Here is a 144,179-nt window from a genome sequence, read left to right as displayed (position 1 = left end):
GGCTTCCAAACCAGATGTTCAAGAGAAGCACCTGACCCCCACTAAGGACATTCCTCTCATGGGGTCCCACAGTGATAGATATGCAGATAAAGGCATGAATAGATGTTTTCAACCTTTCTGACTCCCCAACACCACTGTCTCCTGTCTCCATCTCCCCAGTGTGCTGAGAGAATGATCTTTGTCCCATATATAGTCTTACTGAAAGAAAAACTATATAATGATAGTGTACTTGTGAATATAAGAAAGTTGGGGTTTGGGTGGTTGGTTGGTTTTGGGTTTTTTGGGGGGGAGCTTGGGATAGATAGATAGATAGATAGATAGATAGATAGATAGATAGATAGATAATAGATATGGGGTATATATTGAGATATATCAACTTACAAATTTAGCAGAATTTCAAGAAATTCTCTTAAAACTTAACTAAGATAGTCTGATAGTTATCTGTAAAAAAAAAAAAAAAAAAAAAAAAAACCAAAAATGTAATACTTTCCAGAAGTCATTATAGAAAATAAGAGTAATAAGAAGAGCGTGCTGTGATAAGTATTAAAGCTGACTCTAACTACAGCAACCAAATGGCATGGAACTGATGGGAAAATTAACACATAGCTCAGAGCAAATTCAAGTGCATAAATAAACACACACATACGTAGAATCTTATTTTTAAAATAGATGTCACCATGAAACAGTGAGAAGACTCTTGGGGACATCTTTGTGTTATCTGGTTAATAACTAAAAAAAAATAATTTTCCTCAAAACAAATTCCAGATGGATGAATTTTTAACTCGTATATTATATGAAGTCATAAAACAAGCAGGAAAAATGCAGGTGAATGGTTCATTTCCCATGTACTGAAAAAGGCTATCTAAGCAAAAGTGTGAAAACTGTAAGGGGAAAGGTTGTTTTACATGTCTGCGTATAAAATTAAAGTCAGGCATGTCAAAAAGCTCCATTAAAAACCAGCACAAATTATCACTGGAGTAAAATAAAATAAGGACACAATGAAACAATGCTTCTTGCATGCCATAGTGAGAGCATAGTTAACAATAAAAGAAAACTGCAGCAATTAAAATAGGCAATGGATACAGATTGGCTACATAAAAGTACAAATGGCCGCTTTACATTTTTAATAATAATATCTGGTGCCATAAAACGATCATTTGCAATAATTGCTAGAAGGAGTAGAAAACGATTAAAACAAAATAAAATGCAACAAAAACCACCCACACCTACTCAAGTATTCTGGAGAGCATGAAAAATAAGCACAAAATAAGAATCTAACGTCTAGGACTCTATTTGTAACCATCTAAGATGTAGACAAGGATGTATGAGCAGAGTCTTACTGCCATATTATCTATGAAAAATTAGAAATAATCTTCGTGTCCACAAACTGAGGAGTGACTGGGTAAGCCCACCGCACATCCACAAGGCAGACTACTGAAACCGTCTAATATCATCAAATGACAGAGGGAAGGTCACAGAACGTTCTTGTAGACAAGCATGGAAAAGAGCACCTAAAACCTCAGCACTTGAGGGACAGGAGTATTATAGCTTCAAGGCTAGCCTGGGCTACATAGCAAGACTGCTTCAAAACAACAGCAATAATAATCTGAAATTCAAACAAAGCTACAAGTATAGACCCAGCAACAGGCACGAAATTCTGTAAGAAATGGATTGAACATGGAAACAGCTCTAGGAAGAATCTTCAAGGTATTAATAACACTTCCCCCTAGAGAGTACAATGGGGATACTGAAATTGTTGTCTTTATATCAGTCTGCATTTTTCAAGGGTTCTATATTAAATATATTTTTACTTTTCCAGTTAGAATTCAAAGCAACAAAACTTACTCACAAAAGTCCAGGAGAACCTGCTCCTGGTGTTTTACTAAAAGGACATGGTGTCAATCAAACTAATGGGCATGGTGTCAATCAAACTGCCTTCTAAATGCTTGCATCTATACCTGTAGTGACCATCTCAGCCTTGGTCCAGAAAAACGTATTTCTATAGTGGATGACAGTTAATGCAGAGATTCATTACTGTTCAAACACTAAGAGCTAGTGACTGTTGTTCAGCCCTATTTGGGACATCATCCCACTCCCTCCAAGGCCTAGGAATATGAAGGAAAAGGAGGCACAAAAATTCCAAGAGCTGGAAGATAGGAGGAGCAGTATGAAATGTTCTTTTGGATATGAGTAGCATTTGCAATCATGAACACACAGAAACTGGGGATACCTGCACATGACTTGTGCACATGTATGTGCATATGCGCGCGCGCGCGCGCACACACACACACACACACACACTCACTCATAATGTAGGAAGAAGGTTAGTTGGGAGAAAACACGATCAGACGAGGTAGAAAGCTCAGAGAAGGTAAAGAGAGTCAGTGTGATCACAATTCTTTACATACATGTATGAAATTATCAAAAATTTCAAAATGAAAAAAAAAAAAAAACCCAGATCCTCCACTATCCTGCGACAGGGAAATTGAAAGACAGGCTCTCTAGAAAGTGTGCTGTAGACTGTTAGCCCCTCTCTCTCCAGCACTAACCAGAGAGTAGTGGCTTTAACTCCAGCTGACAGCAGGATTATTCACACTGATGGCCACACTGCCACTCACTCACCTGAGGGGACGTCCCAGCTGAGCTCCTCCTGCCTGAATAAATCACGTCAGTCACACCAAGCTTCACTGGCTGCGTGTATCCGTGTAAATGGCCTTGACTGGGTGCTCATAATTGCTCTTCTCCACTCCCACATGTGTGTGAATGTGTATGTGCACACACATGCACCTGCTACCTCCTTGGATGTGGCCAGAATTCAGAGCACCTTTTTCTCAACTATTTCCAACCCAAACCCTCAGCCAGGCCCAGCTCTCAGATCTGCATACACACCCAACCTGTTGCTGTGTTTCTTATTCCCCCCCCCCAACACTGTTCTTCTGACTGATATCACCCTGACTCCTGAATGCTAATTCCTCTCTTACTTTGATTACAAGCATCTTAACGGACCCCCTGAAAAGAACACCAGCATTGGGCATGGCCAAGAAGCATGCCATGCAGAACCCCACTCACGGAGATAACAAGACCATTTGGACCAATGAGGAAGAAAGGGAATAGATTCTGGGCACTGTGAGGATGTAGCAAGGACTTCCTGGAAAACTTCTGGATAGCCTGAGCTTGGAAGAGACAGAAAGGTAGGAATCTACAAAGTAGTAAGAAGGTTTCCAAAAAGGGACATTCTAAATGAAGGCAAAGGGACCTGGAGCAGTGGGTATAATGGGACTCCCAAGTGGTGAGCCAGCATTGAGTAGACACAAATGACCAGGGAAGGGACCAAAGAGGGAAAGGAGTTTGAGTGAAATTAGCCCATAAAGAACACTGTGTCTCCTACCAAAGTACTGGAAAGGGCCACCAAGCCATGTCTACCTGAGCGGAGCCCCTGGGTCAGTTGGTTCTCAAACTTTCTAATGCTGTGACCCTTTAACACAGTTCCTCGTATGTTGTGACCCCCAACGAGAAAATTATTTCATTGCTATTTCATAACTGTAATTTTGCTATTATAAATTGTAATGTAAATATCTAATACACAAACCCAAAATGGTCTCAACTCACAGCTTGAGAAACACTGCCCTAGAGTCTCTGCTCAGGTTCTTTTTCCCAATCAGTGCCTACCTCCTTGGCTGACTCCTTCAAAACATCCTGTGGACAGACAGCAGTCTCCAGTTCACATCTGTCTGACTTGTGCCTTCCAGGTCTCTCTCCACCTCTGGATTCTGAACCCTGAGCCTGCGTACATTCTCGGTGTCCTGGCCACCTCTCTGAACCTTCTCTAGTCAGACTATCATCCCTGCTTCTCCCAAGAGCATCCTCATCAATGCCACCAATGTTGTCAAGTCCAAGTTCAAATCCCAGTCTTCATTTTCTGTTGATGTGTCAGGGACAATTCCCTAGCGTGCTGACCCTTCTTCCTTACACACTTTCACTGAGAACCTTCACAGACTTGGAGTGTTCCTCCACCTGACCACCTTCCCTTCTGAAGTCTCCTTTCCTGGTTCCTCCTCAGCCAGAACTGTTAATACGGCCATGTCTGAGGACTCAGTATTTGGCTTCTTCTCAAATATTCCTTGCCTATTATGGCATGCTCATCCTAACTCCTGAGCTCATAACTCATGCATCCAATCACCTGTGTGAAATTACTTGTGGCTGTCACATACTTATTCAAACATAGGGCATCCTCAACTGAACACCCTGTCTCCACCCCAAGCCCTTTCAGAATTCCTTGCCCTGTTTACCCACTTTCACCTAACAGAGACTCCACCTTCCAGGTGCTCAATAAAAGTTAGAACTATAGAAAACCTTTGAACAGAGAACACAGTGCCACAGATTCAAGATCTTGCATCTCAGCAACAATATTTTTAAACAAGATATAATACACTCTAACCTTATTGATCAAAATATAAACCAATACAAAAAAATGAAATGTAACTTAAATGGGAAATTATATTTCTGTGTGTGTGTGTGTGTGTGTGTGTGTGTGTGAGTGAGTGAATGAGTGTAATACATAATTTCCAAAAGGCATATCTAGAATATACAAGGAACTTTTAAACACTGGCAAGGCAGACAGCCAAAATGTTTAATGGGCAAAAGAAAAGGGAATATTTTTTAAACAAAGATAAACATATAGAAACCAGTCAGTGCACATGAAAATCTAACAGATCTCCCCTTTTTGTTATCGTGGAAACACTCATAAAAAAAATTATGAGATGTTTCTGTGCACCCCTTAGAAAAGTAAAAACAAAAAGAAACAATACCAAGTGTTAATCAGCATGTGAAAGAAACACAATACCCATCTGCTCATAGCAAGATGCTAATGGCACCAACACTGAGACAGCTTCACAGTAGCTATTACAGCAAAGCTAGAGCTGAGGATCGGGTTATTCAGAGAATTTATCTAGCCTGCACATGATCTTGAGTTCTATCCCCTGCATAGCATGACAAAATAAAAAGTCAAAACACTTGTGTATTCTGTAACACTGTAGTTCCACACTTTAACATGTACCTATCAGTGTCTACATATATGTACAATAAAGGAAACATACAAGGACATTTGAGGATGATCAATGACAACAGTTGAAACCTAGGAGCAATCTTGACTATCCACACAAGGTAATCCTATACAATGAAGAATGACTTGCTGATACATGCAAGACCATAAACAAATGTAATTTCAACCAAATAAAACTGGATCAAAAAGAATACATGGTGTTTGAGTGCATTTACATTAAATTGCAATGGAGACAAAATTGATCTACATTGTTACAGCACAAATCAATGGCATCTGGGAATGGTCCTATAGACTTCTGGGAGTTGATCGCATCTGATTTCTTGATCTAGATGGCAGCTTTGTGCATAGGTTATCTGTACAGTTCGGCATCTTCTATTTCTGAGATTGTGTCTCTCTAAGTTATTCAAGGTGTCTTTGAGCACACTCTGTAGCCTAGACACCTGAAGTTACAATGCTTTAGCCTCATGAGTAACTGGAACTAACAGGTCTGGTTAACTTTTAGCGTCTTCTCTGAGGTTCCTTAAGGAGTGTAAACTAAGAAACCATTCTGTGAGTGATTTACTGAGGGAGGTATACTCAGAAGGACATGGCAGAGGCAGGACAGGGGAAAGAGCCATGCAGGATGTGCTCTTCTTTGGGTGATTTATATATAAATCTCAAGATTTACTGAGGGATGGTTTGAAGCCCACCTAGAGTTTTCTCCTTCCTTCTTATAAACACTTCATCAGCAAAGGCTGACAGCCTTAAAAAGCTTGCAACTCTGGTGTCCCATTGTAAAAACTACATTATTCACCTAATGTAATTGTCCTCTGGGAGGCTTACTGCCTCCTTCTGCTAACCTAAGGCCAAGTCTTGGAAGCTTCTAGCCTCCAGACAATCTTATCTAGGTCTAGAGTGGTTTCAGCCTGTAAGATTTACTGTTGAATAAGCTCGCCCTTTCTAGTTCTTTCTGAACTCTGGCTGGCTGGTCAACTCAGCTGTTCTGGCTCAAACATCTCTCCAAGCTGATTGATTCAATCTGGCTTCTCTCAGCCTCTGAGTGAATTGATCTGCTTAGGCTCATACTAACTTTGGTGGTACGTTCTAATGGTCTGGCTTTTTCTGTTTTCACCTATGTCTAGCTTGTTGTCTCTTCAAACTCTCCCCTCTCCCCTGTCTCCTCTCCCCCCTTCTCCCTCTCCCCTCTCTCCTCTCCTTCTCTCTCCTCCCCTCACTGATAAGTGGATATTAGCCCTCTCTTGGATCTCTCGTTTTCCCTCCCCCCTCCTCTCTTAAGTCACCTCTTTCCTCTCTCTTCTTGTGAGAGTTGGGCATATCCTATTCTGTCAAATCTTTCTCTGATTCATCACTTTGTCTGCCACCCAATTAGACATCACTTTCAAACATGGGTGCTTCCTTCTACAAACTAACTTTGCCTTCATAGTTTGAGATTAAAAGTATGTACTAAGGGCATTAAAGGTGTGTGCTAACAATCACAAAAGAACTCACACAATATGTATTCACTGATAAATGGATATTAGCCCAAAACTTAGGATACCCAAGATATAAGATACAATTTGCTAAACGCATGAAACTCAAGAAGAATGAAGACCAAAGTGTGGACACTGTGCCCCTTCTTAGAATTGGGAACAAAACACCCAGGGAAGGAGTTACAGAGACAAAGTTCGTAGCTGTGATGAAAGGATGGACCATTTAGAGACTGCCGTATCCAGGGATCCATCCCATAATCAGCTTCTAAACGCTGACACCATTGCATACACTAGCAAGATTTTGCTTAAAGGACCCAAATTTAACTGTCTCTTGTGAGACGATGCCGGGGCCTAGCAAACACAGGAGTGGATGTTCACAGTCAGCTATTGGATGTATCACAGGGCTCCCAATGGAGAAGCTAGAGAAAGTACCCAAGGAGCTAAAGGGATCTGCAACCCTATTGTTGGAACAACATGATGTACTAACCAGAACCCCGGAGCTCTTGTCTCTAGCTCCATATGTATCGAAAGATGGCCTAGTCGGCCATCAATTGAAAGAGAGGCCCATTGGACTTGCAAACTTTATATGCCCCAATATAGGGGAATGCCAGGGCCAAAAGAATGGGAATGGGTGGGTAGGGAAGTGGGGGGCGCTATGGGGGACTTTTGGGATAGCATTGGAAATGTAATTGAGGAAAATATGTAATAAAAATATTAAAAAAAAAAGGTGTGTGCTAAGGCTGAGCCACACCACAATTAGGAACATCATTTTTCAATAAACAACACAATCCCAGAATCCACAGTATGATCAAATACTCTGCAACACCCTATGGTATAGCCACTGCTTCTTTAGGCAGCTCACTGAGTTAGCTTCAGAAGGTGGTCTAGGTGGCAGCAGCACAGGCAGAGTGCAGTTCAGATCCTGCCTCAATCACTGTTAATGGTGCCATGCATCACTTCAGATGGAGAACCTTTCAGACTGAACAACAGGCTCTGCCCATCACCTCTCCAGTGCCCCCTCCTTCTATTCTCCATGCAGCCACCCAGTTCTTCCCTTTGTCTTCTAGCAGCAGAGTGCCACTGCCAGTTCTTAGACATGTCATCTCTATTCCCCTATTTTACCCTGTCCTTTTTCTCCCTGTCAAGGCCTCACCCCAGCCTCCCACGAATGGAAGCTATGCTTCCTTCCTCAAATCTTTCCTAGGATGTGTCATCCTCCTTGAGGCCCTGGCTTCTGAATTTGAATCTCTTCCTGTCACCATCCAGGGCCCCAGCTCCTCATTGTGGTATTTTTTTCTTCTGTAGCACTTACTATTCTCTGGATACACATGGGTACACACACACACGCATACACACACACACACACACACACACACACACACACGTACCGCACATGCACACATTTAAGAATGAACTACACAGTGCCTTACTCTGTTTTGTAATGTTGCTTTATGTCTCAAAAACTCAGAGCCTCCTTGAGCTCTCATGATAACAGCTAACCAAAACCAAGACTCACTGTTTGTTCACCAGGTAAGCAGCATCTTCTGCTCCTGGGTAAGTGTCTGAAGGTGTTCCTCCCATATGACTCTGTCCCCATAATCCTTGCTAAGGCCCATATGTGCATCCACCATCTCCCATGGCAACCACTGGACTGGGTGCCTCCCCATTCTTATAAGTGCCCTGACTGCATTGCTTAGTAGGCAACCCTTGGGTTCAAACCTCAGAGTGAGCAGCTAGCACATCTCTCCTGACAGGCCCTAATTCAGTGCTGGGTGTAAAGTCAGAGCCCAGTGAGTACCTGTGGGAGAGATGAAGAAATTAATTTAATTTAAAAGGTATCCACAGCCATAACTTCAAATTGCCAATGAAGGTATATCTTCTTCACCACCAAAGCGATTCAGGAGATTTCAGGGGAGAAAAAAAAATCCCGTTCCCACTAGCGAGCATAGGTAGCCAGTAATAGTCATTAACTGTAGGCAATTCATTCTACTTTTAAAAGTTCATTCCATGCTTAAGGATGTTGGCCATAGATAACGAATAGTCTAGAGCAGAGGTCAGAGGTCAACAACCAGCTCTCAGGACAGGCAGAGGTGGCGGCCACCTTTCCGTGATGGATGGCAGCAACCTTCAACTTCTAATTGCTTCAAAAGAACACGCATATGATGCCAGCCTGAAATCACACACATGGGGAGAAAGAGAAGGACAAGCAAGTGGGTCAGTCAGCAAAACCGGGCTGGCTTGAGAAATAGAAGACAACCACAGCCCTACTTCCCTTCCCCACTGACTTCTTTAAGTATCTCTTTCCTAAGTCATTAATAACTAATTTCACAATCTCTGCATCATATGACAGTCATAAAATATTGCCTGCACTTTTCCCAGCAACTTTTAGTATTGAGCCAATAATTGAATCCAAATTATCTATTAAGTTAATTCTTTGGTAGACAATATTTCACACTTGAGGTCATTTTTCACAAGTCCTCTGGAATGAAGTAAATGTACAGGCAGTGATGGCGTTTCCTTTCCTGAACAAGGGAAAATAAAATTGCTGGGTTCCGCCTGGAGGGTGTCAAGCTGTTATAAATTCTTATTTTTTTCTTTTTGCTGATTAGAGCTAGCTCTGTGTCCTCAGACACCACCAGGATGCACGTTGCTTCTGTGTGGTCTGTGTCCCAGCTGCAGCTGTCCTAGGCCGTTGAATCAGATGTCACCCTCTCCAGCCAGACTCCATGAAGACTCTCCTCTTTTTATTTTATTTATTTTAGATAAATATAGATTCCGATTGCCCTTGTAGAGTCCAGCCAATCCACGTTCCCTTTTTAAAGGGCAAGCCTCCCCCTGACTCGGTCCCTGGAGCCATGTTTATGTCAGTGGCCCCATTTCAACCCCCTCCCCTGCCACATGGCTAGCCAACACTGATTAGACTTGGAAGGACGCCTAATGGAGACTGAGCAGTTAATCTTACAAGAATTAGAACTTGGGGCAATCAGCCAGATTGTGTGGGCTGCTTGAGTTAAGGATATAGAATATATATTGTGAATACAGAATATAATTGTGTGGAGTTTGCTTGGGATAATTGCCTCACAGCTCTGGGGTTTCTTGGTCTAGAAGGGTTGGAAAGAGAAAAGGGGAAAGAGCAGAAAGAGTGTGATCAAATGAGAGGGATGAAGACAACACAGACATCTGAGCAGGTCCCCATAATGGGACACAGGGACCAGAGAGAAGGGTCGGAAAGGGCACTAGGGATCGTGGGTCCTATAGATGCCTCCTTCTGCCTTCAGAGCCATTATACTAAGCATCTTTACATGGTCTGAAAGGAAAAGAAAAGAAAAGAGAGGGAGGAGAGGAGAAAAGGAAGGAGAAGAGGGAGAAAACAAGAGTAAAGAGTGGGGAAAGGGGACGAGGGAGAAGGGAAGAGGGGAAGGGAAGGGGAAGAGAAGGAGGGGTGAAGAAGAAAGGGGAGGAGAAAAGGGAGGGGGGAAGATATGGTGGTTTATGTAGGCAGCCGGAGCCTAAAATATGGCACCGGCCTCCGGTACACTGTCTCCGTAAACAACGCCACTGCGCAGGCACTAGCCCGAATCTGGCGCCAACCCCTCCACAAATTAAAGTGCCGGCAGACTGACCAATACCAGGAGGACACATAGCCCTCCCCAGTGCTGGGGTGTATATAAGCAGTGCTCCGTGGGTTCCCGGAGTTCCCGTAGCATTGAGGTGTTCCTGAAATAAAGCTGTTGAGAAGAATCCGACCATGTTGTGTTTTTCCTTGCCGGATAAGGTGAGCGCAACAGGTTTAAATAGGTATGCCCCATAGACTCATGTGTGAATGCTTGGACCATGGAGAGTGGCACTATTAAGAGGTGTGGCCTTGTTGGAGAAGCGTGTCCCTGTAGTGATGGTGGTGGAGTGACTTTGAGGTCTCTTAAGCTCAAGTTCTGCCCAACGTGGGACAGTTTCCTTCTGCCGCCTTTGGATCAAGATACAGAACTCTCAGCTCCTTCTCCAGCACCACGTCTGTCATGTTACCAGCCATGCTGTTAATGGACTAAACCTCTGAAAGTGTAGGGCAGCCCCAGTTAAATGTTGAATTATGTGAGCACTTGGAGAAGAGGTGGACCCTACATACCTCTCAACAAAAGACTGAAAGATAAGAGAAATTGGAGCTAAACATTTTGCGGAGACAGAGTCTGAGAGCTGGGTTAACAGAAGAAACCTGCTTGCATGGTTTCAGGCATACTGTAGAATCATCACCTACATCTCCCAGATGCCTGGTCTTTCTCCCTCTGCCCAGCACATCCAGATGGATCCTAGCTCTCAAAGTACCACCAGCTTCTTCCCCACACCAGGAGCCACCTCAAAGCAAAACAAAGGGACTCTTCATTCATTCATTCATTCATTTATTCCACACAAGCTGAGCAAGTCCCACATGGTGCCCTGACTAGGCAAGCAGCTTCCTGTTCACCAGCAAGGCACAGGCAAGACATAGCACACTATTAAAGGACACTCTTTAGAACATTCGACACAGTTGTATCTGTGATCAAGTTCCCATTGTTAACAGAGAGGTTTTGTTAAAATCCACCAACAGAACTTCACTCTTGCTGTCCACACATGCCTCAGTTGACCCACTCCTGTGTGGCAGTTTCCAGTTAAAACAGTGATGCTGTTTCCCCAAGCCAGTTGGTGTTGGTTTAAGGTGAACAGCCTCTCAAGGAAGTCTCATTTTACTTCTGGGTTCCTGAGAAATATATTATGATGATGGTTAATACTACAAATGGATGTGGGATTTCCTCTGCTTGTTATTAGAATGGTCATACATAGGTGGTGAATGCTATCAAATTATTTTCTTTCCTTTGCTTTTTTGTTGTTGTTGTTTTTGTTGTTTTGTTTTCTTCTGTGTTTCAAGATAGTTTCCTTGAGTGACTTCCAATGCAGTTAAATCAGCCCTGTGTTCTTCAGGTAAACCCACCAACACAGTCATGGTGGGTCTTTTTTTGCTTGTTTGCTTCCTTATTTGTGTGTGTGTGTGTGTGTGTGTGTGTGTGTGTGTGTGTGTGTGTGTATGTGTGTAAGGTCATGTGCACCATGCAGATGCAGCAGTCCTCTGGGGGAAGGCAGAGAGCATCAGATCTCCTTGAACTGAAGTTGTAAGCAGTTGTGAGCAACCATGTGCGTGCTAGGAATGAAACCTAGGTCCTCTGAAAGAGCGGCAGCAAGAGTCTCTAACCACTTAGCAATCCGTCTAAGCCCAACAGTGATTATTTTCATAACCTTCTGGAGGGGGATTAGATATATTTTTAAATCTGGGATTGTTGTTTACTATATTAGAAAGTAAAAGGGATCTAAAAAAGTTTTTTTCTGCCTTTGATTTCAAGTGACGATTACATTTACGCCACTAAAAGAATTGGCGTTTTTAATTTTTTCTAATGAAGCTTCTCTGAGGTGAGGGTTATTTTCTCCCCTATGTGTTATGGACTCGGCTGTCATCCCGGGGACCCGGGTCTGAGAGAGGGGCAGGCTGGGATCTAGATTCTTTATGATCTGGGTGTTTTGCTCATTCTTTGCAACATTGGCATTTCTCAGTTTTACAGAGAGGTCATCTATGTTCTCCAATGTATTCATGCTTCATGGGATGTCTCCCAAGTATTATTTTACTAATTTTTAAATCCATACTGTCATTTTCATGTCTTCTCTGGTTTTGGTTTTATTGCATCATCTTTTTTTTTGTCTCACCTGTAGTTTATCTATCTTAGTAACCTGAAAAGATAGACCTACATCCAGCTTTGCTTCTGAATTTTCTGTGCTGTAATTTGCAATTCACTCACTTCCACCTGTACAGTTAGTTATTCTGTCCTTCTTTTAAGTGTTTTGAACACTCTTTCAGCCTGTTGTTTTCATCCTCCAGACATGGGTCTCTGGTTGTGGAATGGAGGTTGGCAAGTAATAACTGTGTCTACATGGGTACCATGTGATACTTGAGGCCTTTCAATGCTGTGCACTGACCAACTCGGGACACTTAAGCTTCTCTCCATCTTCATCGTTTCTTTTTGAAAAGACTATTCAAAATCCTTGCTTCCAGCTATGGTAGTTTTGTTGTATTTTTGGTCAAAAACCTTTATATGATGTTGATCCTTCAGAATTTATCGAGGCTGCCTTTGTGCCGTAATTTATGAGCATTTCTGTGAACATTCTACAAAAAGGGTGTATTTTCTGTTAGCGATAAGTTACATATTTGTGTGTAACAATACACTTATTTTCAAGCTTATTAAACAAGTTGTTCAAATCTTCTATATAGCTAATAAATTTGTCAGCTTGCTCTATAAACTTGTGAAGAGAATATGTTAAAATATTCAAATAAAATGGTTGATTTATTTATTTCTCTCACTGTTTCTGCATCTACTTTTTATAAGTGCATGCATGTATATTAACTCAGCACACATAGACAGCTTTCTTACTAGGTGTGTGTGTGTGTGTGTGTGTGTATGTACATATATATATAGTTTTTATAGTGTGATCTTTGTGTTCCTTTTATTGAAATATAACTTTTTATTTCTTGTAAATTTTTCTTCTGATTCACATTAGCTTTCTGTGTCTTCTGTTCTTTACTGCCAGCCCTTTTAATGTCTCTGACAGAAAGCTTAATCCTAAATCCCCTGTCCTGAATCCCTACTTAAGTCTCCAACTTTGTGTTTTGATGTGTGTGTGTGTGTGTGTGCTTTTCTTGTTCTTTTTATTGATGCTTGCCTGTTTTATTATATTCCGGTTTATTTGACTTTTATTTCCTGTTTGTTTTCTAAAGAGAACAAAAGAAGGCATGGAATTGGTATGGATGAGGAAGAAGGGAGGACCTGGGAGATGAGGGAAAGAAAACCTTGTTCACAGTGTGGAAAAAAAATCTACTTTCTATTGTATATATATTAAAAAAAGAGTCTCTGTAATTTGAAATGTAGGTCCAATCCATTTACATTATTGTAAGTTCATATTATATTAGAAGAAAGCTTGCTGTCTTCTTCCATGTTTTCCATTTCCTGCTCTTTTTCTCTGGACAGATAAAATTTCCCTCTGCTGATCCAAAAGTTCTAATCTCCCTTTTTATGGAATTAATTTTATCTAGTTCTTTGAACCAAAAACTGCTAACACCCTCTCCTGCCCCCAACCCCACCCTCACGGAAGTGACTCTGGCCAGCTGGAGCATGGTGAGCATGGCTCTGGCAGGCCTGGCCCTTCTCCCTCATTCCTTCTGCCTTGCTAAGAACCACTAGATTACATTCCTGAAGCTAGTCAGCACAGGCCACTCTCTTATTCGGCCATTTCCTCCTCCTGAGGCTAATTACCAAGGTCTAGCTATCAAAATATTGAAGTCAAAATTCCCCCTTTGGCTTACCTAATGAACATGCCAAACTGAAATCAAACACCTCTTCCTAACACGGGGGTCTCCCCATTGTACCTTTATAAACTGCCACTGTCCTATGTATCAAGTCTGTCTTCTCTCAATCCAGAGTTAGTCCTTTATCCCCCAGAACAAATTCATGCCCTTACCCCCTCTCTCCTTTTCCCTTCTTCTTCCTCATCCTCTGTCTCCTATGTTTATCTCTTACTCCCTGCCCTCTGTCCCTCTGGGGCAAATTAAATCTCCTTTGTGCTGAGAGTTTGGTCTTGGGGATCCTGGGCTGATATCTTTCCCTATACCTGCTGCCTTCAAAATCAAAGGACAGGGAGTTGAGCCAGACTACTCCTTAAAACTCAAGGCTCACCCCCACTGGCTCCTTCCCCCACATCGTGACCTCACTTCTGAAAAGGTCCACACGTTTCCAAAAAGTGATACCATCTGAAGACACAGTGTTCAAAAGTGTGAGTCTATTCAAACCATGAGGCTGACACTGACTAAATGCCGCCCTTCTCTCCTCAATCCACAAAACTCTGTCTGCCACTGCCAGTGCTCATTAATACCACTACCTTTACCTCTGTGTGAGAAAGTGTGTCTCAGCCCTGGCCCCTATCACCTCATGCATACTTCCCACAGGCTGATCTCAGACAATAGTAGCTGAGTATAGCAACGTCGCTAAGGCAAGTCCAGTCTGGCAAGATGCAAGACTCACTTGGGGATGTCTCTGCTTCCCGGATTCCTCACTAGCCCTGACAGAGCCACTGTCTGAGGCTGTCCTACCTTCTGCTCCTTCCATGGGGAGCCAGATCCCTCATGGCATCTTCTCAGTAAGCCTTTATGGACCAGTGCCTCTGATTAGTCCACTAGTAGATTCTAACTACCTAGAGTTGCAGTGAGTGCTTGCTTAATCTGCAAAATTATCAGGGCTCAGTGAAAGCTAGTCTCATTCATGTTACAGTCTGTGGACCTAACATCCCCTCCTCTAATCCAACGGAACTAAACAACATGCTACCCCAGCTCCTGGTAGCTCTGATTCACAGAATTCATTCCTCTGTCCTCCTCTGTTGGCTCCATCCTCCACCCCATTCTAGCAACTTGCTTTTCCTTAACCATTTCCTGGGGGTTCTTTGGATGAGAGACCAACAAAGCTAGAGCCTTCTCTGGCCTTGTATGTAAAAAAACTTATTTTCTTGAAAACATTGTAAGACTTCAGTTCTGAGTTTCATCTCAGAGATGTTGGGGTTCTAAGGTGCCTACCTTCCTTTCTAAACACCATTACCATTGGCATAAGAAAAAAAGAGCTGTGTGTGAGAAAGCCAGATGGTGGGAATAGGAATTCCCCAGCAGCAATCTCATGGACAGATGGGGACAATGACATATCGACGGATACCAGCATAAACAGTTGATGCCAAAACCAGATGGGTCTGCCCCTCCTCCATCTTATACCTACAGTTCACATCACAGCTTCCTGGATACCTAGAACACCGGATATAAGGATAAACTAATGCAACACATCAGACTGAGAGAAGGGCAGAGCAGACTTGATCAGGAAGGAGCATTATGGGTAGAATGGACCACCATCCCACCATAGTGCCTAACTAAAAGATAGATAAAGAGTAGAAGTTTCCAGAAAATGTCTCCCCGGGGTATGATTTAGCAGCTGTCCAGATGCCCTGTTAGATTCTCATCTGGGTGCTATGACCAGGTCCTCTCAGTCTACAGCCTTTCTCAACTTAGACCCCATCACACATCATTCCTTGGTCTTAGCCGTCTCAATGGCAACCTACAATCTCTGCCCAGGTGTGGCAAGAGCCATCACCCTGCCAATCAATCAGCATGAGCTTCTGCCCAGGGTGTGGTTCGCAGCAACTCCAGTTCACTCTGGTGATGACAGGCAGGTGCTCTCCCTTTGCAGATCCCCTCCCTACCCCTCCCTGCGCAGGATACTCCTGCTTTCCTCATCCCACAAACCATGCAGCATCCCAAGGGCCGTCTATGTCCCACCAGATCCAAAAGCCCATCCAAGCCCTCAGGGACTGCCTTATCTATCCTGTGATCTCTTTGTGTGGCTCTGCCAAACAGTAGTAGCACTATTCCATTCCCACCTTCCAGGCAAAGTCCCCCTCCATCCCCTCAATCCCCCCCCCCCCCGAGAATTACTGGGCACTTAGGGGAAGAGTGCTAATAGGAAACAGTAGGAGAACAAGCGTTGGTGCAGGCACCTTGCTTCCTTTCCTTAATTTACAACGAACCACCTCTGTTTATTGAGCCAGTAACATATTTGAACACCGACTCATAAGAGGCCCTTCTCACAGACACCGTATATCTGGCAAGTAATTCCCCTTCCACTGAGGTGTGTGTAGAATTCAGTGCAGGCAATTTACAAGGCTGTGTGGGGAGACACTTGAGCTGTGAGCTGTTTGCACAGCAGCCAGAAGGCCTGTCCTGTAAAGGAGTGGCCGCCTCTGTGTGAGCTCTCATCCCCAGGGAAGGCCCTGTGTGCAGGCATCTATGAAGGTGGATGTGCAGAGGGAGTCTTTCTAAGGGGATGCCTGGCCATCTTCTCCTAAGCCTCTTTCTGGCCTCTACTGACCACATGAAGCAGGCCACACAAGTACAGTCACCTCTATTATAGAACATGGCGAGGGAGTACCATGGCAGGCCCATGCCAAGGTGTACCCCGGAGAAATTACACCATGCAGCAGATCTTGTATAAAGGGGATTTATTGGGAGAAAGGAGAGAAGAGTGAGGACCTGGGAAGGGGTAAAGACAGGTGAGCAGTGAGGTAGGAGAACAGAGAGAGAGAGAGAGAGAGAGAGCGCTCTGGGGGTGCACCTGGCAGCCCCAGTAGGTGATGACATGACATGAACTGTTGCTAGGTCCCTGAGCAAAGCCTGGTAGAATCACCTATATGTTGACAACCTCCATTTTACAGATAGGGAAGCCAAAGCCAGAGAAGCCAATAGTCCCTACATCTTCTGTTCATGGTTTGTCCCCGTCAACATTCACATGCTCCTTCTCTTGATAGAACATGAAGGAGAAAACAGATAGTGGGGATCCCCTCTTTTCTCTGCCCCAGAGGATGGAAGAGGAGGCAGGCACGTTGATCTGATGCAGGAGAGAATTTCTTATGAACAAGGAAGATATGACCAAAACCATCACACACACACACACACACACACACACACACACACACACACACACACGCACACATGCACACACGCACACATAGTTCCCATGACCCTAAAAAAACAACAAAACAAAACAAAGCAAAACTGGCATGGTTACTATACTTCCCATTTTACATAACTTAAGTTTAACTTAAGTTTAACTTAAAGTTAAACTCATGTTCCCAGTCTTTCCACTTCATTCTAACCTGAACCTGGTTTGGGGGCACTTGTAAGCAAGATGCTTTTTTCTGGTGCCACTGGCCAGTACAGCAGTGTTCACATTCAAGGTCAACTTTGGATATCTTTTGGGTTTACTCTGGAAGGCATTAGGAGTGGGATGGGGGCTATACAGTGCAAGGAACACCCAGAAAAGTAGGGACCGATAACAACGTAACTACTTAATTTTCATTCTCTCTTCCTTGCGAAAATACAATAGCCCATCTTCTTAAGGAGTCTGTTGTCCCAAGTCCAGATACCCAATACCAGGCCACTCACAGACCTTATCCCTCTCCTTCAAGACCCTCCAATAGTTCAACAAGCTCCTTTATATAGGGAGAGAAGGGACTCCAGCAGGCCCAAGCAGGCAAGCACGGCACTGGCAGGCCTTCACCTTCCCCCATTCCTCTGCCTTCTAAAAAACCATTAGATTACATTCCCAAAGCTAGCCACCAAAGCATCACCCCTTATCTGACCACTTCCTCCTCCCAAGGCTGACTTCCAAGGCCCAGTTATGGAAGTATTGAAGTCCAGCAGTCAAAAGCTCCCTTTTGGTTACCCTAATTACTATGCCCAATTAAAATTCACCAACTCATCCTAACACTGGGTTTCCTCTTTCCCTTTATGAACTGCCACTTGCTTGTGGGCCACCTCCATCTCCTCTCCATCTAGAGGCAGTCCTTCTTGGTCCCTCCCAGGCAAATATCCCTTCCCCCATCTCCCGTGTTCCTTTGTCATTCTCCCTTATCTCTGTCTTCTGTCTTGTCTCTTATTCCCCTGACCTTTGTTACTCTGGGGCAAATAAATCTCCACTGTACTGAGAACTTGGTCTTGGGGTGTCTTGTGCCAATACTGGTTCTTTCAGGGACCAGTGGTTGGGAAGGGATCTATTACAAACATCCAAATATTGAGACATCTTTTCTATTCATTTATTGTCCAAATATTTAGATTCTGTGGGAAGACTGCTACAGACAAAAAGAAAGAACACTATGTGTCTCTTCTTCCACAACTTGTTATGGTACCTGTGTTAGGGACTTAAAGCACTGATGTGATTGCTTTTAGAAAGTCAACTGTCCCCCATTTGACTGAAGTTTCTCAGAGGAAGAGCCACTGTTCCTAGACCAGTCAATCCCCAGTGTTCCTTGGCACACAAGTCATTCAACTGCCTGTTCTTGGGAGTGGGGACAGGTGATAGGGAACTCACACAATGAGGAACCTATTCTAGAAGATCTAAGGAACAAAATGAAGGTCAAAAGGAAGAGAGCTCCTAAGAGGGCCAGAGCAAACTCACAGAAATGCACAGAAATTTCCAAAGGCATCCTTAGCTGCCCACAAAATGGTCTACTGTGAACAACAGTTACCTAAAAATACCTCCCAGGACAGTCAATCTAACTGTTTCCCCTTCCAAATATGAGACCGTTCCTACATCCCTGCTTGATCCCTAACCCCACTCCCCACCCATCCATCCCTGGCCAAGTTGGTGCTGAAGGAGGGAAAGGGAAGGAAGTAGAAGTAAAAGAGGGTAAACAGGGCCCCGTTGGCCCCCAGGGGTTGCTGAAAGGCCAAAGTTAGAGCCTCAATCTCTCGGCATGTTTGGCTCTGGAAGCTGGGAGCACAGCCAAGAGAGGGCGGGTGGGTGGGGGCCGCAGGAAGTGGGCCTGCCTTCCTGCAAGCTTACATAAAAGAAACTGCAAAGTCTCATTACAGATGGAGTTGAAGGTTGACACAGCCTTTTGTTCTACCCAGGTGCTGATGGAGCAAAGTCAGACAGGACAGCCGGGCAGAGTGTGGCTGCAGTGGCCATGGGCCACGTTCTGTGCTGGGCTTCCCAGTACCGGCTCTGCCCTACAGCCTGTGCTCCACAATACAAGCACCCCAGGACAGCTGGAATATAAGGCACCCCAGCTCCAAAAGGCATCCTTCAGAAGCAACTACCATTACTTCATGGGGCTGAGAGCTGCTATACCCTATCTGAGGGCTCCCCATCACGCCAAGCTTTCTGGAGAGAAGACACTGCAGTAGAGAGCAGGCAAGACTGAGTCCTGGCAGAAGAGCCTCTGGAGATATCCCAAGACATCTTCCATTTTACTAGGGGGAACTGAGGTCAACAGGGAAAGAAGGACCACCCCAGGTCTTACAGCTCCTACTCCATCCTCCATAAGATGCCAGGGCAACAACAAAGTCAGCCAAGCAAGGGATGTCAGGGTTGTGATCCAGGCCAGGCAGGGTGGCAGGGAGACAGGCTGTTCTTGCCAGCACCTCCCACCAGATACCTACCACAGCCTGGGGCTTGGCAAATCCCATCTGCCTCCCAATCTGGGCTGTTAACAACTTACTCCAAACTCCCAAGTCTTTACAAGACAGATTCCCATGAGTCCTTCAGGACCTCCTGGAGAAGCAGGAAGGAAACAGACATTTTTCTCCCACGCAAAGAAGAAGCAAGCGACAATAACAATCAGGAAAGGCAAAGAAGAAGAGTATAGGCCAAAGGTCAGGCTCTAAGGGGTACAGAAAAGAAACTGCTCAGGACTCCACAAGCCTTACTGGAAGGTGTCTTGGCCTAGGCCTCTTCCTTGTCCTCTTGGCAAAGTGCTAAGCTTCTTAAGAATTTAAGGTACTAATGCCTGATCCCAGGTCTCCTAATAGCCTCTTGACTTCTAGATATGCTCTTTGAGACCAAGACCAGCCTCCTGCTCTCAGTCACGTGGAAAGTTCCCTGTCATGACCTTGAACAGAAATGAGCCTCTGTGCCTACATGTAGAGTCCAGGCTGACAAAGACTCGAAGCAGTGGATACAGCAGCTGCCACCCAACTATACCCGGGACAGAAAGAGTGGACCGAGAAAGAAGGAGAAGGGGAGTCCCTGGAGCAAGAAATTTCCTCAGAGTCACAGGACTGGCCTGTCTGTACCTTAGCTGAGGGCCCGTGCTCCTGGGAGGGAGAACAAGACAGAGGTCTCACTCTCCTGGAAGCCCCCACCATTCATTCCTTCTGACCAAGGCCGAAGGTGAAAGCAGTATAGCTTTAGATGCAGAGAGAGATGTCTGCAAACCTCAAAAGAGGCCAGAGGAGGAGAGATGGGAGTATTCCAAGGTAAATCTGGGATTATAATACAGTTACACACTTAATAAAATGCATTGAATACCCTTCTCTTCCTGTACAGCAAGGAAGATTAAAATCCTACAGAGTACACTGGCTTGCTAGAGACAGCCATCCCACAAGTTTCCTGTGTTCTGCAGATGGAGCCCTGCCCCTGGCAGTGCTGATGGACATCTAGGGGAGGGAGTAGGATGTTGCTATAGTTGTTCTGGAATGTTCCCCAGGTTTTTGTGCTAAAGGCTTGGCCCTCAGCTGAAGGCACTACGTGAAGGTAGTGGAACCTTTAAGAGGCATGCTCCAGTGGGAGGAAGTTAAAGCACTGGAGATACGTCCTTGGAGGGGATATCAGGACTGGGGGGGGGGGGTGCCTTCATTCTGTCTTTGCTTCCAGGACTCCGTGAGGTAACCAGTTTTTCTCTGGCTGCCCTCTTCCTGGCAGCCATGACAGTCTGCCTCTCTACAGACTTCAAGCAAACATGAATTGAAACCTCAGATACCAAGAGCCATAGTAATTATTCTCTCCTTATAATTGATTTGCATGGGTATTTTGTCATGGTGAGAGGAAGCTCACAGATGTTCACACATCCATCTGGGATGTAGGATGCAAGCTGAAGGATCTTGGTGCTGAGAGAATGTCTTCTGTCTGGTTCCTTATGACTTAATAGGCCTCGAGCAATGAAGTTTCTTATGTTTTTCTGCACCTCTGTCAGATGGTAGCCCTGGGAAAATGCATGTTTGGACGACTATCACAACTGGGGCACTGGGACTCTGGATTAATTTCAACAAGTTGCAAGTGTGGAGGTCAGGTGTCCCAATCCATCCCTCTTCTACTGATTCCCTTGAGCTGAGGTCTAACCTGGAGCTAAGCAACCAGCAAGCCTGGCAATCCTCTCTTCTGCCCTTCCATGGTCCTGGGATTACAGGAGCAGGTCAACACCCAGACTTTTCTATGCGTGCTTTGAATCTAAACTCAGATCCTTATCCTTGCACAACAAGCACTGAGCCATCTCCCTGATGGTTCTTGATGTGAATATAAAAACAAATGTGTGCACATGGTAATATTTCTTCTCTTGATTTTATGAAGCCAGTGATGTAATTCACACACTCCAGGTCAGTAGGTTCTCTCACCTAACAGAATACCCTGGAACTTCTTTTCTGCCTCTGCAGCATTTTCTAATCCCTCCAAATACACTCATTCATCTATCCCCTGTCAACAGGACTGGAAGCTCCTGGAGCTCCAGTCTTCTGGGCTATGGAATGACTTTGTGTATGTGTGGCTTTACACCAGTGCAGCCAGACATGAGAGGATGGATCCTCAGCAATGGAACCAGAGAGCAGACACATTTGTGGCACAGTAGACATTACTGCCATTCTCCCATAGCAAAGGGCCTTTGGTTTTACACTCATGTTGCAATAGAGGAGACTCATGCTCTCCAACAACTTTGCCAGCCTTGCATTTTGTCAAGATTTGGGGGGTTTGCCCACCAGAGAGGTAAGAAATGGAATCTCTCCGTGTGGTTTTGATTTGCATTTCTCTCATCATGAATGGGCTACTTGCGTATTCATGGATAAAGGGCATTTGCATTTCTTTCTTTGCGATTTCAATGTTCATGTCCTTTGACCATTTTCCATTGGGTTATGGATCTTCTCAATTTCTAAATCTTTTTATACTAAAGGGATTAGTGCTTTGTGATATGAATTGCAAATACTTTTTCCTCACATTGTCAAATGCCTTTTGACTGGATATGGTGTCTCAGATATGGGCAGAATGTTTCAATATATATGCATGTATTCAAATATATCCATCATTTTTATGGCTTCTAGATTTACACCATACTTACAAAGGCTATCACCATCCGTGACCCCCCAAGTTTTCTCACACTGCTTTTACTTCTATCGTTTCTACCACTTAAATCTTGGCTCCATTTGAAAGTTTTCAAAATGCACAGGGTAAAGTATGAAGGCAAACTATTTTTGTTCCTGAAATGGCTTCTCTACTGTCCCGAGATCATTGGTTAAGGTTCTCATTTGCAGGATCTGTGGTGAAGCAGAATAAAATGCCAGTCACACAGCATGAGGACCTGAGTTTGTGTCTCCAGTACCCACATAAAAGCCAGAAGCTATAAACTTAGCGTTGGGAAGGTATGAAGAGGTAGATACAGGTGGATGCCTAGAACTCATTGACCAGCCAGCCTAGCTAAATCCACAGACTCCAGGTTTGAGAAGAGATCCTGTCTCAAAAGAAAAAAATGGCAAGCAATCTAGGAAGACATTCAACATCAACATCTGGCCTCCACATGCACGCAAGCATGCCTGTGCTCTCTCCCATCAGTACCATCCCCCACAACACACACTCAAATTTGCCACACTGACAAGGCATCATGTGTACCATTGTTTTCTCACACACTGTCTTAGTTAGGGTTTTACTGCTGTGAACAGACATTATGACCAAGGCAACTCTTATAAAAGAACATCATTTAATTGCGGCTGGCTTACAAGTTGGTTCAGTCCATTATCATCAAGGCTGGAGATGGCAGCATTCTACATCTTCATCTAAAGGCTGCTAAGAGAATACTGGCTTCCAGGCAACTAAGTATTAAAGCCCACACCCATAGTGACACACCTACTCCAATAAGGCCACACCTCCAAATATTGCCACTCCCTGGGCCAAGCATACACAAACCATCACACATAAACTGGACTTATCTTGGTTCTGCTATTCAACCCCATCAGCCTACCTACCTGTCTGTGCTGATACCACTCTGCCTTAATGAGTAAAACTGCACCATGACTTCTGGTTGTCTCATAGGACTAGTCTCTCCATATTCCTCTCTTTCTTTTTCACATATGTCTTACATGTATTGCCTGGTTATTTTTCAGCACAAAGTTTAAAATGCTTTGCCCAGCTCTGACAGGATGGAGCAACTGTGAGACAGACTTCTGTTGTTACGATTTACCCAGTCTATATTGTTCTGTTATAGTAACAGAACAGGCACTTCTGGTCCATTCAGCGCTATAACAAAATACCATAAGCTAATTTATAAACAACAAATCTATTGTTAATTATTATAGAGGTCAAAAAGATGGCAACGGATGGCAGATTTGATGAGGTTTGACCTTCCTAAGAGTACTTTCTTTGTCTCCTCACATGGAAAGAAACATATAGAAGCATTAATATCAGGCGCCCAAAATATTCCTCATATAGTGGAACTATACATAACACTGACGTTGAAGTAAACATGATACCAAAATGGGCTTTGAGATTTAAAGGTTAGAGAGAGAGATATCCCTGAACTGCAGAGTTGAGTTTCACTGCAATATTGAAGCCCATGGACTAAGTTTCTCCTTCTTTTTGTGTTTAGACTGTGACTCCCATCTGACAAGATCTTTCCCTGGCATATAAACCTAGGAACCATCAGATTCTAGCTGCATGCCCAGAGTGGCAATTCCCTCAGCTCTCTGCACACTTGCCCATCACTTGTACCTGGTCTTTCTCTTGGCATGTCACACCTGCTGACCATCTCCTGCTTATTGGCCCAGCTTCGTATCCAGCACTCAACAAACCTCAGGAAACTACTTGAGCCTTCCTCTTCACCAATATTCATTGACACTGAGCTGTTGGAATGATTATTTTTATAATTCAACTTAACTAGGCTACAGAGCACTTAGTTATCTGTCTATGTCCATGAGGGTATCTCCAAAAGCCCTTGATGTTTAAGCCAACAAAGGAGAATTCTGCCCTTTTCAATATGATTTGGCATCATACGACCCACTGAGGACTCTAAAGGCTAGAAAGGTAGAGGAAGGTAGAGTGCACTCTACTACTGAATGTCTGGAACGGGACCATCAAGGATTTTCTGGTTATGAGCTCAGACATACCAAATGCTCGTGGATTTCAAGCCTTTGGGCATGAACTAAGATTACAACACTGGCTTTTCTGGTGGTCCAGCTACCAGATGGCAGACCATGAGATTTAGACCCCATGGTCATGTGAATAAATTCCCTATAATAAATTCCCATTTCTGTGCTTCCTGTTGCTTGGTTCTCTGATGGACCCTAATTGGAGCACCTCATTGGAGCACCCAGAGCTGTGGACTGGGTCCATCTCTTTGTATTCTATCTGCATTACCTTCATCAAAGGAGGTCTTCTCCATTAAACTCAGAGCTTCTCTGACACAGGCTTCATTTGTATTCTAATCGTGGCATGTAGGAGATATACAATATATAAACAAGCAATCAAACAGATGAGGAAAAGGCCCTGGTTGTGAATCTCTTCCTTCCAGCGTGTACATTAATACAACTAAGTGACCTTGGACATAGTGTTTTCTGTGGAACTCTGTTCTCTCTCCATGCCATGCCCATTGCTGACTTAAAAGCAAAACAATGATGGTTATTTGCATGGGATCCTCACAAGATCAGGCTCACTAACCTTCTACCAAGAAAACAGAGAGGACAGCTCATGAGACAGTGCACACAGCCCTATATCCTCCAACATACAGTTGACGAATAATTGCTGAGTAGGGAAATCAATTCTTCTTGGGTGATGTAGCATCCCTTAAATTGCCCATGTTCCTGTAAGTAATCCCAATTAAACCCAATCATTCACCATACTAGACTTGGATCGAATCATTTCTTTATTCTCTTCTATGTGCCCTATTCAAGGTGAATAGATTGCTGTCCCCATCTCCCCATGAAAAGTTATCTGATGATATTAAACATGTTTCAGCCTCAGTTTCCATGCCTATACAATTCATATAATACTAAAACACCCTCCGCGCTATTTATACGATTAAATAAGGGAACACATGTTAAATGCCTGGCCTGCTATCTGGTGCCTGAAAAGCACTGAATTAATAGCTACTGCTATCACTGCCACTAATGATAGTTCAGTTAATAGAGTTCCAAGCTTGAGCATTATGTTCAACAAAAAGATATGCGACTGGGCTCAGGTGTCAGGGACATTTGCTACAGATAGGGCAGGTAGGTACTTAGTGCTGTACTCTGCTCCTTTCCAACAACATATCATCCCCTCTCCAGCTGTGGCCCAAGCCAGATGTGCAGAGTTCCTGCTGCTGCAGACTCGGGATTTCCTGGTGCACCACCCCTCCCCCTTTCCAGCAGGTGCCTGCTCACAGAGAGTCTGAGGACATCACAAAGGTTCTGCAGTGTGAGCACCCGGCAGCCCCGGAAACCCCGCAGGGAAGAAACACCATCACAGAGCGCCAAGAACTTTCCAGAGCATTCATCAGAAATGCTTGCTGAACAGCAAACCCCAACTTCACATAAGGTCCCACCGGAAAACTGCTGACAAAGACCTGGTTATGTAAGTGAGGCGGCGGGTAATTAGCACAACTGCTCCCCAGAAGAAGAGGAAGAAGCAGCCCCTCGGGCCCCGGCTCTGTCGTCTAGAAGGAGAACTCGGCAGAGTTCCTGTGTTAGGCCAAGAATCAGGCAAGAATTTTGCTCCCTGGATTATATGAAATTAGAAAGTGTCATGTCAGACGACTGCCTAACCCAAAGGAAAAAAGTCAGGGTTCAGGACTCTTCTGAGAGGTGCGTCTCTGTGCCACTCTATTCTCTGGATAGGTGAGAAGGAAAAGCCAGTCTGTGAGTGTGGATAAAAGACTCTGAATAAATATCTCCCCGTATCTCAGGCCAATAGGGAGTCCCAAAGGACCAGGAAGAAGTTGGCCATCAAGGTCTGAGGAGGGGTGGCAGGCAGGTCACCCACAGCATTCTGTGTGCCCACCTGCCTCCCGAACTCAGGACCATCTTCCAGACCTTCTCTGTCCCAGAGCTCCAGGAGACCGAAACTTGCTGCATGGATGCAGCAAAAGATGATGCCTTCCTCCTAACTAGGAAGGGTGGGTGGCCAGCTCTCTGCATGTGGAGTGAGTTACTGCTGGATAATAAACTGGTGAGTGCTTCATAAAGAGACGCTGAATAAATAGGCTGTGCTTTAAAAGCTCTTGAGTATGGGTTTAATTTTATACTGAGAGTCACAATTTGAAGGCTGATAAATGCCATCGGTGCCTATGGCCAGGGTGGACTTGGGAGAGAGGGGAGGCGTGTGTGTGTGTGTGTGTGTGTGTGTGTGTGTGTGTGTGTGGACCCGCTCAGGCTTCAGTCTTTCCTCTCTGCATCACTAATACAGTCTTTCTGCCCCTGCCTTGTTGGAGTCTCTGACTTTGAACGCAGCCTTGCAAACAAACCAAAGCCTTCAAAGTTGACCCCTAGTTTTCCCCTGGAGCCATCAGATCATGCCAGCCAAGGGCAAAGGTGCCTTCACCAGAAGAAAGCAAGGCCCTTTCAGCTCCTGTGGGCAGGACCAGTTGGGGTCAGACACAAACCATCTTAAAAGCAAGCAGCAGAGAGGCGCCGCCTGCTCTGAATAACCCTTTGCACCGTTCCTCCAGACACAGGGTAGAGAGCACTGACCAGGCCCCAGGCTACAGTTCTTGTCCCAGCTCCACCACTGACTATATGGAGGGGAAAAAAACCCACCTCCATCCTAGTATTTAACCTTTCTGACTCTCAAGCTTCTCTCATAAAATCCAGCTGCAAACAGCTGCCCAGTCAGTCTCACATCATCCCTGTAAGGATGAGATGAGATCAGACAGGAAAGTGCGTTTTGAAAGCAGAGCTGCATATGGCTCATTAGTCCATCCACTCTCCAGACCTGGTTTGCTTCCCACCATTGCCTTTGCTGCTTCTGGGTAGGATCAGAAGCCGCTACTGTGAGGACCAAGCCAGGCTCCATGTGCTGGATGAGGGTTTCTGCTGGTAGACAGGGCTGGCAACACAAAGGAGGAGAAACATGCTTGTCTAAAGCCAGGGGGCCTGAGTTTAAGACCAGCTGTGTCAGCTCAGCACCTCACACACTAAGGGAGTCAAAGTCAGACCCGTCATGTCATGGCTGCTATCACGGCTCTACTCTCCACGTCAGTAAGGAAGACTCCTTGCCAGCACTGTTTCTTCTATAATCTGAAAACCAGATGCCAAAGGTTGCATACAAGGAGCAGCCTGACTCCAGGGAGCTGACATTTACATCAGGGCGCTGGGAATCCCAGGGCACCTCTCTGATAGAGACATCCTGTTCCATCGTAAAGAATCGCTGAGAACTTCCTAACGCCCAAGTACTCTGTCTTCTACTCTCTTGTTTTTGCATCATCTTCTACCTGAGGAAAATATCATTATTGATATCTTATCAATCGATATCTAATAAATATCCGTAAGTGGACTGAGCCCCATTGACTTGCTGGCTGGAAGCTGCCAAGAAGGTTTTGCACAAGATACATAGTTACCTCTTTCTGTAGACCACCACAACCGTATGGTATTAGTAACATTTCTTATTACTATGCAAAGATGTCTGACAAAAGTAAAATAAGGAGGTAAGGAGGATGGTTTATTTCTGTTCCTAGGAAGGTACAGTCCATCACAGTGGGGAGGACATGGTGTCAGGGGTGTGAGTGGTCATTCTGAATCTGCAATCCGTGCACACCAGTACGTTCCAGCACTACAGTCACTTTCTCCTATTGATTCATTCTTTTTTTTTTTTTTTTTTTTTTTTGAGACAGGGTTTTCTGTAGACCAGGCTGGCCTCGAACTCAGAGATCCGTCTGCCTTTGCCTCTGCCTCTGCCTCCCAAGTGCTGGGATTAAAGGCATGTGCCACCACTGCCCGGCTTCCCAGGCCACTGGATGGGGCTATCCACATTCAGAATTCCCTGTGGAATTTCCACTCCTGCCTGTTGAAGTCTTTGACTTCCGGACCCAGCCTTACAAACAAACCAATGCCTTGAAAGTTGGCCTGTTCGTAAATCCCCACAGGTTTTCTTCCTTAGACGATTCTAAATCCTGCCAAGTTGACAAGATGAACCATCCTCCCTGAATAACTCCTAACAGTTTTAAAGTTGTGTTTATAATAGAAGGTAAGCACCTGTAGCTTCATAGTCCAGAATGGGCTCTTGATCCTCCTGCCCTATCATGTAAGTGCTAGAATAGCAGACATACCCCATCATGCTGGGCACTACACTTATTATAAAAGATCAAAACCCACAGATGAAAAAGGAACGGAGAACTGTATGGGAAAGCTGAACTAAATGCATTCTTTAACTCTGTTCACTCAGACATCTCTTGATGCAACAAGCACGTCTTGAGCATGTCACAAGTTTCAGATACTTCATGTTTTATGATGGGTGTCATAAGGTGGAAAACACAATCCCTAGCCTGGAGGAACCTAAAGGGGTGTGTGTGTGTGTGTGTGTGTGTGTGTGTGTGTGTGTGTGGCAGAGAGATACAGAGAGAGAGAGAGAGAGGAGAGAGAGAGAGAGAGAGGAGAGAGAGAGAGAGAGAGAGAGAGAGAGAGAGAGAGAGAGAGAGAGAGAACAACAGAGACAGAGAGTTCTTTGTGTTGGTGGACAGAAAATAAAGCTATCAGCCTAGTAGTGTTCAGTTTAGAGGTGAGCCTGGGTCATCCAAGGGCACTGAAGCAAACCTCCCTCAGCCCTGGGGAATCAGAGGATGTAGCTAGAAGGATGTGTGAAGAGAGGTTGGGTGGGGCATTATAGGTCTAGAACCAAAGTTTAATTTGAGTTTCCCGCATCAACACACACAAGGGAAGCACAGTCTGGTCCAAAGGGAAGCACATCAAATATGACAGCTTTTCCCATGCTAAGCGGACCATCACATACATCAGAATTGACGGGACACTACCTGGAAGAGAAAGTGTCCTGCAGAATGAGTTTTCATGCAATGTGGCTTCCCAAGGAATGGCCATGATCTACAACATCTCCCAACAGGACCATGAGTGGGAGCTGGGATATTTGCAAGCACACACTCATGGAGGGAGTTCAGTTAATACATCCCTGCTTGGCTTCCCAATGGTTGGACTTAACTCAGCAACTGAACAGAAGAACAGAGGAGTGGCAGTGAAAGATTAAAATGCCAAACGAAATCAGAAGGGAAGTTATGTTTTAAGAGCCTGCTATGCAGCATGCCCTGCAGCAGGTACTGCACATATATTAGCTCATTTACATCCTAGCTCTTCAAAGTTCATGTCACGAGTAACAAATTGAGACCTTCAGGTCACTTAAAAACCGAGTTGGTCTATGTGGTGAGCTGACCAACCTCAGCTCTCATCCCTGCCATGCATTCCAATTTTCCTGGAACTCTTTGTCCCAAACCACTTATTTGACAAAGGAGGAAACTGAGGCAGCCAAAAGCTCAGTGACCAGGACCTCGATTTCTTGAGCTCCTGGAAGATATCTCTCTCAGCAGGCTTTGTCTTGAAGGAGTGATGGCTCCTACGATTTCTACAAATGCTGCTTCTCTAGGGAACTTGTTAGGACCTATGCCTATCCCCGACTCAAAGACATGACCGCATCCAAACAGCTGAGGGCCATACCGAGAATGCCCCCAAAGGATACATAGGCACATCCTGGACCCTATCTGAAGGGATGCAGAGTCTCCAGTCCGGTCTGTGTTTTATTAGAAGGTATCTGCAATGCACAGGAGGACACTTGAAGCTGCAGGAGTAGGGAGGTGGTTAGGATCCCCCCTCAAGATGCTTCTGACTTTCCAGCCATTCTCCCTTTGATTTCTCTCCAAGTTCATGGTCAAGCAGTTAAGGATATTGTTTTAAAGCCAACAAGAGACTTAGCAAAATTCTCCACTAACTGCAGAGGCTATCAAGAGAGATGGCCCAGACCAGCAGGTTCTCTACTGTCCCAGAAGCAGGAAGACAAATATACATCCAGCAGCATCAATCTTCAAAGTGGCTTCTCCCAACCTCTGCCAAATCCTATCGTGGTCATCATGGTCACCTCAGGCTACCAACAGCTGGGCCCGGTAGAGCAGGTCTGGGTTCTATGAGCTAGTCATTCCCCAGCCTGTTAGCCAGTCAACTTTCCCCAAAGGAACTCAAGCTTTGGTTCAGAGAGCTGCAAAGGATTCTACCCACTCTCTAAGAGTTGCCACCAAAAGCCTTTTGACTTTGTGTATGTACATTCACACTGGTAAACACACAACCCCTCTCTCTTCCCTCAGTGCACACTCAATGTGCAAGAGGCTGAAAACAAAACTAAACAAAACCCTGTGGTAACCTGGACACCTTTCATCCTGTAGGAGGCAATACCTTTAGAATCCTCCTCCCTGGGTAGGGGACAACATGGTGTCATACACACACTGAACACATTCAAGAACAGAGCTGTTAATGAATACAGGAGGCTACCAACCTAGAGCTTGCTCTCTTCTCCTTTGTCTCCAACACATAGAAAGAAGCCCCAGATTTCCTTCAGCTAATGTTTTGCCCCTTTGCCTCTGATTCCCAACCCTTGGCTCCAAAATGATACCTGTATGTCCCATTATCAACTGTCAGGAGCCATCATTATCATAAGGACACTGTTCACCCGAGGAAATCTATTTATGAAGTTTTGTTTGTTCACCGGGCACATTGAAATCCTTCATTTTGATCATCCTCCGGAGATCTCGTCTATTTCCTTTCCATTTCAAGAGGCAGCTGTTGATCTGTTATAATGGCCTGGTGATTTCTAACAAGCACCTCAGCCCTCTGTGATGGCCTTCCTCAATCACACACCCTGACAGAGCAAGATGTGGGTTTTCCCTCCTGTTGTCATCAGTAAATAAAACCCAACTTCCTTCTTCCCCAACTGGCAACTTAACCCTTGTAGGCCCAGGCGCATCACTAAGCTCCCAGTATATTTACTGAGTAAAGCGGCTGTGATTCAGGGCAGGCACACAAATAAATTCAAGAAATCAGAGTGCACAGGGACACAAGGCCTTTGGCCTGGAACGTGATGTTGTTAGTTTGTTCTTTTAGTAGGAAGGGGAGGCTAAGGCAGAGGGATGGGATAAAGGATTAGGGTGTCTGAGAGCCTGATAGGAATGTGGACTCTTGGCAGCAGAACTCAGCAGATCTTGCCTAAACATCTATCCAAGACCATCCTCTCACCCTGGAGGGTCTGCTCCAATCTTGTTCCTATCCTGAGTCTATACTTATGGGGCTTTGCTGGCAAGACTTAAACTTTCATCTTGTCCTATGTACAAGAAAAGCTTCCTAAGCACATTAATCATTTTCTATGAGACTGCATGGTTTCCTGCAGCTACCTACAAGACAAAGCTATTTTCCAGGGCAAGAGAAAATATAAATTAGCTCCAGAGTCTTAGGTTAGCCCTGGTGTTAGCCTGCAGTGAGACAAAAGCTCTGGACTGGTGTCAGGTATAAGGAAAGGGCTAGTTCAGAATCCTTGGTCCTCTCAACATGCTACCTGAGCCCTGTGCTGGAATTCCCTGCCAGTCTGTATCAACCTTCTTTCAGTTGGTCAAATAGTAGCAGAAACCTCTCTCTCCTTAGAGCTCCAGTTCCAGGAGCTAAGCATGAATCTTGAAAAGAAAAATTAAGAATGACCTCTTGGAACTTACATTCTAGTGCAAGAAGGGAGAGAGAGAGAGAGAGAGAGAGAGAGAGAGAGAGAGAGAGAGAGAGAGAGAGAGAGAGAGAGAGAGAGAAGTCATACACTGCTTGGTGATCTTAGTCGATGATAGAACTACATATGTGGTAATAAAGGTACCATGAGACTCCACTGAGCTGGGGAAGTCCTGCCTCCTATTCATAACAGCTGTCATGATGCCAGAGGGCAGTGCACTGCTCCTGTCTGAGGTTGATATATAAACAAACCCACATAAAAATGCAAAGCATACAATTGTGCACAGTACATAACATTTGATAAATAAGACTAAACAACTGTTCCTGCCTTATGTGTCTGCTGTCCTTTTATTGCTAGTTTAGAGTCTATCCCTCTGATAAACAAATGGTTGACTATGAATCAGCATGCCCTGTTGCTTCAGCAACAGCCTCCCTCAGCAACCAATTAAGTGCACCTCTTGATTGTGCCAAGAGGTCATGATCACCAGTAACCCAGACTGTGTAGAGTTAGTGTCAGCATTTGGTGACATTCACACAAATAAATGGCCTCTCAATGCATATCTTAGAGCATAACCCCTGTCATTAAGTAGTGCATGTCTGCATGTAAACACGTGTGCATACAAGGTCTGTCAAAAGGTGGTTAGTACTCAGGAGAAGAATTAGGAATAGGAAGTCCTGAAAAGGAGAAATGAGAGAGGTATCCTGGACAGACAAGGCCTCTTAAGTAGCTGACATTGAGTGAGTAGCTGCAGGAAGTGAGGGGGAGGGGGTCACTGTCATGAAGAATATACTACCTGAATGGCATAGCCACAGCAAAGGCCAGGAGGTGACATCCCCAGCTTGTGCAGGAACCAGTACAGAGACAGCAATGGTTGGAGCAGAGTGTACAGGGAAGGCAGCTGGCAAAGAGGTCAGCAAGGTCACACCGGAGCCAGAGCAAAGAGGGCTTCATGGTAGGCTGTAAAGGTTCGCTCTCCCATCAGAGATCATTTTATTCTTTAAGTGAGCCTCCCTTAAAACTTTCCAATTAATTCAAGTTAAATCTGTGAAGTTTTGCCCCAGCTTTTAGCTTGGGTGCAAATGCTGTGTGGCTCTCTAGGTGGGGCCCATCACAAGGTGCAACCCCCATACCTAAGGGATATGGACTTACTGACCTGCCAGCTAAGACCCAAAGAGGCACAAGTTCACAGGGCTCACTGTACCCAACTTTCCATTTGTAACAAGACCTTCTAAAGAGGGTGGCTGTGTACAAACACTCCTTGGATTGCCTGGGCATTTACTGTCTCTGCCCCAGACCCACACAGTAAGATGCAAAAAGGTAAGTTTAAGAAGCTAAATAAGGTGTCATCACTGTTATAATCAAACAATATCCCTGGACCACTTCAAACTGCCAAAAAGGTCAAGCCTCCATTGCAAAGAGAGCATCAGTTCGTCAAGTGCCTGGATGCTATACACACTTCCCAGAGGCAGGGCTGCACCTTGATCCCTTGCTGCAGTGGTGACGCCATCAGCCAGCTTCCTAACAAAATGAGAATTGTGAGTAATTTCAGGTCACTGGGTCTCTCAAAAAGCCCTTTCATCTTTCTTGGTGGATAAACGTGAAGGATGGATGGAGCCAGCAGGTGTCATCCCACGAGATCTGTTCAGCCAACCAGGCTGGATGTGGGCTTTCAGACAGAACGGAGGTGAAAGCAGGTCTTTCATTGTCAGCCTCCTGTGGATTGTGAGCAAGGAGAAGGAAGGCTGAAGACAAAGCAAAGGAGTGTTTTCCTGGAAGCCTCCCTTGGGTGGCAGGTGCTCCAATGCCTTGAGTCACACTCAGATCCACCTCCGGGGTTGTGCAAACTGCTGCCCACAGAGATGTGTCAGGGGCTTGATTATTCTCTGTCTGAGTGGGCCACAGCCTGGAGACTTTGTGACCTCTGACTATTAGGAAGTTTACAAGCCAAGGTACACACGCAAGTGTGTACTCCCCCAGGTAAAGAAGCCTCAGCAGCCTCTGGTGGATCTCCGCTCCATGAGACACCAGCATCAGCCTCCTTAGACAAAGCCATCTTTAAGGAGGAGGGAGAAGTCATCTAGGAAGTACACAATTTGTCACCTATACCTACAGTGAATACTGGGACAGCCGTCCAGAGCTCAAGACTCATGGAATAAAAATTGACACAGCCAAGCGGAATGTCACTGTTTACTGAAAAAAAAAAGATGAATTCTGTCTCCTTGCAAGTCGTTCTGTAGTAGACCAATGAGTTCAGCAGCTGGCAGCATAGATTCAGAGCCCTATTGTGGAAGAAACCTGGTAAACACGCGTACCCTCTGCCCTCTCCTTTTGCAGACCAGGAAGGTGGGGTGCAGGGGGTGACTTGCTGAGAGCCTTGCAGACATACCCAAGCATCTCTGACCATCTTCTCCCCTCCAGTCCCTAACTGGCAGCTGTTCTTGCTGGAGGCAGCCATTCCTATGCCAGCACACACAGAAGCCTCTGTGCCAACTGGGAAATAATGGGCTTGCTATCATGAGGCCCAGAGCAGGTGCACAGATGGATGAGTTGAGTGTGGCTGGATCTTAGCCCCATTCACACTGATGGACCAATGTTCCAAGATAGGGGCACAACCTCACAGGGCTGTGCTCAGCCAGCCCCCATGTGCCTATTCTTTCACTTGCATCCCTTGCCCCACTACAGCACCTTGCTTTCTCCATTACCAGCAAACCAGTGAATTCACATCCCTTCCCATGCTAGCTGACCCACCACCTCTCTTCCTCCACCCCAGTCCCAGGCTTATGTCAGTCCCATTGGTTGTTCACTACTTGCCACCAGGGAGTGATGTTCCAGCTGCTTTGCATTTAGAGCTTGCACTCTGAGAATGTATTGAGATAGAATGGGCAAACTACAGCCCATGGGCCAAAGGGAGCCTGTGTCTGTTTTTGTAAATAAAGTTTTATTGGCACATAGCCTAGTCTGGTTTTGATACCGTGCCTGTGACAGCTGTTGGGCTACAGCAGCAAAGCAGACAAGATAGCATGGCCCACAGAGTCTGTTATATTTCCTTTCTGGCCCAACATAGAAAAAAAAATGCTAGTCAAGCTTGGTGGTGTGAACCAGTAACCCCAACCCCTTGGGAATATGAGGTGGATAGAAAGTTCAGGGTCAACCTAGGCGATTTAGTGAGTCCCTAACCTGGTTCAAAATAATTTTAGTTAAATATAACTGCCTATAATGCATTAGTCCCTAGATTCAATCCCCAGTGCAAAAATAAATAAATAAAATAAAGTGTAAAAATTAACTTATTTATCACAATCTAAAGAAACTATTAAGGGACCCAAAAGCTCACTGGCTAAGCTAATGTCACCAGCCAATAGATACCAAGATTTGATACAAGATTGAATCTAGAGCATCCTAGATTCCCAAAGGACAAAATATCCTTTGATATTTTGATGTATTTAGGCCTTCCCTTCTTGCCAGACTTGGGAAAGGGCACACAAACAAACCCCAAGAAGCCAGATTTAAAAGCCCAGGGCTCCCTCCTTTCAGAAGCTCCTGAAAGCCCACAGTCTTGTAAAGACTTCTCTGTTCTTGCCTTAGGCCCAATGAGGTACCACATGGCAGTCAGCCTCCAGTAGGCACTGACTTTCCCAGTAGCTCATTTCTGTTCTAATCGATGCTTCCTGTTCTCAGTTCTAAGCTGGTACACTTGCCCAGGCAGTACGCCCTCTGCCTTCATGCTTGGAGAAGGACCAGCCAATCAAAGGACTCAAGAGAATGTGACATTTGGATGCTCTGTAGCCACTGTCCCTAGTGACTCTCAGATCAAATCAACTGTAATTTACAAATAACACAAGCATGTCTGCTCTCTGTTCTCTGCTTTCCCCACTCTCCTTGCCCTCCCAACTCCAGTTGGCAAGGCTTCCAAGAGCAGTTCCCTGGAGCATAATGACAGTCATGTCCCTGTCTATTCCAGGGAAATCATAAAAAGCTTCTTAGTATGTAGGAAGGAAGGAAGGAAGGAAGGAAGGAAGGAAGGAAGGAAGGGAGGGAGGGAGGGAGGGAGGGAGGGAGGGAGGGAGGGAGGGAGGGAGGGAGGGAAAGAAAGGAGGAAGGGAGGGAAAGAAAGAAAGAAAGAAAGAAAGAAAGAAAGAAAGAAAGAAAGAAAGAAAGAAAGAAAGAAAGGAGAGAGAGAGAAAGGGGAGAGGCTCCAAAGGTGATCTCAAGCAATGAGCCTAGACATCAAGGTAGATTCTGAGGGAATCAGAGAGGTCCATGATATTGGCTCCCAGATGAGATAGTGCATGACATAGAGGCCATTATATGCCAGGCACACAGAGTATCCCTAGCAATCCTGACCATTTCTAGAAAGCCAGCTTGATATCATGATTTCCTAGATGAGTCAAATCAAGGATGTGGGACATGATATCCTAGTTGGTTGGTGGCAGATTTAAAATTCAAAGCACATCTCTCTAGTCTCAAATTCAGTCTCTCTCCTCTTAAGCATCAGCCCTCAAGACATGAACAATCTAAGGTCAAGAAAGCAGGATTTCAGTCCATCAATTTCTTTCCTAAAGGGTCTATCTTCTCACAAAATACATTTCCCATCAAGGCCATTAATCTATTCCAGGAAATCTGAGATGGTGATACTGATGTGAATTACCTATCTCCACTCTCACCCCCAAAGGCCTCAAGCCAAGGTCCTTTGCTACTGAGTAGAAGCCACCTCCCCCTTCTCTTTTCTTTCAAGTATACATCATGCTTGGTTTTATGATGTCTGTAGAACTCCCTCCCCATTGCCCTGCAGGCTCCTTAAGGTACACTCAGCCCTGTCTTCTGATGACCTGGTACCCATAGCTATGCAAATGATGAGGATGATGGAAAGGGAGAGAAGGATGCAGCAACAAGCCCCTTGAAATGACTGTCCCTAGCTAGGAAGCTATGGGCCAGTATGAGCAGGTCATCTATACAGTGATTCAATTCAAGCTGGCTGCCTGGTGGGACAGTTGGAGCACACTTCTGGTGCTAGCCACTGAATTTGAGCCTGAGTCCTGCCACTCATCTTCAATATCTGAGACATGGTAGAAACATCTCTAATTCAGTATATATAACAGGGACACAGCATCAACCTGCCTGAGTCCTGATGGATGGAGGGATAAGTTTCCACAGTTCCAAAATAGCATCTTGCCCAGGAATACATGAGCATTTGTAAAATCTCAGATATGCATATTTCAAAACCTCCTCGTTGTGTTGGGTTTTGTTTTCAATAATCCTATTATGATCCTTTCAAAATGCCAGAGTGTCTTTTCCTGCCATGGAAGACACAGCATAGAACCTTAGTTTGCCTTAAAAACAGGATATGGTAAACAACATTCTCTTGAGTTGATGTTCTGCACAGCTTGTGTTTTGTTATATGTATATGTAGGTAGTATGTGTGTGTGTGTCTGTTCACATGTGCACATGTGTACATGCACATGTGTATGCAAGTGTGTGGAGGTCATAGGTCAATGTGGGGTCTTCTTTGATCACTTTCCATCTTATCTTTTCAGACCAAGTCTCTCACTATCCTTAGCGACTTACTGATTGGTCAAAGCGGCCGACCAGCAAGCCCTAGGAACCCACCTGTCTCCTTAACCGCAACACTGTGTTACTGATTAACACCATCACAAACAGTTAATGTGGGTGCTGGGGATCCAAACTCAGGTTCTTATGTGTGCATGGCTACCATTATACCAGTGAGCCATCTCTCTAATGAGCATCGCCCCTTGCTAATGTCTTTATTAAGAAGATTGCAAAGCTCTGTGTATTTATTTGTAGGAGATGCTCAACGTAGCATGACTGGGTTTTCTGATCAACATTTAAAAGTTTCAAGCCATCGGGTGGCGGTGGCACATGCCTTTATTTCAGCACTTGGGAGGTAGACGAAGGTAGATGTCCAAGTTTGAGGCCAGCCTGGTCTACAGAGTAAGTTCCAGGACAGCCAGGGCTACACAGAGAAACCCTGTCTCAGAAAAAAATAATAAGCCATTCCTCAGTAAACTGGTCATGCTGTCCATGTCCAGAATATTGGAAGTGTGTCTAAGGAGTGGTAGACACACTGGTCAGAAAACTGATAGCTTAATGTCAACCTGAGCGCTGGCTTCTCCATTGCTTCCCATTTCTGTGTCTTTCTTTCTTTCAGAGCTCATTTAGAGTCGGGAAGTACAACCCGGGTGCTTGTCTAATAGCACTTTGTAGGTGAGGCTACCAAGGTTGAACAAGATGACAAGATTTCCCATAAGTGACTAGAAGGCAACTTTTCACCTACCACAATGAATACCATCTGTCTTATTTGTCACTTTTCGTTCCAAATGGCTTTGACTCTTTCCTTAAAATTTTAATCATTTTTAGAAGATAAACACCAACCCCCATGGAGACTCATAAGAGTGGAAAACAGCCCATGAATACATTTACTTGTATTAACATGGAGTGTGTGGTTTGATCCCCTGGCATCCTAGCCCACTTGGTAGGGCTTGACTTAAATCCACTCGACAAATTGAAAAATTCTGGACCAAGAATTTCTCCAGCCAGGAGGCAACCCTGAAACTTTGCTCTTCTGGAAGGAAAGGAAAATCTACCTCGTTTGGACATTTGGCAGTCCATAGCTAAAAACCAAGATACATACATGCATACACACACATGCACACACACAAAGAAGCAGCTTTGGAATAAAGTCAGACTATAGCAAGTGGCATAGCAATTGCCAGGGATCAGCAGGCATGGCACTGGGCAGCTGAAGCAAACCAGGGGACTCTTAGTGGGATCCTGGTGATGACATAAGGCCACCACCCTGGCTTACCAGTATCAGGAGGTTCTTTTGGACACATCATAGCCTGAATATCATGTGCAAAGCTTGTTTCTAGGAAGCAACAGTAAAATCATGTTTGAGCCCATCCCTGGGAAACCTGTTCTATTTTTCCTTGCAAAGGCAGGGTTTGGGGACTTGGGAATGAAAACAATTCCCCTGTGACTAGTTTCAACATAAGGTAGAGATCTGGCTGTGAAGATCACCACAAGGTCAGAATAAGGCAAGCAGCCTTGCTCCATGATGCCTAGAACACTGAGCACATGAACACAGACCTCCTGAAACCCCCACTGCAGGCTTCTTAGACCTTCAGCCTAGTCTGGTACTGCAAGGACGGAGGCCTGATGAGTCCAGAGCCAACAGAAAGCTGAGGTCCAGGCTCTCATCTGAGTATAACCATCCATGACAGATGTTTCCCCAGCAATCAGGGAAGCATTGAGCTGCTGCTTCAGATTTGCCATGGTCTTGGCATAGAGAACATGAGCTGCAGTAACCTTGCTGACAGACGCATTCTCTGGATGAAGAGTGTTCAGGAACCAGTAGCTAAGGAAGCTAATGTCATAATGTCTGGTGACTGGGGTAAGCACCCAGGGATCTAGGACACCAGATAACCTCAAAGCAACTTAAAATTGCCCTCTGGGTCCTTCTGCCTGCTCCTGGTCCCAGCCTCTATCTCAGTGCCCAGGCTCCAGCATTCTTTAGATGTTCTCTGCTTTCTGCTCCAACCTTCTTTGGATCACCTTATAATTTTGTGAGCCCCCATCTTCCAGAGCCTTCAAGAGATCCCTTGTAAACCTTTTTAGTCTTTGCTGTTTACAAGAACCATGTAGTCTCAACTGGCCATCATAGTAAGGCAGAGGTGGCTGGGATGAGGGCTGGTTGGCCCATTGTCCTTCCTCCAGGCTGAAACTGGAGCATAACATACCAGTGTCACTATTGGGAACAGATGTTACTAACATGGGTACAATCAATAAGAGTCACTTGAGCAGAACCAGGACTGAGAAACTGAAAAATGATGTCACCCAACAGGGTGACAAGGCAGGATCACAGGCAACCCTGAAGACATAGACTAGACTTTCTGTGTCCATCTTACTGAGCACACACACACACACACACACACAGAATCCCAGTATCCAACTAGGATCCATATGGCAAATGGAAAAAGATGGACAAAGGGGATAGAAAAAAGTGGGGGAACCTGCTTGCTCTTTTGTACCCCAATCCCCAAACACTAAGAATTATCTTTCTGTGGTAAGATTCAAGAATTAAAGTTCCAGTCACACACTTCAGGTTAGACCAGAAATCCTAAAGAGACACCACTCCATTATATATAAAGTAGACAGGACCACCCAGGCTTCTTAAAAATAGACACATAACTCAAGACTGATGTCAGGGTCTCCCTCAATTCTCCCACCCCACATCTATTTCTACTCTCTTCCAATCACCCAGCCACAAACATCAGTGTTGACTGGGAGGGTGAGACCCCACAGACTCAATACAACCACGGACCTCAGACCCACCAAGCAAAAGAAATCTCTTATGTGAGTTCCATCCACCATTAACACCCTGACATGTGGGCCAGACACACCAGTGCATACACACATGCCAGCACACACATACACATATAATAAAACATTTCCCCAGCTGAGCAAGACCCTCAGGTAAGTGTTCAGTAGGTGGTGCTGGGCCAAGAACAAAGCACAGGCAAAGTCACACGGGAGTGAAGCACGGGGCAACTCGCTTCCTAGTACGTTTATTGGAGCTTGGTTAAGAGTGAATGCAATCGGGAGTCCCCGGCCACAGCCCCATCAGCCCAACTGGACCAGAGCTCAGGGGTCCTGGTACCTTTCTTCCCATCATAGACAACATTATTAAAAAAAATAAACTTTACAATAATACATTTTCGCTCATCTGTAGGGTATTATTTCCATAGTTTTGTTTCTTTTTTAAAAAATGAAAGAAAAATCACAGGATATATGGATATGGATATACACATATGTTGAGAAAAGAGATCCAGTATGTACAGACAGTGCATGAATGTCTCAGAAATGAGGAGAGAGAAAGCAGAAACAAGGAGAAGAGAGAAGGGGCAAGCTTGGGAGCCCATCAGAGTGTTCTGTACACACGTCCAGCTAGGGTATCCCCATCCCCGCTCAACAGCCCTTCTCCCCAAGAGAGACCCGCCAAATGGACCCACAAAAAAATTCAAAAACAAACAAACAAAAAAAGCCAACAGAGGATCATCTCTTTTTGACTTAAAGATTCCTGGCATGAAGGAGGAAGGAGCATCTTGGAGCTGGTACCCAACCAAGGCTTGCTTGTTCCCCAAAGAAGCTTCCTCCCATAACAGCTCCCAACCCCACCATGCTACAGGCACCTTGGCCTGGAGCAGCCCTGGGGGTTCCTACCCCAGACTCAGATCCACTAGGCCCCATAAGGGCTAGGGATGGCAGCAAACCGTTTCCATCTTTGAAGCCAAGAGGAAGAGGTGACAAGGTCCTTGTGGCTAGCCCTGCTTCCTTGCTGACCGAGACTCTCTGCAAACCCTTGGGCAGATCCCCAGAGTGGGCAGCCGCAATTGTCCTTTCCCCAGTCCACACCAGGCACAGCAAAGTTCCTTCCACAGCAGGGTCTCATCTGGTCCAGAGAGAAAACACCAGTGAAGAGAAAAAAGTCTCTCAAGAGCCTTGAGCCCTCGGTGCTGGATGTCCCTTGTAGGGGACCTCTGGGCAGGCTTCTGACTACCCGCCTGCTTGTCTGTTTGGTTTAGAAAAACTTCTCCAGAGAAGAAATTTGGGAGGAGAAAGGTTCAGAGGCAATGTAGGGGGAAAAAAGTGTTTTTGCAAGGGGAGTGTGTGTGCGTGTGTGTGTGTGTGTGTGTGAGAGAGAGAGAGAGAGAGACAGAGACAGAGACAGAGACAGAGACAGAGAGAGAGACAGAGACAGAGAGAGAGACAGAGACAGAGAGAGAGAAAGAGAGAGAATATGTCTTTCAGTGTGTGTTGTGTGTGTGTGTGTGTTTCCATTTTGTCAGGCGGGAGTTCGTATCTGGGTTGCTTGAAGAACTTTCGTGCTGGGTTCCAAAGGCCTACAAGGCCAAGGTCAGCATCAGGAGTGGGAGGGCAGTCAAGGCAGTCGACAGTCTGGCTCTGCAGGAGCCTGAGTAAAGTTTGATCACCTTTTTACTCCCTGGGCTGATATTTGTCGTGAGCTGATCCATGGCAAGCAGAGGAGGAGACACATACAAAGAAAACAGAAACCTGTCAGTAGGGCTGTGGACAAACAAAGAAAAAGACACACCAGAAAACTGCTCTGAGCCTGCCTCTCTAGCCACACAGAGACCCTCCCTTGCTTCTCCTTGGCACTCAGAGGACAGAGCTGTATCTATGGGGAACTGGGCAAGACAGGAGCAATTGTTGGATTCTATCTCTTCTAAGCCTTAAAGCAATGGGCAGCCATCTCAGTAAATGGACTGGTACATACACACACACACACACACACACACACACACACACACATTGGGGATAGGGGTGTGTGCCCAAGGGAAAAATAAGAAAATAGGCTTGGTGGCTTGTAATCTCAGCATTCAGGAAATGGGGATAGGAAAATCATAAGTTCAAGGCTAGCCTTGGGAACAAAGTGAGTTCAATGCACCAGTAAAGGACCATAAGATAAAACTGCATTTCAAAATCTGCAAATGAACAAAAAAGATTCCAGAGAGATAATCAGGCCCTTCAAGGTCCAGTCCATAAGGGCCTGACTGTTGACAGAGGAGGAGAAGGTCACCTTCACCCTGCTCCTGATTGCTAGGATGCTCTTCCTCCACAATTCCCCTACCCTGCACATCTGACAGCTTCTCCCTCACCCTCCTGCAGAATCTTGTACCACCATTCTCTCACCTAAGTTATCCTGGCCTATGAGTCACTCCTATACCCTGGGCAAGGGGCTCCTTCAAGTGTCTGGGTCTTTCTCTACTTCTACGCCCTATAACCATCACAGAACTAGGGTTAAGCAAGTTCTCAACCCATTTGTCTTGGAGGAAACTGGGGTTGGGGGACAGTTTAGAGTAGCTACTTGTTACCCACAAGGAGACACCCACACCACCTCAGAAGAGTGAGTTCTCATTTGGGCCTGAGTGGGGTCAGAAGTTCAGCTGACCCAAGGGCTCTAAGTTCAAAGTTCCTCTAAATAACAGTTCCTCTGGGCCAGCTTCAAGTACCCATCCACCACCACCACCACCACCATCGCCCCCACCCTTGTGCCCCTACTCACCTCTGTGAAACACATGCTTAACTCTTTGGAGTTGTTGGACTTCAGCCCTTGCTCCTAAGGAAAGAAAGCAGGACAAATTAGCAGGCTGTTTGGGTCCAGGTTTTATCCAGTGTTGTCATTTACTGCTGGCACCCTTAAGCACAGGGTTCATACCAGATGGCAATGACTGGGTCCCATGCAGCACAAAGCACCCCACTCACTCTGAAACACTCCATATTTTTATCCTGGCTCCTATGGGTTCCTGGAGAAAACTTCAATCTCCTGTTTGTAGGATGCTGTGGTCATCCATCCACATCTCTGACACTACTCACTGCTGCCCAAAGACAGAAAGCATGCCTTTGCCTTGCACAAAGCAGTGTTCGGCTCCTAACAGCGACTCAGCAAATGTTTTATTAAGTGCATGCAAGTGCATATGAATAAATGCCACAGAGAAAAACTGGCTGCCGGAGGCCAGCTCGTCACTTGCCATGGCTGCTGAAGAGCTGTGGTGGAAAAGATTATGAGCCCTCAGCTGAGTTCAGGAGGGAAAAGAGCTATGATTGATTAGTGATGCCTGTCACTAATGTTAGGGATCTGGCAACTGTGCTTCGTCATTTCCACCCCAAACAGATGTGTACACCTGGGCAATATGCAGATGAGGGGAGGGACGAGAAGAAAAGCAGGTTTGGTAATGCTCCAAAATTCTCTACCTTGACCTAACGACTTGGCAGCAGGACTAAAGTAGATGCCCAATCAACAGTTCTCTGTTACCAACACTGAGAGAGAGAGACCCAAGAGAACAAACTGAGGACATGGAGCATCCTTTTGGCTTCAAAAATCTTGGTTCTCACAGTGTGGGGACACTCTGGACACTAGAAGGTCCTAGGAAGCCCAGGAAATTATGCAGAAGTCACTGTTGTTGGCCAGAATTATCAATAATCCCTTGGACACCATAGGCAACTGATCACTCTGGGCATCTGGTCAATCGAGTGCAGCCCCAGCTGTCACTTAAACCCAAGCCAAGAAAGTGTGGTGATAAACCAGACTGGAGAACCAAGGGTAACTAGACCCAGGAAAAGCCTGCTTAAGATCACAGTAGCAGGCTCCCCAGGTGAGATCGGGTTTAGTCAAGCCACCAACTGCTGTTCTCTTTAGAGGTCTCTGAGCTCTAGGCCCTTGAATCCCCAAAGATGAGCTTCTCCTCTTCAAGGCCAATGCCATGTTAGCCAAGCTCTGGGCAGCCACTGCAGGGAGAACATGTCATCTCATCTCCAAGGCCATGTACAGTCTTCACAGTCACCCAACTGGCACCTTCCCCTACTCTAATCCTTACCATATCACATCTGCCCTTTTGGTGTACCACCAGGAATTCACTTGCACCCCGCATCACTTTCTACTTTAATTACCAGGTGTGACAAGCCTAGCCTACCTTCAAGGGTTCCCTGGCAGTCCTGTGTCCTCTCCCTCCTTTCAATGTTTACTAAATATGGAACCCATATAAATCCGAGTCAGCCAGCCTCAAGGGATTCGAAGTCCTTGTCTTATTCCAACTAAAGAAAGGCATCCCATATTTGTTTCATTAATGTATTTTAGAATTACACATAACATTGTTTTAAAATGGTCTATTACTTTAAGAAAAATGAAATCTGAGAGAACAACTCAACTAAACAATTACTGAAGGTGGCACGGTCACAACACTGTGACTAGACAGATGCTCCAGTAGCCCACACAGGCTCTTAGACTTGAACACTGGTGGCCATACAGGATTCTACACCAAGACCAAGCCACAAAGAAAAGGCAAGAATGTTCCCAAGCCTCAAGCCAGAACCCTGTTCTCCAGCTTTCCAGAGATGAAGAGATAGGATTTAAACATGCATGCTTTCTAGGGCCCCTGACCTAAGCCTATATCCTTCCCCAGAGTAACCAAGGCCTAACAAATTACCCCAAACAAAGAGAAAAATCATTCAAAACTTAGGACAGTAGACGCCAGCGTTGTGAGAGGCCACACCCATGAAGTGAGGATTACCTGAAAGATCTGCCCACACTGCCCAATGTGCTATAAGACTTAGCTCTAGACCCCTCTACCTGCCTAGTCCCATTCATTGTCTACACTTCAGGACCTAAGTCCTTGGTCCAGGGTAGTCTGAAACAGAAGAGTGCACAGGGACCCAAGAAGACAGAACCTTGAGCTCAAGACTTGATTGCTCATAGCCCAAAACACATTTACTGAGTCCAGTTTTGCCAGCTATAAAATGACCTAGACATGTGTACACATCTCACTAATCTATGGTGGTGTGCATGTGACATAAGTGAGGCACGCGTGGGTGCCCCGCAGATCACAAGAGTGCCTGTTTGTAGCACAAAGCATGAAGCGGAACAAAGGAGTTTTGTACCCAGAAGCAGAACCCAAGAGCCAAGTGCCCAAGTGACAGGGAAGGAGCCTTAAGGACAGCAGGTGCAACCAAATAAGCCTGCAGTCTGGAGTCACTTAGCAATGGGTAGCTCAGAGCAGCATCTTGCTCTCTCCAAGAACGCCTCTACCCTCTCCACACAATGACAATGCTGGAGGCAGAAGGCTAGAAAACCTCTACCTTCCTGATTCCAGAAAACAGTAGAGAGCAAGTGGCTGCAGTGGCCTCCAACAGCTAACCCAAGGCTCAATTACCCATTTCTAGTCACACAAAACAGCAGTGGGGAGGGTCCCAGCCTGGCTTTTCTAAAAGTGGCACATGGGTGGGGAGGAGCAGAGAGATAGAAGCTCTATTACCTAACACCAGAACACAGAGGCTCAGATTCACTGTCTCCCTCCCTAACTGGATGTGGCTGCTCCCTTCTCTTCTTAAGGATCTCAGCCCCACGGCTGACGAGATGCTTCAGCAGGTAAGGGTGCTTGCCACAAAGTCTAATAACCTCAGTTTGATCCCCCGAACCCCACAGTAGAAAGAGAGAACTGACTCTTACAAGTTGTTCTCTGATGTCTACATTTGTGACATGGCATGGATGCATACAGGTAAAATAAATAAAGACAATTAAAAGAGAATATCATCTCTGCCTCAAAGGGCTTATAGAGAATCAGAAAAATAAGCTTATACACAAGGGTCTTTGGGGAGCCTTAACTCCAGGAGGGGGCCCCATCTCCCAGCCCCAATCCTGCAATCCTGCTCTTCTCTCTCTCTCTCTCTCTCTCTCTCTCTCTCTCTCTCTCTCTCTCACACACACACACACACACACACACACACACACACAAGCACACCATTGCACTTGTCCACTGAGGCTGCTCTGAGTCCTGCTCCTGCCCTGCTCAGAACCTCTCATAGGGCAGGATCAGGGCCTGTGGATGTTGATATACCAGAGGATACAGGCCCAGGCTGCTAGGACAGGCAGATATAGCACTTTCAATAACTACCCTTATTACATGAAAGTGAGGCAGAGGGGCTTTGTGGGAAAAGCTAACTCCTGAAGACCACCAGAAGCATGGGGGGTCAGGGAGGGGCACAAAGCAGGTGCCAGTGTCAGAGGGAAGGAGTCACACACGTGCAAGTTTCATCCTTCTAGAACTTTCTCCCAGGGAGGTCCTTTTTGCCCAGGAAGTCCCCAGGATACCTCCCAAAGCCAAGTCTTGAAGTCCCATGAGTCCCTGCTGGGCAAACAGAGTCAGCCAGCTCTCTCCTGTACCCCTACTCCTGTTTTAGGCCCCACCTCCCACCTCAAACCCTTGTCTTCTCTCTCACTTACACACTCTCTCTTTTCAAGCCTGTGAATAAGAGTGTATCACGAGAATCTTCCAGCAGGCCTCCCTGACTCTCTGCATCCCTCCCTTGCCAAATGATCTCCACCCAGTGTCAGATTAACTCCTGTGATCTTGGCTCTGAGCAGATCCCACATACCCCCATGGCCCAAGTTTGTCAAGATCTCACTGTTCAACACTTTCTGCCTATTCTATGTGCACAGGACCCACCCCTTCCAACACAGAACTTCCTGTCCTGACAAACCATAATTCTTTGAGCTCAAAGCCATGGGTCTGTAAATGTTTTCAGTAAAGGGTCAGTGGCAACCATTTTAGGCTTTGCAGCCAGAATAACTGTCACAACTTCCTACAATGCTGCCTATGGCACAGAGACAATATGCAAACACCCTAAGTCAGCAGCTCAGCTATTCCCTCTGCCTGCCACACCCTTGTTTACTGAAAACTATGAACTCAATGCCCATCTTATTTCTTCAGCCCTGGCAGGGGGTTTCCCTTGCTGGCTCGTCCCCAGCTTTCACAGCCACACAAGGCAAGCCCTCCAACCCTAAACCCAAGTAGATCAATCTTTTGAATGGGACTCCTGTCTATCCCACTGTTTTGAGGAACAGGGAACTGGATGATTAAAGTTCTCAGTCTCAGGACTCACTATAGAGTTAGAGTTTCTATTGAACAAATGGAGACATGTGCTAATGGGTTCCCCAGTCCCATGCTCCAGTACCAATGGGGCTGGGGAAGATAGCCATACATGTAAGAGTATAGGATGAGTAAAGACAGAAATGTGATACTTGCAAGGCCCACTTCAGGCATCAGGTGAGGGTCTTACAACAATCCTTTAGTCCTCTTTTCAGTTGTCCAAGATAGGGCACCCTCCCTGCCTCAGCCTTCAGAAACAAAGACATTGGTTATCTAAGACTGACCTGCCTCCCAGCCAGAGACCAGTGGAGTAGGGGAGGAAAGACAAGGACATTCACACAAGGTTCAAATATGGACAGATCTCGAGGCTTGAGGCCACCTCAGAAGATAAAAGAAGCTCTCAAAGTTCCAGAGCCAGAGAGCCATATAAAGGGGGCCAGAGTTGGGTTGTTTCTAAGAATGAACCTGAGGCTACATCAAAGACATAGGACAAAGGACCAACTCAGGACTCCCTATGCTGTGTAACATTCCTGCATCCCCTCCAGCAGGCCTTCAATTAGAATAAGAAACCTCAACCCCACATCCACTTTTTGTGCAGAGCAGACTTGAAAGGGAAGAAGCAGAAGGCAACTAGAGGCCCAGAGGTCCTATCCCTGCTCAACCACCAAGTGGCCATGAGGTCGCCAACAGGTTATTGCCCACCCTAGGACACCCCCCCCCCCGTTTGGGGAAGAAATGTTAAAGGATCCATGAAGGCTTAACCCCTAAACACACCTTGGGTTCTTATCAGGCTGCTATCTCTAGGGGCCCCTTGAATTTCCCCCAAGGAAGGAAAGATAGATAAAGGGAGATAGGAAATATAATCTTGCCTCGTCCAAGCTGTATTTTGGAATATATAGGATCCCAACCCTAACCTGAGCTTCCTGCTCTGCCCCCATTCAGGGACTCTTTCTATAGTCATATATTACTGAACTCCCAAGTTCATCAAGACCACCATAGAGTCATAGATCAAAGATATTGTACATTAGCAGAGTGATGGACATAAGATGGGTGTAGAATGGGAAGAATTAAAGTCCCCAGGCCAGCCCTTAGCTGAGGCAGGACAAAGCAGCCTGGCATGGGTGGAAGGGGGTTCCCTAAAATATATAGTAATCAGTGATTCAGAGGTGCTCCCCCTTGCATTTCTGAGCAGAAATTTAGGGAGAGATCATGTGCAGGTGTCTCCTAAGTACCTGATTTTCTTCTTTGTCTTCTAGAATGACTGTCCCTAGTATTCTGTTCAGTGACTTAAGTCAATGAGTGCCAGGATGACAAGCCCTGGGGCTATGCCTGAAAGAATGCCTGCTAATGAGCCTCCCACCCCTACCCCAGCCCCAGAGCTTCCTAATCCTTGTCTTTGGGCAGCAAGCCTCAGTATACAATGCATTTTCACATCATCTCCCAAACAGCTTGTCCATCATCTCCTCTGGAATGAAATCAGGATTAAGACAAGCCCCCCCCCCCCAGACTAGAGCCTGGTGAAAGCCTAGGTTTTAGGTGGAAAAAAAATAAGTAAGGATGCTTTAGCAACCTAATACACCCCCCCCAAAAAGACAATGAATGGGGGTCTATAAGATGGAAGAGCCAATACAGGTGCAAGCCTAGCAACCTGAGTTAGAGCACCAAAAATCCACACAGTGGTGGAAGAAGAGCATTTACTCCACAAAGTTGTCCTCTGACCTTTACATAAGTGCTATGGCATGTACACCTGTGTATATTCATCATACACAAACAGGGTTACAGATAACAATAATTGATTGATTGATCAATATGTAAAGAATTAATTTTTTTCTAAAAAGAAATAATGAGATATGGAGTTTTTAGCCCTTGGGTGAGGGCTCATGCCGCAGCACTGAACTTCTCCTACTTAGGGTCACTCTCTTTAGCAGATAAGCTATTACCGTGAAGGATGCCACTGCTTGGCCATCAAAGCCATAAAGACTGTATGTCTTAGTTGAGTTCCTATGGCTATGATGAAACAGCATAACCAAAAAGCAAGTTGGGGAGCAAAGAGTTGATTTGGCTTAAACGTCCACATTGTAGTCCATCAAGCTAAGAGAGGAACAGGAACTCAAGCAGGCCAGGAATGTGGAGGCAGGAACTGATGCAGAAGCCATGAAAGAGTACTGCTTATTGGCTTGCTCCTCGTGACTTGCTCAGCCTGCTTTTATAAAGAACCCAGAACCACCAGCCCAGGGGTGGTACCACTCACAATGGGCTAAGCCATCCTCCATTAATCACTAATTAAGAAAATGCTCCTGATCTTATGCAGCCTGATCTTATGGAAGCATTTTCTCAAAAGAGGTTTCTTCTTCTTAGATGACTATAGTTTGGGTCAAGTTGACATAAATCTAGCCAGTACACTATACAACCCAAACCGTATTAACCTCACTCACCAATGTTTCCCTATAAGCTCATATAAGACCTAGTATGCAATGGGTCTATAAGCTACATTGCATGGATGGATGGATGGATGGATGGATGGATGGATGGATGGACAGATGAACACTATAAGTCTTAGAGTCAGATGAAGGTTTGAAAATTCAGATCGCCAACAGTCAGCACAGGTACACTCACCTAAGACCTCTGGATCATTTTCCTGAATATTGAATAGGAATGTTGTCACCTCATTGTGAATTCAATGAGATGAGAATTATCAGTGTACTAGTTGATAGTTACCAGATGGGAGCTTTATGGTAACTACTACATTTCTCTTGTGCCCCAGTATATCTGATACAATACTGTTAGGTAACAGGTGTTTTCATAGTATCGAAGAATATGCCTAAATTAACAAAGAGGTGAGAAAAGTTCATTGCTAACTCCCTACCCCTTGGGCTTCTAAACTCAAGGAACCTTCAATGTTCCTCCGGTGGCCCCAGTTGAATGGTTTCCTATAACATGTCTGACACCATGATGTTTTCTGGATCTTAAGCCATCCCAAGCTCCAGCTCTCAAGCTTCAGAGGCACACCCTCACCTGGATAGATGTGCAGGTGGTGATGACACTGGTCCCCAGGCTGGTGCTATCACTGAGGTCATCTGGCAGTGAAGGAGTTTTCTCTACCCGAGGGGCCTGGGTAGCTGAAAATGTGGGACCTTTGGGAGACATGTTCACATCTGTGCCATTGCCAAAGGCTTGAATGGCATTCCCTGGAGAGAGGACAGAGAGAAACAGCAAAATCAGAACCCACTTCCATCATGCCTGGTTGAACCTATTCCTAACCACTGCCCTCCCAACAGGGCCCAGAAACTGAAGACGAAATGGTAGGATAATAGAATTTGACTTTGCTAAGGCTCCCTTCAGACTTAAAATGATCTCCCAGTTGATGAGAAAAATAGAAGAGGAGAGCTAGACAAGGCTCTCTGCTCTGCAGTCTCCTCAGTCTATGTTCTTCTAGGGACCCCTGGGACCCTGTCACAGTAGAACATCCGCTGTTCCTTGCCATTTCAGCTGACCCGACTATCCTCAAGAGATACAGCCCCTGAGAAGCCTTGAGCCCTCCCTTTTCCAGGACATGGGTGTCTGAACTCTGACACCACAGAGAAAGAACTATATCCTACAACTTCCATCTGTGCTGGGGTCACACGTGACTCCGCAGTTTACCTCCATCTAGCTACATGTCCTTTAATGACAAGCACTGGGATCTATCTCTGAATTCCTGAGTAGACAGGGAAGGGAAAAAAAGACAGATGAACAGAAGGAAGAAAGGAGAGAAGTGAAGGGGGAAGGGGAGATGTACAGATGGAATTATCAGCAAGGGATATCAGACTGTAAAGACCAAAGGCAGGCTGCATTTGACTGGGACCTCTTCTCTGTGCAGCCTTTTGATCAGTAGTTAAATGACTTTTTTTAAAGTCCTCAGTTCCAATAGGTAAGAGCTAGTACATGGAGAGGGTGCCTGTGGTCCTCAGGAGAAGACCCAGTCTCCAAGAGAAACTGGATGCTGCTGTCAGAACAGCAAACTAAAGTCCTTCTGCATTGACCTTCCATGGGCTTAGGGACTCTGATGGTAGACTTGTCATGGGCAGCCCACTGACAGTTCTAGTATGAAATCTCTAAGAGCTCAAACCTTCAGGTCTGTGGAGCCCTATATGATGCAGAAGCCACATATGTATCACTGGCCATCCTAACAAAATAAGAGGAAAACAACCAGGGCAGACCACTCTACGTTTCCTCCCAGGTAGCAGAAATGTATGCTGGGTAGGGAACAGAAGGGACATAGAGGCATGGGAAAGTTTTCTCAGACTTACGGAGGCATGGGTTTTCTGTGAAGTCCTTGAGGAACTTCTCACACTCTTCTTCCATGTTCCCACTGCCACGACAATTGCACCAGGGAGACACCACGATGCCCGTGGGGTTGGAGTCCACATAGTTCGGTGTCATATCAAACCCTGGGAAAGATGATGCATAGGCACAATAGGACAAAGTTGTTCACCTGCCCCCCCCCGAAAGCTTGTGTTTGTGACACCCTAACTTACAATCCTAACTGAACACAATTACCTCTGGTGACTATGAGGTCACCAGGAACAGAAAGGACAAAGACCCAGAGAACCACCAGACTCTGTGTCATCAGAAGGTCAGAAAAGACCCCATTAGCTCCCACCCTGTCTTCAATCTTCCTTGCTTTCTACCTTGAAAACATGCAGAGTGATTCTTCTAGAGTCAAGGAGTTAAAGGCTCCTATCCTGGGTTGGATCTCAGTGCTAGCATTTGCCAACTAAATGAACCTGGTCAAGGAACTCAATTTTCTCTTAAGCATCAGAAACATCAACCACTCTTTAGTGGAAGCTCCACACTTACTCATTAGCAATACCTAGAAGGCTGTAGCTTAATTTCCAAAGCCTTGTAACAAAGGCACAGGGTCCCTCCTGATAAGGAGGTAGCCTCCCTTCCCCCTAGATGCTCTGTCTGAATCTGCCACAGGCAAGGTTATGCTGTCAGTCTCCCAACAGCCTTGGGCTGGGCTGCAGCAACCCCCACCCCAGTGAGACGGGGGGGGGGGGGGTGATGGTGGTGAGGGAAGAAACTACTTAAAGTACAGAAAATGTAAGCAGGGCTTACCAATCATGCCAGCATAGGAGCCCAGACATGCCTGGTAGTTGTCCGCAGGGCAGCTGGTGATTGTCCGGTAGGAGGCTCGACAGTTGGCGTGGAAGTCTGCCAGGCGGGACCTGGTGTTGGGAAAAGACCAAGGAGGAAACAGTTTAGTCTGGCAGCCTGCTCCAGCCTCCTCCACACTGCCTGGGGCTCCACACTGCAGATCCTAGAACCTGAGGAAGCCAGGAAAGGGGGGAGTAGGAAGTGAAGGTAGACCTATGGAGCTGGGCATAGTGCAATTTAAAAGCCCGAGCCGTGCACCTGTCATACCTGCACTTAGAGGTCTAAAGCGGGAGGGTTTGAGGCCAAACTGGGCCACATAGTGAGTTCCAGGCCAGCCTGGAACATAGTGTGAGACCTGTCTCAAAAAAGAGCAAAACTAAAGAACCATTCTCTAAATGGTCCTTGTTAGCAGAAAAACAGAGGGGGCAGGGCTGTGCTGGCAGACAGTATCCAGACCTGGGACAGGGAACAAGTTTCTACTTCCTGACAGCTAAAACCTTGAAGAATGTTGTCCATATCCTCTTCCAACCCAAAGTGGACCTAATGATCCCTACCCTAGCCTGTAGCTCGAAGAATCCAGAACTCAGAGAGGGAAGGCAGGGTCTCCTTAGGGTGAGGCATCTCCTCTTTGTCACTTGGACTCTTCTGCATCGTCACAGAGCAGGCCAATAGGTAGCCCCTCTCCCTACCTCCCCAGCTCACCAGACATAGCCCACCTTTTAAATGTTTCTCATGACCTAGCATGCTATCACCCATTGTCATCAGTACCTGTGACATGGCTTTGTAACCACCTGTGCACAGCTCAGTCACACTCAGCCAGGAGCAGGCCCAGGCCTGTTCTCATTACCCAGCCTCAGAGTTGAATGTGGCACAAAGCCACACTCTTGGCTAGCTCCCTTCCTTCTCCCTCTTCTCCTAGTACTCTGGCCACAGAAGTTTCCATCAGCCTGGATTAAGGAAGCTTCCCCCTTATCCTGTCTAAGGCAACCATCACCCCCTAGAGGGGAGTGTCCTGCCCATGTGGCCTCATTCATCAGCCCCTCTCAGTCTCTGACAGCACAAAGCAAGCATGGTCCCACTGACACTTCAACCTCAGACTTATGACTTCTACAACTATAAGAGAGTCTATTTCTGCCATAAGCTACCTGGTCTCTGATACTCTGCTACATCCTTGGGAGATACTATGGGGTTTTCAAATACTCCATTTTGGCCAAATCTCCCCCCAGAAGAAAGCAACAGGAGAACATAAAGGCAGAATGGAGGTCCTGTAGAATCCTATATCGTGAGCAATCACTGTTTACCATCTTCTCTATGAAGCTGTTTAAATATCTTCTCTACAGGTTATTTTAACACACCCTCTAACTGAAATGCAAGCGTCCATTCAATTCCATGTGGGCATGTATGGACACTATCTCCTACTTCCTGCATCCCCAAAGCCACCGAAACTTTCAACACAGAGGTTATTTTTCCATGATCATGTTGGATTTGTCCTATTTCTCAATGCAACCACACAGAAAGTCTAGACCAGGCAACTCAACAGCACAGAGACTTGCTGACATTGCTTTGTTTGATCTTCCCAATAAGAACATCCACTGCTAATATTATTCTTTATTTATTTCTTTATCTACACCCTCTAAGACCCTGTTAATAGTCATGGATGGTAGCTATCCCTCATCTTTGCTCCAACTTGGAGCATATCCCCTGGCCTGTGACTGACAGAGTCACGATGGGAATGGTAAGCACATCAATATGGTATCAGAAGGGAACCCCCATGACATGTTCAAGGCACATGCTCTCCACCCCTCTGATTACGGCACAGGGCTTTGGTGAAATGTTACTATCCTCTCAGCTCCTTACAAATAACATCATCTGCCCAGAACTGAGCTGAGGGTTCCGGCTAGACCTGTAGCTGTTGGAAGCCTCTTGAACTGCTCCCATTGACACCAGCATCCAGAACAGCCTTGTCCTCTCTCAAAAGTTTGGCTCCAAGATCACACAACACTAGGAACACTGCCTATCTTGTGTCTGGCTTCAAAGTGCCAGGAGCCTCTCAAAATCACCAACTCAAAGGCTGGAGAAGACATGGAAATATACATGGGAGGAAATGAAAAATGTCATTTGAGAGATATCTAGGACATTTCACTAGCAAAGGAGAGATCAGCCTGGCTCTGTAGGAGAAGTGGGGGTGACAGTGCAAGCCAGAGAACAGAAGGTGAAAGAGTACAGACCCCTCCAAGGGTTGTAGCCAGAGGGGTTCCTGAGCTGCAAGAAGGATACTGGTCCAGCTGCTGGGAGAGCCATCTGTCACATGATGGTGCACAAGCTCTTGTTCTATTGTGTGACCTGAGGCTCACTGGCTATGTCTCTGGTACTCAGTGTCCCCACTTAAGTAGAAAGCTACGCTTGCCCAGAGCTTCAATAAAGCGGTGAGAGATACTGGACAAAGCAGCTCCCAATGTAGATAGGAATCATCATCTTTACCGCTTTCTCCCCTCAGCACTCTGCCTGGCAATCGCAAACAGGAAATGACTATTCATGACCCACAGAGAACAGAAACACCCCACTTTATCCTGTGTGGGCACTGTGTGCATGTCATGAGAAGGGAGGGCTCCAAAGGCCGCTTGGTGGATCCCAGGAAGACCCTGCCCTCCTGAATCCACTGATCCTTCCCATGCCACGATGAACGCAGGGAAAAAAGCAGGGGCTCTGGAAACTTAGGAACTGTGCGCAGAGCCCCCGCAGCCAGGCCCCCAGGGTAATGTAAAACGAAAACACCATCTGTGGCTCCAGCCTACTGCCCTCAAAGAAGTCTGGTGGTTAGTGTCAGGAACCCCAGACGTGATACTGTTCAAAAGTAAAGGATGTGGATTTGGAATGCTGGTTGGTGAGGGGACGGGAAGAGAGGGAAGCAGCTAGGCCTTCTGCTGTCATCTTAGCCACTCTCAGCATCAAGGCAGCTTGGCAAGCAAAGGGGACAAATGGGGCCATTTAGAAGGTTGCCAAGTCCAAGTCTCCAGGAGGCCTTTGATTGCTCAAGTTTCTCTCTGCCTCTCAATCTGTGATAAACCCACAGCAGCGAGCTTCCTCTGCCAGAACAAGAGACCAAGTAGAGTCAATTTCCTTCAGGCCCTTTACATACTCCAACTCCAGCACAAGGAGAATCAACCACACTCCAGCCCAAACCATTATATGTGGGGTGCCAATTGGTGATCGCCACCTCCTCTAGGCAAAATGCCACTCATCCCCCAGGCCCTGGGATATCACTGGTCTCTTGGATTCTATTTCTGCTACCAAGAGCTGATCTTTCCCAGATCAGTCCCCCACTTCACAGATTTAAGGTCCCCCCACTCCTGCCCTCCAGAAAAAAGATGGTGTAAAGAAATCACTGAGAGGAAAAAAACAGGCAGATAAGCAGAGAGAAAAGAGCAGAGAGCCATCAAGAGAGTGGAAATGCACACAAACTAAATTCCTCTCAGCTGAGCTCAGGGGAGCAGGTAGATTGCCCCAAAATCACGAGCCCTCTCTGGGCCTGGTTCATCAACAGCTGTGGCCTATTCAATCACAGGGAAGCAGCAGGAGAGAGACACTTGACCCTAATTTGATGAAAAGGTGGCCATAGTAGATGCAGCATGTTCATCTCATTTGAATTTCAGATTTTATTACTATTACTATTATTATTATTATTATTTTACATCTCAGACATACTTATACTAGAAAAAAGTTTTTTGAATCTGGAATTCAAATTTTACTTGGCATCCTATCTCTTTTTTTTCTATTTGATTTTTTTATTGGGTATTTTCTTTATTTACATTTCAAATGTTATTCCTTTTTCCAGTTCTGCCCCCTCCCCTCTGAAACCTCCTATCCTATCCTCCCTCCCCCTGCTTCTATGAGGGTGTTCCTCCACCCACCTACCCGTTCTTACCTCCCTGCCCTCAATTGCCCTACCCTGGGCCATCCTATCTCTTTAATCTGCTACCACAGGTGCCCTGGTCAAAGGAGAAAGAACAGAGCTGGTAAACATAACACACTTCTAAAAGTGTAGTAAACAGACTACCAGCATTGTCATTGGCCAGAAATTGCTAGGCATGCAAATTCTCTAGGCTCCACCCCAAACATACACTGCCTAAAATTGCTGCATCATCAGAGCTGGGAATCTCACTACCAAGCCTCCAGATGCTGGAATGGCAGGCTCTGAGCCTCAAGTGTGGCAATCTTCACAAGCTGCCGAGTTGGGCTTGTGGGTGCCTTTCAGATCCTGCCTTCTGGGCTTCAGCTTAAAATACTCCTGCTTTATGCCCCAGACATGGAAGAAAAAAAGCCCTAGGAGAATTGTGGTAGCATGCTTCTATACACATGTATATATGTGTGCATGCACACACACACACACACACACACACACACACACACACACACACTCCTGCATCCAAAGAAACACATAGTACACAGTTATAGGAACATGCCCTTATGACTGCTTTGTATGTGGTGTTATCCAAAAGAAAAGGACACAGGTTCCTGTCTTTTATTAGTGACATTCTGACTTGGCCCAGGCTACCACACCTTTACAAGTCTTCTTAGGAGAGCTACATTTGGATCTGAAGGGTCCCCACAGGCCTGTGTGCGGAATGCATGTTCTCCAGCTACTGGTGCTATCTAAAGTGACTGTGGAGCCTTAGGATAAAACACATGAAACTCAAGAAGAAGGAAGACCAAAGTATAGATACTTTGATCCTTCTTAGAAGGGGGAACAAAATATCCATGGAAGGAGTTACAGAGACAAAGTGTGGAGTAGAGACTGAAGGAATGGCCATCCAGAAACTGTCCCACTTGGGATCCATCCCATATATATCTACCAAACCCAGACACTATTGCAGATACCAACAAGAGCTTGCTGACAGGAGCCTGATATAGCTGTCTCCTGAGAGGCTCTGCCTGTGCCTGCAAATACAGAAGTGGATGCTCACAGCCATCCATTGGACTGAGCACAGGGTCCCCAATGAAAGAGCTAGAGAAAGTACCCAAGGAGTTGAATGGGTTTGCAGCCCCATAGGAGGAACAACAATATGAACTAACCAGTATTCCCAGAGCTCCCAGGGACTAAACCACCAACCAAAGAAAACAGGTCAACCATTTCTAACAGGTATTTTGTCTGAGTAACACAGAGAAACTGACATAGGAGGTGAATTTCTCAGTCAGTTCCCCAGACTGTTCCAATGCTGGTCCATGCAAGGCTTCTGGTTTGCACATCTTTCGACTATCAAGTTGCAGCTCCAATGTGGCTAGAATGGAAGCCAACAAGTCCCAGTTTGTAGTTGTACGCCATGGCCAGGGGCCTGCCAATCAGAATGGCATCATCACCAGCACCGGTAACTGTCAATGACAGCACACTGGAACATTTCATGAAAGGGTAAAGTGTTCCCAAGAAGAGAAAATGGCTCAGGATAGACTGTGTGAACAACACCTTCTGGAACCTGGAGATGCCTGGCCCAGATTGGATCAAGTGTTTCTTGGCCATTATAGTCCAAAAGGGGGTCCTGACTAAGCTGCTACTGATGAAACAGGCAAGAAAGAACATCATTTGCTTCTGGTTATCCCAGCTTGCGCACAAACATACCAGGTCTGCAGTGTTATTAAGAACACTTACATAGCAATCTGAATAAAGAAATGGAGGAGGAGAGGGGGATGGACACGGAAGAATGGAGAGAAGAGAAAGAGAGAGAAAGGAGAGAGGAAGAGGGGGAAGGTTTCCTCCCTTGCTTCCTAGGATACACTATCACTTCTATGTTTCATTTTATAAACCAGTCAAACACTTTATTTTTAACCTAGCTGGGTCTCTGATAGTTAAAATTTAAAAAAAAAATGACTACTACTTAACTTCATTCTCTGATATTAAAAGGCTTTCTCTAGCCAAGCTTGAAACAATCGGGGGGGGGGGGGGGAGCACACTATGAAAAGGTTACACAGAAGCCCACGGACATGGCTCTGTGGGCAAAGTGCTAGCCTCACAAAGGAAGACCTGCTTTCAATCCCCAGCACACACACACACACACACACACACCTAAGCATGATGTCACCTGCTTATAGTTCGAGGACAGACCAATGAGAGCCCCTTTCTCAGATGAAGAGAACAGCATCCCTGAGAATGACACCTGAGCTTATCCACTGACTCCCACATGTACACATGTGCTCGGCTCACAGCCACCCCCAAACACACGTGCTCCATCCCCAGACACCCCCAAGCACACGTGCTCCTCCTCCAGCTAACACCCCCCCCATATACATGCCACTACCACCCCCAAGACACACATTAAAAGTAATATTAGTTAATAAATTTTTAAAACCTGCCCTGGGACCCCACTCCTGCCAAACTACCACACATATAGCCCCAGCCTGGCATACCAGGCTGGCAACACCTCAACCCCAGATATCTGCAACTATTCCTCAGGAGCGTCTCTCCAACCCAACATTCAAATACAGCCCAGCTTAAAGCTGATGGAAGGCAGCTTTACCCCTCCCCCATCTAAGAAGCCCCCTCCAATGGAACTTACTACCCAGCAAGAGTCCAGACACACAGCTCCCCCCCCCCCCCTGCAACTGTGTAGAACTGCTATCACTTGCTTAGAGTACTCTACAACTGAGCCAACACTCACTGGCCTGGCCTGGCCTGGCCTGGCCTGGCCTGGCCTGACACCGATCCAGATGTCAAGTATACCCCCAGCTGACCAGCTATAAGCAACTCAACCTGGCACAGACCAGTGAAGCACACCCCCATCTTATTACCTGACTCTTCACTGCCTAGCCTCCTCCAAGTTCCCCCAGTCCTCCACCCATCTCCAGGCTCCAGCTTTGTGGCTAAAAAACACTTAGCAAGACACATCCAACAACCTAACTTCAGATGCCCAGGTCTCATCCAAAAATCACAAGCAATGAAATGAAATTAAAAAGCAAAACAGTCCGCAAGGAGAATTTAGATGAAATTGAAGACACGGAATTCAAAAGAACAATTATAAATAACTTCAAAGAGGTCAGAGAATTTAAAGAGATTGCAAACAGCTGAATGAACTCAAAAACAGAACTAAACTGAATGTACTCCAAGTAAACACAAGAGAATATCTTAATGAAATAAGGAAGTTCATGCAGAATGTGAAAACAGAAGTCAACGAAGAAGCTGAAATAACCAAAGAAAAGTCAACCTGAAATAAAGCTAGAAATGAAATTCTCAACTCGTGCAATGAAAAGATCAGTGGATAGTTTCACAGACCAGATGGATCGCCTGGGAGACAGAATATCAGGACTTAAAGACTAATTAGAGGAACTGAACTATTCAACCAAAGAAAATGGAAAAATCAAATTTTAATGCACAAACAGACCATGCAGGGTCAGTGAGACACCATTAAAGACCACATCTATTAATTATAGGTATAGAAAAAAAAGAGAAGAATTCCAGGTCAAAGGCTTGGAAAGTATTTTCAATAAAATATAGAATAAAATTTTCCAACCTTGAGAAAATATGTCCATACAGGTATAAGAAGCCCAGAGAACTCCAAATAGGCAGGACCAGGAAAGAATATTTATCCACATGTGATGGTTAAAATATTAAAAAAAAAAAACACTAACATTGCAAACTTTATATGTCCCAGTACAGGGAAATGCCAGGGCCAAGAAGCAAGAGTGGGTGGGTAGGGGAGCAGGGCAGAGGGAGGGTATAGGGGACTTTCGGGATAGCATTTGAAATGTATATAAAGAAAATATCTAATTAAAAATGCAAAAAAAGCCCACCACCACTAACAACAACAATAAAAGGACATTGAAAGCTCCAAGAGAAGAAGCTCCAAGAAAGGTCAAGTCATATAAAAGGTAAAGCCGATTTGAATAACACCTGATTACTCATAGAAACTTTTAAAGCCAGAAGATCTAGGGAAGATATATTCTGAGCTCTGAAAGATCATAACTGCCAACTCAGAATATTAAACTCAGGAAAGCTATCTTTTATAAGTAAAGGAGAAATAAAAACTTTCTGTGATAAAAACAAACTAAAGGAATTTATGACCATTAAGCCTACTCTACAGAGGATGCTGGGAAGAACACTTGAGACTGAAGAGGAAAATAAATACATCCAAGAGAAAAATATACAATACCAGGACAATTCATCACAGAAACTAAGAAAACATCACAAAGTCATCAAAACTACAGAAATTAATATACACCTTTCAGTAATAACTCTGAATATTAATGGCCTCAGATCCCCAATTTAAAAAAAAGTGCAGACTAGCAAACTGGATTAAAACCCAAGATCCATCTTTTTTTCTGCTCCAAGAAACATACTTTATTATCAAGGGAGACATCACTTGGAATAAAGTTATTGAATGGAAAAGGGCACTACAAGCAAATGGAACTAGGGAACAAGCAAACATAGTTACTCCAATATCTTAGAAAATAGACTTCAAACCAAAGCTGGTCAAAAGGAATAGAGAAAGGCATTGCATACTCACTAAGGGGGCAATCAATTCATTATGAGAATATCAATTCTAAGACCATATGCACTAAATACAGGTGCACCAAATTCTATAAAACAGGGGCTACTAGATGTAAAGCCGCAAATTAACCCAGCATGGTAACTGTGGGGAATTGGATACCACAATCTCATCAACAGACAGGTCACTCAAACAAAACTTAGATACATAAACATTGGAATTAAGACACACTATAATCAGCCGGGCGTGGTGGCACCCGCCTTTAATCCCAGCACTTGGGAGGCAGAGGCAGGTGGATTTCTGAGATGGAGGCCAGCCTGGTCTACAGAGTGAGTTCCAGGACAGCCAGGGCTATATACAGAGAAACCCTGTCTCGAAAAACCAAAAGAGAGAGAGAGAGAGAGAGAGAGAGAGAGAGAGAGAGAGAGAGAGAGAGAGAGAGAGAGAGAGAGAGAGACTACAATCAAATGGACCTGGTAGGCTTCTCTAAGACATTCCACCAAAACAGCAACTAATGCACCTTCTTAGTGGCACATCGCATGGTCTCTAAAACAGACCACAATTTAGGACACAAAGCAAGCCTTAACAAATAGAAGAAAATGGAAATAACTTCCTGTATTCTGTCAGAACACAATGGAATAAGTCTAGACATGAAGAGCAAGAAAACTGGACCAAGTACATAGACACAGGAGACTAAACAAGACCCTATTGAATGATAATTGGGTCATTAAAAAAAAAACTACCAAGGAGAAAACACACACTTTCCTAAAATTCAATAAAAAGGAAATCACAGCATACCAAAACCTCTGAGACATAATGAAGGCTATCCTAAAGGGAGAGTTTATAGTGCTAGATGACTATATCAAAAATTCTAAACAATTTCAAATGAAATAAAACTTAGTGGTGTCTCTAAATGGTCCATCCTTTCATCACAGCTACGAACTTTGTCTCTGTAACTCCTTCCCTGGGTGTTTTGTTCCCAATTCTAAGAAGGTGCACAGTGTCCACACTTTGGTCTTCATTCTTCTTGAGTTTCATGCGTTTAGCAAATTGTATCTTATATCTTGGGTATCCTAAGTTTTGGGCTAATATCCACTTATCAGTGAATACATATTGTGTGAGTTCTTTTGTGATTGTGTTGCTTCACTCAAGATGATGCCCTCCAGGTCCATCCATTTGGCTAGGAATTTCATAAATTCATTCTTTTTAACAGCTGAGTAGTACTCCATTGGGTAAATGTACCATAATTTCTGTATCCATTCCTCTGTTGAGGGACATCTGGGTTCTTTCCAGCTTCTGGCTATTATAAATAGGGCTGCTATGAACATAGTGGAGCATGTGTCCTTTTTACCGGTTGGGACATCTTCTGGATATATGCCCAGGAGAGGTATTGCTGGATCCTCCAGTAGTACTATGTCCAATTTTCTGAGGAACCACCAGACTGATTTCCAGGGTGGTTGTACAAGCTTGCAATCCCACCAACAATAGAGGAGTGTTCCTCTTTCTCCACATCCTCGCCAGCATCTGCTGTCACCTGAATTTTTGATCTTAGCCATTCTGACTGGTGTGAGGTGGAATCTCAGGGTTGTTTTGATTTGCATTTCCCTGATGATTAAGGATGTTGAACATTTTTTCAGGTGCTTCTCTGCCATTCGGTATTCCTCAGGTGAGAATTCTTTGTTCAGTTCTGAGCCCCATTTTTTAATGGGGTTATTTGACTTTCTGGAGTCCACCTTCTTGAGTTCTTTATATATATTGGATATTAGTCCCTTATCTGATTTAGGATAGGTGAAGATCCTTTCCCAATCTGTTGGTGGTTTTTTTGTCTTATTGATGGTGTCTTTAGCCTTGCAGAAGCTTTGTAGTTTCATGAGGTCCCACTTGTCAATTCTCGATCTTACAGCACAAGCCATTACTGTTCTATTCAGGAATTTTTCCCCTGTGCCCATATCTTCAAGGCTTTTCCCCACTTTCTCCTCTATAAGTTTCAGTGTCTCTGGTTTTATGTGAAGTTCCTTGATCCACTTAGACTTGACCTTAGTACAAGGAGATAGGAATGGATCGATTCGCATTCTTCTACATGTTAACAACCAGTTGTACCAGCACCATTTGTTGAAAATGCTGTCTTTCTTCCACTGGATGTTTTTAGCTCCCTTGTCGAAGATCAAGTGACCGTAGGTGTGTGGGTTCATTTCTGGGTCTTCAATTCTATTCCATTGGTCTATTTGTCTGTCACTATACCAGTACCATGCAGTTTTTATCACAATTGCTCTGTAGTAGAGCTTTAGGTCCGGCATGGTGATTCCACCAGAGGTTCTTTTATCCTTGAGAAGAGTTTTTGCTATCCTAGGTTTTTTGTTATTCCAGATGAATTTGCAGATTGCACTTTCTAATTTGTTGAAGAATTGATTTGGAATTTTGATGGGGATTGCATTGAATCTGTAGATTGCTTTTGGCAAGATAGCCATTTTTACAATGTTGATCCTGCCAATCCATGAGCATGGGAGATCTTTCCATCTTCTGAGATCTTCTATAATTTCTTTCTTCAGAGACTTGAAGTTTTTATTATACAGATCTTTCACTTCCTTAGTTAGAGTCACGCCAAGATATTTTATATTATTTGTGACTATTGAGAAGGGTGTTGTTTCCCTAATTTCTTTCTCAGCCTGTTTATTCTTTGTGTAGAGAAAGGCCATTGATTTGTTTGAGTTAATTTTATATCCAGCTACTTCACCGAAGCTGTTTATCAGGCTTAGGAGTTCTCTGGTGGAATTTTTAGGGTCACTTATATATACTATCATATCATCTGCAAAAAGTGATATTTTGACTTCATCTTTTCCAATTTGTATCCCTTTGATCTCCTTTTGTTGTCGAATTGCTCTGGCTAGGACTTCAAGTACAATGTTGAATAGGTATGGAGAAAGTGAACAGCCTTGTCTAGTCCCTGATTTTAGAGGGATTGCTTCAAGCTTCTCACCATTTACTTTGATGTTGGCTACTGGTTTGCTGTAGATTGCTTTTATCATGTTTAGGTATGGGCCTTGAATTCCTGATCTTTCCAAGACTTTTATCATGAATGGGTGTTGGATCTTGTCAAATGCTTTTTCCCCATCTAACGAGATGACCATGTGGTTTTTGTCTTTGAATTTGTTTATATACTGGATTACGTTGATGGATTTCCATATATTGAACCATCCCTGCATCCCTGGGATGAAACCTACTTGGTCAGGATGGATGATTGTTTTGATGTGTTCTTGGATTCGGTTAGCAAGAACTTTATTGAGGATTTTTGCATTAATATTCATAAGGGATATTGGTCTGAAGTTTTCTATCTTTGTTGGGTCTTTTTGTGGTTTAGGTATCAGAGTAATTGTGGCTTCATAGAATGAGTTGGGTAGAGTACCTTCTGTTTCTATTTTGTGGAATAGTTTGTGAAGAACTGGGATTAGATCTTCTTTGAAGGTCTGATAGAACTCTGCACTAAACCCATCTGGTCCTGGGCTTTTTTTAGTTGGGAGACTATTAATGACTGCTTCTATTTCTTTGGGGGATATAGGGCTGTTTAGATCATTAACCTGATCTTGATTCAACTTTGGTACCTGGTATCTGTCTAGGAACTTCTCCATTTCATCCAGGTTCTCCATTTTTGTTGAGTATAGCCTTTGGTAGAAGGATCTGATGGTGTTTTGGATGTCTTCAGGATCTGTTGTTATGTCTCCTTTTTCATTTCTGATTTTGTTAATTAGGATGCTTTCCCTGTGCCCTCTAGTGAGTCTGGCTAAGGGTTTATCTATCTTGTTGATTTTCTCAAAGAACCAGCTCCTTGATCCATCCCATAATCAGCTTCTAAACGCTGACACCATTGCATACACTAGCAAGATTTTGCTGAAAGGACCCAAATATAGCTGTCTCTTGTGAGACGATGCCGGGGCCTATCAAACACAGGAGTGGATGTTCACAGTCAGCTATTGGATGTATCACAGGGCTCCCAATGGAGAAGCTAGAGAAAGTACCCAAGGAGCTAAAGGGATCTGCAACCCTATTGTTGGAACAACATGATGTACTAACCAGAACCCCGGAGCTCTTGTCTCTAGCTGCATATGTATCGAAAGATGGCCTAGTCGGCCATCAATGGAAAGAGAGGCCCATTGGACTTGCAAACTTTATATGCCCCAATATAGGGGAATGCCAGGGCCAAAAGAATGGGAATGGGTGGGTAGGGAAGTGGGGGTGCTATGGGGGACTTTTGGGATAGCATTGGAAATGTAATTGAGGAAAATATGTAATAAAAATATTTAAAAAAAAAAGAAAAAGTAAAGAATAAAAAAAAAAAAAACAAAGAAGCAGCTGGACATCTAACTGTACATTTGTGGCTAGGTGGCCACTGGGCAGAAATTGCCTATCTCTCCTGCAGACCTGTACTGTTCTTGAAAGGACACAATTTACAGGTTAGGACAGCTTTGTTCTGCCAAGACAGAATAGGCTTGTCCTTAATATTCCGGTGTCTGTAAGGTCTGTCAGATGATCCTGGGCCAGAAGGCTGAAGACTGATGCTTCAACTTCCTGACTTACTAGGGCTGTATAGGTAGGCAGCTGTCTCTACAGTTTGTCTCAGTTCTGGAAGCTGTGTTAGGCTTCCTATATATTTTCAGTAATGTTGGTTATTCTCAGATTTCTGATGGGGTTAAAAGACGACTTATAGTCTCTTAGCCAACCCAGTTATTTACATTGAGAGAACAGATTTGAGAGCATGGTTTTCAGATGGCATTCAATCTAAAGCCAGGACATAAGTCAGGTGTAGAATTATAAGTCTTTTAGTTAGGACAGATGACAGTGTTCTATCTTAATGACAAAAATGATAGACTGGGTGTTAGATCTATCCGATACCTTATAAATTACAAAATAGTAATAGTTGTGCTTAATTTATAGTTTCGAGAGAAAAGATTTTTTTATTTAATTAAACAGAAAGGGTGATATGTAGCAGGATTTTCCCTGTCCAATTACATTAAAATATTAGTGCAGCAGGAGGCCTGTGATTGGACAGGGAAAAGGGAGACAGAGCTAAGAGTTAGAGAGAGAGAGAGAGAGAGAGAGAGAGAGAGAGAGAGAGAGAGAGAGACTTGAGGGAGAGAGGGGGAAGCAAGATGGAGACAGACAGACGGGAAGATACAGATTCACCATAGCATTAAATAGCCACAGGTAGATAGGGCATCATAACGGATAGAATAATTGGGAAATTGGGATAATTTGTCTAATCTAGGTGGGCAGCTTTTTTATTATCAATTGGTTCTGAAATCATTGCATTGGCTTCTTGTGAATTGAGAATTTATTGACACATAAATCTGATTGGTTAATTATAAAAAAAAAAACTTAGTGGTGTAGTATAAGGCCTTGGGAAAACAAGAATAAACAAAATCCACAAGTAGTAAACAGGAGAAAATAATTAAGATTGGAGCAAAAAAATTGATGAAATAGAAATTATAGAAGCAGTATAAAAATGAGGAAAGAAAAGAGCTGGCTCTTTTAAAAGAGAAACAAGACTAACTAATCATTAGCTAAATTAACTAAAGGAACAAGAGGAATGCCCAAATGAATAACACTGAGATGAAGGAGACATAACAGATAGCAATGAAATTCAGAAAAATCATAAGGCATATCTTAAAAACATATATTCCACAATATATATTCTACTTTTGTGTTGAAAAATATCAAAGAGATGACTGAATATCTAGGTGCATAGGACCTAGGAAATTACACCAAGTTGAAGTAAAGAATTTAAAGAGACCTATAACCAGCAATAAACTGAAGTCATGACAAACACAAAGTCCCCAGGATTTCTCCCTTGTTAACACAGATGCAAAAAAATTCTTAATAAAATGCTAGCAAACTGAATTCACTGCAGAATTCTACCAGACCTCCGAAAAAGATCTACAGCCAATGCTATTCAAATTATTCCACAAAACAGGAAAGGAGAAAATTCTTCTAAACTCTTTTTATAAAGCCATCATTGACCTAATATCAAACCAGACAAAGACACAATGATAAACAATAGAGTTCACTCTTCCTCATAAACACAGTTGCAAAAATTCTCAATAAAATACTCAAAAACAGAATTCCAGATCACTCCCAAAAGGTCACCCATCATGATTGAGTTGAGTTCGTTCCAGTAATGCAGAGATAGGTCAGCAGCCCTAAGTCAATAAATATGAATTCACACTGGTACTGCAAACCAAAACTATGACTGGCGCTCTTGGGCCCCAGGGAAGAATCCACTGATACTTAGCTAGACTGACATCACAGCAAATCATCTTCTAAATGAATGCCTTTGCATCCACAGTCACAGGATACTCTTGTCCTTATCGGAGAAGCCTTCCTTTGCAATGAATGGAGGTGAATGCAGAGACCCTTGGATGCACATAATGGTGATAATCAAAGATGGTTAAGGGCTCAGCCCTAAAGGAGAATCTAATTCTCTCTTGGTTAGCCTTAATTTTTAACTTCACATAGCCTAGAGTCACCTGACAGAGAGACACTCAATTGAGGGACTGACCAGATCAGATTGGCCTATGGACTCTCTGGCCAACTTACTCAGGGAAGAGATACCCAGAAAGCCCTGAATACTGAGGAAAGATGCATCACTATCGAAAATGACCAGGATGTGAGTTGTGTCTGTATCTAAAATTTTAAATATGAAATCATGTTAAGGGATTAAAAAAGCAACAGCCAGCATGGTTTATGCCCCTGGTTACAAACAGGGAAAATGTTACCCTGAACACTGAGGAAACTCATAAGGAAGTTTCAAAAGACATTATTCTTTGTGTTCTCTTTTAGCAAACTTGCTTAGAAGTCGTAATAATTTCTAGAAGTTTAATTGAACGAAGCCTTGGGAACCCTGCCTTATTATAAACAATAATTTCTCTAGACCTTTTAGTAGAGAAAATGTCCTCAATTCTGAAAGTATCAGCAAACTCAGCCCATTCTATCTTGTGATGAAGAGGCAGAGAGAAGCCCCAGTACTAAGAAGGCCCACTCTTCATTCTGGCAGCCCCAGTTCCTGGGAGTGGCCATGTTGGGGAGAGACTTGGTGCTGGCCTGCAAAAGGCTGCCAACCCATTCTGAACATGAGTTGCCAAGAACCTCCCTCCTCTCCTCTAGATCGTCCGTGGAAGAATCCAGTCAAGCACCCAGGCTCTGCCATGACCCAGCTGCTGGGTTTGAACCTTGGCTCAGCTTGGTCTGAATGACCCACTCAGGTCATTCCATGAGGCCCTGTCTTCCTCGCCTGCTAAATGGAGGTAGCAATGGCACTGGGCTTATGTGGCCCTTAGGAGGATTCAGTGAGCTATCTGATGTGGGGGTGGAAGCATCTGGACTGATGCTGGCACAGCCGGTACCCTGCCAGGATGGACTCTTATGAGGATGAATGTGACAGGTGCCACTAAGCTCCAAACCCAGTAGGTTTTTTTCCTTGCTGTGCAGGTCAGAACTCTCCCACTTTTCTCAGCCCCTCACTTCTACCCTACGACAGACAGTCTCAAGCCATGGAAACATAGTTCTCTTCTGGGGCCAAACCAGAAAAGAAGTAGGTGCCACCATCCTCCTTTCCCATCATCCAGTCTCGAGTGAGCACCATCTCTCCTCCAGGTGAGCCAAGACGGTGCCCACGGCAAATAATGACCTGGAAATGGTTGTGATGACAGCCACTGGACCCTAACTAACCAGAAGCAATCAATCAGACCTAGGCTACCACCGGAGAACCTGTATGCCAACCCCAGAGAGGGACCCATACCTTCTCATGGAAAGAGCTAGCAGGACCAAGGTAGGGCAATGTCAAACCCAAGCCCACCTGGATCTCCACATAGGGATACCCAGGTACAGCCCTCAAGCTACTTCTTTCTCCAAGATATTGTCACTGGACACACCCCTTTATGTCCTCCAAAAACAAATCCTTGTTTTTCTGCTTCTTCTCCATCCCTTCACCTGTGTTCCAAATCTATTATTACTGGGTAAGAGGAGAAAGGAATTAAATGTATGCATCATTTGATTTTAATTGAAGGACTGTTCTATTTCATTGAACTGCTAAGTAAGCTGAACAGGAGATTGTGTTTACATAAGCAAACCCCAAGTCACTATAGACTTGCTGTCACATTAAGTCAATACTTATGAAGGCTCTCTATTTAATTATTCAGTGAGGATTGACTTATTATTGTGTTAAGAGTGTGGTTAGCCTTGAGCTAGGTAGCCAGCCAGCTGAAAGATTTCTTTCAACTTTCTCTGAATGCTGATATGGTTCTTGCTAGTGGTGTGAGCTTAGGTTTCTTCCTTTCTCCCTCCCCACCCCTGCCTCCCTCCAGCCTCAGAGAAAGGCACTTCAAGTCCACCTCTCTTCAGTTGGGGGCAGCAGGTGATTCTGCGTGGTTGACCTTTCAAATGGTCTTTCTAGGATGGGTAATTTGCCCTAAGAACTAAATATTGGAATTCTCACCCAATCAATTCCTCTCTCCTTAGTACAGTAATCCCAGCCTTTATTCTTCGTGTTTCTGACTCTGAGGACCTCCTCCAAAAGCCCCAAAGCCTTCACCTGCCTTGTTATTCCCAGCGTTATCCCTCCCTCAGAACATGTTTCTCCATTTTTACCTCCCAAACAAATGCCATCTCTCCACAGCATCCCAAACAACATCCACAGCATATTGTCTTAAAGGGATGAAGACACAGACATGTTCTTATAGCAAACTTAACATGGGAAGGCAAACCCAGAGTGGAAACTTCACCTCAACTTCAGACCAACAAGAGACACAGAATGATACAGTAACTAGGAGCGGGTTGAAGCCAAGTCACCTTGGTTCAGATCCCAGGTGTCAGTCACAAAGGTACATCCTTGGATTCTGCACTCATACACCTTCCAGTAAGCGCCACATCCATGAAAGGATGCTAGTGAATTCTGGGAAGCATAACAGAGATTACCACAGAGCAACTAGGGCTAGCATGCTGGCCCCAGCTTTTAAGAGTAGCCCTCTGTGTATTGAGAGTAACATCCCCATATAGGAGAAACCTCTGGACTTCTATAGCCCACCATGTACCACTCTGACTCCCAATCATAACTGGAGTAACTCCTTCACCTTATCTATCCTCAACCCCACCCTTCCACTCCAAAGCCAAGCAGCAACATAGCAGTCCATTTCCCAACCTTGTTTCATAAATCTCCTTTATCACTCCGCTTGCTAAAAATACCTTCCTCTAGCCATGTCCTCCTTTAAAACTCTACTAGTTCCAAAAATTCTAAATTCAGGTCAGTCACATATCATCTCTTCCAGAAAGCCTGAATACCTTTATCTATCTCTGAACATGTTCCATAAACTCCAGTCATGGCTTCTACCATCTATCGTAATTTGCATTTTTTCCTATGTACCCAAGGCTGCCCTCAAACTCCTGACTCTCCTACCTCTACTTCACAAGTAATAGCCCCCTTTTTTTCTGCCATGTTTCACTTAGTAAACTATGAGTTCTTTCTGAACAGAAACTGTTTCATCCATGTTTGAATCTTCAGTGCCCAGAGGTAAAACTGCTGCACAATGATGACACATTAGCCACTGGATGGAGGGCTAGATGAAATAATGAATGGATGAATGGGTAGACAGAAGGATGGGTATGTAGGTAATATAGATGTGAGTGGATAGATGGTGGGTAAGTGAGTCGATGCAAGATGGATTGATTAATGAGGACTATGCCTGAAAGGATGGAGAGCTTTCCTCTAAGCAGCAAGAAACCTGAGAACCCTGCTTCCCTTGAGAAATAAAATTGCAGGCAGATCTGGTCAACATCACAAAGTGTGTCAACTCTGCATTTACTTGGGTACCAGCATAGCTTAGGCCCCAAACACTCCCTACACTGAGTTTTGTCTTTTCACCTTCCTGTGATCCTGCCTGGTGGTTGGTAAGACTCAGAAATGTCTCTCTGCCATCTCTGGTAATAGTCATCCACTAAAGGAGACCCCGGTGGCCTACAAGAATTAACACGCATCCTTAAGCACCACTTTTAACATGAAGAAGTGCCTTGGGGACCTACAGAAGAGAAGCCAATGTGTCCCTGTGGGGAAGAAAGGCTAGTTAAAGTCTCCATTCTCCAACGAGCAGAAGAGCTAAGGGGCCACTGATGGAGCAGAGTATTAGGGTCAAACACCTGTGCTTACATACCACAAACCCACAAAGCATTACTGCACCCTCTTAGTGCCTGGTAGCTGTAACACAAATACCCAGAAGATACACTAGGGGACAAGACACAACCATATACTAAAGTACTTCTACAAAGTGAAATGTACTGTGTACACACGGGTTCCACTTTCCTTCTAGGAGCAGTAAAAAGGGAACATTCAGTTCATTTCTTCTCTTAGCCTAGCTGGACAGACAAGATCCCTGCGCAGGAGCCAGAGGGAGGGGAAGGGACAGGTGAGGGCGGAGCCTAGGAGAAGCTGGTGTGCTGTAGCATGGAGTCACCAGGAAGCAGGAAAGGACAGGTATGGCTGGGGTCTGCTCCGAGAAAGTACAGGAACCCTTAGACCTTCAGCCCTCTCCTCTTGGACCTCCATTCAGGCCTTTTAAAATGGACTGCATAAACAAATATTTTCCAATCAGGCAAATATCCGGGCAGCTATGCCACCGCCAGGCGTCCTTCTCATTATATAGACTAATGAGAACACTGTGCTTCTCGGGAACAATTTATCAAGGCTACATCCATTATAAATGACATTTTTTTCCTAAACTAACAAAGGATACGAGGCTAGAGAAACTGGTTAAAAGGAAATGTTTAGCTGATTCCAGAAACCATTTAGAAATTAATTACCAGTCCCTTTGCTGGCCGGTGCTTTCTCCTCTCTGTACTGCTTTTCTGCCTTGGGCCCCCTACCCTGTCCACCCACCTCCAGGCACCTAAGCCAAGAGCCTGGCAGAGGGAGTGTTGCTCCCTCCTGGGAGAGTGCTGCCTTTGGGGAGGGCAAAGTCTTAAGCAGTAGCGCTGGAGCATAGAAGACCAGATTATCTGTGGTCCCAACTTGCTGATGCAAGAAGAAAAATACAGCAAACTGGCATTGCTGAACTCAGCTTTTTTTTTCTTTTCTTTTCTTTCTCTTCCTTCTTTCGCCTTCGCTGAGGTTAGTGTTTTCCAAAAGAGGGGCTTTGAAACAAAAATAAAATCTATAAACTAGGTGTTTCCAACCTGTCAACATAAGGCCAGCACACAGACATTCAGGAGAGAGTACAGGCCCTTCAGCTTACCTGTACACAGGAAGTGCTCTCGCTCTCTCTCTCTCTCTCTCTCTCTCTCTCTCTCTCTCTCTCTCTCTCTCTCTCTCTCTGTATGTGTGTGTGTGTGTGTGTGTGCCAGAGGAAGAGAGAGAGAGAGGCGCACATGCAACACATGCCCTGCTACCAACCCCTTAGCTTCATCCAAGAAGGCTTCAACCAAAGATTTTGACAACTGTGTGATAACATAACACATGCAAGACAGAGCAAGGAGGCCATTCCTTAGCCCATTAAATATCTTCATACATTTATCTTAAATGCCTTCACACTCAAGTACCACAAAAACTCCTCATGTCTACTGATGTCCCTCAGCCATGCCACATGGGACCCTGGCATGGCAAAGGCTCAAGGGATAGACGCAGGACACATGAACAAGGTACAAATGAAAGAAAATCCAGAGTGGAAACTGAGACAGGAGTGGGAGTGGGACCCCCAGCACTAGAGAGTGTTGGGAATGGATCAGGCAGTGAGCAAGCATGGTTGAGTAGGTCCTGAAAGGGAAACTGGAAGATACCCTAGAGTATCAGGATGCAGAAGCCTTTCCAGGACATAGGGAAGAAGGAAGCCCCTGAGTGCCCACCACCAGCCTTTCATTCTCTCCGAGAACCTAAGTAGTAGGGAATGTCTGGGCCAACTTAGAAAGCCTTAGGCCTCAATAGAAACTTTCACTCAGAACGTATATCCCAAGCCTGCACCCTTCATGCTCTTCTCTGTCATCTGACAAATGACCAAGCCTTGATACTAAACGGACATTTGGCACTTCCTGTAAAACAAAGTGGTTCCTTCATCCCACCTCTAAAAAGGGATCTGAGATAAGAAATGGCATCTTAGTGTGTAATCGAGGGTGAAGTCCCTGACAGGGGGCAAAAGGCAGAAGGGGCTGACTCAACAAACGTCACCAGCAGAGAATGCCAAACAAGGCAGAAGAACCATAGGTGGGTGGAGCAAGATGGGTAGAAAGCCAGAAACCACAGCCCAGACCTGGGAAATGAGAGGGTGGCCTACACAGATGGACTACATCCTCAAAATCACAGGGGGAAGGGGTGGGTGCAGGGGGTTAAGTCCTGCTGATAACCTCTGACCTCAGGCCCCAGGGGAGAATCCTCCTACCTCCTACACAGGAAGTGAGCCTGACCCTGCAGATGGTCCTCTATAGGACCTAAGCATTTCTCAAAGTTCCCTCTTACTGCCCCTGACTAAGCCTCCTGTGCATGTTCTAATAGGAAGTCTACCTTTATACAGGTATTTCTGGAAGTGCTCGTGTAGGAAAGCAAGAGTAGAACTGAGCGATCTTCATTCTGGCTTAGAGGGCAATGACCTCTAATATGCAAAAATCTACTGCCATGAGGAAGGTAGCCAGCCATGTGGCCGACAGGAGGGCTAGCCTTTGAATAGCTGATCCAATCCTCTGCAGCAGTGGTCCTCCATCTGCAAATCATGGGCTGGTGACCATATTGCCGGAAGCCTTAAACAGAGCCTTTCTGAACTGTAAGAGAAACCTAGCATGACATGTCAAGACCAGGTAGCTGCTGGTCTGCAGGAAAAGGATCTGTAAGGGGTTGGTTGGCCTGGTGTCAACGTGGATCCATGTGAACATAAAGGAACATAAATGAAATCAAGAATAATGGTGTCTGGGCACTTAGGAATTGCTAAGTCTGGTTACCCTCTCTGAAAATACAACTCTAACTGTGACTCAAACACTAATGAATGTATAATAGCATCAGAGAGAGAGAGAGAGAGAGAGAGAGAGAGAGAGAGAGAGAGAGAGAGAGACTGTAGGATACTTTCTATGGCTCAACAAGGCTATGATGACACCGCATGGCCCAAGCATAATCCTAGACCACTAGCTTTTCAAAATAAGATTTGCTCCCACTAAAGTCTGTATTGGGTACTTTTCCTATTGCTGTGGTAAGATGGCCCCAAGAAAGCAACTTAAAGAAGAGTTTGTTTGGGCCCACAATTCCAGGGTACAGTCCATCTTGGTGGGAAAGTTATGGCTGCAGGAGCTTAAGGCAGTTGGTCACACAGCATCCGTGTCAGGAAACATGGGTGGCATTGGTAATGGATGCTGTGCTGAACTCACGCTCTCCTTTTTGTACAGCCCAAGATTTAATCCCAGGAGCCAATGCCCCTCTCAATGAGTGGGTCTTCCTGCCTCAATTAACCTAATCAAGATAATCCCCCCCATCAGGCATGTCCAGAGGCCTGCCTCCCGGGGGCTATAGATTTCAAGATGAAAATGGAGAGTATTGATACCATATTGTCGTACCTCAAACCTCTGAAAATGTATCATTCCTGACTGGTTCTACTCCAAAAGAGAACAGAGGAGGGGCTGTGCATCCAATAGCTTGACCCGCCAGTCTAAAGATGTCTGAGAGATAGAGATGAGTATCCACCGATAGTCAAGAAAATTCTACAGTTCCTCCCAAAATTCAGCTCTGACTATACACCAATGGGCTGCTGGCAGAGTGGTTTCAGGAGAGAAGGAGGGCAGACTAGAAGCCCTACAGGGAAGCCCAGTGCCCAGAGCCAGGCGGAGCCAGCCCAGGTACTTGAACTAAAACCTGTACTTTGCACACAGACACTTTTATGCTGTTTGTGTTTTCTATAATTATTTCTTTTTAGCCCTGCCTTTGCATTCCCTGAGAAACCTACCAGACTAATAATAAATAATCATAGCTAACAATTTTGAGTGTTTACTATGTTCTCCTAAGCACTTCTAAAAGCATTAATATATTTAATACTAGGAGACACCCTGAGATGGACAGGTGTTGCAAAGTGCCCCAGTTGACAGAGAAGAAAGGTGGAACTCGCCGTTGCTCACTGACTCACAGCTCCACTGCAAAGGGCTGGAGCTGGACAAGAACCCTGGCCTAGGAGCTGAGCAGGGGCAAGGTTGTTTGCTCCTGCAGAGGGATGGGCAGGGTTGGCTGCTGTTCAGGATCCATTGAGCATTGCCTTTGAGGTAGGGAACAGGGTAGTGGTAACAGAATCCTAATGAGATATCAGGATGGGGCTAAGAGTCACAAAGGCAGAGCCACAGCTGCCTGACCTTGAACATCACAGTTCTTCCCTTGGGCCACATCTGAACTCCACCCAGGGGCTTCTGAGACTTTCTTATCACGAAGAAAATGACTTATAGTGACAGCCCACACACATTCTCTAGATCTCTGCCCTCAAAAATGATGCTTCCTCTAGCCATTTCCTCCACCTAGGATACTCCAAGAGGAATCCCCCCTCTCCAGCACCTCTTCATGGCGAAACCTTCCCCAGCTCTCTTGCAGCACCTACCCTCATCTACACCCATCCTGTGAGCCCCTCAGAGCCATATTTGTTACTAGGTCTGCCATGTTCTATCTTAAGGAAAAGAACACCCAGACAACCGTTCACTATTCTCTGGCTGGTGACTCCCATGAAGTATGGGAGTACCCCACTGTATTACCTTCCTTGAACGAACCTAAAAAATGACCATGAAGTGTGTGTCTTGAGATGACAGTTCCTAGTCCTCTCTTAACTTGGGAGACTAGATACTCAAGCTCCTTTTGAAGGTCAGGCCCCCTTTGATGGTTCCATGGGGGATCCTTCCTGTCTCCAGCTGCAGGTGATACAGCACTCCTTGGTTTTTAGTGTCATCTCTCCAATATCTGAATCTTCTGTGTCCCTACATCCTCCCTTCTTCTGATAGTGACACCAGCCATTGGATTTGGGGCCCATTCTACAACAGGATACCTTCACCCTAACTGATTCTGTCTAAAAGGTTTGATTACAGATAAGGCAAGTTCTGAAGTTCTGGGTAGATATGGATTTGGGGAGAGGCTACCCAACCTGATTCCTTCATGGATCCCCTCCTAATCCCAGCAGACCTTTGACATCCTACTCCCAACCCATCTTGAATCAAATCTAAGTTCATTCTTCTATGTGCTCAGCCTCCATCAGGACCAGATTTTCAATTCTCCAAGGGTCTCAGTCTCTATTACTCATTTGTGATGGGGCCACCTTATCAGTTCTAGGTGACATCCTGGGGAGTGAATTCTACTTTGATCTCCCACTTCTCTGAGCTCGTCCAGGAAGACTGTGTGAGAATCTGGCCTTTGGACTCCCTACACAGCACCTAAAGAGTCAGGGCAAAAAGGAACTGTGTATACTTCTCATGCTCCTACACTCCTGTCCTAACTCCCTAAGGTTAGGAGTGTTTGTCCCCACACAGGACAAGGGTAATGGTCAGCCAAGGGAGAAAGGCAGATATTGCTAAGGCCTGCCTGGCCACAGACTGAAGCCTCCAAGCTGGCTCTTGCTCAGTCTTTGAGAAGCCATCTGTTCTGATCCCAACACAGTTAATCGCAGTGACATTCCATTTCCAAGGTCTGTCTAGACTCACAGAAAATATTTTGATTTGTTTTCCCAGGGATCTGCTAATGAGATTATTTGAACAATAAGAAAAAAATCCAAACTGGATGATTAAAACACGTCTGGATAGTGCATAAAGGTAGATGGTGGGTAAATCTGGGCCATGCTGCAACCCAGGTACACTTCATCTACCATGGACAGACTTGAAGAAAATTCAGACATGATGGAGTTAATCACAAGCAAGATCAAGGGAAGTGAACTAGCTTGCTGGGTTCCCTAACCCTGTGGGAACTTCCATCCCACCCTGGGTAAAGAACTGAGGTAAAGGAACAAGGCCTGGAACCTATAATATTCTCAGCACTCTTCAAAAAAGAAAATTGTCCAGAAAGTATGGAGGGAAAAAATGGGTTCCTAAGCTCCACAACCCAAGACTTTGTTTCCATACGTTTTAGGAGAAACTGAAATCAGGGCTTTATTAAGCTCTGCAGCTGACTGGTGTGTGAAATCAATGGACTTTACCTAGGGAAACAGTAAAGCTTATGAGAACCTTGAGCCTGTTCAGATTTCTTTTCCACCTTGGAACTCTGTACCTAGAGGTGGTCAGTAGCCAGCTGGAAGACCCCCCACATTACCCAGCACTTGGAGCAGATCAAGACCCAAAGTGTAGATCTGCCATCCCCAGGGAGCAAGCCGGACCTTCTGACAGGGCCGGATCAGGATATGGCAGTCACTTTCTGTTTATCACCTCATCTCCTGCACCTTGATATAGCGATAAATTAGCCTCTTCGCCTATTCTGGTTAAACTCTGGGGCATTTTGGACAGGCACTCCTTCATAGATACCTCCATGCTAAGGGGAACCAGGGTTGCCCCTCGACTTCAGATCCCTGGGGAGTTCTCATGGTTATGCATAAGCAATCCTTAAGTTGAGGGAAGATCCTAGAATATAAAACTGGGGTCTAAGAAACCACACCCCATATGCCTCCTTCCAGATTGTCTGTTTCTATAACCAAAGAGGCCCACTGCTTCAGTATAGAGATGCACTTTATAGTAATGTTTGAATCAACACTTGACAGCACTTAATCCCAACAAGATTCCATTACATCATAGCATCTTTGTCTGCATGACTGTGCTCCAAGATGTTCACATGACAACAAAATTGCCTGGTGCCACACTTTTCAAGAGTATTCTCACCATTAAGTGGAATGTGAGTGTGATTATTAAATACATGGCCATTTCCTTATAGGTAATACCTATAATTCTTAGACACTTTGGGAAGACATACTGGAAAATCTACAGACATTCTTGTACAGATAACCTCTCTCATGAACTCTACACTCTGGTTCACTCAGGACAGTGACCTCACAATGGGCTTCATGAACGTAAGTGGGATCACCAGAAAACCTCCCTCTGATCTTCCAGCCCAAAAGCCTTAGGACAGCATCTCTCCCTAACCTGCTCAGTCCTATGTTTCAGGGTGTACACAGAAGGTGGCCCCAGTACCTGCTGTTAAATATGTAAAATCTAGTTAACTCAGAGATGCAAAACCGAGGATACCCTAGAAAGGTTATCTTTCATGATTAAGTTACCTCCAGAAAGTCTAGAGAAAAGGAGGAGCAGCAGATACAGCCCCAGCCCAAGACAGATGGGGTACAAAGGAGTTTCCTGGGGTCCTCAGTGTTTCAGCTAAAATGGGACATATGGGATCAGTTAGCCCAGTCCCTCACCCCATGAATGAAGAAGCTATGTCCAGAAGGGAAGTAGCCAAGCCAAGGTCTCCTTTGCAGTTCTGCCCTGCACTTGAGTCAGAGAGAGAAAGACAAGAGCCTGCATTAAAGCTGAGTAAGAAGTCTTTTCCCCAGTTTGTCCCCTGAAGCACTGTCCCCATATTCATGTCTCCCTTGGTGTTTCAGGAGCACATACACACACACACACACACACAAACACACACATACACATCAACATACATACATGCACACACACAGACACACATAGACACACAGGCACACAAATATACACACAGACACACAGATACACACAAAGATACTCATACATACATGCACACACATATGCACTCAGACACACACAGTACTGACAAAAGCACACATATACATACACAGACACACACACAGTACTCACAAATGCGCACATATACATACACAGACACACACAGACACACAAATACACACATATACACACTCAGACACACAAATACACACACATACATACACAGACACACACAGACATACACACACAGAGACACACACACACACACAGTACTCACAAATACACACCATCCACAGCGTCCTACACAAACACCCAGAACCACAAAGCACACAGAATGGCAATGAGATGCAGAAGTCCTCACTTTTTGACCTGACTGGGTAGGAAGAAAAAAAAACTTATTAAGTTCTAAACCCATGATTCTCCTCAAATCCTAAGATGATTAATCATCAATCTCCATTGACTTGCCTGGCTTGAGAATCACCTGGGAGACACACCTCTGGATTTAACTGGAGGGAAAAAGAACCCAACCTGCAGGTAAGTGGAGCCATCCCTTGATATGGGATTCCAGACTGAATAAGGAAGGGGAAAGGAGAAAGTCAACTGAACACCAGTGTTCTCTTTATTCGCTGTCCTGATCCACCAAGACGTGAAGAGCCCCATCCTCCTGTTGACTGATTCCACCTTGCCTTTCCCTCCATGGTGGGCACTGCTCTCTCAAGCCATGAACCCAAATAAACCCTCGTCCTATAAGTTGCTTGGGGCCAGCTATTTAGTCACAGAAATGAGACGGGTGATACAGACCCTATGTTCACTCACTCGCCCTCCCAAATTTCCATAAATAAGGCAAGTCTTTATTCAGGAGACACCGAATATGTACTATCTGACTCCAATTCTCTATTGTTAAACAAGGACTAAGAGGCTTGGAAGATATCACGTCAAGTGGGTCCATGTAGTCTCAGAAAGAAACAAACTGCATGCTCTCTCAACATATTCAGAATCTAGCCAATATTATAACTATATAGTTAAACAAATGTACATGTGAGTACAGCAGAACATGAAGAAAACAAACCAAGAGAGGCTAAAAGTAAGTAGATGAAGAAAGACAGGATACAGGTAATGGATATGACTTATAAAGAGAATATAAGCTGCTTGTTTTTCTTGTTCTAATTCTGTCATGGGTTTTTTGTTCTGGGTAATAGCAGAGTACATAAAATATATTCAACACTGGAAGTGTAAAATTTAACATGACCCTCCACAATTTCCATTCAGAAAGCCTATTCTAACTATATAGAAGGTCAATCGGGTCTGATTAATTTTGGTCTGTGATGATCTTATTTATTTAAAAACATAATAAAAGTGTATTTAAAAAAATTTTTTAAGGCTTCAGATGGTCAGGATTAGGCTCAGGTAGGACCCGACAGTTCTGACCCAGCCTCTTCCCTTCCAGTGCTGCCAGCCCTCCCTCTGCCCACTTCTGCCATCGTAATGGGAAGTTTCACAGTGCAGCATCCCTGCTTGACACCCTGGTATCCTGGATAGAATAGTTGTTATCATCACCATCACCAACAGCCCAGGCATCATTTGGCAAGGCAACCATCAATGATCTGTGCTGATGTCACCATTCCACACAATGAGATCAAAACTACCCTCACTCTGACTCCTGGACCCACAGAGCGTGAGCAAAGACCAGAGTAAATTATTCTAGTACTGGCCATCTGGGGACACTAAGGACAATGTCATCCAACAGAGGCATGAAAGGAATCTGAGGGGTCCACTAACCTGATCCATCTTAATGGCCAAATCTGCTTCCCTCCCACAAGTCTTCCAGGAATCTCTCTAGCCCCTTTTCCAAAGTCATCATAAAATATGTTTTTTAATCGAAAAGGGCTCTACCATACAGCACATTTGTAGGTCACTCATCTGGCAGCTTTCCAAGTACAAGGAAGTCGCCTAGATAGGCAAGATGAAGCTTGTTCACTAAAAGAGATCTTTTGCTCCTAAGAAAATTGGTTCTCCCTCCACTGAAATCCTCCAGCCCCCAGTGTATACTCAATTCCCACACCCTCTGTTATCTGGTTCTCTGTCCCTTGGAAAATGTACAGAGGGGAAAGGTGACAGAAGGTAGCACGAAGTGGGTGACAAAACCTCTAGCAAAAATGGTGACAAGCACAAAGAAGATATAGATCAACAGAAAAGCAAACAACTGAGCAACTCCAGCTCTGGCAATAATCAGAGTAACCTATAATATGCAACATGTAATCTATAGTATGTTTATAATAATCTATAGACATCAGATGCACCAAATACACCAGTCACCATCCATACACCTTACCCAGTCACCCAGGATGATCCCATGTCGTCAGGAAAAGCTTAGGATGCCTGCTGCAGGTCTCTAATTTAGGAGACAGAGTACTGAAGAGTTCCGTGGGTGCTCACCACACCCATGTCACAATAGGCCACCAGGCCACCATGCCACCTGGTCCAGAGCTCTCAGTGACACCATAAGGAGAGTTCCATGTGGGCAGACAACATGGCAAAAACAGTTGGTTCTTCCCATCCTGAGGGTACAGCAGAGGGAGGAGTGTGGGAAAAAACAATTTTCCTTTCTTCCCATCCCTGTCCCACCCCAACATAGCCATTTCAGGAGGCATGTAGGATTTTGAGACTAGAAGGCTTGTGTGTCCATAAGGCTAAAACAAAGAATAATTTTTTGAAGACTCCAAGAAGGCAGGTCAACAGCTAGAGATAATCAGGGCTTGCTAAGTGGACTGACTGGTCTTCCAAGTGGGACGGGAAGCTCAAGGTTGTATTGTCCTGAGTCCCACTGCCCTAGGATACAGATGAAAGGGTACTACAGCACAGGGGGCTTGTGATCCTGAGGGTACTCCCTAGGGGAGAGGTAGAAGGGACTATCCCTAGGCAAATTTGATGCCAGTAGTTGTCATAACCATGGCACATTGAAGCCACCTAGGGCAGAATACTCAACAAATACTGACAGTTTCATAGCGGGACGGGGATGGGGATGGGGGCCCATGAGGCTGGCCAGAGGACCAGAAGCACAGATTGAAATCTGACTCCTATCTATAAGGGTCCTGCAGGACCCAGACCCACAGTTTCAGCATATGGGTCTGCAACCCTACAGGAGGCAGAAGAGTGAGCCAGCTGCAGGAGAGTCAAAAACACCAGGAAACATGAGCTGTCCCCGGAGCACTGCAGAGCAAAGTCCACACACTCAACAACTGTGAAGTCTCTAAGAACAGCTCTGAAGGGGACCCGAGCGCATCAGTGCAGGAAACAGAGAAGGCAACTTCCTGGAAAAGACAGAGATGCACCAAGAGGAGGTGACCACAAAGAACTTCTAATCTGATTAGGCACATCTTCCTGCACCAGCAGGACATCCAGATAAGGGGTCCTGCACCTGCAAGAGCCCCGAGACAGGAAAAGTGAGGTGGGTTACATATTCAGGGAGAAACAGACAGCAGCAGGCATGAGGGGCTGCCAGGGCCCTGATTCTTCTGGAACTTGCTTCGAAGGCCCCGGGACTGGAGCATGGCGGGGGAGTGGAAATCCATTCAACAAACATGGCCAATGGTTGCTCACTGCCAGACTATGTAATTGCAAAATCCATTTCCAGATGGCATGCTTGTCTGGGACACTATAGTCACCATGCACCAAGCACCCTGCAGGAGCTCTGGTGCTCCCATCCCAGGTGCCAGCTTCCTAGACTGGACCCAGCCTGTAGATCATACCTGCTCCACCAACCTCCCCACAGGTAAGCCGGTACCCTCCCCCAGCCTCTCTCGGAAGCCCAGGATCCTACAGGGGGAGGTTGTTTTCCATCCAACTGGGCATTATCACGACTTTCCACACCTACCCACTACATCTCATTAATACAGAGAGTGGGAGTATATAGTGTCACCTGTGAGGCCTCCATCCACCGCCCCCCACCCTGAGGATCTACTCATCTGAATCTCCAAGGCGTGGGGGTGGGGTGGAGGGGAGACTGATCAAGAAACAGCAGAGCCATGCCTGCATTTTGTGCACCTGGCAGGTTATGCCAGGTCCAGCAGGGCCCACAGCCGAGCTGGGCCCACTGGAAACCGTGCTCTAGTTAAAATACATCTATCTGCAGCATTCAGAAAATAGCCATCCACAGTATTGCTTTCAGCTATAATGGAAAACTGATGGCTTTTATCTCCCCAACTTTATGACTATTGATGGGATAGAGGCTGAGGTTTGATGACCATTTAATAGCCGACCCTGCGCAGTTAGAGGAGCATCAGAAAGCAATGAAAGCGCTGCGATGATTGTCTGGCAGAGAATTCGCCACTGAGGTCCAGGAAGCAAAACAACCGCCCTCCCCAGGCTCCGACACAAGAAGGGAAAAATCAAAGTCATAATCATTTTGCTTCCCCCCCCCCCCCCACCTTCTGCCATTGACCTCTGGAGTTTGATCCAAAGGGGAGAGGAATGGGTGAGGAGTAAAGAAGGCCTGAGCCCCCATGGACAAAGGAAGGGGACTGAGGGCTGGAGACCCCCGGCTGATGGGTTCCTTAACATCCCCAGGTCTCCCCACCCAGTCTTCAGCACCCCTATGAGTTAGCTAGCTTCTAGCAGTATTATGGGGACTCGGAAAGGTCTGTCAGATTCACTTGGCTAAAGGAGAAAGAAGAGGTTTCCCCAATGCCTGGCTCAGGCTGACCTGAGGTCCAATTGGCCTTCGACCTTCTGTCCACAGCTAAAAGACAAATGTCACTTTGAGATCTCTGTGTGTAGCCACACACCAAGCTTTCCCTGCCTTTCTACTCTGACCTCTTCTACCCAACCCACTGGCCTCTGCAGCACCCCCTCCCACTCCCACTAGGACAGAGCAGGGTCTGCAGGGCAGCAGTAGGGCTGGGCACTTTACATTCTTCAACTCTGCAGCATCCTAATCTGGGGAGTCGGTTCCATGAGTGCTCACTGTACACGGGTGAGGATCAGAATTGGGATCCACAGCACACAAGTAGAAGGCAGGGATGCTGAGTAACCACAGAAACAGGAAGGCAAAGGGACCCAGGGGGTGGGGCACTGCAGAGCAGAATAACAGGGTACACGAGATTTGAAACAGGAAATGGGCAAAATAAGGGAGTGCTGTAATTTGGAAGATGCTACATAAGCTTCCTAGGGGGGATAGCAACTGATAAGCACTTCCCAGCTATAATACCTACGACAACAATGACCAGTGAAGCCTGACAACCCTTAGGGTACAGTGATGGCACTCGTAACTTGGCAGAGACCAACAGCTCTGTAATTACACTTAAGAGCCACTCAGTAGGAGGGAAATCATGCCTTGGACTAGAAAACAGCCAGCTCCTGGGGTTGGTGAAGCCATGGAGCTGAAAGTAAAACCTACCCCACCCACTACACTAAACCAGCATAATCCATAACTGCATCCTAATCCATATCCTCACACCCATAGAGAAGTGTAGCTCTCACCTCTCATAAGAGAAACGTCTCTTCACAACAGGAGATCACTACAGAAAACCACAACTATTCCAAGAGCCTAAAACAAATGCTTGTGAGGTACACGGCCCCCGGGGACACACAGCTGCAGCACAACTTCTACACCTAAGGCTCGGGGAACATAGCAGAAAATGGGGCAGAAAGATTTTAAGAGCCAGAGGACCAAGAAATCTGCAGTGGGAATGTAGCTCCTAGAAATGACGGGAAAGCTCCATTCATACCTCAACAATATGGCTGCCTAGGCAAAAACCAAACAATGATAACATCAATAGACATGCTAACAGGGAAGAGGGGAAAGGCATGAGATATCACCCGTACGCAAAGAAATACGGGCTAAGGAGCAATGTTGAGAGAGTGGGGGAAACTGCCTTCCTCAGGTCTGTGCCACCTGGCTGATTATAAAATACCAAAGGGGCAGAATTGAAATAATGCACACACACGTAATATTAATGGACTGAGCAAGTTCTATTTGTGTATTTAGACGTGTGTGTATGTGTGTGTGTGTGTACATTAAAGAAAAAGACACCATGAGTTTTGAGAGGGAGCAAGGAGGGTACGGGAAGGGATGGGGCACGGGAAAGGGGAAGCCATAGTTTAATAACTGCAGCTCTTGCCTGGAGCCTTCCAGGCTCAGGACTTATCACACTTGGTGCCTACTACTTGTTGGTGTCTTGGGGATTTCAAATTGTCCCCAAAACAGGCAATCATCCTTACTCATTTGAAATTCCCCCTATGTAGGTGATGGGGGGTGAGGGTCACAGGGACTTCAGAACCATAATTTTAACACTTGGAGAGCTGAAGCAGGAGTAGTGCCATGAGTTCAAGGCACACCTGGACCACAAAGTATATTCCAGGTTAGCTTGGGTTGCAAAGTGAGACATTCAAAAGGCATCATCATCATCATTATTATTATTATAAAATAAATAAGACACCCACAGAAAAGCAAAATCCTTAAGGAAACAGAGCCAAAAAGGTGTATACCTCAGCCCTCAGAGACTCAGTAATCAACATGCTCTCATATCTTTTACTATGTCTCTCAACAGCCCCTTTTCTGACATAGCTAGCCAGTTGGTGATTTAGTGATATCAACACAGAGATATTATATTTCTAAACTATTCTGCTTTCGGCATCATCTCTCCTAAAGTTTCGGGATGATGGCTAAGAAGGTCTCCGCATCTTTCTTTTATTTTTTATTTTTAATATTTTTATTACATATTTTCCTCAATTATATTTCCAATGCTATCCCAAAAGTCCCCCATAGCGCCCCCCACTTCCCTACCCACCCATTCCCATTCTTTTGGCCCTGGCATTCCCCTATATTGGGGCATATAAAGTTTGCAAGTCCAATGGGCCTCTCTTTCCATTGATGGCCGACTAGGCCATCTTTCGATACATATGCAGCTAGAGACAAGAGCTCCGGGGTTCTGATTAGTACATCATGTTGTTCCAACAATAGGGTTGCAGATCCCTTTAGCTCCTTGGGTACTTTCTCTAGCTTCTCCATTGGGAGCCCTGTGATACATCCAATAGCTGACTGTGAACATCCACTCCTGTGTTTGCTAGGCCCCGGCATCATCTCACAAGAGACAGCTATATTTGGGTCCTTTCAGCAAAATCTTGCTAGTGTATGCAATGGTGTCAGCGTTTAGAAGCTGATTATGGGATGGATACGGCAGTCTCTAAATGGTCCATCCTTTCATCACAGCTACGAACTTTGTCTCTGTAACTCCTTCCCTGGGTGTTTTGTTCCCAATTCTAAGAAGGTGCACAGTGTCCACACTTTGGTCTTCATTCTTCTTGAGTTTCATGCGTTTAGCAAATTGTATCTTATATCTTGGGTATCCTAAGTTTTGGGCTAATATCCACTTATCAGTGAATACATAATGTGTGAGTTCTTTTGTGATTGTGTTATTTCACTCAAGATGATGCCCTCCAGGTCCATCCATTTGGCTAGGAATTTCATAAATTCATTCTTTTTAATAGCTGAGTAGTACTCCATTGTGTAAATGTACCATAATTTCTGTATCCATTCCTCTGTTGAGGGACATCCGGGTTCTTTCCAGCTTCTGGCTATTATAAATAGGGCTGCTATGAACATAGTGGAGCATGTGTCCTTTTTACCGGTTGGGACATCTTCTGGATATATGCCCAGGAGAGGTATTGCTGGATCCTCCAGTAGTACTATGTCCAATTTTCTGAGGAACCGCCAGACTGATTTCCAGAGTGGTTGTACAAGCTTGCAATCCCACCAACAATGGAGGAGTGTTCCTCTTTCTCCACATCCTCGCCAGCATCTGCTGTCACCTGAATTTTTGATCTTAGCCATTCTGACTGGTGTGAGGTGGAATCTCAGGGTTGTTTTGATTTGCATTTCCCTGATGATTAAGGATGTTGAACATTTTTTCAGGTGTTTCTCTGCCATTCGGTATTCCTCAGGTGAGAATTCTTTGTTCAGTTCTGAGCCCCATTTTTTAATGGGGTTATTTGACTTTCTGGAGTCCACCTTCTTGAGTTCTTTATATATATTGGATATTAGTCCCTTATCTGATTTAGGATAGGTGAAGATCCTTTCCCAATCTGTTGGTGGTTTTTTTGTCTTATTGATGGTGTCTTTAGCCTTGCAGAAGCTTTGTAGTTTCATGAGGTCCCACTTGTCAATTCTCGATCTTACAGCACAAGCCATTACTGTTCTATTCAGGAATTTTTCCCCTGTGCCCATATCTTCAAGGCTTTTCCTAAAGATGCTCAGACCAGTCCTGGTAGAGCACTGGGGTAGTCAGAGGGAAGCAAGCTCTGCCCTCTGTAATGACCACTGAGCAGAGAGCAGTCCCAGCAACAAACAGGAAAACCTCCTGCCTGCTGTAGTGACAATAGCAGCTGCTTAATTCTGACTCACAGCTCCCCTTCACCTAGGGAAAATAGCACACCAGTCCCAAGAATTCTCTGAGGATATTCTGAGCATCCTCTCTCCCCAGAGGACCTAGAATATGGCTGTCCCCTACTGTCTAACCCAGATACACATCCCTTAGATGCTAGCAGTGTACAAACAAGGAGACAGGCAAGCTGTGAAAGCCATTCATGGAGATACAGTTCACACGGGAAAAACAGCATACTGTACTGACTAGGGAAAATGTGGACCACATATTTAGAGAACACAAAATAGCTTACAGAACAGCACACGTGACATCATTTTTCTTTTTTAATGTATGAACATCCTTTTAAGAATAGTCTGAGTGTACATTCTCCCAAAGTGGCATCCAAAGTTTATTTCAGGGCATTTGTATTAAGGATAATTTATACCTGTGTCTGGCCTGAATGATCTTTCACGAGGATGATGATGATGATGATGTTGATGATGATGATAATGATGATGATATTGTTTCTGTTGTTTGTTTGTCTACTTGTTATTTTTGGTTTTGAGACAAGATCTCTAGATAGTCCACACTACCTGGCCTGGAACTCTTGATCCTCCTGCCTCCACCACTTTAAGAGCTGGATTTACAGACGTGAGCCACCACACCCAGTTTTCAATCATTCCTTACAATGAATTCATAGTACTTTTTTTAAAAAAAAGAAAAAGCTAACTGAATCTCCTTTTGAGAATTAAACAGAAAAAAAATAGGTGAGAGGGGAGAAACAGGCATCACACTGGGACACACAGCTGGCTCCTTGCCACTGCCCAGAAAGACAGGAGATGGGAGTCTTACAGACTACCTTGGAAAGGACTAAAACATACCTCTGACCCCACAGTCCGTCATCTAAAACCGAGAGGGGCATCTGCATCTCTGAAGACGAACTGAACAGCAAAAAAGCTACCTATTTTCATTTCTCACACATGCACGCGCGAACACACACACACACATATATATACATGCACACATGCGCACACTAGCCACGCCCTTCTTCCAAATGAAGGCCCTCTCTCGCTGAAGCCTCTACCATAAGGCAGCCTCCCTCCTTCCTGTCCCTGCTATTGGACCCACTCTCCTCAGCACCCGCCCTCTTTGGCTCTCCAGGGCTTGCCTGCAGCATGCAGTTTAATCCTCACAACTCTTAATTAAACCAGGTCTCCTCTTCATGGCTGCTGGTTCACAGGGTTAGCCCTGCCTCCCCAAATGAGCTTAGAGCTCTTTGAAGGAGCTCATGTTCTCTACATGCCCATGCGCCAAGCTGCTGCTCACGGCCTTTCATGAGTTATTTCCCTTAATCCCACCATCTCCACCCAAGCGCTTGCCTCTCCACTGAACTCCCAGATAACAAATACCTTTTGTATTTGACATTGACACTTGCACATTCAAAGGTTTTCAAACAACAGCTCTGAGACCTAAACACCCTCCCTGCCCTGCGCCATCTCTTAGCAAACTCCTTTTTCTCTTCTTCCATTCTCAAGGCTTGACCGGCCAGTCAACTGTCATACTAGAGACCTTGATGGCCTCCTGGATTCCCTTTTACTGTCTGCCTCCAGTGAGTCCTCAGAAACTGGCCCTCAAAGGACCCCATGTCATCCCTATGACCAGTTTCTCCTTGTTCAACAACCTGCCTTTCCCATGTCACAAGCCCACTACAGTAAGGCCTCCTATTGGACTCTATGTCTCCAGCCTCCAACTATTTTATCCACAGCAGCATCTTTCTAAAATAGCAGTTCAGGTCATGTTGCCCTCCTGCTTAACTACTTCATGACTCCTCAATGTCTTCCAGAGAAAATCAAACTTGCTAGCAAAGTACAGATGGGCTGGGATCAGCTGGTCCCCTTGCCTCTTCTGCAATAGACCTCTATGATACATTCCCTCTGCAAGAAACAGAAGGGTCACCTCAGAATACAAAACTACTTCTCCTTCAAGCTAAGGTGATAAATTACTTCCAAGAGGGCTTCTCTAGTGACCCTGCCAGCTGTGAGGGCTAGCCTTCCACCTACAGCCCTAACAAGCCTGGTGGCACCTTTGAATACTCAGAGAGAAATCTAAATCCTCAAATCCATTTCCTAAATGGGCTACCAAGCCACTGTACTTACGAACAGAGACTCTTCAATTAGTATAAAAAGAAATGTCTGCATACTCATGTGGCTCATGATCAAGACCCAGGGCTGTCTGACCCACTCATGATACAGCTTCCTGATTCTTTTCTGAAACACATCTTGGTGCCCAAAGTCCAGCCCCCAAGGACAGAAAGAAGGACTCACTGGCTCAGGAAGACCTGATGGGGCAGGATGGGGGAGGGTATTGCAAACCTCTCTATATGAGCAGCCATACGAATGGGGACTCATATAGACTCATATAGAGTCCCCATTTCTCAGTAGGCAGTAGCAGCCTAAGCTATTCAGAACCTTCCATAGTAGCACTACTGTGAAAGGCCTCTGAGTCTTGCAAGAAGGGCCTTAAAAAGATTCTGTCATGGTTTGAATCTGAAACTACTTCCACAGGCCTGTGGGTTTTTTTTTAAGCTTTTTCACCAATTGCTAGTGTTATTTTGGGAGGCTCTGGGTCACGTGGGGTAGGCCTTTGAGGGTAATATTATATTCCCTGGTTCCTGCCACACTCTGCTTCTTGGATTACCATGAGGTAAGCAGCCTGTGCCACATGTTTCTACTGCCATGAACTAGTCTGTCATGCCATCCTCACATTGGTGGACCATGAGCCAAAGAAATCATTCTCCTGTTTCTGTCAAGTATTTACATCATGACTATGTGAAAGCAACTGACAGGCCATGAAGCCAGCATGTAGCTCAAGGACCATAGGGCTCACAGTACTCATGAGGTGAAGGCTACCTCAACTCTACTGAACAGTAAGGCAAAGCCCCCGATGTTGGGCACAGGGGAGTCCTTGGAGAAAATTCCATCACAGGAGCCCCAAACACCCCTCAAACCCCTTCAATAAAGCACTAAATGCCTCCTTGTGGAAGACTAGAAGAGCTGAAAAGTAGAGACTGACTCCTACACTGCTCCTAAAGCCGTGACTCAGACATGGATGTCTTCCACAGTTGAATGACTTGGGCCTAGAGCTGGAGAGGTAAAGGCATTGATGACCATATCAAGAGCCAGGTGGGGTTGAACCAGAGTCCAAATTGTAACACGTGTGCTCTTCAACTTAAAATGCAGTCATATCCCCATAAGCCTCACCGATGGAAATATTAGAACCATATTTCCAACCATATCCTTGGTTCCTCTTCTCCCACCAGAGTGTTCTCAGGAAGAACTCATCATCCCTCAGTTTAAATACCACCACCCTGCTAATGACACCCACCACCACCACCCCAAAAATTTACAAACCCACTCAGGTACCAGAGCCGTCCTGAAACACCAAAGTATTACTGTGTCCCAAATAGAATTCCTGATCAACCCAGGATCTTACCCAACTGAAAAAGTGGCTCCATGCCAATGCATAGATGTACCCCTTGAGTCATCTCAGAGTGTCTCCATCACACTCCCAAACCCATCTCTAAAATCTCCCTACCTACCTTATCCACTTATCACCCTGCTCACTGTAAGTATACTATTAAGGTTGGGTATATCTTATCCAAAATTCCTGGGACCAGAAGTGGCTCAGCTTTCAGATCTGAGAATATTTGCATGTAAATACTAAGAGATAATGAGGAAGGGACTCAAGTCCAAAAGGGAAATTTGTTTTTGTTTCATGTACATGTTAAACTGACATACTGGAGATATTTTGTGTAGTATTTTTAGCACACTTATGTTTGGACTGCAGCCCATCTCCTGAGGTCAAGGATGGAATGTTCTGCTTGTAGAGTTACATTGCTATTCAGAGAGGTCTCAATTATGGAGCATCTGGCAATTCAGATTTCCAGATATGGGATGCTCAACCTGGATAAACCTGTGCTTACTTATCCACTGTCTCCTCCATCAGACTGTCCCAAGGAGGTGAGGTCATCCCTACTGTGATCGCCAAGGTACCTCCAGTGTCGAGCACCGTGTCTAGTGCCTGGGACAGAGTAGGGGCACCACACACACTCATTAAGTAAGTAAACTGACACAGTGGTAACATAAGGATATAAAAAGGGGATCCTTATCAAGAAAGAAAACACCAAGTACCAAGTAAAGAATACAGAGAAGCTCAAGACAAAACCCACACCAGGAGCCAGCTGCCAGAAGAGGGCTAAGAGGTGATGCAGATGAGACAGGCTTGGCTAAGAGTGAGTTGACGTGCAAACTCTAAACCCCAATATGCACTTTGCAGAGGGAGCTGTTGGGGATGAGTAGTTTTAGAAGTCATGATTAGTCATGTTAGAAGCAGTGGGCACTGCTCGTGATAGGATTAGTGATCTAGGAGAAAAGAAAATTCTCTCTGTGTGTGTCTCTCTGTCTCTATCTCTGTCTGTGTGTGTGTGTGTGTGTGTGTGTGTGTGACACACACACACACAGAAAGGACGAGACTACAGGAGAACACAACCAAGAAGACTGTCTCACTAGGACTGTTACACACTGGCATCCTGATCAGAGACTTCCAACTTCCCAAACTGGTAGAAAACAGCATAGTTTAAGTCATGTAGTCTGTAGTACTCTGATAGCATCCAAAAGTGACTAAAACACCAGGCAGGGTGCTCCTCGCATCAAATGAGAGTGGAAACAATCATAGATACAATGGAAACAACTTGAAGCCAAGGTAGCTAAAGGCTTAGGCTGTCTGACCCACTGTGTGTAGACACAGATAGGCACATACACATGCATGCACACACATGCACACGCACACACACACACCAATAGGAGAAGCATATGGACTTATATCCTCCCATTCCCTGCATCACTAGCATCCCCAAGTGGACCCTCTTCCTCTACCCGCAGAGATGAGGCAGGGCCTTAATCACAGCTCTTCAGTGGGAGCCTTCCCCTACCAGGGACCATACCTCATCAGTGCTGGGTGTGAGTTCTGTGGGGCCCAGGTGTCTGGAATATGGGATGGGATGGATAGGGAAGGTTAAAGACGCCCCCTCCTCAATGCTGCTCTGCCTAAAGCAGCCACAGTAGGAAGTCACACAGACTCTATCACATAATCTAGGTATCTAAGCTGGAGCATCTGTGAGTTGATATCCCCAGGCCTTTGGAAAGTAATAGTCAACATTTCTTCCCTGTGTCAACACATCAGAGGAAGTTCCAGGAAGAGCCCTTCCCTTGACCCAGAATGAAGAAGAGCAGGGGCTCCATGAGAGCAACATGGGTCATGTGGGAGCAAAGCTGCTGGGCAAAGGAGACACACACACTGTGGGCCTACAGCTCCTCCCTCCTCAGGAATCTCAGCAGTGAAGCCTTTCTCTGATCCAGGCCAGAAAGGCCCTCAAAGGAGGCTAGATCCCACCTTCCCTAAGAGGGGTGCTCTCCAGTACCACCAGAGTGGACCTATGTGGTAGCAGCAAAAAACAGGGGCTTCCAGAAAAGCCTAGTGAGAAATGCCTTCATCTAAGGATGAAGGTCCCCACTGTCTCTGCAGAGTCAGCCAATACAGTGGCTCCATGCGACTCCAAAGACCTCCGGTTCCCTGGTCATGAGCTCTCCAACGCTAACACAATGCCAGGTCCACATAGATGATCAACAGAGTATAATAAAGTGAACATAGACTGTTCACAAGACCCCCGTTCTCCCTTCTAGAGGCAACTGATTGCCTTAAGAACGACTGACTGGGTTCCAGCCAAGACCTATCGTAACTTCCCAGGCCAGTGGCAGACATTGCTAGTCAGTAACAGCTCGCTGTACTATCATATCAAGGGAGAAACTCGGAGTCCATCCCCAGGGAATTGATGGTGTTACCAGAGAAGACAGAGATTCTTAAGCATTAGGAGACCCAAGAACCTTTCCAGAATGTAATGAACACAGTAAGGTTCTCTCTAAAATGTGCACCCAAAACTTGGTATATCACATCAAGATACACAAGGGCTTCTTTAAAAAAAAAAAAAAAAAAAAGTAAAAGTTTGGAAGTCCTTAGCCTCTTGATCACTTTGGAAATAAGTCTTTTATTATTGTTTAGAGGTGGTCTGCTGAGAACACCAGCCAACAAATCCTACAGAGTCAAAGAGATGCACATGCTGAGAGGTCAACACTCAAACCCCAGTTCAAGACAGACTGAGAGAAGGAGGCTATGTCCCTCCACTCCTTACCCCAGCCAGCTTCTCCTTTAGGACAAAGACAGCAACCACAGCACGAGTGGCCCAGGACTACTGGGATAGCCCCAGGCTGGAGTCTATTTGTGTACATCCTCAGCACCCAGAGGTTAAATCACAGCTCTGTAGATGGCATGGGTCCAGCAAGAGGTTATTTATAGTCTGTTGGCAGACCAGGAGGAACAAAGAACTCCAGGAGCCATTTCCAAATGCAGCCAGCCAGAGATAGTTAGTAAAACAGCAGTTGTTCTCCCCACAACTTCACAGCCACTACAACACACACACACACACACACACACACACACACACACAGCCACCATACCATGCACACATACACATACACACCACTCACACACATACACACGCACACACACAAACCCACGCACATGCACACACATGCACTCACACACACACAAGTGCATGCACACACCCACAAATGCATGCACACAGGCATGCATCTATTGGATGCAAGCTGAGAAGATATAAACAGTTGTGTTTGAAAATGTAAAAGTAGCTCATGACCCACTGGAACCTGGAGACAATCCAGTCAGATTCCACAGACCTGTTCCAGAAAGCTCCCAGCTCTCTAGGCTCCCTATCAGATGCTTCTAAAGGAAATGTCTTCCCTGCTCATCCTCAGATCTTCAGTTAGCTTAAGTCCACAGCCCTGAGGCCTAGGGTGGGAATGGGACAAAAGCAGAGCCTGAAGTCTTAAGGAAGACATGCCAGTCAGATAGACTATGAGTATAGCGGGAAGTTTCGACTCACAGAAGGTCCACCTACCCAGGTCAGAAGAGCAGCAGGAGGATTCTGAAGCATATCCAATGAGTTCAAGGTCAAGCTAGCAGATAGCCCTGATTAGCCAATGCTTCTCCAAATGCTAGATCAAACGCCTCACTGGTAGTGACATTTAACAAGACAGCCCAGCATGATCTATTGTACCTCACCCAGGTAAAACAGACTAACTCTCATGCCATGCCACCTAGGCTTTGGCAAAGCTGCTTCCTTCCACTCTGAAACTCCTGGTCCAAGACTCTGACTCAGCAAGAAGTCTAAAGATACCTGGGCCCCCTCCACAGAAGAAGAGGCAGGACTGGCTAAGTCGGAACTGAATGCTACGGAAACAGAGCATGGTGGAAATGGCTCTCCAGGGTAGGCTGCAGGGAATTCCTAAGGATGGAAACCCCTCTCCCAAAGATCCAATCCCCAAAGATGGTTTTCCATTGTCCCCATCTACCCAGCTTAATTAACATACCCAAGAAACAGAGGGTCTTCACTTCCTGCCCCAAACCCCCCATGACGTTTGTCACCACTATCTTCATAAGATTTCTACCTGTGTGCCCATTCTGGAAGGCAGAAGCCTGGAAAAGACCAAGCCAGAGGAAGGGCACAGAATGCCTGCCTGGGCACAGTGCAGAGTCAAAGTCCAACTTGATGGTCTCCAGATGCCCTTTCAAGCCATCTTTAACCTCACAGAGCTGAGATTGGCACCGACAGGACTACCAGGGACTGCTGGGCAGTGGGTCAGGGGTCAGATCTGTGGGAGCTAGATAGAAGATAGTGCCCCCTTTCCTTCTAGGCCCATCCTGGGAAGACCATGGGTCGAAAGCCCTTGAGACTGGTCCCAGGAGCCTGGAAACCAACTGGAAAGACTCTAGCCCACAGATCCAGGCAATGAGATAAGATCCCAAGAGATGTCATGAATAAGTGTCTTTGTTTGATTGGCGTAGAAACCAAGAGCCCAGGAAAAGACAGAGCCCACTGGATAGCTAGTCAGAAGACCACACACAGGTCTCCAACTTGGAGTGCACGCCATCTACCACCTGCCTGTCATTCCACATCTCTGTCTCTGAGTTCTTCTCAGAGCTTCCCCGCACACATAAAGCTCTGACTTGAGGGCCAAGTCCCATGCAGGGAAATTGACTGTACTCTGACATCCCCCCAACTGCACTGTCAGACTCATCTAAGATGCAGGGGTTTTTTTCCTCATTCCTTCCCTTCTTTCTCTGGGAGTCCATGTGACATCTGCATACTAGAGGAGATGGTGATGGGACAGACAAAGGCAGGCTCGAGAAACATCCTGGTTGGAAAAGGGAACTCACATAACCTCATCTTGGGGGCAAGATGAACTTCCTACCCGAAGCCTGACAAATCAGGCCATGACCCCTAAGTCAATAATTTTGATGCAGTGTTGTCTATGGATCCCTATAGATAGTGGTCCTTGAAGTCCACATCCCAATGCAAGCGGCTCATTTTCTTGGTCAGTCTTTCATTCCTCAGAGTCCTCCATCTGGACCTTCACAATGCCTAATGTAAACATCTGTTCTGACTCCACAGTGTGATGTTTCCCACAGAATTCTCCTGATCATGGATGCCCCGTCTCCAGAAAAATAAACAATCAATCTTTTGGTTTTGTTTGGAGCCACTAAAACACTCCAGTCACACATGACTTCAGCCACTGGAACCAAATATCGTGTGGATATCCATCCTTCCTCAAAAATAAACAAACAAACAAGCAAGCAAACTGGTAAGTGGGCACAATGGCATTTGTCTGCTGGGGACTCCTAACTTGAGACATCTGAGTAGCTTGACCCTAAACACCTACCTGCATAGGAACACTACAGCCTGCTGGTATTGTGGATGTACCTGGCACACCTGTAAGCACAGGATCCCGAGCCTGGACTCATGCTGCTCTGACCAGCTCTTTCAAGGCTCTGCTCTTCATCAGCTCTATTGTTAAAAGTTGTTGTGTATGTCGGAGTCTGGCAAGCTTAGGTTAGCATTTAGCCCACAGGGGAGACTATGTCTCCACTCAAGAATTAGCATGCTCTCTTCCATGGTGTTTTAGGAATTCTATGGTCCATCCAACTCCCCCATAATCCAAATCACCAGGAAGCTCAGAGCCCATGTTCAGAGCTCTGCCAGCCTATGCAGTGAAGGTTTTTGCTAGCTCCTGCCTTCAAGGGCTCTCAGTTGCCACTGCCAACCCCTCTATTGTAGTAGGCACAGGCCTATTTCAAATTGCTTTCATTGGTTGTATGTAAATGCATGCTTTTTTTAAAAGCAGATGCAAAAAGTCCATTTCTTCACAAGGCTTTCCCCAAGCCTACAGCCAGCTCTATGGTTCAATCCCTTCTCTAAACACTGTGAAAGCTTGTTTTCCAAACCAAACAAAAGTAGAGCCTCCCGTTCCAGCTGTACACTGGCCCAGATCTCCGGGGTCCAAAAGAAACTCTCTTCCATCCTATATCCTCCTGAAGACTCTGGCTTCAGCCCTCTGCCTTCTGAATAAAACAGTTTGGACCCAGTGCCTCTTCTTCTAGCTCTTCACCAAGCCTGAGCCACAGCATTTGACTTTCAACATACACAGACACATGCATGCACACAATCTGAGGCCCTTGGCTTGGCAGATTCCACCCTCTTGAACCCCCTTCCTTCTGGATTCTGAGTCACTGCTTCCTCATTTTCCTGTAACTTCCTCAGCCTCCCTGTCTTCTGCTGTATTCTTTGTCCCTCTCTTGGGTATGCATGGGTGTTCCCTGTAGAGTCAAGCCTGCTCCCCATACCAATAGCTCCACTTTTCTACTGACCATTGAGGATGCTCCAGTCAGAGGGCACCTCCAGCCTGGACTCCTTCCTGAGCCCCATTAACCCTCCTCATTACATGACTGGGCTTTAATCATGACCAAGCACCCAAGAACACCTATATCCATCTCTTCTATCCAGCTTCATGACTGAGTTCAGTAGTCATCAGTGGAAACACCCCAGATGCTGCCAGGACTAGAAGGTAATGGTCACCCTGGTCCCTCAAACACTGCATTTACAACACCATCCCCACAGGATAATTACAATGTCTCATCATTATTCAACTAGGAAACAAGCAATTGCCAACCACACAGCCATCCAATTAGTGTGTTGTTGAGTATTCCCCATGGGCACATTCTGAAAGCAGGAAGAGGTACAGAGGCAAGTCTTCTTACCACCTCTAATGAGACAATCCACCTTATCCCTACAGCCACTACCTTAGTCTAAGGTGATATGCCTGCTGTCATTCAGGCCGCACACTTTAACAGCCAAAGTAGCAAGAAGGAGTCCAATAACAATCACAGCTCTAACATGCCTGTGTCATATGACCTAGGGCAAGAGTCTTTCTTCCTCAGTCTGTTTCCTTCCCTTCAAAAATGGCAGCAATGCCTACACCAGAGACTTTCTGTAGGGTTACTGGATTACAAGCCTAAAGCCTTCAGAACAGTGCCCAGAACACAGTAGACAATGAGACATCTGCAATCACCCCTTCTCCAACAGCCCTCTCTCACCAATTGCTGAATTTCCCATAAGCCCAAACTCTCCCTCAAGCCTCTCCTGAGTGACTCAGGCCTGAACCCTCTCCTCGGTTCTCAAGCCTCCATCAACTCAGTGACCTCCCTCAGGTCTTCCTCAGGCACATGGCCCTCCCCTGTTCTCCCTTTTCTGGAAGCCCCAGCCATGTTCCCCTGAACTGGGTCCACATCTCCTTAAAGATACACAGCTTGTAAGTGTCAAAGTCAGGATTTGAACCTAGCACTGGCAGACTCCAGAACCTAGTCCTCACTCAACACTAGCTTGGCCTTGCACTCAGCAAGCAATGAACTGGCTCTCAGGTCACATCCCTCTGATGGGACAAAGGCACAGACCTCCCTTAAAATTGGAACAAAAACCTCTGACAGTCCTTTCCTCCTGTTAGAAATCACAGATTTGAAATTGTAAGATCCTTGGGTACTCTGTTTTGTCTTCCCTTGAATTGCTTAGCATAAAGCTGGGCACAGTAGATAAATAATAAACCCATTCTGAATGGAATGACTGGGTGAGGGACAGATAGATGCATGCACTATAAATGGACGGGTAAATGGAATTATTTTGCCCATTATCAATCAATGTTAACCCTTTCAGCACCTTCTGCTGGGCTCACTTGTGGTCATAATCCAAGGGACCTTGTAACATAAGCCAACCACATGAGCACCCCCACAGCATCCGTAGCTTCAGCAGCTCTTACCGGCACAAGTGGTCTGTACGACACAGGCTGCGCAGGTCCAAGCAGTTGGGCTTCTCCTTGTCCTCATAGGAACAGCTGGGCAGGATGGTTTGCCGGCGACGCTCGGCGCATGCCTGGTCCTGACAGGAGCAGAAGAGCATGCGGTAGGTATACTCGCTGGGCACACGGTCGAAGAACTGGCGCAGGGCCTTGTGGCACTTGCGGCGGTTGCAGCGTTCGGTGGGAGAGATCTCACGGTTGCAGATGGAGATGTAGGAGGAGCGGAGCTTCTTGCAGTTGTCGTTCAGGTTGCAGGCCTTGGCGGCATCCAGGCAGTGGTTGCTCTTGGCACTGACCACCGGGTCTGCCCCTGTCCCTGGAAGGCAAAGGGGAACACGAGTCAAAGATACACATGGACACAGGGAGTGGACATGTGTGACCACTCAAGGCTGGTATGCTCCTATATGCCCACTCTGCGCCTCGGTTTCCTTGTCTTGGGATAAGGATCACTGCCAAGAACAGATGACTGCTGGGACCACTGAAGATGTTGATTATATGCCCAACGTACATGAGAGTTACAGGCAAGGGGTTCGTGGCAAGGACAAGGAGTGATTCAGAAGGAGACTCTGGATCCAGAATCTTAAACTAAACTCAGCTTCATACACTTGGAAGTGGCTGTTTGCTTCAAAAACATGGAAGCAGGTGTCATGGACCTGTATGGAGGATGAAGGTAAAGAAAAAATGTGTCTGGCTCCGAGTCACATAACTTGGAGCCCCTGTCACTTGTCCCCCGGCAATTCAGCAGGACTTCGGGGAAGTGGCACCCCTGGCATTTGGAGTGAGGAACATTCATCATTGAGTGTTGTCAACAAGGATGCTCCCCCACCCCTGTAACCACCAAAACTGTTCTTCTGTATCCAAAGGGGATATACCTGCCACTGCCACTGCCACTGCCACTGAAAGGGAAGCATAGTCCTCTAAGTGTGAAGGGAAGGCTACCCCAAGTTGAACTCTGACCCTGCTGGATGGACGACCAACCATGGAGGCAGACAGGCTGGTGTTTTGGATTTGTGAGGCACTGTCTGAGGTACACAGTAGGAATCACAAGGTACCTCTACAGTGCTGTCCCAACCCCACAGATCTTAGCTGTACCACGGTGATACCTATCACAGACACCATCTGACTCCATAGGCAACCAGTTCCCACCTAGACAGATTCTCTTGTCCCTCTGATAATGGGCATAGGGAAGGGTAGGGCTCCAATCTGTGCATGCCCAGCTGAGATCTTCTGGGGAGCCAGGTAGGTGATCATCCAACCTAACCTGTATTTTACAGATTTTTTTTAAAAAGTGAATTCTGGACAAGACCCGGCACTGCCACAGTCATCCAGAACACTGACAGAACACTAGAGACAGAAGCCGGGTACGCAGCACCATCATATGCTAGGGAGAACAATCAGCCCAGGCCAGAGGTGATCTCTTCCTTCCCACACCCCCGGCCATGTTCAGTCCTCCCTGTGTATCTCTCTAAATACAAGAACCAGCCATGGAGTGCAGAAGAATCAAAGCCAGACTTGTAGACACTATGACCCCTCCATGGCTATCCCTGGTGACTCCATATGCAGTCCCTGGTCCTCGGATTACTTGTTCATTAAACATCTATAGATTGCCAGCTCTGTGCAGTCCTCTGCTGGGTGCCATGCTGTATATCAAAAGTACTAAGAAGAAGCCCCAACTAAAGAGCTGACCACTCCAGAGAAGAAAACAAGAGACAGAACCAGAACCAGGCCAAGGACTAGGCTTTGTAGAATTGAGCCTGCTTTCAAAGTCCTGGCTCAGCTACTCATTAGGTGTGTGGACAAACTTTTTTTTTTGTCTCAGTTTCCTTATCTGCAAGATAGGACCTGTCACCAATGCAACTTTGTAAACATGAGAAATTCCTCATAGATTTCTGGCCTTGGCATCATGACTTTGCCCTGTCTGCTAGAACATTCACATTGGTCATATGAGTGGGTATTGTTAATTAGAGGGGAGGAGGGTCTCCTCATGGTCATCATATTCCCTTAAGCAGCTGCCCCATTTTCTGTTCCCCTTTAAAACAAACCACTATTTGTCTTCTTCATCCGGGTCTTGTTCTACATTTTCTCTCAGACCTACATTAGCCCAGCAGCTGTTATTCTCCCTCATCACTGATAGGAACCCACAGGCCTAGCCTTTCCCACCATCTCGCTCTGTCTACCTGAGCCTCCCTCCTTACTTGCCTTCATTCTGGACTCCCTGATAACTTCCTGCTCAGGTGGCCCTGTTGGTTCTTGTCTGTGCTCTTCAGAACCCAGCCCTCCTCTCTGGGGACCTGAGGCTATCATCTCATCCCGGGCCATTAAAAACCAACAAACAGCTTCTGTATCCTGAGACCTCTCTTGACCTCACCTGTTTACCTCTACTTAACACTACTCCCTGAAAACCCAACACCCTTGTGTCAAACCCAGACCCCAGTGGCTCAACTGACAGTCAACTTAATCCTCCTGTAGGAAGCCATACAACACAACTCCATCCTTGACTCCTGTCTCATTCACAAAGCACATTAGGAAAACCAGGAAATCTATGTTCCAAACATGCCCAGAATACATTTCTCACTGCCACTACCAGCTTTCTCCAAGTTGTCAGCACCATGCCCAGCCCCCCAGTTTTCACAGCACCCCACAATAATCTTCTCTCATCATACAGCTGGTGTGAATTTTAAGAACCTAAAGCACAGAGACGTAATACCAGTGTTCCAGGATATCCACCGGCTTCACTCGGTGGCTTTAGCATGAGCACTGTCCAGAACGACAGCCATTGGACATGGAACTGGAAGATTGGGAGACCCACACCAGATTCTAAAAGCTTATTAAGCAAAATATGTATCTCAGTAATAATTTCTTTGCTTTGACTACATGTTGAATGAATAATATTTTGGACATGAAGTGTTAAACATAGTATCAAAATTAATTTCACCTGTCCCCTTTTTTCTTTTAATGTGGTTACCAGAACATTTAGAATTCCATGTGCACAGCATGTTAGGTTTCTTTTAAGCAGCACTTCTCCTCTGTCTAACCTTGCTCCTCCTCCTCTTTTTCCTCCTCCTCCTCCTCCTTCTCCTCCTCCTCCTCCTCCCCCTCCCCACCCCACTGTCACTCTACTCCAATACTAGCCACCTTGATCTTCCTGGGACAGGCCAATGGTGGCCTGGCCTTGGGACCTCTGCACTCGGTATGTCCTTGATGTACAAGGGTCTCCTCTCAATAATCATAGAACAATATGGATTAGTTTGTTCAGGTCTCTGCTCAAAGGGTTAGCTGAGCTGTGAGTTCTCACCTACCAGTCCAAGCACTCCCTATACAACATTTACCCCCAAAATGGCCTGCTTTCCACACAGCATACATCGGCAGAAGCCACAGTGCTGACACTTAACTCATTCTTTGTATCAAATTAAAGCAGACATCATTAGCCTCCATGTATCGAAAGTTTGTTACATGAATACTCAGTGAGGATTCCATATAAAGAACAAATATAGCAAGAACAGTGCTCAGTTTACAGTAAATGCTTGAAAGCTTGTTTATATTTTGAAGGAGGCAAAGCTGGCATAAACCAGGTAACAGTGGACAAGACTGCATTTAGTCAAGTCTTAATGGTGGCCTGGGCAAGAAGACACCAGAAGGCCAGAGTGGAAGAGCTCAGGGGTGAACCATCCACAAAACACTGCTTTGCCATGAGCAACCTTGTAATACTGGGAAGAGCAATGTCCCCTCTCTTCATGGTGAAATGAAGAGGACGGGAGTACAGGCAACAGAAGATTATTTGGTGATAAAAGGAAATGAGCTGTCACACCATGAGAAACTCACGAAAGCAGCAGGGCATAAGATACCGGGAACATGACATTTTGGGAGAAAGAAAACAATAGAGACCGCAAAAAGATCAGTGGCTATCAGAAGTTGTGGGAGGGAGCAATGAGTAGGCAAAACACGGGATATTTTCAAGGCAATGAAATACTCTACATGATACTGCAATGGTCAGCAGGTACAACGCATGTACTCCAAACCCAAGGGTTATATCAAGAGTGGATCCTGAGAGCAGTAGCTATAAACTCAGGTGGTATCAGTATCTATCACTGCTGTTGGCTGTAACAGAGTCCATCCTACCTGGAGTAGGATTCTGGCAGTGGGGAAGGTGAGGAGCAGGGGGTGTGGGGTCCTCATGTCTTCCCAAAATCATGCCTGAGGGTGAACCTGCCCTACAAACATTGATTCTCTTTAAGATGGAAACAGAAACAAGATTTGATGGCTCACTTCTGTAGTCTCAACACTCAGAAGGTTGAGGCAGGATGACTGCCATGAGTTCAAGGTCAACCTCAGCTGTAAGTGAGTCCCCTGCCCTCGTGCATTACAGAGGGACACTCTGTCTCAAAAAAAAAAAAAAAAGTGTGGAATGGGGAAAAGGAAGGAAAAGAGGAGATTAAAAAAAGAGAGAAAGAGAAAAGAGACAGGTTGCAGTAAACTTGAGCCAGAAAGGAATCATGATTCATTTTCCTATTTTATTACCACCACCCCCAAGAAAAACAGCTTTTAGCTGAGGAGATACAGGTAAAGTAGGTAAAGTATCTGCTACACAAGCATGAAGACCTGAGCTTGGATGCCCAGGACCCCTGGAGGAAGGTAGGAGGGAGGAAGGGCCCTGAAGCACATTGCCAGTCTAAATAGGCTCCAGAGTCCAAGGGAAATCTTGCCTTAAAAAATAAAGTGGAGAAGTGATTGAGGAAGACTCGGGATGTTGATCTGGCCTTTATATGCACATCCACTTGTGTATACATGTGTACGCACACATAAAGAGAACATATATACCACTCATACACATACACTACATACAAATCTAAATAAATTCATATACAGTATGTACAGGCACACAAACATATAGACAGACAAGCAGGCAGACAGACGGACAGACCAGGTACTTCCCCAGCCAACAGCTGGGGACAGAAGTGCCGTCCATCTGTGTACATGCTAATGCTGAGTTCTTCTGGAAAGGGCTAGAGTGCAGAGGAAAAGACCCATCTGGAGTTGGGGGGACATGGTCACACTGATTTTCTTTACCAAAACTGACCAAGTATGTCAGAGGAAGTAGGAAATGGGGTTCCAGGCAGAGGGAACAGTTAAACAAAGGTTGAGCAGAAGAGAAGAAAACTCGTGCCTAGAAATGGGGAAAGGAGCAAGGAAACAGGAGTAGGGGCGCAGGTCAGCCGGGCAGTGGCCTTAGCCAGGCTGGAGCCTTGACCTCTGCAGCAGTCCTCTGAGCTGCTATTCAACCATTCAGCAGGCTGTGCAAGGACCCAAGGCCGCCTGTCAGCACAAAGGCTGGTGTGGCCTGCCTCTGTGGGGGTGTTCTCCTGTACCAGACAGTCCTCCCTGCACTTGTTAGATGCCTGCTGGCTGGCAGGAGAGAGAGTGTGAAAGAGAGAGTGTGGCCTGGGGCCAGGGAGGAGGGGGAAGGGGGGCCGCTGCAGAGAAGCAGTTGACAACTGCTAACAGAGCAACAGCTAATTTAGGCCTGTGGCTGCATCTAGGTTCCCCCCAGGTGCTCTGTTCCCCTCCTCACAGCAGTGTTCATAGCTAATGCCAGTGTAATTATAGCCCCAGTGGCTTCCATTTGGAGCTTGAATAGTCAAAGTGTTTGCTATGGGGTAGGACATGTAAACCCCTGGGCCTCAACTTGGTAAATTTCCTAGAAAAGAAAAAAAAAAAATCAAGAAATGCAGCAGTGTGAACAACTGCCTGGATGTGAGGAAGATGCCCCCCCCGAGTCCGCAGGGGGCAAAGGGATGGCGGGGGGGGGGGGTGCCCCACTGTAGAGAAAGCCACCCCCTCAGAACTAGCCTAGCCGCCTACTTGAGTATCTGTCGTGCACAGCAAAGAATGGGGCTCAGCACACAGCCAGGTGCATGCTGGCCTAGGTGACAGGTTTGTGGCACAGACTGCCTCTTTCCTGCCTACTATATTTCATCCCGCCCCATGGCCTCTCTCCTAGTGCCTGGAAACTTAAGTCCCCACTGAGGAAGCAGTGGAAGGATTCCACACACAAATTTCTTCCTCTGGAGTCCCTCAACCTCAGCCTACAGCTAAAAAAGAAGAAGAAAAGAAAAAAGAAAAGAAAATAATAGAAAACTTACAGTAGACAGAAATGAAGATTCTGGAAGCTTAGGTCCTCTCAGTCTCCATCCATTCCACTGTGGAGATAGCATAGACCACACAGATCTCAACACAGACCAGGAAACTAAAAATGGATGCCAGGCCCCCTGACCTAGGACTGCCCATCCCTGACAGATGTTGCCACACGTGTTTTATATGGGTCCCCTGGGCCTGTAGAGAGAGGGCAGAGATGGGCCAAGATGTCCATGGTGCCCAGCTGCCCAGGGGAGAGGGAGGCAGGATTCGATTGCACTTGGCACTTTCCAAAACCTCAGTAAATCTCTCCTACAGCAACTTGGGCCCACCAGAGACTTAGCTTGGCTTCTTTATTCCTTTTCTTGTTCCTCCCTTGGCAAGGGAGGAGAAAAGATGGGTAATGAACCTCGCAGCAAAAGATCTGACACCAGCCTCCCACACCCCAGCCTTGGTTCTCTTTCCTTGCCAGGAGCACTCACTTGAGCTGGTCTATCTGAAGCACCAGGCTGTCCCCAGATATCACAGCACCCTTCATGTCATGCCACTGGCATTCCCTAAATAGCTGCTCTGTATTTAATATAGAATTGAGTTTGCCAAACCAGTCACCCAGCCCACCAAATTTTAGCCCTGTCGACAGTATAGCTTCAGTGAATATTTAATTATATTTTTCCTTAAGGGTGTGGGGAGGAGGTACGGTGGGTTGAATAAGTGTTCTACCACTAAGCTACTCCACCAGCCATTTTTACTAAGTTATTCAACCTGGCTTTGAACTCGTTTTATGGTCCAGAGACCCCCTGAACATGTGATCCTTCTGCCTCAGCCTCCCACACGGTTGGGATTACAGTCCTAAACTACCAAACCTGCCTAACTCCCTTAATTCTTAAGTAAAATTTTTAACTTTGTCTTTAATTGATTCAATCTTTAAAGTCTTCAGTACTTACAGATATATCTTACATGGTACTGTCTCTACTAGTTCTGGAGCTGACATAGTAAAGCCACTACCTTTCCATTTTAATTGTGCATCCTACACAACTCACATTCCAGCTGCACCATGTATGTGTTCAGAAATAGGAGGCTAGCTATGAGCCGAGGTACTCAGACTTCATAATCTCCACTATCCAAAGACCCACTGAGCCACAGGCTTTATGGCTGGCACTTGGATTTTGTACCTAACCCATAACTCTTAAGCTGCTTTCCAAAGTTTGAGCCCAACCTAGAGACAAGGCCCAGGGGCTAGTGACCACTAGCACCAAACACACATTCACAGACAGACATGCAGACACACACACCTGGTACCCCTAGAGCACCACTGAGCAGTGCCACTTGAGCAGAAGGTAGCCTGGAGCTCTGTTGTCACCTGAGGATGATTCTCAGATATGTTTTGTTCCTCGTTCCTCCTCCCTCCTCCCTACACCCAACCATCAAGGCAGTCTTTCCAACCACAAACAGGTGGCAGAAACAAGAGTCACAGCCTTCTGGAATATTACAAGTCACAGGGACCTAGATAGTTCTACTTCCCTTCTTGCCCAGGGGTCATTTGGTCCCAGCTTCATTTATACATGTGTGTGCACACAAAGACCCTCCACCAACAGCACCATGGCCTGACTGTCAGCAGTCACTCAAACAAACATTTTCAGGAACTGACTACACATCAAGGCCTTGAAAGATGGAGTCCCTGTTCTCCAGGGATTTTCGTTCCAGTGACAGGAAAACTGACAAAAAAAAGACACAGACACATAAAACAATTTAATGGATTGGAGAGGGTAGCGAAGGAAAAAACAAAGTTCGGGAAAGAATGATAAGGAGATGGGATGCAGACTGTTTGTTTGCCTGGAGGTGACATTAATTTGAGGATGATGACCAGGAGGAGCAGCACACATGAAAATCCAAGGTCAGAGCGTTACAAGCAAAAGGAAGGTCACATGCCTGGATACAGGCATGGGTTTGACGTGTTCCCAATTTAGAAAAGAGAAAGAAAGAAAGAATGGGGTGACTGAAGCTTCATGTAGGACAGGGTAAGAACTTCAGGCTTTCCTCTAGTGATAAGCACTGGAAGGAGAAGACTCAATAACTCATTCATCAACACATGGAGTAAGCTATACTAAGTATACTTTTGGTATACTAAGAAAGGACATGGATGAAACCAGCTAAAGAGGTGAGCTCCAGGCTGCTTGAGCCACACTCCAGAGAGGGAGAAGATTAGCGTTTTCAGGTAGATAGTGATGATTCATTAGACAAAGAATACTAGGGAGGAAGGAGGGGAGCAGGATTAATTATTTCAGGATGAAACCTGGTTCGTATGAGAGAATTCACAAGTGCCCAAATGGAAGTGGTGACAAAACAGAAAGATCAGAGAGGCATCTGGGTTAGACACCAAACTAGTCATAACTAACATAGGGGTGGCCTAACTCAACAAGACTGCCTAGGTTGAGCATAAAAGTAGTGATTAAAGGGGAAGTGGGCAGAACCATAGATGCCCATGTTTAGTACAGGCTAAGAAGCAATGGAACCTGAGTTGGAAGAAATCAAGAGGGTCTCATTGCATGAAATCAAGAGTTTCAAACATGAAGGAGATGAAGGAGAGTCAAGCGGATGATCAACAGACCTCAAGCAAGTAGCATTGTAGGCTAACAAGGAGATAAAGAATAAACAAACTGTACCAGAGTGGGATGATCGACTGGAAAGACAGAGGGGGAAGGAGAGGCACAGAAGAATGGACGGAAGTGGGGATCCCGTGCTATAACCTAACTATCATCTCTTGTCCTCAAGAGGCCACCCAACTGCAGCTTTAGTTTCGTAGCCATCAGTCTCTGAACTCTCTCCTACCACAGGTCAAGGTCTGCTGGAAGAATACCAATACTAATCGGCGAAGGCTCCCAGCTGCCTGGAACCCAAAGTCTAGAGCAGAAGAGATGAGGACCACAGACAGACAAAAGCTTTCCTTCACTTCCTAGGCTTCATTGTCTGTCTCTGGTTGTTGTTAAGAGTGGACACTCTGGCTCAGAAGTAGTGTGGGCGGTGAAACTATCTAGACATTGGCTACTGGCTAACAGAAAAAAATGTGTAGAGGTTACAGGAAACTCTCTGCACCTCATTTATCTCTTCTGCAAGATGGGGCCAAAATGTTCATCCTTTATACATCCAGGTAACATCCAAGGCAAAGCAGAATGATAACAACTAAAATATCCACTGTGGTTTGAATTAATTTGCATGTCCTGTAAGGGCCCATTGGTTGAAATTTTGGTTAATCCCCTGCTCCTAGGAGATGACAGAACCTTGGACGTGGGGGTTACCGGGATGTCTCTTCTTGGTTGAGTACACGCTTTTGGAAGGTAGCACGCATGGATTAGTGGTTCTAGAGAGAGGGAGGATTGTCATAAAAGTCTCAGTTTGGCATCAGCCTTTCTACTCAGATTCAAGATGTAACCATTTGTTCCCACTCTTGCCCCTCATAAAGAACTACTGCTGTCCGCTCTCCAGTCTTGGACTTGGACCCACCCAAGCTCTGTGCTAAATGAGTTTTTCCTTGTATAATCGTCTGCCACTAGTGCTTTTCTTACCATAATGAAAAGCTCATTACTAATGGCCCTCGGAGTCTCCAATTCATAGCATATAAGCAACAAGAGCCTGCTTAAAAATAAGATGCCCAGCTGGAAAGGACTTCTTCCCTTCTCTCCATTTTGGCAATGTCCATCACACCTTGCCAATGGAAAAGGTCAGATCCATGTGCTCCTGCCTTTATACACTGTGCTCAAAGAAAAGAAGGTCCCTCAGTCTCCCACTCCATGAACAAAAGGCCATCCCCAGAGCTCCTCTTCTCTATACAGAAAATCTGCCATAGCAGGACCTCAGACCCTTTCTCATATCTGTCCCCCACTCCTGAAGCTCCTAATCAACCTACAGAAAATGGTACCTTAGTTTCCCCCCAAGAGACAACAGGACCAATTCTAGCATTCCCAACATGCTCAACATACCACCTCCCACTCCTTTCAGTTGTCATCCAAAGTCCAGAGACCTGAGAGGTCCTGAATCCCCATTCTCCCCTACTTTGTATGCCCAGAGCACGGCCCTGCCCAGACATGCCCTGGGAGTCCTAACTCAAGCCCAGTGATCCCAACGCAAAACCACGACCACCTGAGTACTCTTTAGAGGAGGCAGACAGTTTGAAATCAGGCCAGCCCACCAGAAGTCAACTTGATTAATGGCAAAAGCAATGGAAATCAACAACAAGAATCTATTTGAATGCTTTGGAATGTCATCTTACTTCTTCCCCACTCCTCTGCTCCCCACTGCCAGAGTCATGCCCCAGGCTTGTTTTCACTGATATCCATACCAACATCCCAACCTTGCACCACCTTCTTCCCACCTCCATGGCTTTCTCTCGGGGATTCCTCTTCTAGCAAAAATTTGTCACCCTCCCTGAAACTTGGTCACTGTTCTGTCAACCCTGTTCACCATTGCACCCCATCCTCAAACATTCCTTTTGCAGGCTGAACTTCCAGGGCAAACACATCACCTCATTGGCTCCTCCTCTAACACTCTAATCTGAAAGGGAGCAAAGCCACCTTCCATCTCCATGCTGGCTCGGCGGCCAAGTGTCACTCAGAGACACACCATGCAAAATGACTATTCTCACTTGAAATTCCTGTACTCAAGTCTCAAATAGCCTATTTTAAAAATCTATCTCACAGCGTCTCCTGACTCAATCTCTCTGGGCTGTTGTTTCTTCTCTCTTTGTTCTAATCTGACAACACTGGTTTTTGTGTGTTCAGGCTGCTACAAAAAAAAAAAAAATACAGATCAGGTGGCCAGTAAGTAACAGAATTCCCCTCTGGAGACTAGGAAGTCTAAGCTGTCTAGCGAGCACTCACTTTCAGCTCACAGACAATCATATCTCCCTATGCCCTTGTTTGTCCAATGGCATAAGGGAGTTCTCTGGGCAATCTTCTACAGGAGCATTAGTTCAGTCAAGAGGACCCACCCCTCATTACCCTGTTTCCTCTGGGTATGACCTCTTCCGGCTTCAATGGGTACCTTCACACACATGGTGCACATAAGCTCATGCAGACACACATATACACAAACATAAAATATTACGTGAAAGCCCTCTAGTTACCATCACTTTCAGAATTAATATTTCAGCGCATGGCCTGGGTGGGAGATGGGGTATACTCGAACATTCAGAAGACAGAACATTGCCTCCCATTTTTTAAGGAAACAAAAGAGCTGAACAGAAAGTCCCTCGCCATCCTTCCCTGGCAACAACCAGCTTATCTCACCTGCAACCCAGATTTGCCTTCTGTTACTATAGAGGCAGAATGTCCCTGCCAGAGGCCACCTGGCTTCCTGTGCTCCTTCCTGTGTGCCATGTGGCTCACATCCCTCCTCACCGTTCAAGGACATCCCTCTTGTGCCCCCCCCCACTCCCCTCTTGTGCCCTCCATGTTCTCCCTGTCATGTCCCATCCAGCGCAGAGAACAAACACATGACCATTGCTACCTGTCCCCAAACAGAACAAAACCTCACTTTGGCCCACCAGTCCCCTTCTCTAGCTGTTCTTCTTCACAGTAAAGCCTGAGAGGGTGATGTCCACCAAATCCATCTACCCATCGCATGGGCTCTGCAGAAGATTGGAGTAGCTCCACACAGTCAAGGGAGGTGGTCATGTCTCCAAGCCTGTCTTGCTTGACTTTGGCTACACCTCGTAACCTTTACTTCCTTTCTCTAACCAGCTCCCACCCCATCCCTGACTCCCAGATGTTCTCTTCCTCCACAGCCTGTATCTTAGCCCTCTGCTTTTTAGATCCTAGCCTCCCCACCCCACCCCCACATCTCTCTCAGACTATAAACTTTTTCCTTCCACCATTCCAAATGCCATCTCTATACCACCATCTCTGTACACATTGCCCCTGACTTTGGCATTTCCCAGTGCAGGTTGATCTGACATCTCTATCCTAACACAGACGAAACCGAATTCTTGATTTCTAGACCACTCCATCCCACTCTGTCCTTTCCTTCATCATTACCATCCTAATAAATGGCAGCATCACTGATGTACAAGCCCAAAATGTGATTGAGCCATAATTCTGACTCCATATACCTATGTAATCTAATGCAAGCCCATGTGTTTGCTCCAGTCTCCTCTGACTGTCCTGGACCTGGACAATTGCAGAAACATCTTGACTTTGGTCCCACGCTTGCCCACAGCCGTGCTTCCTCATCATCATCCACTCTCCCATTGAGCAAGAGTAACTTTCAAATGCATGTATCGGTAATGTGTTGCGCAGGCATCTAAAATCCTCCCAAAGGCTCCCCATCACTTTTCAATTAAAACTCCAACTCCTAACTACCTGATCGGCTGACTTACAGTGCCACCTACCACAGCATTCCCCTCCCATAACACCACTCTCCACTACACTCAGGGCTGTAGCTACATGGTCTTTTGAAGGTACCACCCCCACACATATTCCCCACTGGGGTCTTTCCCTACCTGTATCAAACCTACCATCCCCCTGATCTACCATGCTAGGTTCTTTCTGGGAGTCATAACTGGGTGTTCATAATAATCTCATTCAACATCTGACTTTAGTGTCAGCTTAGCAATTGTCACAATTATATTTTTCCTGTTAATTTGCTCCTTGGCCGGTTTCTGGTTTTCCATATCTGTACTACCTCAGTTCCATAAGTACAGAGAATCTTTGGTTCAAGTTATGGGTGCATCCTCTACACCTAAATGAGGATATGGGACACCAGGGGTTTCTGGAAATATTTGGGAGCAAATGCTTCCAGAAGAGGGCCCATGGAAACAGTCCCCCCTTAAGAATACCCCAAATTATATACACTCTTAAGGAAGTTATTTTTTTTCTTCTTTGTTTGTTTTGTTTGTTTGATTGATTGATTGTTTGTTTTGTGGGCCAGACCAGAATGCCTTCCTATCTTCTAAATCTCTCCAGTGTTCATCCCTAAACCAAGTTCTCAGAACTTTTCAGAAAGACAAGAAAGGTGGCTGGGGTTGCTCCCTAAGGGGCAGCAGTTTGGATTCTGTTCTGACCTGGGGAGAGCCATGTCTCCAGCCTCTATCTTTCTACCATCCTGGCTCTGGCCCATCCCTCTTCTTCCTTTTCTATTTACAGGCAGAAAGCCACTGCCCCAAATTCACAGTCACTCCCACACACACCACTACACACATACTGACATGCCATGTTAAACATATCCAACACCCCATACAAATCACCACACAAACACATAAGACACAATTATACTATCCACATAAAACCACATAAACGACCCAACATATTAACTCACATGTATACAGCTATACACATTAAACACACTCTATACACATAAATGCACACACAACCTACTTACTACACATACACATAATAGCATACATTCCATGTATGCCGCCCCACATACACAAGGCAATCCATGTACCACATCTACATTCTAACTTACACAGCCAATACACACACATATAAGCAATCCCATAAATAAACACATATTACCACACATCCATATCACCACATACACATAATAAACACATACACAAACCATACCATAAACACATATCACCACACATTCTCACACACTCACATGTAACTGTACACACTTACATACACATACCCACTAGATACATGCCATTTGTACATCCTGACACACATATCTATATACATACAAAAGGCTAATACACGCACATACCACCCCACAAACACACTCACATACACACACCACCTGAACCAATACACATCAGCCCAGATACACTACTTCATGTATGTACACATACACACACATGTATTACACACACACTTACAATACCCCTGTTCTCAATCCATCCTGTGTCTCCACATGGACCTCTCCCCCTGCTGTGGTCCTTTCTCTGTACACCCTGTTGGGCCCAGATCATATGGGTGGATGGATGCATGCATGCATGGATGGATGGATGCATGGATGGATGCATGGATGGATGCATGGATGCATGGATGGATGCATGGATGTGGTGGGGAGGAGTGTATCAAGTGTGGGAACTCACATCACTCACAACTGACTTTTATCAGGATAAACTGGCTGAAGCAGGGGCCAACTGCAGTGTACAGAATCCCAAGAGAGCCAGCTCAGGAGCTGATGATGGCAGAAAGTGTCCAGCCAAGAACCACCTCACATGCCAGCAGAACCCATCATGCACAAAAGAAGCAATCAGGTGGCTGCCTACGCAATGAAAGAACCAAAAGAAAACTACTTTCACCTGCAAAAAAGACCTACCTAAGCCAGAGCACCTGAAGGTCTACCATTAAAAAGCATGCCTTTAGGTTCAATTTCTTCTCTGATGCTGCTCCTTTTTTTTTTTCTTCCTTGAACACAAAGGCAACCAGAAATGAAGTCACCAACATCCTGATCACACCTCAGTGCCAGCAAATCCTCTCACCCACTGACAGGAGACTGAAGTCACCCACCTTTTACAGAAACAAGAAAATGGAGAGAGAAGAGGTGTGTAAGGATCTCTAGATCCCCATAGGTGGAGAGGCTGACTCTCTCTCTCTGATGGTCCCAGCCTTGCATGAGCATGGCCACAGCCATGGGTCACTGGCCCTCACCAAGTCACCCCTCCTCTCCCTGGCCAGCAGACTTCTCTGTAAAAGGGGCGGGGGGAACAGAAGGGGTGACAGAGCTGTGGCTAAAGCCCAATTTCCATTGACACTCAGAGTCCCTGACAGCTGTTAGAAGAAGAATGGGATTTTGAAATTTAAATAATACACTTCTGCATTCGGCTCAGGAAGACAACCTGAGGATAAGCAGTTTATCGCCTGAGCCACCATGAAGGGGGTGGGAGGGGCTACGCTCTTCCAGCTCCTCCAGCCCACCCACCTGCTGACATCCTCCATTCTGTGGCTGTCTCACTGGAGCCTGGCTGCTGGACAAGACAGCTGAGCCTTTCATCACTCTGCATAGCCCAGACTGTAAGGCCCATGCACACCTGCGCAGTGGTCCAAGAAACTAGAAGAAGCAGGCTGGCATGACAGGGTCTTTCCCATGCATACAGCAGGGCCCAACCTTCCCTCCAGAGCTGCTGGGGTGTTCTTCAAAGTGAATTGACTCTGGAGCCTAGGGATAAATCCCTTCTCCCAAGGAGAGCCCAACCCACCTCCCTAGGGCTGAGCCTTCTTGCCCAAGCAGCTACCTCCCTCGAGTACTGCTATGCCATAACAGTCAGTATTCAATGTTCCCTGAGCTCACGGGCCCTGTGCACAAGCTTAGCCAGGCTTCCCAGCCATAATGCTGTCAGAAATGTCAGAGCTAGAGAGAAAAACCCATCCGCAGTCCTTACTACACAAGCATGAGGACCTGCGTTCAAACTACAGGACAACTGTGAAAAATCCAGGTATAATGGCACATTCTTGTAATCCCAGTGCAAGAGGAGGCACATTTGAGCAGATCATTGGCTCCGAAGCCTTACCTACTCAACAAGCTCCAGGACAATGAAAGACCCTATCTCAAAAAGCTAGGTCCTTAGCCGGGCAGTGGTGGCACATGCCTTTAATCCCAGCACTTGAGAGGCAGAGGCAGGTGGATTTCTGAGTTCAAAGCCAGCCTGGTCTATACAGTGAGTTCCAGGACAGCCAGGGATAAACAGAGAAACCCTGTCTCAAAAAACAAACAAACAAACCAAAAAAAAAAAAAAAAAACCCAAGCAAGATCCTTATACCTATGGAACAACACCTGAGGTTGGCCTTGATACACAGGTATACACAAGGTATGAATACCACACACAAGAAAGAAAGAAAGAAAGAAAGAAAGAAAGAAAGAAAGAAAGAAAGAAAGAAAGAAAGAAAGAAAGAAAGAGAGGGGGGAGGGAGGGAGGGAGGGAGGAAGGAAGGAAGGAAGGAAGGAAAGAAAGAAAGAAAGAAAGAAAGAAAGAAAGAAAGAAAGAAAGAAAGAAAGAAAGAAAGAAAGAAAGAAAGAAAGAAAGAATCTCTCCCAGGTTCCCCATTCCCCTTTCTCATCTACTAAGACTTCCCTGATAGCCCCAGGCACTGCTGTTTTCTGCTTCCCCTGAGATCCTGGAACAGCATTTAGTTTGAACCACATGGACAATGAACTACCTATAGGGTGCCGCAGCTGAATGTACATTCCCTTGTACACTGAGGGCACAGGTCTCACCTTGTGCAGCAGTGGACTCCATGTCTCTCCAGGACACACTTCACATGGACTGAATTAAATGATATTAATTTAATGGCCCACCTCCACCCCACCTTCTCTGTGAACATTTCTTGTGCCCTTGCAAGGTATACCTCATCTCTGCACCTCAGAACTCATAAAATCCATCACACATGGAACGTCTCAGAGTTGTTTGGAAACCTCAGTTACCTGTTCCTGGGCAGATCTAACACTCAGACTAAATCATTTTCTCCCTCTAATACCCAGACATTGATTCCCAATGGTTACTATCTAGGGTACTCCAGTGTGCCACATACCACATGAGAAACTTTCCTTACGTCATTACACAAGTCAACTGACCTATTCTATCTACAGATGAGATTCAAGAGCGCCAAGTAGCCCAGAGGTCACACAGCTAGTAGAGCAAGGCCAGGATTCCATGCTAAAACTAGCAGACCTCAAAGTCTTCATTCTAGGCTCTCAGGGGTTGTGTAATTGGGGTGAAGTGCAGAAGTATGCACCCAGGAGGTATGAAGAAGAATGCACACACAGGAGACAGACATGCACACCTGCTTGAAACCGAAGGACGAGCACCATGATGAAGTACTGTGCCATGAAAGCAAGAACAGAGCAGTGTTTGTTCCCTCTCAGAAGCCATATGCAAGGCTTCCTGGGCACAAGTTCTCTCCTATTCCACAACCACAAAAAGGAGGCCATGAGGCCCACCCACAAGACCGTCCCTAGCCCTCTCTGTGATCCATCCAAGCTAGATGACCTGTTAGAGTAGAACAGCCAACCTTCTCCCCTCAAGCCACAGAAAACCCCTGAGCTCAGGTCTCTCACAAGTCACCACCTGGCCCAATTAGTTACTGGAAGGTGAACACTGAATAAGACTTCAACTAAGCCTTAGGGTGCCACCGTCCTCTTAAAAAAAAATCACCCGGTCACCTCCATTCTCCAGCCCCCACAAACTCTGTTTACTGTTGTAGGTAACACCAAGTCAACCAGAGGTCCACAGCCATTTCTCAGATGTCATCTAGACTGACCCTGCCACCATCTGACCTTGGAGAAGTTCCTCCCTGATCGTTTCTAAATAGCTCACGTATTTCCATGCAACCCTCCCTGCAAAGTGCTTACCTACATTGTCTTATTTGATCCTTATCCTAGAAGATAGGTGTTTCTGCTGGCCCATGCATATTTCTAAGGAGATGCTAGGCAGAGCTCAAAGTGGAACTTGAACCCTAGTCTATGTCCATCCCTTCTCTTGGAATCTCAATTTTCTTTGCAGAAAACAGAGTGTGGTTGATTGGCAGATATGCTTCGAACCTATGTCTTAAACAATGCTTTAGTGGGATGTAGACCCTGGAGACTCCCCCCAGGGATCTCACTTGGAATGCAGAGGCAGAGGCTAATGACATAGCACCATCTACCTATCACTTCTCTGTGTTCCTTAGTCATGGCCCCTTAGCTGTCAGAGACACCCTTGCCTGTCCAAACCAGTCCTCCTTGTTCACTGATACCCAGCCACATCCTTCACCCTCCATTGGACCCACACACTTGCTAGCTCCGGGTCATCTTCTTAGAATCTTTTTCAGAGAAACTCTCTGCTTAAAAGCTTTTGCTTTCTTCTCTACCTTTTCTACCCCCAGCTGCATTTGGGGAGGTCACAGAAGCCTGGGACAAAATAGATGATCAATTAATTTCAGCACCCTGCATCCTGTCTAAACAACCTCTTGCCCCCATTGCCCAGATCCAGATGAGAGAAGATGACCAACTAGCAAGCCCAACTCAGTCTCTGTGTGTAAAAGCTACATCCCCTAACCCATTCTCACTAAAGCCTCTTTGCCATCCCTGAAGGTATACAGCATATGCCCAGTTTACAGATGTAGCCACCTCAGTGCAAAAAAGACCATACTAAGGCCCAAGAACACACAGTCTCTTAAAAGCCCTCCAAAATCCCAGATGTTGAGTCTCCAGCTGATGATGATGCTTTGGAGCTGATAGAACCTTGAGATGATGGGGCCCAGATGAAGGAAGTCAGGCCAGAGAGCATGTCCATAGAGTGGTTATTAGGACTGTGGCCCTTTCCAGCTATCATCAGGCAAGGAGCTCCTCTCCACCACACACTTCCACCATGGTGTGTTACTGTTTACCACAGGCCCAATGCAACAAGGCCCAATGCAACCATGGACTAAAACCATGTGCCCAAATAAACTTTCCCTCCATCCAAATTGTTTCCCTCAGCTCTTTTGTCTCAAGGATAGAAAACTGATTAACACATTCAGCAACCAAGACAGGACTTGTTCCCAGGACTGTTGGCCCATGACCCCTATGCCTGTGACCCCTATGCCAGACACCTCTTCAAATGCTCTGGTGTATGTTTTCAAGGACAGTTTGAATTCAAAGAACAAAGCAAGCCCAACTTCTTCATGAGATTTCCCTTTTCATGTTAAAGTAAAGGCTTCCAACGTTAGATGCTTCAACATCTCTATTGCTATTGAGCAGTCAGTCGACAGCCACACTGCCCCTAGCTGGCCTTAGGATGGGACTGGCTGGCCCATCATTGAACCCAGGAAGTATTGAGTAAGACTATGAAGAAAAGGGGAGAGGGATTAGTCTGTGCCCTCCCCAAGGCCTCAGGCATACAGAGGGTGTGGTAAGAATTCTGGCAGCCTTCCTTGTCAACTGAATCCCAGAAGGACTTTCCAAGAACCCCAAGAAAGATGAAGGGTTCATGCTCCAGGGGTCCCTATAACAAGCACAGCCTCAAACCTCAGAGAGGAAACGATAAAAAGATAAAGGCAAGAGGACCTCTAACATACAACAGCCTCCCAGTTTCCACAGGCCCCAGCTGGTAGTGGTAGTAGAAGAGCTGGTACTCCCCAACACAGGCTCCTCAGAAAAATGGTAGAGGGACTTCACACAGCCATGCAAAGACATGTGGAAGTGGTGAGCCACTTCCTGTCTACTACATGTCATTCTACAGGGCAGCACGCACTAAAACCCACTGCTTGGGTACAGGATCTCAGGTCACCCTGCCCAAAGACACCAATCCATGGAGAGCTAGGCAGGGACCTAAGATAGCCAGAGGTCCAAGCTTGTGGGACAAAAGATGAGGGAGCAGGGCCTAGCAAACACAGAAGTGGATGCTCACAGTCAGCTATTGGATGGATCACAGGGCCTTCAATGGAGGAGCTAGAGAAAGTACCCAAGGAGCTAAAGGGATCTTCAACCTTATAGGTGGAACAACATTATGAACTAACCAGTACCCCGGAGCTCTTGACTCTAGCTGCATATGTATCAAAAGATGGCCTAGTCGGTCATCACTGGAAAGAGAGGCCCATTGGACTTGCAAACTTTATATGCCCCAGTACAGGGGAATGCCAGGGCCAAACGTGGGAGTGGGTGGGTAGGGGAGTAGGGGGGAGGGTATGGGGGACTTTTGGGATAGCATTGGAAATGTAAATGAGGAAAATACCTAATAAAAATATAAAAAAAAAAGATGAGGGAGCTCAAACTCGAGTCTTTGTCTCTCAGGGTGGTGGGGGGTTGGGGGTGAATCTCAGATCTGGAGCTGGGAAGCCATGTGTCCAAAGCCTTATGGGGGATTTGGAGCACATCACACAAGCATCTGGCTTCCTGATTCTGCTTCCCACCTTCTTTCTGCTGAACGCCCCATAAGGGCTTCCTTGGTCGTTTGGAATAGGACCAGTATTGAGTAGGGTCTTCTCACCAGGGCCTCCCCTCTCTAGCTGCCTCTCCAGAGAGTGCTACTCCCTCAAACAACTTCAGGGTTGGTCTCAGTGAACCTTCCTCAAGGGTATTGACAAGACAAATGAGGAGGTCAACAGCTGTGCAGCTTACAGAGCTAGCATCTTGCCACCTGATGCTCAGGGATAACTGGGCCAGATATGGCTCTAGAGCTCTGTGTCACAGTCCACCATCTGCCAGAAGAGTCAATAGGACTGTGCATTAGCTTCTTGACAGAGGCCATGCAAAGGAAGAGAGGTTTCTTTTAGCTTGTGGTTCAAAGGGGTACAATCCATCATGGTAGGGAATGGATGGGGGCTTGAGTAGGTTGGTCTGTGAAAACGGAAGCTTGAAGGAACCTGTTCCACATAGCATGGGTCAGGAAGCTTGGGCTGGAAGAAGGGCTAGGTTTTAAGGTCTACTTAGGGTAACCTACCTACACCAGGCAACCCCACCCCCACCCCCGTAAAAATCACCACCAAGCTTCAAACACATTATCCTACAGGGATCGTGTCACACCCAAATGAAAATGCCTCTATGCCTGTTCCTGATGGTGGGCAGTGGACTGGAACACAGAGTTCCAGAGCCACCCATGACTCAGTTATCACTAAGCAAAAGAGCCATTAGAGAGCGTTTGGCTCTGTAAGCTGCACATTCAGTGATCTTCTCGTTTGTCTTGTCAACAGCCTTGTCCCACAGAGTGCCAAGTGTCTATTACATAAAGATCTGTCTGCTAGAAGACACTTATGGTTTGAATCCAGGAAGCAACAGGAGCTGGAGTTACGGTGAGGACCACAGACCTCCAGCATTCACAGAGCAAACCCAAAGGCACCTATCTACACCGGAGAAATCAGCTGGCATCTGACCAATGTGTAGCAGGTACGTTGGATGCACTTGGACCCCCTGTGTGCCCCCCACTTCAGCAGACCTAGGCCAACAATGTCCTCATCCTGCATGTGAGCCTCAGAGCACAGCCTCAGAAGGACCAACCCATGGAGGAGCTGTACTCCAAACTAATCAAAAACGGAGACTTAGAATGCCAGTTGGAAGGGGCTTTGGTCAGTCAGTCATATAACCCAGCCACATAGGATGGGCAAAATTATAAGACACTATCACTATCACCCACAGTCAGAGCCAGAAGGAAGCCTGCTCTAAGCCCAAAGCTACTGATAGGAGCCTATAGCAGTGGCAACTCAAGGCAGGGTAATGTAACTGGCCAGCTTTAAGATTCCCCATCTACTTCTACCATCCCCACCACCACCACAAGGACTCAAGGCCATGTCCAGATAGCCACTCTCTAGCTACTACAGCTTGAATAGTTTGTTTTGTTTTGTTGAGATGGATCTTAATCTGTTAGTCCAGGATGTCCTTAAACCTACTGTGTAGATCAGGCTGTCCTCAAACTAGCAATTCTTCTGCCTCCATTTTCTGAGTGTTAGGATTAAAGGCATGTGCCACTGTGCCTAGCTCTATAGATTTTTAACCTTAAAGAGCCCCAAATGCTCATATATGAAGGGCATGGTCCCCAGATTGGCACTATGAGAAAGACTAGAAACTTTATGAGGTGGAATCTAGGGGAGGTCTTTAGATCATTGAGAGTGTGCCCTCAGAGAGACTATGGGGTCCTGGTCTCTTTCTCTTCTTCTATCTCATTTCCCAGGCATGACAGGAGCACTTTGGCTCCATGCCACAGCCACATGCATCCCAACATACTATAATGGGTGCCCCACCCCAAGAGAGCCGGTTGTGATCTAGAACCTGTGAGCTGGAGTGAAGCTTTCCTCTGTGAACTAGTGACATCAGTATTTTGTACAGTGATAGGACTCAACCAAGACATCTGCTGGGACCTCGCTTCCTCTGAGAATCCAGGATCTCTTCCACCAGGAGCACAGATACCACTCTCAGGATCATCTAAAGGAGGCATCTTCAGGCGAAGGGACGCTAGCATGTCAAAGCAGAATAACTTGGTCCTCGGATGAACAAAAATAAATGGGCATTCCAAGTGGCTGGTAGTCATCCAAAACTCAACCCTGTGACACCAAGTTAATTCCTCTAGCTGAAGGAATTATTCTTGCCTCCTTAGAGAGATAGCAATTGAGAATCACTGATCTAGAGACTAGGAAACCTTGCCTGACAGTTTGGAGCAATGCTTCTCAACAAGCAGTGGCTCTGCCCCACAGGGAACATTTGACGGTGTCTGAAGACATTTGTGCTTTTCACACCTTGGGGACATATAAGTGCATCCGTAGACAACTCTGGAGACAATGCTAAACATCCTACAATGCACAAGAAGATGCTGGTCAAGCCAAAATGTCCCTATTGCTGCTACTAAAAACCAGAGTGTAGAGTAAGAAGAACCTTAGAAGGTTCCAAAGCCTGGAGCCCAGACCCTTGTGTTCAGCAACTCAGAGAACAAGCTCTAGGCTGACCACTGAGCCTGTAAGAGCTGACACACACACACACACACACACACACACACACAGAGAGAGAGAGAGAGAGAGAGAGAGAGAGAGAGAGAGAGAGAGAGAGAGAGTGCAACAGAGACAGACAGACAGAGACAGAGAAAGACAGAGAGAGACAGAGAAACACAGAGACAGACATATAGAGACAAACACAGAGACAGCCTATGAGAACTGAGCTGAACACATACACACAATCACATACACATATACAGACTGTAAGAGCTGACCACACACACAGAGGGGGGAGGGGGAGAGGGAGAGAGGGAGAGGGAGAGGGAGAGGGAGAGGGAGAGGGAGAGAGGGAGAGGGAGAGGGAGAGGGAGAGGGAGAGGGAGAGGGAGAGGGAGAGGGAGAGGGAGAGGGAGAGGGAGAGGGAGAGGGAGAGGGAGAGGGAGAGGGAGAGGGAGAGGGAGAGGGAGAGGGAGAGGGAGAGGGAGAGGGAGAGGGAGAGGGAGAGGGAGAGGGAGAGGGAGAGGGAGAGAAGAAGGAAGAAGAAGGAAGAAGAAGGAAGAAGAAGGAAGAAGAAGAAGAAGAAGAAGAAGAAGAAGAAGAAGAAGAAGAAGAAGAAGAAGAAGAAGAAGAAGAAGAAGAAGGAGGAGGAGGAGGAGGAGGAGGAGGAGGAGGAGGAGGAGGAGGAGGAGGAGGAGGAGGAGGAGGAGGAGAAGAAAAGAGGAGGAGGATGGGAAAGAGAAAGAGTGAGGGAGAGAAGAAGGGAGGGAGGGAGAGAACCTGTAAGAACAGAACACACATAATCACACTTATACACATACACTCGCCCATACATACACACACACACACACACACACACACACATATACAATCACACAGAGAGACAGAGACAGAGAATACAATTCTAGGATAGACCATGCCAGCCCCAGTGCCTACCAAATGCCCAAGGGAATATCAAGAAGAAAGAGTCACAAACCCATAGAGCTCTTTTTTCTAATATTTTTAATGTGTATGTATGCACACAGACATTTGTGTATGTACAGGTGTGTGCACGTGTGTTCATGTATGTCCACATATGTGTGCATATAGAGCCCAGAGGATAACATCAGACACCATTCTCAGGAGTCCTAACTGCCTTCTTGGGGACGGAGTGAGACAGGGTCTCCTATGGGCTGGAGCTCACCAAGCAGGCGAGGCCATCGAGCCCCAGAGATTCCCCTGCCTCCATCTCCCCAGCGCTGGGATTAGAAGTTTGCACAGCCATGCTCAGCAGTTTCACATGGGGGCTGGGAATCAAACATGAGCCCTCATGCTTGCAAAGGCAGTGCTTTATTGGCTGAGTCTCTGCTCACATTCCTAAGCATGGACCCAACAGGGTAAAGTGAGAGCCCAGCACGGTCTTTCTCATTCCTCAAGGGAATCACCCAGGAGATTCCTACCTCTGGTGGCTCAAGCAATGGAAGGAAAACCCAGTGCAGACTAGATGGTGGTAACACAAAAATAGCAGAGGATCCCTTACCTGAGCTGCTAAGGACCAGGCAAATACTCAGTATTTCCAATGGTCACCAGTTTGGGGATATTTGCATATGCATAATGAGATGTCATAGAGATGGGACCCAAACACAAAATGATACTGTTTCATGCATATTTGATACACACAACCTTAAGGGACGCTTTTATTATAACTTCAGTACACCTGCCTTTTCACTATGTCCCATCTCATCTGGTCAATTGTAGAGTTTACCCCTGTGGCACTGTCTCAGCACTCAACATACTTGAAATTTTTAAAGCATTCTGGATTTGGATATTTAAGATGAAACACCCGAAATCTCCACCAACCAACACGACCAGTATTTCCAGAACACAAGAGTCCTTCCACCTGCCACGTGCTTTATAGTCCGCTGACTCACTGCTAACCCACGCACATGAGGGCTTCCTCACCTCACAAAGGGGGAAACTGAGGCACAAAGAGGATAGTGAGCAACATAGCTGAAGAAAGTGCCAAACTGAGGATCCAGAGAAGCAGAAACAGAAGCAAGGGTAAGACGAACCACAAGCCATCAAAACGGCACTGGGTTTCAGATTCAAGACCTATCCATGACCACCAAGGAACCAGGCAAACGCTTAACTCCAGGCACCGCTGCCCAAAGAAAGCCACACAGCTTCCGAGAAGCCAAGAGCTAAAGCTCAAAAAATGGTGAGGAGCAGGCAGGTGAAGCATAGAGTCAATGAAAGACCAGGAAAAGCACCTGAGTCCGAGAGATGAATGGGCCACACCCCAGGGGTGAGAGGAAACAGAACACGCACCAGCAAGGGTCACTTACCTGAGAAGATTGAAGCGAGCCTGAAGATGTCCGAGAGGCGGGAGGTCACAGGCTCATAGGGCGAAGCTTCATAGAACTCCTCACCTGGAAGAAAGGTGGATGTGAGACGCGGGCTTCCCTCAGGCAAAGCACTCCCATTAGACAGCGACAGTCCCATTAACACACCCCAGGATGTGAACGAGGGCAGCCCTTGCCAAGGTGGAAAATGCTGTGCTGGCAAGGTAGGGATGAGAGCTCATTTTGTAGAGACAAGTTATTTCTCACCAGCTAGAGCAGGTATGCCTAGTGGCACTGCCTGTCACGTGACCTCCCTGCAGGACCAATCCTCTTTAAGGGAGTCCGGAAAGAACAATGGCCCTCAGAAGGTCAAGTACACATCACAGGATCTGGAGACAGGGGTCTTACTAAGATTTTTTTAGTTCAATTTCCTTGTTTCCCCTTGGCCTCACCTCATGTTATCACAGAGAGTCTAGCTGGGAACATTAAATGTCACTAGGTAAAGGGTCTGACCCCATGCTCCTATCTGCCTGGCCTCCGACACACAAGCTTCCAACCTCTCCTCTACCTGTTAGCTCCTGTGCCTCCTCAGAGCATCAGAGGACGTCGGAGGCTTGGAGTAGAGAAGCAAGTGAATGACAGGAAATAAATGGCCCCGGGATACCCAGGAGACCCTCACCACATTATCAAGAATCCCATGCCCTCTGCAAACACCTTGCAAGAAAGAGGCACATCCTCGGGAGACCTGACCAGTGAGGAGAAATCAATGCAAACTCACTCAGACTGTGTGTGTGGTGACGAGGAGGGGCAGACAGGGAGTGACCCACGGCCTCTCACATTGATTTCCTATCCAGCAGGGCCTGGCACCACAGACAGGCACCCTTGCCTACAGAGACCCTGAGTGAGCAGTATCTATGCAGGATGTCCCTACCAGAGGGAACAGATACCACCTCTGCAAGAGGTTCCTTCATCTAACCCAAGAGGCCACAGAGAGCCAGGACTGGAAGTCCAGCTAGCTCTAGGATGCTTCATAGCTGCTCAATACTTTCCTCACTGCAGAAGGGGGCTGCAACCTTGGCCACAGACACCCAAAGCACTTGGAAGAAGCTCGCTTCCTCCTGTTAAGAGGAATTCTAGCCTGCATCTTGCCACATGGGAAATGCTGTGTGCCAGGCAGCCCCCAGCATACATAGTATGTGCCCCAGTAGAATCGAAACTTGATCCATTGCCTCTCAAGGTCTAAGTGCAGTCCTTTGTACCCACTAAGATTTATCTTACTCTCCCCTGGGAGAGTCCTAGGGGCAGGGCCCCCAGGCACTGCCTTGTATTAAAGCCAAACAATCTAAGAACTTGGGAGTTCTTGTAGGGAGAAAAAAAAATAAAAGTTGTGTTGCACTTTCTGCACATCAAACATACTTCAGACACACTAACTTACTCTCTTCTTCACCACCTTGCGAGCTAGGCACTATTGCTCACCTACTGTGCTGACAAGGAGCAGGGAGCACAGAGTAAGTCACTTGCTCCAAAGTGATTTCGTTTCTTCGCCTAGTAAGCAGCAGAGCCCGGCTTTAAACCCAGGGTGGCAGCCCTAGAGCACAGCGCTCTCTCACCATATGCCACTCCCCAAGATATTGTGCGGCTCTTCAATAGACCCTATGGTCAGAGCTCTGCTGCCCCTGGACTGTTCCCCAGCACTGTCCAACTGCCACCTTGCCCAACTACAGGAAGCACAGCCTTGTGTCTGGTCTGTAGGGCAGCCCACACCATTGGCTAACCAGGGGTTCCTCCTCTCTAAACCCACTGTCATTTAATTGGTCTGGTCCTGCAGCTGGGTGTACCAGGAAATGTCAGGCCTGGGCTACTGAAGCCAGAATCAGGATGCAGATCCTGGGAACTGTCACTTGGGGTGGGCCTTTGCTCTTTGTGGACCCTGAACTTCAGAGTCACCTTTGGAGCAGCCATTGGTGGTATCCACCATGGCCATACACAGTTGTGATAATGGAGAAAAGAGACCCCACATCACTGTCCTGGCTATGGGATCACCCTCAGCACAACTGAAAGAAACCTTGATATAGTGTAAGGCCCCTGAACTCAGCCACCAACTTGCTGTATACCCTGGACAGCTATTCTACCCCTGTGCCTCAGTTTTCCCTACCACCAAGGTTAATGTATGACATTTCTGACTCCCTAAACTCAGTGGCCACCTCTCCAGAGGCCATTATGCCCGACCCACTGGCTCCCCTTCCTTCAGTGCAACCTCAGCTCCTACTACCCGTGTAGGTCCTGGCCTTAGGTGGAGGAAGCAAAAGCCTGGGCAAGTCCCATCCACCTCAGGGTTAGAGAGAAACCAAGAATTGGAGGACGATCCCTACAATCATCTCTCCCATCTCCTCTCCTCTTTCAATGGTTCTTGCCCTCCTCTTAGCCCCAGCCCACTACTAAGTATTATGAATGTGCAGGGAGAAAGTCTCTACAGCCTCCTCTAGGGGAATGGCTCAACCTTACCATGAATAACTAACTCTTGGGTAGACCTTATCACTCATAGGTTCAAAGGCCTCCTGGCTTCTCCTGATGGAGAATATGCAGCCCTGAGATCTAGACGTAATCTTTCACAGAGAAGAAGCACACTTCTGTAGAAAGGGACAAGATGGGATGTATTTCTGGAACTCTCATTGGAAAGCAGAGGTACTCCCGTTTCTGCGGAGCCAGTACCCTCTGAGGTATGCAGTAAGTAGTGTTAACAGGTGGTCATTGATAGAATTAACTCAAAAATCATCTCAAGACATAGAACCAGAGAGAGAGAGAGGTATGGTGAAGGATCCCAAGTCCCAAGGGGCCTTGAAGATCACATGGTAGTGACAACCAAATATATAAGCACTGGGCTCACTGCTGCCACCACGGAGAAATGCCTCATCTCTCCTGCTTCTGATCACAGGTTGTCCTGAGCAATGCCACCAAGGTGATAGTGCTGTTCCTGCTAAGAAAGCCGATCAGCCTGGGGCACCTCTAGTCAGCTCTTCTATCACCTGCCCTGTCTCCTGCTATGTAGCCCAAGCTAGCCCACCCCTACTGAGTGTCTGAAGACCTAAGTTCAGTTCCCTGCAGGCTCACAACTGTCTGAAACTCTTTTCACTCCGGAGAATCTGGCTTCCATGGTCACCTGTACTCATGTGCTCATAACCATATGCAGACATACACACCTGCACATAATTAAAAATAATAACAAAATAATTACTTCTTAAAAGCTCTGTAAATGAAAAATAAAAGGCAGAACCATCCATTTCCAGAAGCAGGAGGCTTCCCGACATGCACACCGGAAGCAGACCATTCGGTGAATGGTTCCTCGTGTCACGTATGGAGAAGTACACATGTGTTAGGATAGCCTTACCTTCCTCGGTGCCTTTTAGCTATCAGAATGGAGTTGCTAGGGAGAAGTGGCCACCTAAAGCCACAAAACTACTCTGATCTTGATGACAGTCATACCATTACTAAATGCACACACTTCTTACTTATATGTTCAGAGCATATCTGAGCTGTCATGGTAACTGCTGGAGAACCCTCTCTCGGGACTCTACTCCTTCCTTTCATCCTTCCCTTCTGGTACTCTGCAAGGAAACTCTCATCTTAGGTTAGTGGCCCAGCTCTGGTCCTGGACCCACCCCTGTTCCTCATCCCCAGAGGCACAAATGCACAGCGAACCTTCCTGTGTCTTCCCCTAGCCTCTCCATCCATCCTCCTTTGGGGTTTAGACATCTTTAAAAGAGAAAATAGGTCATTCCTTCTGTCCTCTTCACAAAAAAAAAATTCTGAGAAAAATTATCTGTGTTCATCATGTCCAATCCCTGCTTCCATTCTTTCCCTAACCAACGCCCTGCTCCTAGAAGCTTGCTCCTAGGAGGCTTACCCAAGTGGCAGCAGTGGTCCAGGAGACACTTCCACGGCCCACTGCTCTGTGACTGTACCCACTGTCTTAGCTCCAGGTTCCACACATGGGCTGACGTACACCCCAGAATCTCTCTAGAACCATATCCTCCCCTGAGCTCCTTGCCTGCATGTCTGCAGGGCTTGACCAACGGCAGATAGGGAGCCCCAGAGAAACATCAAGCCCCCTGCCGCCGTCTACTTTGCAGGCACTGGAAGTCTCTCTCTTCCTGTCTCATTGGCAGTAGCTGCCAAAGACCTGTTGATTCTACCCTGTTAAGAAGCACTCAGATCCATCTTCTCCTTGGTTGCCCTGTCCTGTACCTGCCACCATTACTCCTGCCTGGGGTCACAATCCCTACCACTGACCAATGCCCCCAGAACTACATGGATAATCTTCTGAAGCATCAGTCTGATCAGATCCCTTGAACTCTGAATTAAAACCATCCAGGTTTCCTATTGCCCACCAGATCTCTTTCCTCCCAGCCTCCCATCCTTCCAATCCATGATCTAGATTGTCCAGTTACCTACAGTTCTTCATGAAGATTCAACTCTCAGGCCTCACCCTGATGTGTCTCACTCTCCATCTGCCCACTCTTAGTGTGTCCCTCCCCTGTGTAGTATGATTTCATCCCAGCCTGGAGACAGCATCTCCCCACCTCCCCTCCAACCCCAAAAGGCTCTTTAGACTTTTTAACAAGGACTTGGATGTTCCTCTGAGGTGCCCCTACTATGCCTTTCCATCACAACACGTATGCCCTCAAATGGCAAGTGCCACCTTACTTACCGAACCCCTACCCCAGGCTTTAAGTTCCATAAAGGCAATGGCTACACCAGATCCTAGACTATTCCAGGAACACACAGCATCAGTGCACTCTCAACGCATATTTGCTGAATGAGTAAATGAACATCTTGCCAAGCTGACCAATCATCCTGAAGTCTATGCAATCTCAAGCCCCTGTCTGGACTGAGGAGTGCTGAAGAGGTATCATTGAGGAGAGGGGGGAGCTCTCAGGTTCTGCCTTGGGCAGGCTTCAAGAGAGTTTGCCTAGAGTCATAGAACCTGTTGCTCATGTCCAGTCTTGAGCTCATTAAGCTCTATATAAAGTGCCTAGGCCAGCCATTGTGTCAGCTAGAGACCACATGAAGGAAGAAAGACTTGACTCTGGGCTCTGCTCCAGGGAACAGGGCATTAGAGTGGCAGGGTCTGATATCTCCTGTTCTCACTTAAATGTCTGCCTGGTGTCTCTTTCCTCTCATGGGCACAGTTTTGTGCTGCCCTTGCTTGCAGCCCACCATCCAGTTCATCCTCTACCCTTGTCATCTCCCTCTCTCCATCACCATTGACCTCCTAGGAGGGGTTAGCTAATTTCTCCAGATTCAAATCAGGTCACCCTTTTACCAAGTTCTTCCTTCCTTCTGGATCCCTGGCCAGATCCATCCATCCCCTTCCCCATCACCGCCCTCCCTTAGAGCCCACCCGAGCTTACCCTCCGTCAGCCCCAGATGGATGCTCCAATAGATCTGCAGACACTGCAGCTCCTTCTTCATGCCCCGCTTGCAGCGGCAGTCATACAGTGGGCTTTCCTGCAAGACCTCCAGGGCCGCCTGGCACTCCTTATTGGCCAGCATGGTATTGCGATCCCGGCCTGCCAGGCACTGCCGAAGGGTGCGGTACCTGGAGCTGCAGTTGGATTCAGCCGCACACAGCTCATTGGCCCGGACACAGTCCACTTGGGGGCGCCAGCCGTGGAGCTCAGAGCCCTGCAGAGAGGAAGGGCTGGCCAAAGAGCGGAGGGTTTCGTCTGGGTAGTGGGGAGGGAAGACAAGCGTGAATGAGGGCCATCATAGTCTCTGACCCCAATGTAGGCCTAAGGTTTGAAGGAACTTCTTACCCTCTCCATACCAAAGTACACCAAGACCAAGGTCAACGCAGACCCAACCTAGTCAGCCATGCTCCCCTACAACCATGGTTCACATTCACTTTCTCCTGAGCGCAATCCGAGGTGGTGGAACACAGCATGCTAAATCCAGGAAGGCCTTCACTGAACCTGCCAGTAGGCTAAGATGCCAATAGTCCAGACAGAATGACATGGCCTCAACATGGAGTGGCAAGGGTTATGCAAAGGGATCTTGCCTCGACTCCCAGTGGACAAACACCTCCTCCATCCAAGGTATCGAAGGCTCCAAAAGTCAGTTAACCCTCAGAGCCTGTCTGGAACTTAGGAAGAACTCAATCAACATCAAATTCCAGGGAAGCTCGGGTCCAAATCAAGGTCACACACAGAGAAGCAGCAAGCCCCCTCCAGCCCCTCAGCCTCATCGTTTCTGTATCATTAGGGCCTTTAGAAGACAACCAGAGACAAGCCTAACTCAATCCAGGAGGCCCAGGAGAGAGAAGCAGAGACCCCATTCGGGCCTTGCCTTTCTGTATCTGTCAACTTCACACCAGACAGTGTCTGCACGGGCCAAATTCTTTCCCAGCTCCCTGCAAGAGAGACGGCATTAACCAGAACAAAGGGGCAAACCCACTCCCCTGTGCTGCTTCCCCATCATGGCTTCTCCCGTCCCATCATTTCCTGCTTCCTGTCTCCCAAGGATTCTGTTCTCAACAGACCTCACCACCTTTTCCTTTTAAATGTGCTCTCTCTCTCTCTCTCTCTCTCTCTCTCTCTCTCTCTCTTCCTTTCCTTCATACACTATTCTGAAATCCTGTCTTTTTTATATATCCTTCCTAAAGCAAATTAATAAATCAACTCTAGAAAGGAAAGACTTCTCCTCCTTCGGGCCCTGCCTTCCAGCCTGAGTATGGCTTCAGCCCACCCGCTCTTATCTGCCTCCCACAGTGTCCCCAGAAGGGAGGGGCCTGAGGACTGGACATGAAGGGCAGAGAGAAGCTGGCCAGACCCTTTCAAAGCCAAGCTTCCAAAATGGTTTCCTCCAGACACAGACGACATCTTCCTGTCTCCCTGTCCTTCCTAAAGCCCTAACTCCAGATCCTGCCCCCTCAAAAGCCACATCTCTCTGCCAGAGCAAAGACTGCCTTCTGCAAGACCCAAAGAATAATTTGAGAGGCTTTCTCCACTCCCTCCCACCCAAAAGAGAATAAAACTCTAGGCCAGTCATCCCTTCCTCAGAATACTGCAGAATCCCCCTACTCCATCCCCATTCAGAGCTGCCACACTCAGGCCTTCTCCCTAGGAGGCCCTGCTCATGGGGGAGCTACTGCAGGGAGACAGCGACACCTACAGGTAGAGCTGCACACAGCAAGCCTGTCACTCCCCAGAGCTGGGAGGGGCGGGGGGCGGGGGGGGGGGGGATGAGGGGGATCATTCCCAGTTGGAAACAGCAAAGGAGATGAAAGGGAGTTGGCCTCCCGATGGAGGAGGCTCCAATTACAGCAAAGGAAAAATTCTTCTCTTGCTGACCAAAATCCTGGCCCAGAACAGAAAGAGCGGAAGGATGTAACCACACTGAAACAAGACAAGTGGTAGAAACCCCGTACAAAGTGGGAGTTGCTGAAAGCAAGGTCTGCCTAGGCACTAGCCTGAGATGTGTCCTCCACTACAGCTGAGGTAGCAGCTTTCTTTCAAGGCTTCAGCAGATTCCCGCATCCCTTTACAGGACTCTAGTGCCTCTGGGCCACCCAGGAACAGCTGAACTACCACGCCCCCAACCCGCACCTGTCAGCTGCTCTCAGGCAGCCAGCCAGCTCTGCATTCTCTCTGACTTTGTCCCGAGGTTCCGTAGGACTTCACCTTCCACCTGATTGAGCTAAAGGTTTAACTGCCCAAGCGGAACACAGAATGGGACATGCTGGCACCCTGGGCCTTCTATGGGCTCAGAACTTACATGAGTTTAAAGTCAGTCTTGGCCTGCCCTGCAGCTGGAGCCAAGATCTCCCTTGATATCCTTAACACAAGCCTTTACTGGCTCCCACACCCGTCTCAAGGGCTTCCTCATCCTGTCAACTGATGTTCATGAAGGGCAAGGATAGTTTCTGCAGAGGACCAGGACATCCTTTCAATCACTGTCCCTATCGCTGGGACTCGGCTTCAGAACTCCCAGAAGCAACCAAGCCCAACCAGAGAAGGGAAACACAGTAATGGGGAGAGGCTAGCCAAGAATCAAAAGAAAAGGCTATCTTCATGGCCTGGAGGAAGAAAACCTGGAATTATCAAGAATAGACAGTGTGGACCAGTTCCAGGGAGTGCCAGGGAGGGGAAGGCAGAGGTCCACATTGCCCTCCTGTGTCTACAGTGCCCTCAACAGCCAGAATGTGCTAGAATACCACCGGGCAGGGGCTGGTGCTCTGTCCACTCTGTTTCCTCTCTCCATGGCATCCTATGCCAACCTTGGAAATCTGGATGGTTGGGTTAAAAAGCCCTTTCTCTCCACCGTAGTCCTCTGACATTAGGTCTCACTCAGAACCTTTGAGAAAGGCATCTGAAGGGGGCGGGACATGGCCCCAGCCAAACTGCTGATTTGAGACTGAAATCCCAAACTGCTAAGGAACTGCCACACTAAACAGACTTTCCAAGTGGTTCTCAACTATATAGTCATCTAGCCAGGAAAAGGCTTTTGGATTTAAGTTTCCTTCACACCATTCATCCCAGCCTGTCAGAGCTTTTCAGACTCCCCTGGCCTGCCATTCCCTTGAACCCTTTGCCCTACTTTGGAGAGGGACTTTTCGAGGGATAGGGGACTGAAGGGGCATAACTCAAGGAGGCTTCAGGCAACCCCTCCTCCTCCACTTTCCATCTCAGCCCTTGGGGAGCAGGCAGTGGCGGACATCTCTGCTCTCTGCTCATAATCTCTACACACATATGTGCAAATACGTGTACACACCCATTATGGGCAGGACGCCCATTGCCACCTCTGAGGAGAACTGACTCCTCAGCTAGGATCACCCAATGTGCAACATTCGGTCTGATACTGGAGGGTATTGTGCTCATATACCACTGCCCCTCAGAGGGGGACCCCTATACTTGGAAGCATGCATCCTTTATGAGGGAGGGGTGTAACTCAACAGCAGGCAATCTGGCCACTTTTTACCTGAAATGAAATGCTTTCTTCTTCGCTCTGATCATTCTAAGACCCTAGAAAGCTACATTTTCAGACCATTAATGAAGAAAAGGTCAAATTTTGTGACAATTCATTCGGAATGAGAGTTCACTTCCCCAAGGCTGCTGGAAAGGGATGAAAGTGAGCCCAGAGCATCTTCTACCCTCCTACCCTGTCCCTCCCACCCACAGGGTTACTGACATGTGGAGAAAGCAAGTATGGTGAAGGCCACACCCCAGGGCAGGGCTATGTCCCCTGGGAATGCATAGCTGGGAGGTAGAAAGTCTGTGAGCAAGCAAAGGGCCCAAGATACAGCCAATATCTATTCACCCTGACTACACATCCCCTGGACCAATCTGGAGGGCACTTCTTAGACCATGCACATTTTCCATAAGCAAAAGCTACCTCCCTGTCTGGGTTATCCAGAGCCCTTTTCTGCTGAAGGTAAAGGTGATCTCTTGATCTCTGCTTGGTAGCCAATTCACTCTGGTCTACCAGCAAGCAGAAAGCACCTGGACTAAAAGCAGATGTCACACACACACACACACACACACACACACACTTTCCAGAATTCCCTACCAGTAACCTTGCCTGGGAACCCTGGGTCCACACATAGCCTTTAGCCTTGCATCTTTTCTTTACCTGTAAACTATTCCTAGACCTTGCTTCCCAAGCAGCTGAGATTTTACAAAGTATAAGGGGAGGGGGGGCGCCTGCTGGAGCTCAGAACCACTGGGCAGCCGCTCCTCCCTGTCACAGAGGGAGGGGGCTTACGGGGTGAGCAGTAAGTGGTCTTTGTTAAGATCTGTTTTCTCCCTTTTCCTGCATTCCCCCTCACCATCTTCTTTCCAAGGAGCAAACTTTGGACTCCTCTTTCCCGTGTCACATGCCCTAGGCCCCTGGGTTGTTGCTCTTGAAGGCCTTGAACACCAGTTTGCAAGCCTGAGCTCCACCTACCCATCTGGCTTGGAAAGAGAGGCCGTGGGTAGGGAGAAACTTGCAAAGTGGTACAAAGAGTGGAGAGATAGGGTGCGTTCCTGAGACTGATTGGCAAGTAGGAGGTGACTACAAGGACTCCCCGCAAACGGCCAAACCAAGACCTCCTGCCGAAACCCACCTACTCTGATAGCCTTCCAGAAAGGAGGGGCAGGCTTGATGGCGTCCCGCCAGCCTCTCCCCCTCCCTCCTTTCATTCACACCAACAGTTGCATTTTTTTTTCCTTCCTAAGTTGTTGCAAATTGAACCCATTATTTTGAGGGAAATGAGCGCTATCACGGCCTGCAAGTAAGAGTGTGTGTCGGTGTGTGTGCGCGCGCGCGGCACGGGAGTGCGTGCGGAGATGGTTTGAATGTTGGAAGTCTCCTTCTCGGTCCTCCGCGCAACCAGCTAGCCGCTGCACAGCTCCCTCCTCTAGAACCTCCCAGGCAGTTCGGCTCCCCGGAGCCCCAGGCCCGGGCTCCCAGCTCGGCGCGCTCACCCGGTGTCTCCCACGGCGCCCTGCTTGCAGCCCCCAAGCCCACCCCCGCATGCCCAGCTTCCAGTGGGCGACTGAACGCGCGCAGCCCCTTGTGACCCCCAGACTCGCCACCTGCAGGTACTCACCTAAAAAGAAGAAGAGGCAGAAGGCGTTTGCCAAGATCATGTTAAATAAATCCCACAGTTTTGTGTGTATGTGTCTTTCTCCCTTAGGTTTAAAAAAATAAAAATAAAATAACAACGGTAATAATAACAGCCAAGCAATGATAACGACCCCCAAATCCAATGCGGAGATCCCGCCGGGCGGCCGCCGGTTGAAGATCCCGAGTCCAGGGATTCTCGCTGCTGGCTGGAGGGGGAGGGGTGGGAGGCGGGCGGTGGGCTGCCTCTCGACGTCCCCCCCCTTGCCACTGAAATCAAACACACGTAGCTATGTGTCTGGCTGCCTTCTAAGCCAACAGCCTGGTCCTGAGGTCAGCCCAGCCCTTCGCTCCCGCGGCCGGGAAGGCGTGAGTCCCCGTGGGTCCAATTCCCCTGCACTTCCCAGGAGGGGACTGGAGAGGTGGGGGCGAGGCGATCTGAAAGTGAAGGGCTGGAAGAAAGCAGCGAGGGAGGGGGTCAGAATAAATGCAAATAGGAAAGAAATCCACCGACGGATGGGATCAATCCAGTAGAGCTTCTAGGACGGAAGACCAGAGTCGCTTCTTTGGCACCAAGACGAAGAAAAAGATTCAAAATTAAAAAAATCTTCTCCCGCTATCCCTTGCTCGGCTCACTTTTTCTAATGGAATTCCAGTGCCGGTGTGCCTGTGCTTGCGTGTGTCTTTCCTCCCTTCCTCTCTCCCTCTCCTCTCCTCTCTTCTCCTCCCCCTCGCTCTCGCTCTTTGCTCTCGATCTCCGCTCTCCCTCACTCTCCCTCTCTCCCTCTTCCCCTCCCTACTCCCTCTCTCCCTGCTCCTCCCTCCGCCCGCCCGCTCCCTCCCCCTTCGCGGCTTCCTCGCCTAGGCTCTCGCGCCTCGCCCCTCTCCTCTGCTCGGGGCTCAGCGCCCCGGCTCCCTGGCGGCTGGCGGCTCAGCGCGCGGGAGCGCGGCGGAGCTGCTACACTCTGCAGCAGCAGTGGTAGCGACTCGGCGGCGACGGAAGCTACACCGGAGTGGCGCTGGCGCCCAGGAACACTGGCCTAGGGGTGAGCTCCACCGCTGGCTCCCTCGGCTCAACTGCCCGCCCTTGGGACCAGCCTGCTGCCTTGGCCGGAAACCGACTAGATTCCCCGGCCAGTGTCCACGCTCAAACCAACGAAGCCTCCCGCCCCCTCCTCTCCATGCAATGTCTCATCCTGGCTAGGTGAAGGCTTGCGTTCTCCAAGTGCCACTGCCCCTGCACTGGACCCCCAGAGCCATGAGGTTTCGGAAGCCTGAGCGAGGTTATGGGGACACTGAGGCCCGAGTGCTGGAGCCATCCTAGAGGCGTGGAGGCAGGGCAGTAGAAAAACCCAGGCGTGGTGGTCCAGGTCTGGAAGAGAGAGCACCACTCTGCAAGCTGATGTATTCCTTGTGGAGAGCCGATCTGAGAGTCTCCCCAAAAGCACTAGGGAACCCAAAGACGCCCTTGTAGGCCAACCCTATCTCCCTGGGTGTAACCCCGCGCTCCTATTCGTGTGTTCTGCATGCAGAGCTCAGGAACTTTTACCGCACACTAGTGCCTCGTTTGCCACCCCACCCCGCGCGCGCTCCCCAACACACACGCACACACACCAGCTCTGCAGCCATTCCAGACACCTCTTCCCCAGTTGGTCTCTCCTCCCCTGGACCAGAGAGAAGATTGTCTGGGGGTCCCAACTTCCTCCTCCAAGGCCAGTGAACCAGCCAGAACTGCGCGGGAAAAATCCAGCCTGGTTTGACACCCCACCCTACTGGGGAGCCCCAAGACAAGGGGCACTCAGGCCTCTGCTTCACACCCCCTCTCCGCACACAGAGATCTCCTGGACTCCCTAAAGCTAGTCGGGGAACTAAGGCCACTCCCGGTTCCCGAAGCTGCGGGTGGAGACCCTTCCGGATGGAGACTCCTCCCCAAGCCGGGAAGGGGGACAATTGATCCATCTGTCTTTGACCTCAGCTCACCGGCGTAATTTAGTCATAGAATTTACAATAAAAGCCCAGAAGCCCCGAAAAAGAAGCGTCTGGCTGGAGAAGGGTTGAAGGCGAAGTGAGGTTGTTGACCGAGGTGGCAGGGCGGCAGACAGGCAGTACACATCCCTCAGCGCCCTCGGGATCGTACAGCCCACGCACACCCGGCACCCTAGTTCCATGCTTCTCTCTGACACACCTTCGGCTGCCCTGGCATTTCGCACTCCTATGTCTTGCATGCGGTTCCCGTAGCCAGGTTTAGGCGATGCTTCGTCAACTTTCCACGTTGCCAAAAAAAAAAAAAAAAAAAAAAAAAAAAAAAAAAAAAAGGCGGTCACCATCTCAAGAGCTTATTTGGGAGTGTCTTCTAAAATACATTGTTAAATATTAAGGCGGTGAAATAAAGGAAGTGGTAGTGTGTTTAGTGTGAAGAGAGGGGTCACTCATAAAACCAGCAGCCTTAGCTGCTAGTGGGAAAGCTAGAGGGAGCAACTTCCATCTTGTGGATTTAGGCGGGAAGGCACAGAACAGGATTTTCATCTGGCCATTGGGAGACAACGATCCTAGACCCTACACCCAATAATAACACCACTGTGACAGCTAGGTAGGGGAGAGTTCCAACGAAAAGTACCTAAGCAGCAGCAGGGGAGCGCTGGCTTCTCTCCATCAATCCTCCATCCCTCTCCTGTTTTTTACTTCCCAGAGTCCCCTAGGTTCTTTTCAAAAATTGGGGAACTTACACATCTGATGTAGGTTAAAAGATGAAAAGCAGTGAGATATACCTCTAGAAACTCTTAGCCCAGAAGCCAGAGGCTGGATGCTTCACCACTAAATAAATTAAGCCTCTTCCACTCACTCACCTACTTCCAGGCCCTTCTGATGATCCAGGTGTTACCCCACCTCCCTTAAAGGCCTCTCCTTCAAAATTAATGCTAAGCAATCCCGCCATTACTCAGACCTTACCTTCGGTTAGCCTTAGTTGAGTACTAGGGGGAGAGGGTTCTGAAAAAAAAAATAGCTAAGTGGGCTGAGAAAGCCATAGAAGACAGCCAAGGATGTGCTCTGCTGAGTTCCCATGGGAACAGAGTCAGGGGATTCTGGTAGTAGGAGGTGAGTGACTTGTGATGCTTCAGGCCTTCAGGACCACCCAGGCCTCACAAAGGACAATGGGAAATATTCGCCACCCCCTGTTGATGCTATGGGACATATTTACCTTGAACCCTCTTCCCTCCTATCTGCACCATGATCCACCACCCTCTGCCAACTGTCAATCTAAGCTACTGTTCGATGGATAGGGCACACACTGTCTGTTTGCCAGGATCTGCTGAGAAGAACCTACTAGGCAGAGGGCAATTTAATCTCTCTGGGCCTCAATTAGCTCATGCAGAAAATGGGGGATGTTTCTTAAAACCTGATTTGTAGAGATTAGACAGGACACTGCACCCAAAGCTGCTGACAGAATGCCTGGCTTACCCCTTTCCTCCTGGGCCCGGAGTATGAATGAGGTTACAGGAGGCTACAGGAGCTAAGAGCAATGAGAAGCAGAGATTGGAACAATAGCAAGGTTTCAAGGGAAGCAGAAAGTGCTTTCTAGAAGATGGGAGAAGCTCTTGCAAGAGTAAGTTATGGGGGAATGGGGTACCCTTTGGGAGATGGGACATGATGCACTTTCACACCTAAGATGCCCTGTGTTTTTTTCTGCTCTCGTGGACCTCACCTTGCTGCACCTGTGCTCACACAGGGCCCACCTCCTGAACACAGACAGAGCAGAGCATCCGAGCATCATAAAGGGGGGGGAGGGAGGGCACATGAAACTTTGTGCCTTCTCTTCTTTGTCTTGTGGAGAAGATTCCCTCAAGAGCAAGGAGTAAGGGGAGGCACAGAGTAACCACCACACAGAGTCCAAAGCCTCTTCATTTGCTATGAGGAAGAAGGGGCTCCCTTGTCCTCCAGAGGAAAACCAGTCAAGACTTTAAAATATATATATAAATATATATATATATGTGTGTGTGTGTGTATGTATATATATATATATATATATATATATATATATATATATATGATGTCACATACCTGCTCAGCCCTTTAGTGGCTCCCAGGGGGCTCAAGTCTAAACCCTGGGGTATTTGGTCCCCAGGTCCCCAGTGATATATATATATATATATATATATATATATATATATATATATCACCCCATCATGCTAAGACACACAAGGAACCACAGAACGGTACTCCACAGGACAGAAGCCTAAGCCAGGATGTTCACCATCAGCCATCCAGAACAAGCTTACCTTATCCATTCTCAGAACTGTTCCAAAGGCTGTGGGAATAGACCTGGGTTGTCTACCAGGGAAGCATGTGGAGATGGAGTTAGTTATGCCTCTATGAAAAGAAAGGGAACAAGACAAAGCAGCCTGGATCCCAGTGAGGGGAGGAAAAAAGTGTCACTGGATTTTGGGAGTGCTGTCTAAAGGGATGTCACTGTTCACAGAAGTGGAATTCCCTCTGGAGACTCGAACAGATTTGGCTAAGGACATTTTGGGCATGGGGGTTATGTGGGAGACTACGGTGATAAGGAAGAACTGAGACACCCAGTCACTGAGAGGAACCAAGGGCACAAGTGGAAGAGGCCCCCGTGGGAGGAGATCTAATAGATCCAATAGGCAGATATGGAAGAGGACCAAATACCCCAGGCTTTAGACTTGAGCCCCCTGGGAGCCACTAAAGGGCTGAGCAGGTATGTGACATCATAATTTTAGTGATACTGATATGACAAGTGTATGAAAGATGGAGACCAGTTGGGAGGCAGTTGTGACAGTCTTGGCCTGAGGTAATAAGGGTCTCTAACAGGAGATGGCAGTGGGCAAGGACAGGAGATGGCTGTCAGAGACAGTGCACTCTAAGATGAATCAGCAGGATGGTGCTAACAGCTTGGACTGGGGTGGGGGGAGAAGGGAAATTCCCATTGGCCCAAGAATCGCCAGGCTGGAATAAAGACAACAGCTCTCATTTTGTGGGCTCTGTTGTGGGAAGAAAAAAAAAAAGAAATTAGTAGTTAACTTGATGGCGTTACAACTTAACACTCTGTTAATTCTTATGATAAATCCATGGGTCAGGTTCGTGGCTTAACTCATGCAAAGTCCTATACAAAGTGGGATAAAGTCAGGCAGCTAGGATCTCGGGTCCTGCATTAGTCAATCAGGGTTAGCATATGAATAAACAAAATGACAGCAGTCCCGGGTCTATAAATTCTGTGCCTGCATTAAGGACATCTGAGATAATCCTTTTCTCTCTGCCCTGTCTGGAAAAAGAATCATGAGAATGAAAACCCTTTTTTGTTATTTATACTTTGGACTTGTCTGGCTTTATCCTTGGAGCGTGAGGCTAGGAGGGAACCTGTCCAGGTAAAACAGCTCTTATGATATCTAGTCCTGTGTCCTGCGCCTGGATTATCCCTGAGTTTACCAGGCTCTCTTCCAGCCCCTGTTGCTCTCTAGTGATAACAGAACCTCAACTAGTATCCCAAGGCACAGCCCTTTAAAAAAAAAAAAAAAAAAAGGTGCTAGCCTGGGGGTTAACTAAACCTTCCAGTTCTCTCAGCCTGAGCAAGGCTTCACAGCAGGGTGGAGGAGACCAGACTAGGAAGAGAGAAGCATACTGCACTCCTGGGCATTGATTTCCCTAATTGATGTCAGTCAGTGCTCTCGGTGCTTCACATTCCTGGTAGAAGTAGGATCTTTTGCAAGAGCTGGGATCTCCCTACTAAGCCTCCTCCCCAGACCCAGGAACTGCTCTGTGACCTCACCTGGCCCAGCGAGCTCCTCAGGCTCCAGGCTAGCCCATTAGAGTCAGAAGAACCTGCTTGCTTGGAGGAAGAGGGGGCAGGATGAAGCTGCAGCCTTAATCCATGTACCCTCTGATGGAGATACAGTGCCTCACACAACACAAACACCTGCCCCATCCAGATCTTAAGGAAGACATGACCAAAACTAGCCTCCCTTCAAAACGGATCACCCTGGGTTGAAGGCTGTCCACAACCTAGCTAAGAAAGACCATGGTCCACCCAAGGTCATGACAAAAGCTAGCAAGCTTCACATCTGGGACCAGAAAGCAGGTCCTTCTCACCCTATGGCAAAGAGTGAACTCTCGCTAAAGAAAAAAAAAAAAAGCAGCCTGCTGATGTACTATACCATTCAAGATTTTCCCAGGACAGGTAGCTGTTGGGGGAAGTGGACACCGGAAAAATACTCAAAGCACTTTGGGACATGGCTTTATGTCATCTGAGACAAGCTGGGCACAGCTGGTGTTGATCTGAACTCCTTTCACCAGACTTCCAAAAAAAAGGCTGCACCCCAGTCCTTCTTTACTGCATGCTTACCCACCCATCACAGCGTAAGTAAGCCAGGAAACTGCCCTTCTGCAGAGCCATGGCAAGACAAAACCCCAGACCTCGCCTCACCTTGCCTGCTGCCTTCACTGCTCTGCTGCCTGTCGATGGCATGTATTCACCACACCCAGCCTTGTGCTGGGACCAATGCTGTATTTGACAGCCCCCAGCTTGTCTAGAACAGCCCCTCAGCCTCTCTCTCAGGCACTGGCCATCTGCCAGGCTACTCAGCTAAGACAGATAGGGGCAGTAGCTGCTTCTGCCAAGACTCCTGAACAGTTCTTGCTTCCTGGCACCCCCAGGAGAGCTCTCAACCCCAGTGGCTCCCCACTGGGACCAGGTCTTTATTTAGCTGAGCCTGGCAAGGTAGGTGGAGCATCAGCACTAGGTCTAGGATGGGCTGTCACTCAAAGGCCCTAGCTCTGTATCCAGGGCCTGAAAAGTAGCTCACAAGGGCTTTTGGACACGAAATGAGAACAGGAGTGCTGCTTTCTAAACAGAAGTGTCTTCCCTCTGTCCTGAGTGGAGGTTCATCAAATGTGCATGTGCATCTATCTGCATGCCCATCCTATTGCCCTGATTTCTTGTTCTGAGGGTTTCTTTTCCCATTATCCAGACTTTCTCTCCTTATGCCACTATTTCTCTGAACTAGTGTTTTCTTGCTATCTTATTGGATTTCCTGTGGTACAGAAATGTGAGAAAGAGTTTTAAACACAAAAGATTGAGTCATTAATAGCAGAACCATGACCATCACATACTCTCAGGCCCAAGGCTCTTAAGGTTATAAGGAGCAAGAATAATATCCACCGTGATCAGGAGACTATGAAAGGCATCCCTCAGATTATATATACACACCTGTGGCAGCCAGCTACCTGGGTGCCTGGCTGTTGTACATACCGTTTGTTTTCAACAAAGGCTGCCTCATCACCTCCCATTCCAGGGTGTAGTCACTATAAGGAAGCTACCACATTCATCAGGTAGGCCCCAGGGTGGCAATGTCAGCACTGTAAGAGTCCCCCTGCTGTGCCCCTACTCCTAGAAGGGGGAAGAGACTGGCTGGGCCATGGCCTTCACTCTGAAATAGAAGCTCAGCATACTGCAGTCTACCAAGTAAAAATGCCCCTTCATGCTGAGCCGGCTCCAGCCCTTTTCTTGCTGGCCTGAGACAACACCTAGCCAGCTGGTGAGGCATCATAGAAAGTCCCAATTTAAGGCCTGAGTTCTCCCTTGCTGCCAGCTCAGAGACAAGGTTGGGACTTCATAAGGGCAGCATAGCAAGTGATACAGTGAGTCCTCAGAAGGATTTCCCAGGAAAGGGAGGGGGTGAGACTGAAATATTCCCTTCAGGTCCATATGTTTGAGCACCTAGTCCCCTACAAGTGGCTCTATTTGGGGAGGTGGTAGAACCTTAAGACTGTGATCTAAGGAGCAGAAATGTGTGGGCACGGGCTCCAGAGATATGCACATGTGGTTCTAGCACAGCACCCTCTACTTCTTGACCCAGCAAGATGCAAACAAGATTTACCACAATCAACTCCCACCACAGCCAACCCTACCCCAAACACACCTCTCCCCACCATAATGGACTGACACCCTCCCCTGAAACCCAAGAGCTGTAAGGAATCCTTCCCTGTTCCATCACGTTGTTTCTGTCACAGCAACAGAGGAGGGTTTGTGTACCGAGAACCTCTGTCCTCCTGCCTATCTGTGCAGCATCTTGGGGCCCTCTATTCACCTTCCATCTAATTCACCGGTGAAATGAGCCAGCAAAGTATATCAGCAGCCAACTCAGTTCCCAGCTGACCATGTGACCTTAGGTCCTCTGGGATTGCAGTTGCCTACCCTGTCAACCTAAGGCAGGATGATCAAGGGAGATGCTGAACACCGACATCACTTTGAAATGTATGAGACACCCTGCAGGGGCAAGCCACTGTGAAGGGTTTTTGGTTTTTTGGGTTTTTTGGGTTTTTTTTTTTAGGCAGCCCACATCTTTGAGCAGTGAGTCCTGGGGCTCACCTTCCAGCATCTGTTTCAGGAATGTGTTCCCCATGCCCGCTGCACATGAGTTTCAGTGGAAAAGAAGAGACTCTCCTTTCACAGGTGGAGAGACAGAGGCTTTCTGGTCCCACTGTGGGTGACACCCTCTTAGCACTCCCCACAGCATGTTGAAAAGGTTCATAGTTTTGTCTGTCCCTCTTCAATCCAAAGCTCAATGAAGACAGAACCTGTATCTTTACCATCAGCATGCCCTCAGAGGCTGGTACATAAATACTCGAAAAGTGCTAGATGTATGGTCCGGCAGACAGGTGGACAGAAGGATGGATGGACAAATGATGCCTCTTCTGGGCCTGGTGCCACTTCCTATTTCCTGTCCTAGGAGTCTCTGGGATCTAAGTGACTCCTAATACCAGCTGCATTTGCTTCCTCCTGGTTTTTTTTTATTTTTTCCATAAGAAAAAAAATGATAAACCTGACCAGAGGATTTTTTTTTCCTTTTACTGTTTAGATTCTTTTAACTCCAACTAGATTGGCTTATGCTCTTGACTTTAAAGACTAATTCTATAAAGATTTAGCACATTAATGGGAGTCAAACCCTTTAGAATTCCTGCTTGACCCAATGAGCCTCCTCTTTCTTACACGTTAGTGGGTATAATCCTCCAACCTCTGTGCTCTGACCCAGGGACCTCAATAATTGTTTTTTAAGTTGGAAGAAGGAAAGGGAAGCTGCAATGTAAATTCTGGGCCGAAGAGAGCCCTACCCCCTCCAACACGGATGAGAAGGATACATGACACAGAAAACTAGCAATAAGAAAATTGCAGAGAACTCTTGTTCCCTATAAAAGAATCACACACACACACGCACACACACACACACACACACACACACACACACACACACACACACACATTGCTGAGTGACCACAGCAACCAGGCAAAAGAGAAACAAGAGTTAATAGAGTCAGTATCTCCCTCCATTCATCTGATGGCCCCCTGGTGACCTTATTGCAGGGACAACTTGGCCAGGAGCATCTTGAGTGTATACCTTCTGTCACACTGATCACTGCCTATTTCTTCTCTGCCAGCTGCAGCTTTGCAAGTGAGCCTGGTAAACAGATCCTAAGCAAAGGGATAATCTATTTAGTTCAAGTTGCCCATACAGTGTATGTGCCAGAACCTGCAAAGCTGATCAGGGCTTTTTTTTTTTCTTGGCCATCAATAGCAATCAATCACTGGATTCCTCAATGCCTTCTTATTACTTCTCTCCCTGAAACATGTGCACTTGGAAGAAATGTTAACGGAGTCAGAGCCTTAATGCAAGCTAATGGCTCTCTCACAGGCAGAGTCAGTCACCAGAAGAAGAGGGTTGGAATGAGAGGAAGAAGCGAATCCACAGCCTTCTTGGGCCACTCCCTCCCTTACCACACACTTCAGGTTCATTGATCAAGCTGAGACTGCTCGTAGCAGCTCATAAAACAGCTGAATTAGGCACTTGGAGCTTTCTTCGTTCACTTTCTTTGTCTGAGTGCCAGATCCACGAATCCTGGGTCTTCATCCATCCAGGACTTGCTGTGAGGTGACTGTACAGCAGTTCTCCGCATCCTTCGAATGGTACTCAAGCTAACCTGCATTGTGCCTGCCCAACTATGTGAACAGTGAGGTTTTGCAATGCAGTTCAGAAGGGAGACACTTTCCCACATCCTTAGTGATAGGAGGTAGGGGGTTCTGGGCAGAGACCACCCCTACTGGACTCTCACTACCCATTAAAAGAAATCCCTGCTAAGAAGTTTTGAGGGAGCAACTGTTTCCTCACAAGGTGGTCACTCAGGGCTCTGGTCACAATGTTCCACTATTCTGCTGAACTCAGATAAGGAACTGAGATCTTTCCTCTGACCACAGGGAACAGCCAGAAGTGGAAGGCAGAAAGTCCCGTTGACTGATACTATACTTCTAATCTGCATTCTGGGAGTGCTTAAGTAGACCACACAGGTGTGCAGGAAGCCTCCCTGAACAATGTCACCTGTTTAGTAGCCAGCCCAGCTTTACTATTATTGTAGAGCTCCAAGACAGACAGAGTAGGCGATCCACAGACCTTAGGAGATCCACAGACCTTAGGAAGGGCAGAAAGGGGACCTGGGTGTGTTCTTCACTGCCAGCCACCTCCTTCTCAGTTCCCTCAGAGTTCAACTTAA

At 46.5% G+C, this 144,179-nt stretch overlaps 1 protein-coding gene and 1 long non-coding RNA gene across 5 annotated transcripts; one reads left to right on the top strand and one right to left on the bottom strand.

Moving 5' to 3' along the window:
- Nucleotides 1-40,405: 40,405 nt before the first annotated feature.
- Nucleotides 40,406-134,371, bottom strand: Gfra2 (GDNF family receptor alpha 2). Its single transcript, XM_021181643.3, has 9 exons — nt 133,603-134,371; nt 128,426-128,740; nt 123,018-123,101; nt 98,207-98,561; nt 52,403-52,512; nt 51,592-51,732; nt 50,318-50,490; nt 42,943-42,996; nt 40,406-41,881 (listed from the first exon to the last, which is right to left on the bottom strand). The coding sequence occupies exons 1-9, from the start codon at nt 133,640-133,642 to the stop codon at nt 41,759-41,761; spliced, it is 1,395 nt and encodes a 464-aa protein (XP_021037302.1). The 5' UTR covers nt 133,643-134,371; the 3' UTR covers nt 40,406-41,758.
- On the top strand, nt 81,068-95,679 carry LOC110309174 (uncharacterized). Of its 4 annotated transcripts, none has more exons than XR_002379669.2 (4): nt 81,068-81,128; nt 81,707-81,905; nt 82,199-82,336; nt 95,512-95,679. It is a non-coding gene; the product is annotated as an uncharacterized LOC110309174 (long non-coding RNA). The 4 variants fall into 4 exon arrangements; XR_002379670.2 differs by having other exon boundaries at nt 81,707-82,012; XR_015044680.1 differs by having other exon boundaries at nt 81,707-82,336.
- Nucleotides 134,372-144,179: the final 9,808 nt, after the last annotated feature.

This window comes from Mus caroli, unplaced genomic scaffold, assembly GCF_978045245.1.
Source record: "Mus caroli unplaced genomic scaffold, Mus_caroli_1 scaffold_12, whole genome shotgun sequence".
NCBI lineage: Eukaryota > Metazoa > Chordata > Mammalia > Rodentia > Muridae > Mus > Mus caroli.
Note: the sequence above shows the minus strand (reverse complement) of the source record. Positions and strands in the feature narration are given on the sequence as shown.

What these genes read in the sequence shown, in the direction of transcription:
- Gfra2 (XM_021181643.3), bottom strand. Translation starts at nt 133,642, where the DNA reads ATGATCTTGGCAAACGCCTTCTGCCTCTTCTTCTTTTTAG. An exon ending in GCTCGCTTCAATCTTCTCAG is followed by an intron (nt 98,562 to 123,017) that starts GTAAGTGACCCT and finishes TTTGCCTTCCAG; the next exon opens with GGACAGGGGCAGACCCGGTG. An exon ending in CCACCTGCACATCTATCCAG is followed by an intron (nt 42,997 to 50,317) that starts GTGAGGGTGTGC and finishes TTCTTTCCTTAG; the next exon opens with GAGCAAGGGCTGAAGTCCAA.